The 102,240-nt window shown below is 46.6% G+C and overlaps 2 protein-coding genes and 3 pseudogenes across 3 annotated transcripts; all 5 read left to right on the top strand.

Annotated features, from left to right (window-relative positions):
* Positions 1-8,249: 8,249 nt before the first annotated feature.
* On the top strand, positions 8,250-47,339 carry LOC105724024 (zinc finger protein 845-like; annotated as a pseudogene).
* On the top strand, positions 36,807-44,373 carry LOC135276725 (zinc finger protein 813-like; annotated as a pseudogene).
* Positions 47,340-53,617: 6,278 nt separating the features above from the next.
* Positions 53,618-77,737, top strand: LOC135276721 (zinc finger protein 888-like). 2 transcript variants are annotated; one of them, XM_064380924.1, is made up of 5 exons: positions 58,831-58,849; positions 64,724-64,805; positions 67,039-67,165; positions 73,675-75,481; positions 77,454-77,737. In XM_064380924.1, exons 2-4 carry the CDS (start codon positions 64,743-64,745, stop codon positions 75,096-75,098), a joined length of 1,614 nt encoding a protein of 537 aa, XP_064236994.1. In that variant the 5' UTR covers positions 58,831-58,849; positions 64,724-64,742; the 3' UTR covers positions 75,099-75,481; positions 77,454-77,737. The 2 variants fall into 2 exon arrangements, with proteins under 2 accessions (XP_064236995.1, XP_064236994.1); XM_064380925.1 differs by lacking the exons at positions 64,724-64,805; positions 67,039-67,165; positions 77,454-77,737 and adding exons at positions 53,618-54,331; positions 61,617-61,733 and having other exon boundaries at positions 58,723-58,853; positions 73,675-73,897.
* Positions 75,478-77,737, top strand: LOC135276719 (bifunctional purine biosynthesis protein ATIC-like). The gene has a single exon (XM_064380922.1). It carries the CDS (start codon positions 75,540-75,542, stop codon positions 77,316-77,318), a length of 1,779 nt encoding a protein of 592 aa, XP_064236992.1. The 5' UTR covers positions 75,478-75,539; the 3' UTR covers positions 77,319-77,737.
* Positions 77,738-92,344: 14,607 nt separating this feature from the next.
* On the top strand, positions 92,345-96,811 carry LOC135276717 (zinc finger protein 525-like; annotated as a pseudogene).
* The last annotated feature ends 5,429 nt before the right edge of the window (positions 96,812-102,240 follow it).

Genomic DNA, 102,240 nt, shown 5'->3' with positions numbered 1-102,240 from the left:
AAAAAAAATTGGCTTGGATTTTTCCCTCTCCCTCTGGATGAAGCTAATGAGCTGACACAGACGGTCACCTCCATTACCAAGTAGAGCCAGGATGAACATGTGTGACCAAGGGTGTTGTTAAGTCCTCTTACCTGAGGACTGATTAGTGTTTATCTGGATAACATGTACTTAATGGGTTGTGTAGAACACTGAAGTTTCTTTCCCTCTTTTCAGTCTCTTAGCTGTTTGCCTCTATTACCCATCACATTCTGGTCTAAAGCTTATCTTTTTTTTTTTTTTTTTTTTTTTTTTTTGAGACGGAGTTTTGTTCTTGTTACCCAGGCTGGAGTGCAATGGCGCGATCTCGGCTCGGCGCAACCTCCGCCTCCTGGGTTCAGGCAATTCTCCTGCCTCAGCCTCCTGAGTAGCTGGGACTACAGGCACGCGCCACCGTGCCCAGCTAATTTTTTGTATTTTTAGTAGAGACGGGGTTTCACCATGTTGACCAGGATGGTCTCGATCTCTTGACCTCGTGATCCACCCACCTTGGCCTCCCAAAGTGCTGGGATTATAGGCGTGAGCCACCGCGCCTGGCTAAAGCTTATCTATTAATGTTTTTTTTTTTTTTAATTAACTCTATTGTTGTGGAGATGATTTCTCATTTTGGGGAAGATATTTTTGTTTTCAATTATATTGTCTCAACCTTCAAAAAGTGAATTAAAGAGTATTGCTTTTTTTTTTTTTTTTTTTTTCAGACGGAGTTTCGCTCTTGTTACCCAGGCTGGAGTGCAATGGCGCGATCTCGGCTCACCGCAGCCTCCGCCTCCTGGGTTCAGACAATTCTCCTGCCTCAGCCTCCTGAGTAGCTGGGATTACAGGCGCGCACCACCATGCCCAGCTAATTTTTTGTATTTTTAGTAGACACGGGGTTTCACCATATTGACCAGGATGGTCTCGATCTCTTGACCTCGTGATCCACCCGCCTCGGCCTCCCAAAGTGCTGGGATTACAGGCGTGAGCCACCGCGCCCGGCCCCCCCTTTTTTTTTTTTGTCTTTGAGACGGAATTTTGCTTGAACCCAGGAAACGGAGGTTGCAGTGAGCAGAGATCGCGCCATTGCACTCCAGCCTGGGTAACAAAAGCAAGTCTCCTGCCTCAGCCTCCCGAGTAGCTGGGATTACAGGCACGCGCCACCATGCCCAGCTAATTTTTGTATTTTTAGTAGAGACGGGGTTTCACCCTGTTGACCAGGATGGTCTCTATCTTTTGACCTCGTGATCCACCCGTCTCGGCCTCCCAAAGTGATGGGATTATAGGCGTGCGCCACCACGCCCGGCCTGCATTTCACATTCTAGTTTGCATCCCGTTGCAGACAATACCAGGGCTTTTGAATTATCCCTCGGAGTTCCTGGCAAATCTGGCCCCCCAAACTTGAAAAACAGAGGTGCTGAGAGCGAAGCTGAGAAACCCACAGGTGTCGGCCGGCCCCGCCCTCTCCCAGTTCTGAAGGGCAGGTTCTCTCCTACACTCGCCCCGCCCCCACCTCGCCCAGGCCCCGCCCTCCTACAACTCGGGACGCCCAGGCCCCGCCCACCCCTCGGGCCTCCCAGGCCCCGCCCACCTCCCCATGGGGCCTCCCAGGCCCCGCTCACCCCATCTCGGGCCCCCCAGGCACCGCCCACCTCCCCTCGTGGCCGCCCCTACTTCATTCAGGCCCCGCCCACTCCGCCTCGGGCCGCCCGGGCACCGCCCACGTCCCCTCGGGGCCGCCCAGGCCTGGCTTCTGTCCTGCGCACTCAGCTTCGTGCAAACTTGGAAGCGGATCGCGTGGAGGGATTGTCCCACCGTGGCTCGTGAGTTTCACTCTGTCTTGAATTAAGTCTCCGTTTCCGAGGTCTCCTGCGCTTCTATACGTGGGTCGTCGGGTCCCCACAGACCTGGAAATCCTCCCCTATCTTTCTTCACCCAGAGGAAATTGAGACGTTTCCATGAGAGTCCGGGGGTCGCTTCCTTTTGGGTTTAAAGTCGCCCTCAGGCTGGTCCCGTCCCCAGTTTTTCTGTTATACGGCAGTGTGTACATTTCCTTTCGCTTAGTTCTGCCCAAAACCTTTTTCTGACTCCTCCCGCCCCGCGTTGTTTGAAGTCCTCACCTCAGGGGTGGATTCCCGTGCTGGGCGCCTCCCACCCTCGCCTTCCTCGGCCCCCTGAGCGCAGCGCCTCGGCCCCAGTCCCGGGGAGGCCGCGTCCTCTGCCTGGTCCTGGGATCCTGCAGACCCCACCCTTTCCTAAGGCGTCGTCCCCACACGTCCCGCCTCGTGAGGGTGTTAAAACGCGCGCTTTGAATGAAGAGACCCCGGAACGGGCTTTGTGTGAGAAACACGGCTGTTTATTCACCTGGGGGCAGTTGGGCTAAGAACGAAAAGGGCCTTAATGAAGGGCGATGGGATAGAAGCTGGGTTTGTAGGTTGAGGCAGATCTTTTGAGGAGGGGACAGGGGTCTTACGGAGTAAGATCAGTTACAGTGGTGGGGGTAGGGGCAAGGAATATACATTACCTTAAGTTCAGTTACAATGGCGGCGGGGTAAGGCGCAAGAGTAGTTAAGATGGCAGGGCGGGGTGAGCCATCTTAAAGGGCAAAGCTCCGCTGGGCTATCAGGGATAATGGCGAATCTGCTGTATTGAAATGCGAGATTAAAATAATTCACCAAAACAAAAGTACGCAAAATTGCAGGGCCTTTATTGCCGGCGACCACGGAGGGCTCACGTCTCTCTAACCCGCGGCCCCGTAGGGAGGGTGACAGGACCTTTTATGCCCATAAACCATCTCCGGGGGAAGGTGTGGGGTGGGGGTGGGGCTGAAGGGATTCAGACATTCTGAGGGCCAGGGGATTCCATAAATCACCTTCTGGGCAGGGACGGGGGTGGGGGCCTCCGGACATTCCAAGGGCTAGGGTAATTCTTGTCACTCAGATTGCTACCTAAGTGGTTTACAGAAGTGAAGATAAACGTTAGTTTACACATTGTCTGGGTCGCGGTGGAAATTACAGATCTTAGTTACTTATTGCAAGTCACAGGGGCCAAGATGACATTAGCTTGGGCCGCTTATTCTGATAAGGAAAGGTCAGCAATTCTGGCAGTTACTGATAAGAAAAGGTAAACAGCTTCACCTAGTGGGCATTTTTCAGAGCATAGTAGCAGTTTTATTTACAGAAGCCAAAGTCAGCAGTTATTGTAAGGAGAATGGGGCAGTTGTTACAACTCATTTTTGGAGACAGAGCTCTGTCTTATAAAATGGCGTCGCTCAGGTTCTGGCTCTAGGGCAGCTATAGCACAAACCCAGGCGGGGGATGGGGGGTGATCAGCCAAGGCAGGCAAGATTTCAGACCTTGTGGGTCCGGGCTTGCACATGGAGGCCTGACAGAGGGGCCCTACTTCTCCCCAGGTCTCCCCTCTGCAGTCACCTCTTACCCTGAACCCACGTTGGGGAGATGCCTGGGGCCTGTCGTGTGACACGGGATGTTCTTGCCTGCCCAGCTCCAGCCCCTGTAAAAAGGCACTTCTCCAGATGCAGGCATCTTACTCCAAATCCTTCTGTGGTTGTGTGGGCCAAAGACATCAGGAGACAGACGGAGAGCATTAGAAAACCTGAGATAGAGAAAACAAGAATGAGGAAGACCCATAACAGATGGCACCGTAGAGGATGGGTGAAGGATATGCCAAGAGACAGCAAAAGTGAAAAAAAAAAGAGCAGGAGGGGAAAAGGAACTGGAGAAATGTGGAGAAAAGCGCGATATAGAGAGAGATGAAGGACAGGAAGGTCGGGATGGGGCAGCAAAGAGGGAGGCTCATCAGAGTGAGGGAGACGAGGAGGGATTTGGAGCCGGGGCAGACAGAGCAGAGCAGGGCTGGTGGCAAGGAGAACAGAGGGAACCACAGCAGGGAGGACACCTGGGGACGTGGGGTGCCAGAGGGTGGGAACAAGGAGGAATAACAGGGAGGAGAAAATTTAACAGGGAGCTCAGAGGAGGTGCAGAGATGAGATAAGAGGCAGAAATATATAAAGCTTGAGGATGATTAAAAGATTGGAGAGAAGGAGCAACAAGAGGTAAAGTAAGTTGGGAGGATGGAGTAGAAGAGGCGGAAGAGAAGGAATGGAGGGGAGAAGGGGATAAACAGCAGGAGAGGAGAGGGGTACAAAGTGAGGAGCAGAATCCCAGGGAAAAAGAAAAGAAAACAAGAGCTAGAGGCCGGGCGTGGTGGCTCACACCTGTAATCCCAGCACTTTGGCAGGCCGAGGCGGGTGGATCACCTGAGGTTGAGAGTTCAAGCCCAGCCTGACCAACATGGAGAAACCTGTCTCTACTAAAAATACAACATTAGCTGGGCGTGGTGGCTCATGTCTGTAATCCCAGCTACTACAGGGGCTGAGGCAGGAAAATTGGTGAACCTGGGAGGTGGAGGTTGCAGGGAAAAAAAAAAAAAAAGCTAGAGAGAGAAGGGGAGAATGAGAGATGTACAGAATTGGGGAGGGAAGCAGAGTAATGAAGAAAGAGGGGCTGGGCACAGTGGCTCCTGCCTTTAATCCCCACACTTTAGGAGACTGAGGCAAGGGGACTTCTTGAGTGCAGGAGTTCGAGACCAGCCTGGGCAATATAGACCTGAATCTCTGACACACACACACACACACACACACACACTAACTGCACATGGTGGTGCACACCTGTACTCCCAGCTCTACTCTGCAGGCTGAGGCAAGAAAAATACTTGAGCCCAGGAGATCTAGGCTGCAGGGAGCCGAGATCATGCCACTGCACTCCAGCCTGGTCAACAGAGCCAGACCCTGTCTCAGAAGAAAAAAAAGGGTGGAGGATTTTGGGTTCAGGTGAGTGGATGAATTCACTGGATATGATTAGTTGTGACATGTTGACTTCATAAGTTATCTTATCTAATAACTTAGAACTTTAAAAAGTTATACAGATGAGATTGAGAATTTAAAAATTCCTCTCTGTAAGACATGTTCATTCTGTAAAGCTTGGCATCACAGGTTAGTTAGCTTTCAGTTGGAATCCGTGTTTAGCCAGAGGACACTCTTCCTTTTTTCCCAGGGTGGGGTAGGAAGTGGGGCAGTGAAGTGTGAAAAAAAAATCACTTTATGGGCTAGGCACCCTGTCTCATGCTTGTAATCCCAGCACTTTGGGAGGCCGAGGCGGGTGGATTACCTGAGGTCCGGAGTTCAAAACCAGCCTGATGAATATGGAGAAAAACCGTTTCTACTAAAAATACAAAATTTCCCGGGCATGGTAGCACATGCCTGTAATTCCAGTTACTTGGGAGGCTGAGGCAGGAGAATCAGTTGAACCTGGGAAGTGGAGGTTTTGGTGAGCCGAGGTTACACCATTGCACGCCAGGCTGGGCAACAAGAGTGAAACTTTGTCTCAAAAAACAAAACAAAAGAAAACAAAAATTACTTTCTGTGATTATATAATACTTATAATTTAACTAATTAATGAATATTTTGAGGCAGGGTGTGGTTCTGCGGCTCAGGCTGGAGTGCAGTGGGGTGATCTCCTCTAACTGCAGCCTCAACCTGGTAGGCTCAAGTGATCCTCCTAACTCAGCCTCCCGAGTAGGTGAAACCACAGGCATGAGCCACCAAGCCTGACTAGGTTTTGTGTTTTTGTGGGTTTGTTTTTTTTTTTTTTTTGAAATGGGTTATCACTGTTTCCCAGGCTGGTCTCAATATCTTGAGCTCAAAGGATCCTCCTGTCTTGGCCTCTCAAAGTACTGGGATTGCAGTTGGGATTACAGGGATGAGCCACCGCACCTGGCCTATATAGTAGTTTTTTTTTTTTTTTTTTTTTTTTTTTGAGACGGAGATTTGTTCCTGTGGCCCAAGGTGGACTGCAGTGGCACGATCTCCACTCACTGCAACCTCCACTTCCTGGGTTCAAGCGATTCTCTTGCCTCAGCCGTCCAAGTAGCTGGGATTACAGGCATAGACCACCGCACCAGGCTCATTTTGTATGTTTAGTATAGAGATAGGCTTTCTCCATGTTGGTCAGGCTGTTCTCAAACTCCTGACCTCAGGTGATCTGCCCACCTTGGCCTCCTAAAGTGCTGGGATTACAGCCATGAGCCACCACACCTGGCTCATAGTACTTTTTAAAAGGGACATCAGAGCTGATGATATCCTCATGGCTACAGGGTGTGGTGGCATGCACTTATAGTTCTAGGTACTTGGGAGGCTGAGGTACAAGAATCACTTGAATTTGAAAGGTAGAGGTTGCCATGAACCGAAATTGTGCCACTGCACTGCAGCCTGTTCGGCAGAGCAAATTTTCATCTCAAAAAAAGAAACAATGAAAAAACCAAATTTAAAAAAAAAAAAGAGTCAGGTGGCTCAAGCCTGTAACCCTAGCACTTTGTGAGGCTGAGGTGGGCAGATCACCTGAGGTCAGGAGTTCAAGCCCAGTGTGGCCAACATGGTAAAATGCTGTCTCTTCTAAAAATACAAAAATTATCTGTGGCTGGTGGCATGAGCCTTTAATCCCAGCTACCTGGGAGGCTAAGTGAGCTGCAGTGAGCTGACATTGTGCCACTGTACTCCAGCCTGGGCAACAGAGCCAGACTTTATCTCAAAAAAGAAAAAAAAAAAAGATACATCAAAAGTGCTTTTGTTCTTGTTGTGAAATATATGTTTTTTTCTTTCTGTTACTTCTTCGTTTCTTTTACTTTACTATTATTATTTTTTGCAGTTTGAATTTGAGATAAATTTTAGTTTTAAAAATTTCTTTTTTACTACATAATCACTTCTGAAAGACGCCTTTGTGGCATCCTGTAACTAAATCACATCATTTCCTTCTGTATATGTTTATGTTCCAGTTATTTTCCTGTTGACCCCAGAATTAATTAGTTAACTAGTTAGTTAGTTAGTTAATTTTTTGAAACGGAATCTCACTTGGTCACCCAGGCTGGAGTGCAGTGGCACAACCTCCCCTCACTGCAACCTCCACCTCCCGGGTTCAGGCTATTCTGTCTCAGTCGTCTGAGTAGCTGGGATTATAGGCACACACCACTGTGCCTGGCTAATTTTTATATTTTTAGGTTTCACCATGTTGGCAAGGCTGGTCTCAAACTCTTGAACTCGCGATCTGCCCACCTAGGCCTCTCAAAGTGATGCGATTACAGGCATGAGCCACTGTGCCCATCCTTAGATATTTTAAAAAACAACTTAGGCCAGGTGCAGTGGCTCACACCTGTAATCCCAGCACTTTGGGAGGCCGATGGGGGTGGATCACCTGATGTCAGGAGTTTGAGGCCAATCTGACCAACATGGTGAAACCCTATCTCAGAAAAAACGTAAAAACAATTTAAAAATAGTTTCTAGCCGGTGCTGTGGCTTATGCCTGTAATCCCAACACTTTGGGAGGCCAAGGTGTATGGATCACAAGGTCAGGAGTTCGAGACCAGCCTTGCTAACATGGTGAAACCCCATCTCTACTAAGAATACAAAATTAGCTCAGGTGTGTGCCTGTAATCCCAGCTACTCAGGAGGTTGAGGCAGGAGAATTGCTTGAACCGGGATTCAGGAGGCAGAGGTTGCAGTGAGCCAAGATCGAGCCACTACACTCCAGCCTAGGCTACAGAGCCAGACTCCATCTCCAAAAAAAAAATAATTTCTGTTTGAAGTTAGTTGTGTCTGGTTGAGATCAAGGTCTGCATGCTTTCTAGTCTTTATTATTTATTGGAAACCTTTGGTACCTAATACTTAAGTTTGATTGTTTGAGCGTGTACTTGGTAAAGATGTCAGTGACCATCCCAGCTCGCCACTGATGCAGTGTGTGTGTGGGCGTCTCCAGGAGGGAAGCGGGTTCTGAAGAAAGGGATCAAAAATCACTTAGTTTTCTTGTAGGAGTTTATCATCCCTGGTGCAGTGGGCAGCAGAGGGAACCGTATTTCCTTAGGGTGAGGTCTCCTTTGTATATGTTGTTGTGTTCCAGGGAGGGGGTGTGTTGATTCTGAGGAACAAACTTTTTTTTTTTTTTTTTTTTTAAAGACAGGGTTTCACCATATTGGTCACGCTGGTCTCGAACTCCTGGCCTCAAACTCCTGGCCTCAGGTGATCCACCCGCCTCAGCCTCCCAAAGTGCTGGGATTACAGGCGTGAGCCACCGCGCCCAGCAGACAACATATTTTTAACGTTCAGGATTGACTTCTAAAGACTCTTGATACCTGAGGAAGAAACCCAGAAGAGGAAGAGGAAGAGGAAAGCAAACGAGTCAGGGATGGCTCTTCCTCAGGTGAGATGATCTTCTCGGTGGATTGTTCTGTCTCCTTCCTGCTTGCAGTTGGGAATCTTCTCTGAGTCTGAAGCTTCCTGCCTGACAGGTTTGCTGGCGCTCACCCATGCCTTCCCTCAGTCCCTCTCATCTCGCTTAGATTCCATCTCTGGTGACCCAGTGACATGAGCTTGGGAAGAGGCTGCACTGGGCATGGTCCTGGGAAGGGCTCACCCCAGACGTGGATGGAGACGGGGTGTGGGCCCCGTGGTGTCAGGGCTGCTGGGCAGCAGGGAGTGTTCAGGGGCCACGTCTGGATGCGCCGTCAGCTCTCTGTAGACCAGGAGTGGAGCAGCTGCCCATGGAAGTCACGTATTAATGTGCACAAAGTACGGGGTAAATTCTAGAAAAGGAAGCCAGTAAGGGGAAATAATTTCTGCCTGATTTTATACTATATTTTTAGGTAATTGAGTGAGTTACTGCTTTTTTGACTCCAAAAATCTTACTCATTCGAACGGAAAGTTCATACACAGACATGAATGATACAAGGTATTTTATGCCATTGTTATGTTAAGCATATGAAAGGAGCCTAAATAATAGAAGATTCATTCAACGATTCTTAGCACATTAAGCTCATGCAGACTATGGTATTACTGTGGAGAGGCTTGTGACAGGGGTTTTTGGTATAAATGGGTATGATTTTCTCAAATATGGGAGCAGTACTTCTTTTTTATACTAGAGGATGGAGCTGTATTCTCTCTCTCTCTTTTTTTTCTTTTTTTTGAGACAGACTGTCACTCTGTCACCCAGGCTGCAGTGCAGTGGCACAGTCTCGGCTCACTGAACCTCTGCTTCCCGCGTTTAAGCAATTCTCCTTCCTCAGCCTCTTGAGTAGCTGGCATTACAGGCTTGCCACCACGCCCGGCTAGGAGCCATATTGTCATTCCACCTATTATTATTATTATTATTATTATTATTTCTTACCTGTACATGTCAAGGAATATTATTTTTTGAGGCGGACACTTGCTTTGTCTTAGGCTGGAGTTCTGTGGTGTGATCTCGGCTCACTGCAACCTCCACCTCCCGGGTTCAAGCTCTTCTCCTGCCTCAGCCTCCCGAGTAGCTGGGATTATGAGTGTCCACCACTGCGCTTGGCTACTTTTTGTATTTTTAGTAGAGTCAGGGTTTCACCATGTTGGCCAGGCTGGTCTCAAACTCCTGACCTTGTGATCCACCCGCTGCAGCCACCCAGAATGCTGGATAACAGGCATCAGCCACCACACCAGGCCTATTATTATTATTATTATTTTTGAGATGGAGTGTTGCTGTTGGTCAGGCTAGAGTGCAGTGGCACGATCTCGGCTAACTGCAACCTCTGCCTCATGGGTTCAAGTGATTCTCTTGCCTTAGCCTCCCCAGTAGCAGAAATTACAGGCAAGTGCCACCATGCCAGGCTAATTTTTTTTTGTATTTTTAGTACAGATGGGGTTTCACCATGTTGGCCAGGCTGGTCCTGAACTCCTGACCTTAGATAATCCACCCACAGCAGCCTCTTAGAGTCCTCGAATTACAGGCATGAGCCACCGTGCCCAGCCCATTTATTTCTTATTAAATGTATATTTTTTATTTAAACACCACGTGATTTACATACTTGTTTTGTGGTAAAGCTCCAAGCAAAGCTGCAGCTTAGCCCCTTGGCCATAAAGCACCTCCTTTTCCCGTCATGTCCTCCACCCTCCTTCCAACCTCACCCAGGACCCACTACTGTCAGTTCTGTGGCAGGTGTCGTACGTACACATGTATTTTTGTCATCATTATGAGACTAGAAAAAATTCTGCAGTAAAATAAAAAACATTTTAATTTTTTTTTTTAAACTTTAGGTTTGGGGCTCCAGGTGAAGGTTTGTTACATAGGAAAACTTGTGTAGTCAGGGTTTGTTTTACAGATTATTTCATCACTCCAGTATTAAGCCCAGTACCCAATAGTTATTTTTCATTTATTGTTATTATTTGGAGACGGAATCTCGCTATTGCCGAGGCTAGAGTGCAGTGGCATGACCTCTACTCACCGCAACCTCCAATTCCTGGGTTTAAACAATTCTCTGCCTAAGCGTCCTGAGCAGCTGGGATTACAGGCATGCACCACCGTGCTCAGAGTTTTTTTTTTTTTCTTTTTTTTTGTATTTGTAGTAGAGAAGGGGTTTTACCATCTTGGCCACACTGGTCTTAAACTCCTGACCTCCTGTTCCAAAGTGTTTGGATTACAGGCATAAGCAACCATGCCTGGCTATTTATTTTTTTGAGACGGAGTTTTGCTCTTGTTGCCCAGGGTGGAGTATAATGGCATGATCTCGGCTCACCACAACCTCTGCCTCCTGGGTTCAAGTGATTCTCCTGCTTCAGCCTCTCCAGCAGCTGGGATTACAGGTGCCTGTCACCAAAATTGGCTAATTTTTGTATTTTTGCTAGAGGCAGCATTTTAGCATGTTGATCAGGCTGGTCTTGAACTCCTGCTCTCAGGTGAATCACCCGCCCCGGCCTCCCAAAGTGCTGGGATTACATGCGTGAACCACCGTGACCGGCCCTTAATGGTTATTTTTTCTGCTCCTCTTTTCTTTTCCACCCTCCACCCTCAAGTAGACCCCAGTGCCAGTGCCCGTTGTTTTCTTCTTTGTGTTCCAGTAAATATTTTGCTTTGAAATTTGATCCTGCCAGTTGTGAAACTTTACATGTTCTCATGTTAGTAGACATGGCTAGCTTGCTCTTTGACATCTGCATTGGAAATCTGCTGGATGACAACATGTGGGTCCTGTGCAATTTTCCTCTGTGTTAATAGTGCCACAGTGGCTGCCTCCGTGTGCGTCTGCATGACTACAGATGTCTGAAGATTCCTCCAGGTCAGAGAGTTGAAAGGGTGATTGTGCCGGCCAGCCATGGTGGATCATGCCTTTGTAATCCCAGCACTTTGGGAGGCTGAGGCAGGCAGATCACAAGGTAAAGAGATTAAGACCATCCTAGCCAACAAGGTGAAACCTCTTTTCTACTAAAAATACAAAAATTAGCTGGGCATGGTGGTGTGCCACTGTAGCCCCAGCTACTTGGGAGGCTGAGGCAGAAGAATCACTTCAACCTGGCAGGGGAAGTTTGCAGTGAGCTGAGGTCGCGCTTCTGCAGTCCAGCCTGGTGACAGAATGGGACTCTATCCTCCCCCAATCAAAAAAGATGGAGTGATTCTTCTAGGAGGGTCATTTCCTGTTTTCTTAGATCTGACAAGATTCCTTCCTGCCCCCAGCTGCCAAAGTATTTTTTTTTTTTTTTTTTTTTTTTTTGGAGACAGAGTTTCGCTGTTGTTACCCAGGCTGGAGTGCAATGGCGCGATCTCGGCTCACTGCAACCTCCGCCTCCTGGGTTCAGGCAATTCTCCTGCCTCAGCCTCCTGAGTAGCTGGGATTACAGGCACGTGCCACCATGCCCAGCTAATTTTTTGTATTTTTAATAGAGACGGGGTTTCACCATGTTGACCAGGATGGTCTCGATCTCTTGACCTCGTGATCCACCCGTCTCGGCCTCCCAAAGTGCTGGGATTACAGGCTTGAGCCACCGCGCCCGGCTAAAGTATTTTTTTCCAACAAAATGAGATTCCTCTTTAGTTAAATAAAGCTTGTTACTTTTTATGTTTTTAAAACCTTTATATATATATACACACACACACACACACACACATACATACATATAAACAAACATATGTATATATTTTGAAAATCTTTGGGCTGGGCATGGTGGCTCATGCCTGTAATCCCAGCACTTTGGGAGGCCGAGGCGGGTGGATCACAAGGTCAAGAGATCGAGACCATCCTGGTCAACATGGTGAAACCCCATCTCTACTAAAAATACAAAAAATTAGCTGGGCATGGTGGCGCGTGCCTGTAATCCCAGCTACTCAGGAGGCTGAGGCAGGAGAATTGCCTGAACTCAGGAGGCGGAGGTTGCGGTGAGCCAAGATCGCACCATTGCACTCCAGCCTGGGTAACAAGAGCGAAACTCCGTCTCAAAAAAAAATAATAAATAAATAAATAAAATCTTTTATATTTTGAAAACCTGGGGAAATGACAACACTTTGTATTAACATTTAGTTAGTTTCTGGTGAGTCTGTGTAGATTTTATCATTTTGTGGATATATATATACAGAATGGATTTTCATACTTTGAGTAATTTGATTTTCTTTTTCTTTTTTTTCCTTGCTCTCCACACTACAGAAGAGCAATTTTGTTTTCATGTATTTTATTTTATTTTGAGACACAGTCTCGCTCTGTTGAACAGGCTGGAGCACAGTGGTGCGATCTTAGCTCACTGCAACCTCTACCCTCAGGATCAAGCCATCCTCCAACCTCAGCCTCCCAAGTAGCTGGGACCACAGGTGTGTGCCACCATGCTCAGATAATTTTTTTTTTTTTTTAAACCGGATACTTGCTCTGTCACCCAGGCTAGAGTGAAGTGGCATGATCTTAGCTCACTGGAACCTCCACATTTTGGATTCAAGTGATTCTCCTGCCTAAGCCTCCCAAGTCGTTGGGTCTATAGGCAAGTACCACCATCCCAGGCTAATTTTTTTTGTATTTTTAGCAGAGACAGGATTTCACCGTGTTAGCCAGGATGGTCTCAATCTCCTAACCTCATGATCTGTCTGCCTTGGCCTCCCAAAGTGCTAAGATTACAGGCATGAGCCACTGCTCCCTGTTTTTTATTTGTTTTGTTTTTTTTTTTTTTTTTTTTGAGACGGAGTTTCGCTCTGGTTACCCAGGCTGGAGCGCAATGGCGCGATCTCGGCTCACCGCAATCTCCGCCTCCTGGGTTCAGGCAATTCTCCTGCCTCAGCCTCCTGAGTAGCTGGGATTACAGGCACGCGCCACCGTGCCCAGCTAATTTTTTGTATTAGTAGAGACGGGGTTTCACCATGTTGACCAGGATGGTCTCGATCTCTTGACCTCGTGATCCACCCGCCTCGGCCTCCCAAAGTGCTGGGATTACAGGCTTGAGCCACCGCGCCCGGCCTATTTGTTTTGTTTTTTTGAGACGGAGTCTCTGTTGCCCAAGCTGGACTGCAGTGGTGCAATCTCGGATCACTGCAACCTCTGCCTTCTGGGTTCAAGCAGTTCTCCTGCCTCAGACTCCTGAGTAGCTGGGACTACAGCCACGTGCCACCACAACTTGCACAATTTTAGTTTCTGATCTTTCACTGTGGACGCTGTCGTCTCTGAAGACGTCACTCATGCTCTCTCTCATCTAGATACTGAATGTCACTTGGTGTGTCAATAAAAGTGTCTAACATTTGTATAATGGGAATCCTGCATTGATTTTGTGTATGTGTGCATCTTGTATTATCTACAAATGTAAGGAATTCATACCGAGAGGGTATTATGACTTCTTCAGAAAGTATAATAAAACACAACTAGAAAGACCCAATGTGGTGAAAAGTCCCTTACTCGCATTTGTCAGAACGTTCACTACAATTAAAACCATGCTTTCGCCTCTCTTCTTTTCTCATTTTCTGTAAAGCTAAAAACTCCTTTGGCAGGACTTGGTGGCTCACGCCGGTAATCCCAGTACTTCGGTAGGCGAGGTTGGTGGATCTTTTGAGCTTCAGAGTTCAAGACCAGCCTGACCCACATGGAGAAACCCTGTCTCTATGAAAAATACAAAGTTAGTCGGGTGTGGTGGCGTCTGCCTGTAGTCCCAGTTACTCGAGAAGCTGAGGCAGGAGAATTGCTTGAACCCAGGTGGTGGAGCTTTTGGTGAGGCCAGATCATGCCATTGCACTCCAGCGTGGGCAACAAGAGGGAATCTCCATGTCAAAAAAGAAAGAAAGAAAAAAAACTCCTCTGATGATGATTTGGTTAAAATGTGTTTTCATTTCAGGGTCTATTGACATTCAGGGACGTGGCCATAGAATTCTCTCCGGAGGAGTGGAGATGCCTGGACCCTGCTCAGAGGACTTTATACAGGGACGTGATGTTGGAGAACTACAGGAACCTGGTCTCCCTGGGTAAGGACAACTTCCCTCCAGAAGCGGGGATGTGCCCTTGCGTGTGTTCGTATTTTCCCTTGTTGCCTCCTGGGATCCACATCCTTGCTGGACTAAAATGGAAGCCTTATTGATTTTGAAATGAAAAGCTTCATGATGCCGCATCTGGACTTTAACTGTCCCCTTTGTTTAGATGTTGTGCGTTCTTCATGATACCCCACGAGGGTTCCAGAATTCAAGTAGTTGTAAAACCTTATGGCAGGCCAGGCGTCATCTCCCATGCCTATAATCCCAGCACTGTGGGAGGCTGAGTCTTATGGATCACTTTAGGTCAGGAGTTCCAGACCAGCCTGGCCAACATAGCGAAAGCCCATCTCTACTAAAAATACAAAAATCAGCTTGGCGTGGTGGCCCACACCTGTAATTTCAGCTACTTAAAAGGCTGAGGATAGAGATTCGCTTGAACCTGGGAGGCCAAGGTTGCAGAGAGCTGAGATCCCACCACTGCTCTCCAGCCCAGGTGAAACACTGTCTCAAAAACACAAAACGTTATGGCAGACTTCAACGATATCCACTTCTGGCTGGGTGCGGTGGTTCCCACCTGTAATCCCAGCACTTGAGGAGGCTGAGGTGGGCAGATCAGTTGAGGTCGGGAGTTCGAGACCAGCTTGATCAACATGGAGAAACCCTGTCTGTACTAAAAATGCAAAATTAGCCGGGGATTGTGACACCTGAGTGTAATCCCAGCTACTTGGGTGGCGGAGGTAGGAGAATGCCTTGAACTTGGGAGGTGGAGATTGCAGTGAGTTGCGATCATGCCATTTCACTCTGTTGCCCTCCAGGCAGGGCAACAAGAGTGAAAGTTTTTAGCCGGGCGCGGTGGCTCACACCTGTAATTCCAGCACTTTGGGAGGCCGAGGCGGGTGGATCACGAGGTCAAGAGATCGAGACCATCCTGGTCAACATGGTGAAACCTCATTTTAAGGCTGGGCCAGTTGCCTTGCTGGGAGCATGGAGGCACACCCCCCCCACCCCTCGCCGGGAGATCAGACGCTCCCCGCTTCGCTTGCCGGGAGCTCGGACACATCCCCTTCCCTTGCCGGGAGCTCGGACACCCCCCCCCGCCACCGGGAGGCCCGAAAAACACCCCACCAGGACCTGCCTGATACCATTTTCTCCCATCTGGGCCCCACTCCCTGCCTACCATTTTGTCCCATCTGGGCCCCACTCCCCGCCTGTCATTTTGTCCCATCCGGGCCCCACTCCCCAACATTTTGTCCCATCTGCGCCCCACTCATCTTGGGCACCACCAATCAAATGCCTCCACTCCCTGTAAAACCCCACGTCTGAGCGGAGTCCACGTGACTTCTCTGGCTCATCCTGTCGGACCGCAGAACCTCACTCGGGAGCCTGAATAAATCCCTTTGCGTTGGATCTTTTTGTGCTGGCTTCAGTTTCTTCCCTTTTAAACTCGGCAAGAACCCAAGAACAAACCTTACACCCATCTCTACTAAAAATACAAAACTTAGCTGGATGTGGTGGCACGTGCCTGTAATCCCAGCTACTCAGGAGGCAGAGGTTGCGGTGAGCCGAGATCGCCCCATTGCACTCCAGCCTGGGTAACAAGAGCAAAACTCCGTCTCAATAAAAGAAAAAAAGTCAGTTTTTGTTTTTATTTTTTGAACATATCCATTTCCCTGTTTGCTACTCAGGAGTCTGAGGCAGGAGAATTGCTTGAACCTGGGAGGCAGAGGTTGCAGTGAGCCGAGATCATGACACTACAATCCAGCTTGGGTGAAACAGTGAGATTCTATCTCTGGGAAAAAAAAAAAGTAGCAGTGGCTTAAACAAATATCAGTGTACATAAAACCAGAGGCATCTTTCCAGTGAGCTGTGCTCCACACAAGGACCATGAGAAGATTCACTGGTGTGCCAGGCCCCAGGCATCTGCATGTGTTCAGTGTTTGGAATCTCTTGTATCCCCATAGTTGAGGGATTTGCAAGGAGGCATCATCACGTAGTCATGATTGATATTAACTCAATCTCCAGCCCCCTCCCCTTTGTGGAGGATGGCTGATGGCAGTGACTGGTTCATGCTTCTAAGCATGTCCTGACCTTTCTGTTGATCAGCCCCATCCAGGAGACCTTAGAGGTTGCCTCATTAGGACAAATCTCCCTCCCATCACCCAGGACATCCCAAGGTCTTAGGAGCTCTGTGTCAGGAACTGGGGAAAAGACCAATATATGCATTTCTTCATATGTCGCAGGGTTCCTCAGCTGGGATTACAGGCATATGCTACCACCCCCTGCTAATTTTGTGTATTTAGTAGAGACAGGGTTTCTCCTTTTTTGTTAGGCTGGTCTCAAACTCCCGACCTCATGTGATTCACCTGCCTTGTTCTCCTAATGTGCTGGGCTAACAGACATGAACCACGGTACCTGCTCTGTCTGTCCTTTAATTTACGTTTACTGAAGAACTTTATATATATTTGTGTGTTGGAATTACTCCTTAGCCTTCTTTCATTTATTTATTTATTTATTTTTTTTTAGCTAGAGTCTTGGTCTGTTGCCCAGGCTGGAGTGCAGAGTTGTGATCTTGGCTCACTGCAAACTCTGCCTCCCAGGGTCAAGTGATTCTCATGCCTCAGCCTTCCAAGTAGCTGGGACTACAACTGCATGTCACTATGCTCTGCTTACTTCTTGTATTCTTTTAGTAGAGACGGTGTTTTACCGTGTTTACCAGGATGTTCTCAATCTGCTGATCTTGTGATCCTCCTGTCTCGACCTCCTAAATTGCTGGGATTATAGGCATGAGCCACCATGCCCGCCCTGCCTCAAGGCTTTTTAAAACATGTAAGTGCTATTAGATGGCTTCAAGTGTTGCAAGTTTTATTGGACAGATTCTAAACTTCCTTTGTTTAATAATATTTGTCAGCCTTTGGTGATGTTGATGATGAGATGCTCCTTTTTCTGTCTCAGTCACTTTATTGTCATGTCAGAAATAGCTTAGACTGGCCGGCTGTGGTGGCTCACGCCTCTAATTCCAGCACTTTGGGAGGCCATGGTGGGTGGATCACTTGCAGTCAGGAGTTCGAGACCAGTCTAGCCAACATGGTGAAAACTCGTATCTACTGAATGCAAAAAATTTGCCCGGCGCGGTGGCTTACATCTGTAATCCCAGCAGTCTAAGAGGCTGAGACAGGCAAATTACCTGTGGCCAGGAGTTCAGGACCAGCCTGGCCAACATGGTGAAACTGCGTTTACTAAAAATACAAAAATTAGCTGGATGTGGTGGTACACGCCTGTTATCCCAGGTACACAGGAGAATCACTTGAACCCACGAGGTGGAAGTTTCAGTGGGCCAAGATCGCACCACTGCACTCCAGCCTGAATGACAGAGTGAGCCTGGGATGAAGTAGGAGAATCTCTTGAGGCAGGAGAATTGTGCCACAAAACAGCAGCTTGGGTGATAGAGCATGACTCCTTCTCAAAAACAAACAAACAAAAAAGAAATAGCTTAAGCTGGAAGACTTAAGACACAGAAATTTATTTTGCATGAGTCTGGAAAGTGGGAACTCCAGGAGCAAGGTGCAGCCATATTGGTTCCTGGTGCGAACCTTCTCGTGGTTCAGCCCAGCCACCTTCCTGCTGTGTCCTGACATGGTGGAAAGAGGAACAGGCAACGAGCTCTTGACTGTCTATTTTTATAAAAGCACTGATTCTATTCACGAGTAGTCAACAGCCATGACCAAATTCTCTCAAAGGCTCCATGTGCAGGAACATCCTATTGGAGAATGAGAACGCTCAACATGGCTTTTCACCAATAAGAACATTCATTCCAGGGAGCCCGCATCATATTTGTAATGGTTTTATTTTGCAGTTTGTTCTATTCAGTGTTTTCTCTGATCTCAGTTTATAAATTTTTCTAGTAAACATTCTGTTTTATATTTTATGCACAGTGAAGTAGAGAACGTGAGGGCAGTGCATATATAGAGAATTCCTGCATTGCCTGGCTGTTACATAACTGTGGTTGTGACATCATAATTGTACCCTGCGACACTGTTAGTCAATTATTTTTTTCCCTCTGCATCCCACATTCAAGCAGTTCTCCTACCTCAGCCTCCTGAGTAGCTGGGGTACAGGCATGCACCACCAAGCCTGCTAATTTTTTGTATTTTCAGTAGAGATGGGGTTTCACTAGGTTGGCCAAGCTGGTCTTGAACTCCTGACCTCGTGATCCATCAGCCTCAGCCTCCCAAAGTGCTGGAATTACAGGCATGAGCCACATGTCCGGCCATTTTTATTTTTTTTCCTTTAAGATGGAGTCTTGGTGCCGGGCATGGTGGCTCATGCCTATAATCCCAGCACTTTGGGAGGCCGAGGCAGGTGGATCATGAGGTCAAGAGATCGAGACCATCCTGCTCAACAAGGTGAAACCCCGTCTCTACTAAAAATACAAAAATTTGCTAGGCATGGTGGCGCGCACCTGTAATCCCAGCTACTTGGGAGGCTGAGGCAGGAGAATTGCCTGAACCCAGGAGGCGGAGGTTGCGGTGAGCCCAGATTGCGCCATTGCACTCCAGCCTGGGTAACAAGAGCGAAACTCCATCTCGGGGGGAAAAAAAAAAAAAAAAAAAAAAAGATGGAGTCTTGCCCTGTCAACTAGGCTGGAGTGTAATGGCATAATCTCAGTTTACTGCAACCTCCCCTCTTCGGAAGGTTTTTTTTTTTTACTTCAGAGTCTTTATCTATAAGCAATTTATACCAGTGTTTTATTTGTTTTGCAATTTGCATCAATGATATTGTTGTTCTTCCTTGCTTTTTTCACGGAAGATGTTTTTGTGAATTATTCAAGTTGAAGTGTGAGGACTCGGTCCATTCATTCTTTTTTTTTTTTTTTTTGAAAGAAAGAAAGAAAGAAGGAGAATAAAGAAGAGGAGGAAAAAGGAAGAGAAAGAGAGAGAGAGAATGGGAGTATTGCTTTCTTGCCCAGGCTAGAATGCATTTTAGTAATGGGTATTGAAAACCTCTTTAATACCAATAATTATACTTGATGTAAACAGGAAGGAATAAGGGAAGAAAATAACAAACGAGCAGCCAACCAATATTTCATTTAAACCTATGAAATGCTATGCGATTACTGAGGAGTTATTTACTTCCAATTATGTAGCCACTTATGGAATAGGTGTGAGGTGGTAATGTATGTTTTATGTATTTGAAGTGGAGAGTTCTATAAATGTTTATTAAGTTTACTTGTTCTGGGTCTGAGTTCAAGTCCTGGATGTCCTTGTTAATTTTCTGTCTCGTTGATCTATAAAATCGTTAGCTGTTCTTGTTACAATGATCCTTTTGCCATTATGTAATGTCCTTCTTTGCCTCTTTTGCTGTTTGTTGCTTTAAAGTCTACTTTATCAGAGGTGAGAATTGCATCTCCTGCTTTTTATTTATTTGTTTATTTTTACTCTCTGAATGGTTGATAAATCTTCCTCCTTCTCTTTGTTTTGAGTCTTTGTGTATCGTTGCATGTGAGATGGGTCTGGATGCAGCATACCGATGGGTTTTGGCTTTTTATCCGATTAGAATATATATAACTTTAATACTGGCATTTGATGCTAGCTGGCTGTTTTGCCCATTAGTTAGTGTAAATTTTTCATTGTGTTAATGTTCTTTTCTTTTTGATATATTTTTGGAAAGGCTGATATTGGTTTTTCATTTATATGTATAGTGCTTCTTTCAGAAGCTCTTGTAAAGCAGGCCTGGTGGTGGTGAACTCTCTAAGTACTTGATTGTTCGCAAAAGATTTAATTTTTCCTTCGATTATAAAGCTTAGTTTGGCTGGATAGGAAATTATGGGTTGAAAGTTCTTTTCTTTAAGGATGTTAAATATTGGTCCCCACTCTTTTCTGGCTTGTAGGGTTTCTGCTGAGAGATCTGCTGTAAGTCTGATAGGTTTCCCTTTATGGGTAACCTGACCTTTCTCTCTGGCTGCCCTTAGTATTTTCTCCTTCATTTCAACCCTAATAAATCTGGCAATTATGTGCCTTGGGTTTGGTCTTCTTGAAGAATATCTTTGTGGTGTTCTCTGTATTACCTGAAGTTGAATATTACCCTGCCTTGCCAGGTTGAGAAAGGTTTCCTGAATGATATCCTGAAGAGTATTTTCCAACTTGGATTCATTCTCTGTCACATTCAGGTACACCTATCAAATGTAAATTAGGTCTTTTCACATAGTCCCATATTTCCTGGAGACTTTGCTCATTCCTTTTCATCCTTTTTTCTCCAATCTTGTCTTCTCATTTCATTTCACTGAGCTGGTTCTCGACTTCTGATATCCTTTCTTCTACTTGATCAATTCGACTGTTTAAACTTGTGCATGCTTCGCAAAGTTCTCGTGTTGTGTTTTTCAGCTTCATCAATTCACTTATATTCCTCTCTAAATTGTCCATTCTCGTTAACATTTCGTCAAACCTTTTTTCAAGGTTCTTAGTTTCTTTGCATTGGGTTAGAACAAATTCTTTTAATTCACAGAAGTTTCTTATCACCCATGTTTTGAAACCTGCTTCTGTTATTGGAACACATTCGTAATCTATTAAGCCTTGTTCCGTTACTGATGAGGAATTGCGATCCCCTGTACAGGGAGAGGCATTCTGATTTTGAGTATTCTCTGCCTTTTTACGCTGATTTCTTCCCTTCATTATATATTTATTCGTCTGTTGTCTTTGTAATTACCGACTTTCTAACTAGGTCTCTGAGCAGACGTCCAACTTGTTGATTCCCAGCGCTGAAATCTGAGCAATCCACTGCGCCGGCCAAAATAGCGGTGTTAAGATTGATGGTGCTTTTCTGCCCGGGAATCTCCGGACTCTGCACCAAAAACTGGCGCGCTAAGGCACCAGCAAAACCGCCGCGCTGGCCACAAGAGTCGCCCTGGCGACACGTGGGGCTCCTCTGCTGGGAATCTCCTGGTCCGTGAGCAACAAATATTCGTCTGAAAGTGTGGCATCCTCTCGTTCTCTGCGCTTTCACTGGGAACTACGAGCCCGAGCTGCTAGTGATCAGCCATCTTGGATCTCTCTCTCCGGAAGGTTTAAATGATTCTCCTGCCTCAGCCTCTTGAGTAGCTGGAATGAAGGGCACCTGCGATCATGCTCAGCAAATATTTTGTATTGTTACTAGAGATGGTTTCCCCATATTGGCTAGGCTGGTCTTGAACCCCTGACATTATGATCTGCCCGCCTCGGCCTCTGAAAGTGCTGGGATTAGAGGCGTGAGACACTGCACCTGGCCGTTAGTCAATTGTCATTCCTTATAATGCTGTGTATTACCTTAACCTTAGACATCAGAAGGTAGTGATGTTAACATGTAGCTCAGTTCATATGTGTATATATATATATATATATATATTTTTTTTTTTTTTTTTTTTTTGAGACGGAGTTTCACTCTTGTTACCCAGGCTAGAGGGCAATGGCGCGATCTCGGCTCACCGCAACCTCCACCTCCTGGGTTCAGGCAATTCGCCTGCCTCAGTAGCTGGGATTACAGGCACACCCGACCATGCCCAGCTAATTTTTTGCACCTTTAGTAGGGACGGGGTTTCACCATGTTGACCAGGATGGTCTCGATCTCTTGACTTTGTGATCCACCCGCCTCTGCCTCCCAAAGTGCTGGGATTAGAGATGTGAGCCACCGTGCCTGGTCCTTAGTTCTTATATTGTGTGCTGGTGGCAAGTAGAAGTTGTGGCTTTTTTCATAAGAGGAAATTGTTTAGAATTCTGCAGGTTGTATAAATGGACTTATTATATTTGCTTGCTGGCCTTACCATGGGTTACAATACTTTATTTTTATGAGTATACATATGGCTTTTTGGTATGTGGTATGCAATATAACTGACACACTCCACTGGCTAATGTCACAAAGTCCTACCAGTCACAGTAGCTCATGCCTGTAATCCCAGGACTTTGGGAGGCTGAGGCGCGTGGATGACTTGAAGTCAGTTGTTCGAGACCAGCCTGGCTAACATGATGACACTTCATCTCTACTAAAAATAGAAAAATTAGCCAGGCGTGATGGCACATGCCTGTAATCCCAGCTACTCAGGAGGCTGAGGCAGGAGAATTGCTTGAACCCAGGAGGCGGAGGTTGCCGTGAGCCCTGATTGCAGCATTGCACTCCAGCTTGGGTGACAGAGCAAGACTCTGTCTGAAAAAAATTAAAATACATAAAAAAATTTTTTAAATGTCACAAAGTGCCTGTTTTGCATGGATATAGGTAATTTTATAACATTTACTCAGAAAAATATAGTATTAACATTTTTTTCTCTTTCCTTTTTTTTTTCTTTTGAGGCTCGGTCTCACCTTGTTGCTCAGGCTGGAGTGCAGGAGTGCAGTGGTGTGATCTCAGCTGAATGCAACCTCTCCCTATTGGGTTCAAGTGATTTTTGTCCCTCAGGCTCCAGAGTACCTGGGACTACCATGCCTGACTAATTTTTGTAACCTTTTCATATCTTCTCAGTGCTATGATTTTTTGACGGTACTGAATTAACATTGATTTTAGTCATCCTTACATGAGCTCATGAAGGATTATTTATCAATACAGTATACCGTGTGGTTCTTTAGCATTTATTTGTATACAGGAAATATGCTGTAAATATGAAGAATATATATGTTTCTCTTCATTGATGTGACAATGTTATGTTTTTTGCAAACTGTTATACAGTTTATGGTCATAGTGGAAAAATACTCCTTGCTTTAAGGTCACACATGCTAGTGTCTGCTCAGTGTTTTCTCATGATTTTGGAAATAGGCTTCTATAGAAATGGTTTGAAGTCTATGTAATTCTTCTTTATTTATTAAATAATCTCACTCCTTTTGTGTTCCTAAACTTTGAAGATCATGTTTGGAAAGTTTAAAGTAGGTATTATTTTTGTGTCGTGTTTACACATTTCAGCGTTATGTATCTAATTGGAAATCTATTGGTGTTTATATTTTGTAGATATCTCTTCCAAATGCATGATGAAAGAGTTCTCATCCACAGGGCCAGGCAATTCAGAAGTGTTCTACACAGGGACATTGGAAACACATGAAAGTCATCACATTGAAAATTTTTGCTTCCAGGAAATTGAGAAAGGTATTCATGACTTTGAGTTTCCGTGGCAAGAAGATGAAAGAAATGGCCATGAAGCACCCAGGACAGAAACCAACAAGTTTCCTCGTAGTACAGACCCATATGATCAAAGGCATGCTGAAAACAAGCCTATTGAAGATCAACTTGGATTAAGCTTTCATTCACATCTCCCTGAAGTCCACATATTTCAGACTGAAGAGAACATTGGTAATCAAGTTGAAAAATCGGTCAACGATGCTTCTTCCGTTTCAGCATCCCAAAGAATTTCTCGTAGGCCCAAAATCCATGTTTCTAATAACTACGGGATTAATTTCCTTTATTCTTCATTTCTCACACAAAAACAGAAAGTACACGTGAGAGAAAAACCTTTCCAACGTCATGAGGAGAGTGGCAAAACCTTTAATTGTAGATCACTCTTAAGGAAACGTCAGGTAATCCATTTAGCAGAAAAACAATATGAATGTAATGTATGTGGCAAGGTCTTTAATCAGAAGCGATACCTTGCATGCCATCGTAGTTGTCACACTGGTGAGAAACCTTACAAGTGTAATGAATGTGGCAAGACCTTCAGTCAGGCATCATCCCTTCCACGCCATCGTAGACTTCATTCTGGACAGAAACCTTACAAGTGTGATAAGTGTGGCAAGATCTTCTGTCAGGCATCTTCACTTACATGTCATCGTAGATTTCATACTGGAGAGAAACCTTACAAGTGTAATGAGTGTGACAAGACCTTCAGTGACACGTCATCCCTTAAATATCATCGTAGAGTTCATACTGGAGAAAAACCTTACAAGTGTTATGAGTGTTCCAAGACCTTTATTCACCCGACAGCCCTTGTATACCATCATAGAGTGCATACTGGAGAGAAACCTTACAAGTGTAATGAGTGTGGCAAGACCTTCATTCGAAATTCAGCCCTTGCAAATCATAAGGCAGTTCATACTGGAGAGAAACCTTACAAGTGTGATGAGTGTGGCAAGACCTTTGGTCGAAATTCATATCTTCTAATTCATAAGATAATTCATGCTGGAGAGAAACCTTACAAGTGTAATGAATGTGGGAAGGTTTTTAGTCAAAGATCAGCCCTTGCAAGTCATCGTAGAGTTCATACTGGAGAGAAACCTTACAAATGTGAAGAATGTGACAAAGTTTTCAGAACCAACTCACACCTTAACAGACATAGGAGAATTCATACTGGAGAGAAACCATACAAATGTAAGGTTTGCAACAAGGCTTTCGGGCGTCATTCATACCTGGCAGAACATACCAGAATTCACACTGGAGAGAAACCCTACAAGTGTATTGAGTGTGGCAAAGCCTTTGGGTGGCCGTCAACACTTACTCGTCATCAAGCAATCCATGGTATAGGGGAACTTTACTAATGTAATGATTGTCACCAAGTCTTCAGCAAGGCTACCACCATAGCAAATCATTGGCGAATGCATAATGACGACAAATCTTACAAGTGTAATAAATGCAGCAGATTTTTCAGACATCGTTCAGACCTGCAGTTCACTGGCCAAGTCATACTGGAGAGAAACTGTACAAGTGTAATGAGTGTGGCAAGACCTTTGGTCAAAATTCAGCCCTTGTTAATGATAAGGCAGTTTATACTGGATAGAAACTTTACAAGTGTAATGAATGTGGCAAGGTTATTAACAATCAAACCTTGCATGTCATCATAGATGTCATACTGGTGAGAAACTTTACAACTGAAATAAATATGGCAAGGTTTTTAAACAAAAATCAAACCTTGCATGTAATCATAGACTTCATACTAGAGAGAAGTCTCTTCCTAGTAGAGAGTTTTGTGTTTTTAAAAAAATTTTTAGGCCGGGTGTGGTGGTTCATGCCTGTAATCTCAGCACTTTGGGAGGCCCAGGCAGGCGGATCACCTGAGGTCAGGAGTTCAAGACCAGCCTGGCCAACATGGTGAATCCCTGTCTTAAAAAAAAAAAAAAAAAAAAAAAGTTTTTGGGTGGAATCCTGCTCTTATTGCCCAGGCTGGAGTGCTGTGGCGTGATCTTAGCTCACTGCAACCTCCACCTTCCAGGTTCAAGCAATTCTGCCTCAGCCTCCTGAGTAGCTGATATTACAGGCGCCCGCCACAATGCCCGGCTAATTTTTATACTTTTAGTAGAGACGTTGTTTTGCCATGTTGGCCAGGCTAATCGTGGACTCCTCACCTCAGGTTATCACCCACCTTGGTCTTTCAAATTATTGGGATTATAGGTGTCAGCCAGGATGCCTGGCCTGTTTTTTATTTCTTTAACAAAAACTGATAGGGAGTTTTAAGAGTGTTGTGTTGAATCTAAATCACATTGGGTTATATAACCATTTAAGAATATTTTTCCAACCATTACTATGGGTTCTATCTCTATATGTGTTTTTTTTTTTCTGAGACGGAGTTTCACTCTCGTTACCCAGGCTGGAGTGCAATGGCGCAATCTCGGCTCAATGCAACCTCCGCCTCCTGGGTTCAGGCAATTCTCCTGCCTCAGCCTCCTGAGTAGCTGGGATTACAGGCACGCGCCACCATGCTCAGCTAATTTTTCTGTATTTTTTAGTAGAGACGGGGTTTCACCACTTTGACCAGGATGGTCTCGATCTCTTGACCTCGTGATCCACCTGCCTCGGCCTCCCAAAGTGCTGGGATTACAGGCGTGAGCCACCGCTCCGGGCTATATATGTGTTTTTAATCCTTTAGATTAATGGTTGTAGATTTCAGGGTACAAACTTTGAACCTTTTTACATTTATTCCTAAGTATTTCTTACTTTAACTTTTTTAGCAAATGGTGTTTTCTTACTTTTGTTTTAAAATTGTTTATTGTTAATTTATGGAAATTCAACTTATTCTTGGGTCTAATATTGTATTCTTCAAATATACAGAATGTGTTTATTAGCTCCAGTAGTATTTTGTTTGATTCTTTTTGATTTTCTACAGAAGATTATGTCATCTCCAAAGAAATATAATTGTACTTCTTTCTTTCTGATTTGGATGAGTTTTATTTCTTTGGCTATTTAATTGTCCTGGCAAAGACAGTCAGTATTTCTTGAATAGAAGAGGTGACAGCATTCTTGCATCATGTGAGATCCTGCAGAAAAAGCATTGCATTTTCCCTGATGGGTTATTTCCACTATGGTGATTTCATGGATGGTCTTTATATTGTTGAGGTAAATTTCCTTCTTTATTTATTTTGTTTAGGATTTCTATGATGACTGGATGTTAAATTTTGTGAAATGCTTTTTCTCCATCTATTGAGATTATGTGGTTTTTATCTTTCATTCTGTTCAAGTGGTATATCACATTGATTTGCTTGAATGTGTTGAACCATCCTTGCATTCCAGAAATACGGGCATGTGAATATCTACAACTGTTTTTATATCCTGTTTGGTACAGTTTTTTAGTATAAAGGGCCTTCAAGAAGTTCATGAAAAAATAGAAAATTATGCATGAATTTTACACTTTTTGCATCAGAATAAATGAGTATAACTCTGTTATAACATGACCAAACAGACTCTAGTTTGAGGCACTCAGAAGCAAAGACATGAGTTTGAAAAGAGACCCTATGAAAGCAATATAAATTCTGCTAACATTGATATAAAAAGAAACATCAAATTTTTGATGAGAGCACATGAAATGGCTCTGGCCTGTGATCCCAGCACTTTCAGAGGCCAAGACAGGTGGGTCACATGAGCCGAGGTATTCAAGACCAGTCTGGGCAACATGGAAAAAAAACCTCCTTTTCTACCAAAACATAAAAATTAGCTGGCCATGGTGGCACGTGCCTGCAGGTTGAGCTACTGTGGAGTCTGAGGTGAAAGGATGGCTTGAGCTTAGAAGGTGGAGGGTGCAGTGACCTGTGGTTGCCAGGCTAGACTGCAGTGGGGTGATCTCGGCTCACTGCCACCTCCACCTCCCAGGTTCTAGCAATTCTCCTGCCTCAGTCTCCTGAGTAGCTGGGAATGTAGATGTGCGACACCATGCCCATGTAATTTTTGTATTTTTAGGAGGGACGGGGTTTCACCATGTTGGACAGGATGATCTCGATCTCTTGACCACATGATCTGCCTGCCTCCACCTTTCACAGTGCTGGGATTAGCAGCCTGACCCACTGAACCTAGTCCAAATTAGTTTTTTTTTTTAATTAATCTTTTTTGTGCCTTTATGAAGAGGACTGACAGGTAACAGTAGAGACAATAGTTAGGAGTTTGAGACCAGAGTGGTTAACATGGTGAAACCCCATCTCTATTAAAAATACAAAAACTAGCTGGGCATGATGGTGGGCGCCTGTATTCCCAGCTACTCGGGAGGCTAAGGCAGGATAATCACTTGAACCCGGTAGGTGGAGGTTGTAGTGAGCCAAGATGATGCCATTGCACGTCAGCATGAGCAAGAAGACTGAAACTCTGTCTAGAAAAAAGCAAGATGTCAAACCCCTTCTCTTTTGCTCTCTGCCTTCACGGTGCGTGCCTGACTGCTTCTTGTGTCTTTTCATGAGACATTCAGAATTAAATGATTCATGGCTCAGAAACAAAAAATATTCTGATTCTCCAGTGGATTCAGATGAAAACTGATAATAAAATTTGGTTCAACTCCAAAAGGAAACATTGAAGAACCACCAAGCTGGGTCTATAAGAAATTGCACATGAGATGGCACACAGATTTATACTCTCTGAAGATCACAATTGTGTTACCATATCAAGCTGAAAATGTCTCCACTATCTGGAGAGGTGCACATGTCTCATTTGGAATATATTTTTTCTCTCTGAATCTTATGAATGCGTTGGTTGGCTGGGTTCAGTAAGGATAGCTTTAAATCAACAAAGTAGTAAGTTTTGTTATAGTGTCAGCCCACCGGCAGGTAGACATACGTTATCTATGCACGTCTACATTATTTATGTGAGCTCCTATGTAAGAAAAACAAAGAGGAGGTGTACCCCCTGCTTTCTGAGGACGCCCTACTGTGTACCTGGAAGCTTTCAACAAACTTCCGCATCACTGCACTTGAACACACCTTGAATTCCTTACTGCGCAAGATCCAAAAATTCTAACGTCGGGCACGGAAGAGTTTTTTTGTGTTCATTATATTTTCTCATCATATAAAATGTGAAGTACCTGTAATCCCAGCACTTTTGGAGGCCGAGGCCGGCTGATCACGAGGTCAGGAGTTCCAGACCAGCCACATGAGAAACCCCCGTCTTTACTAAAGGTACAAAAAAATTAGCCAGGCAAGGTGGAGCATTCCTGTAATCCCAGCTACTCGGGAGGCTGAGAGACAGGAGAATTGCTTGAACCAGGGAGGTGGAGGTTGCAGTGAACGGAGATCACGCCATTGCACTCCAGCCTGAGTGACAGAGCGAGACTCCGTCTCAAAAACAAAAAAATTAAAGAGGATTTGTTGCGCCAGGCATAGTGGCTCTCGCCTATAATCCCAGCACTTTGGGAGGCCTAGGCAGGTGGATCACTTGAAGTCAGGAGTTCGAGACCAGCGTGGCCAACATGGTGAAACCCCGTATCTAACAAAAATACAAAACGTAGCCGGGCATGGTGGCTGGAGTCTGTAACGCCAGCTACTCCAAAGGCTGAGGCAGGAGAATTGCTTCAACCCAGAAGGTAGAGCCCGCAGTGAGCCAAGATTTACCCACTGCATTCCAGCCTAGGCGACAGAGGAATACTGTATCTCAAAAACTAAAAAAGCAATTAAAAAAGAAAAGTAATAAATCTCTTCCACGAATGTGCTGGGACAAATAACTGAATATCCACATGGAAAGGAAAAACTTTGGATCCCTATGTAACACCATCAAAAGTTTTATTTAAAAATGTTCACAACAATAACAAAAAAGACACGGAAAACGGAGCCCTGCGGGAAGGGGTGTTGCTTTGTCGCCCAGGCAGGCCTCAAACCCCAGGCTCAGCGATCCTCCCGCCGCTGCTTTCTGAGTAGCTGGGACCTCAGTCTCCCGCCCTCGCGCCCTCACGTCTGCCCTGTTCAAGCAGCAGGTGGTGACGTCACTCCTCCCTGGCCTGAGCACTTAACTTAGTCCCGCATCCCAGCCGGTGGCGTTCGGGAAGTCTCTGAAGCTGAGCTCGGGTGGACTCTCTCCCGAGTGAATGGAGAGTAGAAAGGGAGAGGATTTCTGTTCTGTTCTGTGGGCGTCAGCATGAAGTCGTACGTTCGGCCCAAGCAAGGGATTTGCATTTCACATTCTGGTTTGCATCCCCGTTCCAGACAATTCCAGGGTTTTTGACTCCAGCCTGAGCCTTGCTGGCCGGTCTCGCCTCCAAAACCCAAAAACAGGCGCTGGGAGCGAGGCTGAGAGGCGAACAGGTGCAGGCCCGCGCCGCCCTCTGCTGGTTCTGAAGGGCAAGGTCTCTCCGCCTCGCGCCCCGCCCCTTCTTCGCCCTGGCCCCGCCCACCTCCGCGCGGATCCCGCCCAGGCCTGGCTTCAGTCCTGCGCGCGCAGACGCGGGCAAACCCGGAAGCAGATAGGTTGGAGTGAGGGTCCATCCGCGACGCGTGAGTTTTGCTCTGTTTTCTATTAAGTCTGCGCGTCCCAGGTTCCTGACGCTTCTGGACCTGGGACGTAGGGTCCCCACAGACCTCGAAATTCTCGCCCGTCTTCCTTCACCCAGAGCAAATTGAGACGTCCCCATGAGCGTCCCGGGGTCGCTTCCTTGTGGGTTTAAGGTCACCCTGAGGCTGGTCCCGTCCTGGTTTTTCTGCTGCTGGACAATGTGTACACTTCGGGTCGCGTAGTGTTTCGGCTCAAAACCTTTTTCTGACTCCTACCTCCCCGCGCTTTTTGAAGGCCTCACCCGAGAGGAGGATTCCCGCCCTGGTTGCCTCCCACCCTCGCCCTCGTCGGCCCCCTGAGCGCAGCGCTGCAGGCCCAGTCCGGGGAAAGACGTCCTCTACCTGGTCGTGGTATCCTGCAGACACCACCTGTGTCTTAAGGTGCTGCGGTTCCAGGCCCTGCTACTCCTCATGTCTCCCCTCCGCAGTCACTACTTCCCCTGAGCTCGCGTTGGGGAGGTGCCCGGGGCCTGTCCTGTGACACGGGCTGTTCTTGCCTGCCCAGCTCCAGCCCCTGGAAAATGCGCCCCTCTGGGATGCAGGCGTGTTGCTCCAAACCCTCCTGTGATTGTGTGGCCCGAAGATGCCAGGAGACAGAGAGCAGTAGAAAACCTGAGACAGAGAAAAGAAGAATGAGAAACACCCATAACGGATGGCAAAGTAGAGGATGGGTGAGGGATTTGCCAAGAGACAGCAAAAGTGGGAAAAAAGTAATATAAAACATAGGAGGAGAAAAGCAAGTGGAGAAATGCAGAGAAAAGCGAGATGTAGAGAGAGATGAAGGACAGCAAGGTAGGGATGGGGCAGCAAAGAGGGGGGCTCAGGAGAGTGAGGGAGACGAGGAGGGATTTGGAGCCGGGGCAGACAGAGCAGAGGGTGCTGGTGGCAAGGAGAGCAGAGGGAACCACAGCAGGGAGGACACCTGGGGACGTGGGGTGCCAGAGAGTGGGGACGGGGGTATAGCAGGGAAGAGAGAATTTAACAGGGAGAGCAGAGGAAGCTCAGAGAGCGGAGAAGAGGCAGAAATATATAGAGATTGAGGACGATGGAAAGATTGAGAAGGAGCAACAAGAGGTTAAATAAGATGGGAGGATGGAGCAGAAGAGGTGGAAGAGAAGGAATAGAGGGGAGAAGGGGATAAACAGCAGGAGAGGAGAGGGGTACAAAGTGAGGAGCAGAATCCCAGGGAAAAGGAAAAGAAAGGAAGAGCTAGAGAGAGAAGGGGAGAATGAGAGAGATGTGCAGAATTAGGGAGGGAAGCAGAGTAATGAAGAAAGAGGAGCTGGGCGCAGTGGCTCCCGCCTGTAATCCCCGCACTTAGGAGACTGAGGCAAGGGGATTTATGGAGTGCAGGAGTTCCAGACCAGCCTGGGCAGCATAGTGAGACCCTATCTCTGACATACACACACACATTAACTGGGCATGATGGTGGTCACCTAGAGTCCCAGTTACTCTGGAGGCTGAGGCAGGAGAGTCACTTGAGCCCAGGAGGTCCAGGCTGCAGTGAGCCAAGATCATGCCACTGCACTCCAGCCTGGTCAACAGCCAGACCCTGTCGCAGAAGAAATAAAGGGGTAAATTAGTAGAGACCAGATTTCTCCATGTTGGTCAGGCTGGTCTCAAATGCCTGACCTCAGGTGATCCGCCTGCCTCGGCCTCCCGAAGTGCTGGGATTGCAGCCATGAGCCACCACATCTAGCCCATAGTCCTTTTTTTTTTTTTTTTTTTTGAGACGGAGTTTCGCTCGTTAGCCAGGCTGGAGTGCAATGGCACGATCTCGGCTCACCACAACCTCCGCCTCCTGGGTTCAGGCAATTTTCCTGCCTCAGCCTCCTGAGTAGCTGGGATTACAGGCACGCGCCACCATGCCCAGCTAATTTTTTGTATTAGTAGAGACGGGGTTTCACCATGTTGACCAGGATGGTCTCGATCTCTTGACCTTGTGATCCACCCGCCTCGACCTCCCAAAGTGCTGGGATTACAGGCTTGAGCCACCGCGCCCGGCTGGCCCATAGTACTTTTTAAGAGTCATCAGAACCGGGTGTGATGTCTCATGACTGTTATGCCAGCACTTTGGGAAACTGAGGTGGATGGATCATTGGAGGTCCAAAGTTCAAGACCAGCTTGACCAACATGGAGAAACCCTGTGTCTAGTGAAAATACAAAAAAGGCGTTGTGGCATGCACCTGTAGTTCTAGGTACTTGGGAGGCTGAGGTGCAATAATCACTTGAATTTGAAAGTTAGGTTTGCAGTGAGCTGAAATCGTGCCACTGCACTGCAGCCTGGGTGGCAGAGCGAGTTTCCATCTCATAAAAAGAAAGAAAGAAACAAATAAGTGAAAAATAAAATAAAAAACAAAAGAGTCCAGGTGTAGTGGCTCATGCCTGTAATCCTAGCACTTTGGGAGGCTGAGGGAGGGGGATCATCTGAAGTCAAGAGTTTGATAGCAACGTGGCCAACATGGTGAAACCCGGTCTCTATTTAAAATACAAGAATTGGGCTGGGCGCGGTGGCTCACGCCTGTAATCCCAGCACTTTGGGAGGCCGAGGCGGGTGGATCACGAGGTCAAGAGATCGAGACCATCCTGGTCAACATGGTGAAACCCCATCTCTACTAAAAGTACAAAAAATTAGCTGGGCATGGTGGCACATGCCTGTAATCCCAGCTACTCAGGAGGCTGAGGCAGAAGAATCACTTGAACCCAGGAGGCAGAGGTTGCGGTGAGCCGAGATCGCGCCACTGCACTCCAGCCTGGGTAACAAGAGCGCAACTCCGTCTCAAAAAAAAAAAAAAAAAAAATACAAGAATTATCTGTGGGTGGTGGGGGCGCCTGTAATCCGAGCTACCTGAGAGGCTGAGGTAGGAGAATTGCTGGAACCCAGGAGGCTAAGGCTGCAGTGAGTCAAGATTACGCCAGTGTACTCCAGTCTGGGTGACAGAGCCAGACTCCATCTCGAAGAAAGAAAAAGGGGCGGGGGGACATCAAAAGTGCTTTTTGTTCTTGTGGTGCAATAGATTTCCTTTTTTTCTTTCTATTTCCTCTTCATTTCTATTTCTTTATCATGATTATTTTTTACACTTCGAGTTTGAGATAAATTTTAGTTTAAAAAATTTCTTTTTTTTTTTTTTTTTTTTAATCTTTTTTTTTTTGAGACGGAGTTTCGCTCTTGTTACCCAGGCTGGAGTACAATGGCGCGATCTCGGCTCACCGCAACCTCCGCCTCCTGGGTTCAGGCAATTCTCCTGCCTCAGCCTCCTGAGTAGCTGGGATTACAGGCACGTGCCACCACGCCCAGCTAATTTTTTTGTATTAGTAGAGACGGGGTTTCACCTTGTTGACCAGGATGGTCTCGATCTCTTGACCTCGTGATCCACCCGCCTCGGCCTCCCAAAGTGCTGGGATTACAGGCTTGAGCCACCGCGCCCGGCCAGTTTAAAAAATTTCTTTTTTGCTACATAATCACTTCTGAAAGACACCTTTGTGGCATCCTATGACCAAGTCACATCATTTCCTTCTGTACGTGCTTATGTTCCAGTTGTTTTCCTGTTGACCTCAGCGTTAGTTAGTTAGGTAGTTACTTTTTTTTTTTTTTGAGACGGAGACTTGCTCTGTCACTCAGGCTGGAATGCAGTGGCACAGCGTACCCTCACTGCAGCCTCCGAGACCTCCCAGGTTCAGGCTATTCTCCTGCCTCAGTTGTCTGAGTAGCTGAGATTACAGGCACACACCACTATGCACGGTTAATTTTTGTATTTTTAGAAGAGACAGCATTTTACCATGTTGGCCAAGCTGATATTGAACTCCTGACCTTCAGATCCGCCTGCCTCGGCCTCCCAAAGTGCTGGTATTACAGGCATGAGCCACTGCACCTGGCCTTAGATTTAAAAGAAGAAAACGATTTAAAAATAGTTTCTGTTTGAAGTTAGTTGTGTCTGGTGTAGATCAACGTCTGCATGCCTTCTAGTCTTTATTGGAAGCCTTTGGTACGTAATACTTAAGTTTGATTGTTTCAATGTGTACTTGGTAAAGTCAGTGACCTTTGACCTTAACATCAAAATGCAGTTTAACCAGTTAGTCTATTTTTCAGTTTACTTTCCTTACGTCATTCATTAAAATCTTGAGCTGTGAGCTCTTAAGTTCATGTTTCCCTCAAGGCCCTCTGGTTCATTCTGGAGATATGTTGAAAGATTCTTTGGAGTTGTGGGAGAAAAATGTTTGAAGACCTCCCCCCTGTCTGATCTGTGTCCCCAGGACCTCTCTGACCTCATCTCCTGCCTGTGTCCTCCTCGCTCCTCTGCTCCAGCCACACAGGCCTCTTTCCTGTTCCTGGGGCCGAGGGTGCTCCTGCCTCCAGGCCTTCACGTGGGCCGTGTCTCTGCTGGAACTTGCTGGCCCCTCAGCTGCAGGTGCAGACACGCCTCCTTCCCCGGTGTCTGTTCTGATATCACCTGTCAGTGGGGACTTCTGTGACCCACCTCCCAATGAGCACTCCAGCCACACCCTCGCCCCCACCTCTGGTCCATACTGGCTGTTCTGCACGCTTCTTTTTGTGTTCTTCCCCTTCCACTGCCTCGGTACTGATGGTCCAGGGCCCCCGGGGGAGAGCAGAGCTAGACGGTGGGGCTGCGCTGGGCTCGCCTCCTCCTCCGAGTGGATCTCAACCGCGGCTTCACATTAGAGTGCTGGGGAATTTACACATGTGTCTGTTATGCTCCAGAGATTCTCCTGCGCACACTCAGGTTGGGCTCGAGTTATTTTTTTTGTCTGTTTGGAATTTTTTTTACTTTCCTTGTTGTTGTTATTGTTGAGACAAAGTTTCACTCTTGTTGCCCAGCCTGGAGTGCAACGGTGTGATCTCGACTCACTGCAACCTCCACCTCCAGGATTCAAGTGATTCTTCTGCCTCAGCCTCCCAAGTAGCTGGGATTACAGGCATGCACCGCCATGTCTGGCTAATTTTGTATTTTGAGTAGAGAAAATGTTTCTCTGTGTTGGTCAGGCTGGTCTCCAAGTGCTCATCTCAGGTGATCTGCCTGCCTGGGCCTCGCAAAGTGCTGGGATTACAGGCGTGAGCCACCACTCCCAGCCTTAACTTTACTTGATGTTTTTGACAATCAGTGATTGGTTCTCATCCACACTGCTGGTCTGTAGGTTTCTGAACGTGGTAACAGCTACACAGGTAACCACAGTATAGAACTTATTTGGTGAATCTTCATGCTCATTACATTTTCTGGGCAACCGCACGTGGACACGGTGTGGGACATTCCTTATTCCTTTGGCCGGGACGGGTTTGTTGAGCCTGGTGTCAGTGCACACACCTGGAGTTTTCATCTCCTTCATGGCAAGTTTATGAATCTCCCTGAGCGCCCGAGGGGCACGCTTGTTGAAGCCCGCCCCGTAGATGCACTTGTGAGTGTTGATGATGTACTCTTGGGTCACCACCTGGTTGGTCCAGATCGGCTCTTTTTCTTCTTGACACACCTCTTTGTGGGAGCCATTCTGCCAGGTCCAAGTTGGAAACTTTGCTGACTTTTAAAAATATTTAAGGTTGCTGGGAGCGGTGGCTCACGCCTGTAATCCCAGCACTTTGGGAGGCCGAGGTGGGTGGATCACGAGGTCAAGAGATCGAGACCATCCTGGTCAATGTGGTGAAACCCCATCTCTACTAAAAATACAAAAAATTAGCCGGGCATGGTGGCGCGTGACTGTAATCGCAGCTACTCGGGAGGCTGAGGCAGGAGAATTGCCTGAACCCAGGAGGTGGAGGTTCCGGTGAGCCGAGATTGCGCCATTGCACTCCAGCCTGGGTAACGAGAGCGAAACTCTGTCTGAAAAAAAAAAAAAAATTTTAAGGTTTATTCTGTGTCCATCATTGAGCAACAAGGTTTTTGTTTTTTTGAGGTGGAGTTTCGCTCTTGTTACCCAGGCTGGAGTGCAATGGCGTGATCTTGGCTCACCGCAACCACTGCCTCCTGGGTTCAGGCAATTCTCCTGCCTCAGCCTCCCGAGTAGCTGGGATTACAGGCACACGCCACCGTGCCCGGCTAATTTTTTGTATTTTTAGTAGAGACGGGGTTTCACCACGTTGACCAGGATGGTCTCGATCTCTTGACCTCGTGATCCACCCGCCTCGGCCTCCCAAAGTGTTGGGATTACAGGCGTGAGCCACCCCTCCCGGATTTTTTTTAGATAGAGTCTCACTCTTGTCACCCAGACTGGACTGCAGTGGTGCAATCTTGGCTCATTGCAACCTCCTCCTCTGCTCAAGTGATCCTCCCACCTCAGCCTCCTAATTAGCTGGGAGCACAGACAGAGAGATATGTACTGCCATGCCTGGCTACGTGTTTGTATTTTTGGTAGAGATGGGGTTTCACCATGTTGCCCAGGCTGGTCTCAAACTCCTTGCTCATAGGATCTGTCTCCCTCTGCCTTCCAGAGTGCTGGGATTAAAGTTCTTAGCCACCACACCCAGCCTCTGCCTGGGCTCTGGTGAGGGCTGGGTCTGTGCCCTGAAGGGAAGCTCATTCCCTCCCAGCTCCTCACTGATGCGGTGTGTCAGGGGGCTTCTCCAGGAGGGAAGCTGGTTCTGAAGAAAGGGTCAAAATCACTTAGTTTTCCTGCAGGAGTTTATCATCCCTGGTGCAGTGGGCAGCAGAGGGAACCGTATTTCCTCAGGGTGAGGTCTCCTTTGTATGTGTCGTTGTGTTCCAGGGAGGGGATGTGTTGATTCTGTGTAGTAAACAACATATTTTTCACATTCAGGATTGACTTCTAAAGACCCTTGATACGTGAGGAAGAAACCCAGAAGAGGAAGAGGAAAGCAAAGGAGTCAGGGATGGCTCTTCCTCAGGTGAGATGATCTTCTCGGTGGATTGTTCTGTCTCCTTCCTGCTTGCAGTTGGGAATCTTCTCTGAGTCTGAAGCGTCCTGCCTGACAGGTTTGCTGGCACTCACCCATGCCTTCCCTCAGTCCCTCTCATCTCGCTTAGATTCCATCTCTGGTGACCCAGTGACATGAGCTTGGGAAGAGGCTGCACTGGGCATGGTCCTGGGAAGGGCTCTCCCCAGACGTGGATGGAGACGGGGTGTGGGCCCCGTGGTGTCAGGGCTGCTGGGCAGCAGGGAGTGTTCAGGGGCCACGTCTGGATGCGCCGTCAGCTCTCTGTAGAGCAGGAGTGGAGCAGCTGCCCATGGAAGTTACACATTAATGTGCACAGAGTACGTGGTAAATTTCCTGAAAGGAGACCAGTAAGGGGAAGTCTTTTCTGCCTAAGTTTTACTATATTTTTAGCTAATGGAGTGAGTTACTGTTTTCTTGACTCCAAAAATCTTACTCATTAGAATGGAAAGTTCACACACAGACATGAATGATAGAAGGTGTTTTATTCCATCATTATTTTAAGAATATGAAAACAGCCTAAATAATAGCAGGAGATTCATTAAACCATTCTTAATGCATTGAGCTCCTGCAGACTGTGGTGTTAACTGTGGAGAGGCTTGTGACACAGGTGATTTTGGTAAAAATCGGTATGATTTTTCTCAAATATGGGAGCAGTACTTCTTTTTTATCCTAGAGGATAGAGCCGTATTTTTATTTATTTATTTTTTTGAGACAGAGTCTCTGTCACCCAGGCTGGAGTGCAGTGATACAATCTCGGATCACTGCAACCTCTGCCTTCCGGGTTCAAGCAGTTCTCCTGCTTCAGACTCCTGAGTAGCTGGGACTACAGCCACGTGCCTCCACAGCTTCCCAAATTTTAGTTTCTGATCTTTCACTGTGGACGCTGTCGTGTCTGAAGACGTCACTCATGCTGTGTCTCATCTAGATACTGAATGTCACTTGGTGTTTCAATAAAAGTGTCTAACATTTGTATAATGGGAATCCTGCATTGATTTTGTGTATGTGTGCATCTTGTATTATCTACAAATGTAAGGAATTCATACCGAGAGGGTATTATGACTTCTTCAGAAAGTATAATAAAACACAACTAGAAAGACCCAATGTGGTGAAAAGTCCCTTACTCGCATTCGTCAGAACGTTCACTACAATTAAAACCATGCTTTCACCTCTCTTCTCTTCTCATTTTCTGTAAAGCTAAGAACTCCTCTAGCAGGACTCGGTGGCTCACACCGGTAATCCCAGTACTTCGGTAGGCGAGGCGGGTGGATCTTCTTAGCTTCAAAGTTCGAGACCAGCCTGACCCACGTGGAGAAACCCTGTCTCTATGAAAAATACAAAGTTAGTCGGGTGTGGTGGCGTCAGCCTGTAGTCCCAGCTACTCGAGAAGCTGAGGCAGGAGAATTGCTTGAACCCAGGTGCTGGAGCTTTTGGTGAGGCCAGATCATGCCATTGCACTCCAGCGTGGGCAACAAGAGGGAAACTCCATGTCAAAAAAGAAAGAAAAAAAAAAAACTCCTCTGATGATGATTTGGTTAAAATGTGTTTTCATTTCAGGGTCTATTGACATTCAGGGATGTGGCCATAGAATTCTCTCCGGAGGAGTGGAGATGCCTGGACCCTGCTCAGAGGACTTTATACAGGGACGTGATGTTGGAGAACTACAGGAACCTGGTCTCCCTGGGTGAGTCCAACTTCCCCCAGAAGCGGGGACGTGCCCTTGCGTGTGTTCGTATTTTCCCTTGTTGCCTCTTGGGAGCCGCGTCCTTGCTGGACTAAAATAGAAGCCGTATCGATTTTGAAATGAAAAGCTTCATGATGCAGCATCTGGACTTTAACTGTCCCCTTTGTTTAGATGTTGTGCTTCATGATACCTCACGCAGGTTCCAGAACTCAAGTAGTTATAAAACCTTATGGCAGGCCAGGCGTCATCTCCCATGCCTATAATCCCAGCACTGTCGGAGGCCGAGGCTTGTGGATCACTTCAGGTCAGGAGTTCCAGACCAGCGTGGCCAGCATACCAAAACCCCATCTCTACTAAAAATACAAAAATCAGCTTAGCGCGGTGGCCCACACCTGTAATTTCAGCTACTAGAAAGGCTGAGGATGGAGAATCGCTTGAACCTGGGAGGCGAAGGTGGCAGTGAGCTGAAATCCCACCATGCTATCCAGCGCAGGTGAAACGGTGTCTCAAAAAGCAAACACAAAACCTTACAGCAGACTTCAATGATATCCACTTCTGGCTGGGCGCGGTGGTTCGCACCGGTAATCCCAGCACTTTAGGAGGCTGAGGTGGGCGGATCACCTGAGGTCCGGAGTTCCAGACTAACCTGATCAACATGGAGAAACCCGGTCCATACTAAAAATATAAAATTTGCTGGGGATTGTGACACATGACTGTAATCCCAGCTACTTGGGAGGCGAAGGTAGGAGAATGGCTTGAACTTGGGAGGTGGAGGTTGCAGTCAGTCGCAATCAAGCCATTTCACTCTGTTGCCCTCCAGCCAGGGCAACAAGAGTGAAAGTCTTTTTTTTTTTTTTTTTAAAGATGGGGTTTCACCATGTTGGCGAGGCTGGTCTTAAACTCCTGACCTCAGATGATCCGTCCGCCTCGGCCTCCCAAAGTGCTGAGATTACAGACGTGAGTCACCTCGCCCGGCTTTTTTTTTTTTTTTTTTTTAAGATACCCAGTTCCCTGTTTGCTACTCAGGAGGCTGAGGCAGGAGAATCGCTTGAACTTGGGAGGCAGAGGTTGCAGTGAGCCGAGATCATGACACTACAATCCAGCTTGGGTGAAACAGTGAGATTTTATCTCTGGGGGAAAATAAAAAGTAGCAGTGTCTTAAACAAATATCAGTGTACATAAAACCAGAGGCATCTTTGCGGTGAGCTGTGCTCCACACAAGGACCATGGGAAGATTCACTGGTGTGCCAGGCCCCAGGCACCTGCGTGTGTTCAGTGTTTGGAATCTCTTGTATCCCCATAGTTCAGGGATTTGCAAGGAGGCTTCATCACGTAGTCATGATTGATATTAACTCAGCCTCCAGCCTCCTCCCCTTTGTGGAGGATGGTGGATGGCAGTGACTGGTTCATGCTTCTAAGCCTGGCCTGGTCTTGCTGGTGATCAGCCCCATCCAGGAGACCATAGAGGTTGCTTCATTAGGACAAATCTCCCTCCCATCACTCGGGACATCCCAAGGTCTTAGGAGCTCTGTGTCAGGAACCGGGGAAAAGACCAATATATGCATTTCTTCATATGTCACAAGGTTCCTCAGCTGGGATTACGGGCATACGCTACCACCCCCTGCTAATTTTGTATATTTAGTAGAGACAGGGTTTCTCCTTTTTTGTCAGGCTGGTCTCAAACTCCCGACCTCAGGTGATCTGCCCCCCTCATCCTCGTAAAGTGCTGGGACAACAGGCATGAACCACTGTACCTGGTATATCTGTCCTTTAATTTACCTTTACTAAAGAACCTTATGTATATTTGCGTGTTGGAATTACTCTAGCCTGTCACCCAGGGTGGAGTGCAGTGGCGTGATCTCGGCTCACTGCAAACTCCGCCTCCCAGGTTCAAGCGATTCTCATGCCTCAGCTGTCCAAGTAGCTGAGACGACAGCTGCCTGCCATTGTGCTCCGCTAATTTCTTTTATTATTTTAGTAGAGACAGTGTTTCACTGTGTTTACCAGGATGTTCTCAATCTACTGACCTTGTGATCCTCCTGCCTCGACCTCCTGCCTCATGCTGGGATTATAGGCATGAGCTACAATGCCCGCCCTGCCTCAAGGCTTTTAAAACATGTTAGTGCTATTACATGGCTTCAAATGTTGCAGGTTTTATTGGATGCATTTAAACTTCCTTTGTTTAATAAGATTTGTCAGCCTTTGGTGATGATGATGAGATGCTCCTTTTTCTGTCTCAATCACTTTATTGTCATGTCAGAAATAGCTTAGACTGGCCGGCTGTGGTGGCTCATGCCTCTAATTCCAGTACTTTGGGAGGCCATGGTGGGTGGATCACTTGCAGTCAGGAGTTCAAGACCAGTCTGGCCAACATGGTGAAACCTCAAATCTACTGAATACAAAAATTTGCCAGGTGCGGTGGCTCATACCTGTAATCCCAGCACTTTAAGAGGCCAAGACAGGCAGATAACCTGTGGCCAGGAGTTAAGGACCAGCCTGGCCAACATGGTGAAAGCTCGTTTACTAAAAACACAAAAATTAGCTGGGCATGGTGGTGCACGCCTGTGATCCAAGGTACACAGGAGAATTGCTTGAACCCGAGAAGTGGAAGTTTCAGTGAGCTAAGATAGCGCCACTGAACTCCAGCCTGAACGACACAGTGAGACTCTGGGCTGAAGTAGGAGAATCTCTTGGGCAGGAGAATTGTGCCACAAAACTCCAGCCTAAGTGATAGAGCATGACTCCGTCTCAAAAACAAACAAACAAACAAAAAAGAAATAGCTTAAGCTGGAAGACTTAAGACACAGCAGTATATTTCTCATGAATCTGGAAAGTGGGAACTCCAGGAGCAAGGTGCAGCCACATTGGTTCCTGGTGAGAGCTTCCATCGGGGTTCAGCCCAGCCACCTTCCTGCTGTGTCCTGACGTGGTGGAAAGAGGAACAGGCAAAGAGCTCTTGACTGTCTCTTTTTATAAAAGCACTGATCCTATTCACGAGTAGTCAACAGCCATGACCAAATTCTCTCAAAGGCTCCATGTGCAGGAACATCCTATTGGAGAATGAGAACGCTCAACATGGCTTTTCACCAATAAGAACATTCATTCCAGGGAGCCCGCATCATATTTGTAATGGTTTTATTTTGCAATTTGTTCTATGCAGTGTTTTCTCTGATCTCAGTTTATAAATTTTTCTAGTAAACATTCTGTTTTATATTTTATGCACAGTGAACTAGATAACTGAGGGCAGTGCATATATAGAGAATTGCTGCATTGCCTGGCTGTGACATAACTGTGGTTGTGACATCATAATTGTACCCTGCAACACTGTTAGTCAATTTATTTTTTCCTCTGAGTCCCATGTTCAAGCAATTCTCCTGCCTCAGCTTCCCAAGTAGCTGGGGCTACAGGCATGTGCCACCACGCCCAGCCAATTTTTTGTATTTTTAGTAGTGATGGGGTTTCACTATGTTGGCCAAGCTGGTCTTGAACTCCTGACCTCATAATCTGCCATCCTTAGCCTCCCAAAGTGCTGGAATTACAGGCGTGGCTACCATGCCTGGCCCTTTTTTTTCTTCTCTGAGAGGGAGTCTCATCCCGTCTCCTATGCAAGAGTATAATGGTGTAGTCTCAGCTCATTGTAACCCCATCCTGGGGAGGTTCAAATGATTCTCCTGCCTCAGCCTCTCAAGTAGCTGTAATGAAAGGCACCCACCACCATACCCAGCTAATTTTTTTTTGTATTTTTAATAGAGACAGAGTTTCCCCATGTTGGCCAGGCTAGTTTCAAACTCCTGACCTTGTAATCTGCCCGCCTCAGCCTCCCAAAGTGCTGGGATTACAGGCGTGAGACATTGCACCTGGCCATTTTCAATTGCCATTCCTTATAATGCTGTGTATTATCTTAACCTCAGACATCAGAAGGTAGTGATGTTAACATGTATCTCAGTTCTTATATTGTGTGCTGGTGGCAAGTAGAAGTTGTGGCTTTTTTCATAAAAGGAAATTGTTTAGATTTCTGCAGGTTGTATAAATGGACTTATTTTATTTGCTTGCTGGTCTTACCATGGGTTACAATACTTTATTTTTATGAGTATACATATGGCTTTTTGGTATGTGGTATGCAATATAACTGACACACTCCACTGGCTAATGTCACAAAGTCCTACCAGTCACAGTAGCTCATGCCTGTAATCCCAGGACTTTGGGAGGCTGAGGCGGGTGGATGACTTGAAGTCAGTTGTTTGAGACCAGCCTGGCTAACATGATGACACTTCATCTCTACTAAAAATAGAAAAATTAGCCGGGCGTGATGGCACATGCCTGTAATCCCAGCTACTCAGGAGGCTGAGGCAGGAGAATTGCCTGAACCCGGGAGGCGGAGGTTGCCGCGAGCCCTGATTGCGCTATTGCACTCCAGCCTGGGTGACAGAGCAAGACTCTGTCTGAAAAAAATACAAAAAAATTTTTTAAATGTTACAAAGTGCCTGTTTTGCATGGATATAGGTAATTTTATAATATTTATTCAGAAAAATATTGTATTAACTTTTTTTCTTTTTTTTTTTCTTTTGAGACTGAGTCTCACCTTGTTGCTCACGCTGGAGTGCAGTGGTGTGATCTCAGCTGAATGCAACCTCTGCCTATTGGGTTCAAGTCATTTTTGTCCCTGAGGCTGCAGAGGAGCTGGGACTACCATGCCTAATTTTTATAACCTTTTCTTATTTTCTCAGTGCTACGATTGTTTGACGGTACTGAATTTCCATTGATTTTGGTCATCCTTACATGAGCTCATGAAGGATTATTTATCAATACAGTATACCGTGTGGTTCTTTAGCATTTATTTGTATACAGGAAATATGCTGTAAATATGAAGAATATATATGTTTCTCTTCATTGATGTGACAATGTTATGTTTTTTTTGCAGACTATTACACAGTTTAGGGTCACAGAGGAAAAACACTCTTCACTTTAGGCTCACACATGTTGGTACCGTCTCAGTGTTTTCTCATGATTTTGGAAATAGGCTTCCATAGAAATGGTTTGAAGTCCATGTAATTCTTCTTTATTTATTAATAATCTCACTCCTTTTGTGTTCCTAAACTTTGAAGATCATATTTGGTAAGTTTAAAGTAGGTATTATTTTTGTGTCATGTTTACACATTTCAGCGTTATGTATCTAATTGGAAATCTATTGGTGTTTATATTTTGTAGATATCTCTTCCAGATGCATGATGAAAGAGTTCTCATCCACAGGGCCAGGCAATACAGAAGTGTTCTACACAGGGACATTGGAAACACATGAAAGTCATCACATTGAAAATTTTTGCTTCCAGGAAATTGAGAAAGGTATTCATGACTTTGAGTTTCCGTGGCAAGAAGATGAAAGAAATGGCCATGAAGCACCCTTGACAGAAGCCAAAGAGTTTTCTTGTAGTACAGACCAATACGATCAAAGACATGCTGAAAACAAGCCTATTAAAGATGAGCTTGGATTAAGCTTTCATTCACATCTCCCTGAAGTCCACGTATTTCAGACTGAAGAGAACATTGGTAATCAAGTTGAAAAATCTGTCAACGATGCTTCTTCCGTTTCAGCATCCCAAAGAATTTCTCGTAGGCCCAAAATCCATGTTTCTAATAACTACGGGATTAATTTCCTTTATTCTTCATTTCTCACACAAAAACAGAAAATACACGTGAGAGAAAAACCTTTCCAACGTCATGAGGAGAGTGGCAAAACCTTTAATTGTAGATCACTCTTGAGGAAACATCCAGTAATCTATTTAGGAGAGAAACAATATGAATGTGATGTGTGTGGCAAGGTCTTTAATCAGAAGCAATACCTTGCACAACATCGTAGATGTCACACTGGTGAGAAACCTTACAAGTGTAATGAGTGTGGCAAGTCCTTTAGTGACAAGTCATGCCTTAAACGCCATCATAGAGTTCATACTGGTGAGAAACCTTACAAGTGTAATGAGTGTGACAAGACCTTCAGTTACACGTCATCACTTACATCCCATCGTAGACTTCACACTGGAGAAAAACCTTACAAATGTAATGAGTGTGGCAAAACCTTCAGTCACATGTCATCACTTACATCCCATTATAGACTTCACACTGGAGAAAAACCTTACAAGTGTAACGAGTGTGGGAAGACCTTCGGTCAAAGTTCAGCCCTTGTAAATCATAAGGCAGTTCATACTGGAGAGAAACCTTACAAGTGCGATGAGTGCGGCAAGACCTTTGGTCGAAATTCGTATCTTCTATTTCATAAGGCAATTCATGCTGGAGAGAAACCTTACAAGTGTAATGAATGTGGCAAGGATTTTAAGCGAAAATCAAATCTTGCACTTCATTTTAGACTTCATACTGGAGAGAAACCTTACAAATGTGAAGAATGTGACAAAATTTTCAGTAGCCAATCATACCTTAAAAGACATAGGATAATTCATACTGGAGAGAAACCATACAAATGTAACATTTGTGACAAGGCTTTCAGGCGTGATTCATACCTGGTACAACATACTAGAATTCACACTGGAGAGAAACCTTACAAGTGTATTGAGTGTGGCAAAGCCTTTACGTATCAGTCATCACTTATTCACCATCAAGCAATCCATGGTATAGGGAAACTTTACTAACGTAATGATTGTCACCAAGTTTTCAGCAAGGCTACCACCACAGCAAGTCATCGGAGAATCCATAATGACGAGAGATCTTTTTTTTTTCTTCTTTTTTAAAGACGGGGGTCTCACCACGTTGGTCAGGCTGGTCTTGAACTCCCGACCTCAGGTGATCCGCCTGCCTTGGCCTCCAAAGTGCTTGGATTACAGGCATGAGCCACCACGCCCGGCCCTAAAGAGAGATCTTACAAGTGTAATATGCGGCATATTTTTCAGACATTGTTCAGAACTTGTACTTCACTGGCAAAGTAATACAGGAGAGAAACTGTACAAGTGTAATGAGTGTGGCAAGACCTTTGATCAAAATTCAGCCCTTGTTATTGATAAGGCAGTTTATACTGGAGAGAGACCTTACAAGTGTAATGAATGTGGCAAGGTTATTAACAATCAAACCTTGCATGTCATCATAGATGTTATACTGGTGAGAAACCTTACAAGTGTAATAAATACGACAAGGTTTTTGAACAAAAACCTTGTATGTCATCATAGACTTCATATTAGAGAGAAGTCTCTTCCTACTAGAGAGAAGTTTTGTTTATGTTTTAAAATATCTTAGAGTCTTGCTCTTATTGCTCAGGCTGGAGTGCTGTGGCATGATCTCAGCTCACTGCAACCTCCACCTTCCAGCTTCAAGCAATTCTGCCTCAGCCTCCTGAGTAGCTGATGTTACAGGCACCCGCCACAATGCCCAGCTAATTTTTGTACTTTTATTAGAGACAGTGTTTTGCCATGTTAGGCTAGTCTTGAACTCCTGACCTCAGATGATCACCCACCTCAGTCTTTCAAAGTACTGGGATTACAGGTGTGAGCCACGGTGACTGGCCTGTTTTTTATTTCTTTAACAAAAACTGATAGGGATTTTTAAGGGTGTTGTGTTGAATCTAAATCACTTTGGGTTATATAACCCTTTAAGAATATTTTTCCAATCCATTAGTATTGGTTCTATCTCTGTTTATATATGTTTTTAATCATTTCAGTCAATAGTTGTAAATTTCAGGGTATAAACCTTGCACCTTTTTACATTTACTCCTAAGTATTTCTTTTTTTTTTTTTTTTTTGAGACAGAATTTTGCTCTTGTTACCCAGGCTGGAGTGCTATGGCACGATCTTGGCTCACCGCAACCTCCACCTCCTGGGTTGAAGCAATTCTCCTGCCTCAGCCTCCGGAGTAGCTGGGACTACAGGCGTGCGCCACCATGCCCAGCTAATTTTTGTATTTTTAGTAGAAACGGGGTTTCACCTTGTTGACCAGGATGGTCTCGATCTCTTGACCTCGTGATCCACCTGCCTCGGCCTCCCAAAGTGCTGGGATTATAGGCGTGAGCCACCGTGCCCGGCCACTATTCCTAAGTATTTCTTTAAGTTCTCTAGCAAATGGTGTTTTTTAAATTTTCTTTTAAAATTGTTTATTGATAATTTATGGAAGTTCTACTAATTCTTGGTGCTAATATTGTATTCCACAAATATATAGAATGTGTTTATTAGTTCCAGTAGTCCTTTGGTTGAATCTTTTGTGATTTTCTCCACAGAAGATTATGTCATCTCCAAACAAATATAATTGTACTTCTTTCTTTCTGATTTGGATGAGTTTTATTTATTTGGCTATTTAATTGTTCTGGCAGAAAGCCAGTATTTGTTGAATAGAAGGGATGAGAGCATTCTTGCATCATGTGAGATCCTGCAGAAAAAGCATTGCATTTTCCCTGATTGGTTATTTTTACTGTGGTCGTTTCATGGATAGTCTTTATATTGTTGAGGTAAATTTCCTTCTCTATTTATTTTATTTAGGATTTCTATGATGACTTGATGTTGAATTTTGTGAAATGCTTTTTCTCCATCTATTGAGATTATGTGGTTTTTGTCTTTCATTCTTTTGAAGTGGTATAGCACATTGATTTGCTTGATTGTATTGAAACATCCTTGCATTTCAGAAATAAGTGGCACTTGAATATCTACGATCCTTTTTATATCCTCTTCGATACAGTTTTTTAGGAGAAGCGGTGTTCAAGAAGTTCATGAAAAAATAGGAGAAAATTATGCATGAATTTCATACTTTTTGCGTCAGAATAAACCAGTACAAATCTGTTATCACATGTCTAAACAGACTCTAGTTTGAGGCACTCAGAAGCAAAGACATGAGTTTGAAAAGAGACCCTATGAAAGCAATATAAATTCTGCTAAAATTGATAGAAAAGGAAACACAAATTTATGATGAGAGCAGATGCAGTGGCTCTGGCCTGTGATCCCAGCACTTTTAGAGGCCAAGACAGGTGGGTCACATGAGCCCAGGTATTCAAGACCAGTCTGGGCAACATGGTAAAAAAACCTCCTTCTCTACCAAAACATAAAAATTAGCTGGCCATGGTGGCACATGCCTGCAGGTTGAGCTACTGTGGAGTCTAAAGTGAAAGGATGGCTTGAGCTTAGAAGGTGGAGGGTGCAGTGACCTGTGGTCATGCCACAGCACTCCAGCCTGGGTGATGGAGCGAGCTACTGTTTGAAAAAAAGAATACCTGTGGTAAAATTTGGATAGAAAAATAATGAAATCATTGATGCTTTATAAAAAGGTTATGGGGATGTTGCCAAATAAAAATCAACAGTATGTAAATGGGTAACTCATTTTAAGTTGGGTCAAGACAATGTTGAAAGTGATGCACGGTGCCACAGGCAGATCATCCACATCAGTTTTGTTTTGTTTTGTTTTGTTTTGAGGTGGAGTCTTGCTCTATTGCCAGGCTTGCAATATCTGCATTTTTCGGAGAGACGGGGTTTCACCATGTTAGACAGGATGATCTCGATCTCTTGAGTACATGATCTGCCTGCTTCGGCTTTTCAAAGTGCTGGGATTAGCAGCCTGAGCCACTAAGCCTTGTCCAAATTAGGTTTTTGTTTTCTTTTTTTAATTAATCTTTGTGCCTTTATGAAGAGGACTGACAGGTAACAGTAGAGACAATAGTTAGGAGTTCAAGACCAGCCTGGTTAACATGGTGAAACCCCATCTCTACTAAACTAGCTGGGCATGATGGTGGGCACATGTAATCCCAGCTACTCAGGAGGCTGAGGCAGGATAATCATTTGAACCTGGCAGGTGGAGGTTGTAGTGAGCCAAGATGGTGCCATTGCACTTCAGCATGAGCAAGAAGACTGAAACTGTTTAGAAAAAAAAAACAAGATGTCAAGCCCCTTCTCTTTTGCTCTCTGCCATCATGGTGTGTTTCTGACTCTGCTTCTTCTTGTGTCTTTTCATAAGACATTCAGAATTAAACGATTCCTGGCCCAGAAACAAAAGCAAAATATTCTGATGCTCCAGTGGATTCAGATGAAAACTGATAATAAAATTTGGTATGAGGCCGGGCGCGGTGGCTCACGCCTGTAATCCCAGCACTTTGGGAGGCTGAGGCGGGTGGGTCACGAGGTCAAGAGATCGAGACCATCCTGGTCAACACGGTGAAACCCCATCTCTACTAAAAATACAAAAAATTAGCTGGGCATGGTGGTGCGTGCCTGTAATCCCAGCTACTCAGGAGGCTGAGGCAGGAGAATTGCCTGAGCCCAGGAGGCGGAGGTTGCGGTGAGCCGAGATCGCGCCATTGCACTCCAGCCTGGGTAACGAGCGAAACTCCATCTCAAAAAAATAAATAAAATAAAATGAAATTGGTACAACTCCAAAAGGAAACATTGAAGAAGAACCAAGCTGGGTCTATAAAAAATTGCACATGAGATGGCACACAGATTTATACTCTCTGAAGATCACAATCGTGTTACCATATCAAGCTGAAAATGTCTCCACTATCTGGAGAGGTGCACATGTCTCATTGGGAATATATTTTTTCTCTCTGAATCTTATGAATGCGTTGGTTGGCTGGGTTCAGTAAGGATAGCTTTTTTTTTTTTTTTGAGACGGAGTTTCGCTCTTGATACCCAGGCTGGAGTGCAATGGCGCGATCTCGACTCATCGCAACCTCCGCCTCCTGGGTTCAGGCAATTCTCCTGCCTCAGCCTCCTGAGTAGCTGGGATTACAGGCACGCGCCACCATGCCCAGCTAATTTTTTGTATTAGTAGAGACGGGGTTTCACCATGTTGACCAGGATGGTCTCGATCTCTTGACCTCGTGATCCACCCGCCTCAGCCTCCCAAAGTGCTGGGATTACAGGCTTGAGCCACCGCGCCCGGCCAAGGATAGCTTTAAATCAACAAAGTAGTAAGTTTTGTTACAGTGTCAGCCCACCGGCAGGTAGACATACATTATCTATGCATGTCTACATTATTTATGTGAGCTCCTATGTAAGAAAAACAAAGAGGAGGTGTACCCTCTGCTTTCTGAGGACGCCCTACTGTGTACCTGGAAACTTTCAATAAAATTCCTCATCACTGCACTTGAACACTCACCTTGAATTCTTTACTGCACAAGATCCAAAAATTCTAACGTCGGGCATGGAAGAGTTTTTTGTGTTCAATTATATTTTCTCGACATTTAAAAAGTGAAGTACCTGTAATCCCAGCACTTTTGGAGGCCGAGGCCGGCTGATCACGAGGTCAGGAGTTCCAGACCAGCCATATGGCGAAACCCCGTCTTTACTAAACATACAAAAAATTAGCCAGGCAAGGTGGGGCATTCCTGTAATCCCAGCTACTCGGGAGGCTGAGAGGCAGGAGAATTGCTTGAACCTGGGAGGTGGAGGTTGCAGTGAACGGAGATCACGCCATTGCACTCCAGCCTGGGTGACAGAGCGAGACTCTGTCTCAAAAACAAAAAAATTGAAGTAAAGAGGATTTGTTGCGCCAGGCATAGTGGCTCTCGCCTATAATCCCAGCACTTTGGGAGGCCTAGGCAGGTGGATCACTTGAAGTCAGGAGTTCGAGACCAGCGTGGCCAACATGGTGAAACCCCGTATCTAACAAAAATATAAAACGTAGCCGGGCATGGTGGCTCGAGCCTGTAATGCCAGCTACTCCAAAGGCTGAGGCAGGAGAATTGCTTCAACCCAGAAGGTAGAGCCCGCAGTGAGCCAAGATTTACCCACTGCATTCCAGCCTAGGCGACAGAGGAATACTGTATCTCAAAAAATAAAAAAGTAATTTAAAAAGGAAAGTAATCTCTTCCACGAATGTGCTGGGACAAATAACTGAATATCCACATGGAAAGGAAAAACTCTGGATCCCTATGTGACACCATAAAAAATTTTATTTAAAAATGTTAACAACAATAACAAAAAAGACATGGAAAACGGAGCCCTGCGGGAAGGGGTGTTGCTTTGTCGCCCAGGCAGGCCTCAAACCCCAGGCTCAGCGATCCTCCCGCCGCTGCTTTCTGAGTAGCTGGGACCTCAGTCTCCCGCCCTCGCGCCCTCACGTCTGCCCTGTTCAAGCAGCAGGTGGTGACGTCACTCCTCCCTGGCCTGAGCACTTAACTTAGTCCCGCATCCCAGCCGGTGGCGTTCGGGAAGTCTCTGAAGCTGAGCTCGGGTGGACTCTCTCCCGAGTGAATGGAGAGTAGAAAGGGAGAGGATTTCTGTTCTGTTCTGTGGGCGTCAGCATGAAGTCGTACGTTCGGCCCAAGCAAGGGATTTGCATTTCACATTCTGGTTTGCATCCCCGTTCCAGACAATCCCAGGGTTTTTGACTCCAGCCTGAGCCTTGCTGGCCGGTCTCGCCTCCAAAACCCAAAAACAGGCGCTGGGAGCGAGGCTGAGAGACGAACAGGTGCAGGCCCGCGCCGCCCTCTGCTGGTTCTGAAGGGCAAGGTCTCTCCGCCTCGCGCCCCGCCCCTTCCTCGCCCCGGCCCCGCCCACCTCCGCGCGGGTCCCGCCCGGGCCTGGCTTCAGTCCTGCGCGCGCAGACGCGGGCAAACCCGGAAGTCGATCGCCTCGAGTTCAGGTCCCTTGGCGTCGCGTGAGTTTTCCACTATCTTGTGTTAAGTATGCGCGTCCGAGGTCCCTGGCGCTTCTGTACCTGGGACGTGGGGTCCCCACAGACCTGGAAATTCTCGCCCTTCTTCCTTCGCACAGAGCAAATTGGGACGTCCTCCTGTGACTCTCCGAGGGTCGCTTCCTTTTGGGTTTAAAGTCGCCCTGAGGCTGGTCCCGTCCTGGTTTTTCTGCTGCAGGACAATGTATAGACTTCCTGTGGCTTAGTGTTTCGGCCCAAAACCTTTTTCTGACTCCTCCCGCCCCGCGCCTTTTGAAGTCCTCACCCGAGAGGTGGATTCCTGCCCTGGGCGCCTCCCACCCTCGTCCTCGTCGGTCCACTGAGCGGAGCGCCGCAGCCCCGGTCCCGGGGAGGCCGCGTCCTCTGTCTGGTCGTGGGATCCTGCAGACCCCGTCTTTGTCTTAAGGCACCGTCACCCCCACCTCCCTCATTTTTGTGCCAGGCCCTGATGCTTCCCAGGTCTCCCATCGGCAGTCACTGCTTCCCCTGACCTCGCGTTGGGGAGGGGCCCGGGGCCTGTCCTGTGACATGGGGTGTTCTTGCCTGCCCAGCTTCAGTCCCTGGAAAATGCGCTCTTCTGGGATGCAGGCGTGTTACTTCCAACCCTCCTGTGATTGTGTGGGCCAAAGGGATCAGGAGACAGAGCAGTGAAAAACCTAAGAGAGAAAAGAATGAGAAAGATCCATAACGATGGCAAAGTAGAGAATAGGTGAGGGATTGGCAAGAGATAGCAAAGGTGGGAGAGAAAAAAAAAGGATAAAGCAGGAGGAGAAAAGCAACTAGAGAAATGTAGAAAAAGGCTCGATGTACAGAGAGATGAACGACAGCAAAGAGGGAGGCTCGTGAGAGTGAGGGACACGAGGAGGGATTTGGAGCCCGGGCAGACAGAGCCGAGTGGGGCTGGTGGCAAGGAGAACAGAGGGAGGGAACAAAACCACAGCAGGGAGGACACCTGGAAATCTGGGGTGCCAGAGAGTGGGGGCAGGCGGGTATATCAGGGAAGAAAGAATTTAATAGGGATAGCAGAGAAGGCACAGAGAGGGGAGAAGAGGCGGACATCCATGGAGATTGAGGACGATCGAAAAATTGGAGAGGAGCAACAAGAGGTTAAATAAGTTGTGAGGATGAAGCAGAAGAGGCGGAAGAGAAGGAATAGAGGGAAGAAGGGGATAGACAGCAGGAGAGGAGAGGGGTACAAAGTGAGGAGCAGAATCCCAGGGATAAAGAAAACAGCTTTGTCTAGGGAAAAATAGAAGAAGAATGAGTAAGAACAGAAGGCAAGGTACAGAACAAAGAGGGCTATCCAGAAAGAGTACGAGTGAAAGAAGCACCCAGAAAATAGCAGGAGGAAAGCAACTCCGAGTTTGAAAAGGAGTTACTCTGCTGCCTTTCATCTTCAGCGAGATGAGACCTCTGCCTCCTATGGTCAAGCAATTCTCCTGACTCAGCCTCCCAAGTAGGTGGGCTTATAGCCGTCAACCACCATGCCCAGCTAATTTTTGCATTTTTAGTAGAGACGGGGTTCCTCCATCTTGGCCAGGCTGGTCTCGAATTCCTGACCTGAAGTGATCTGCCCATCTTGGCCTCCCACAGTGCTGATTTTACAGGCGTGAGTCACTTTGCCCAGCCATATATATATATATATATATATATTTTTTTTTTTTAAAGAACCACTTTTGCCATATTGTCCAGGCTGGTCTTGAACTCCTCGGCTCAAGACTCCCAAAGTGATGAGATTACAGGCATGAGCCACTACACACAGCCTGTTTTTTAATTAAAAAAAAATTACTTCTGAAATGACTTTTGTTAGAATATTGTTTTGATAGTCTTTACCTGTCGCCCAGGCTGGAGTGCAGTGATGTGATCTCAGCTCACTGCAATCTCTGCCTCCCAGGTTAAAGAATTTCTCCTGCCTTAGCCTCCCAAGTAGCTGGGATTACAGGCACCCGCCACCATGCCTGGCTGATTTCTGTATTTTTATTAGAGATGAAGTTGCATCATATTGGCTGGGCTGGTCTTGAACTCTGAACACCATGATTCACCAACCTTGGTCTCCCAGATTGCTGGGATTATAGGCATTAGGCATGAGCCAACATGTTGGGCATTTTTTTAATTTTTTTTTTTACTTTAAATAGAGTTAATGCAATATTAATTGGCTGTAGATGTTATAAGAATGCACAGCCCCATTTTCAGGAACAAATCGATGAGACAGGGATATGAGAGAGAGGGAAGGCAAAGGCTTTTCCCAGTCCAGGTCACTTCTTTGCGGGGAGGCCTTCTCAGAGCTTTGGGTAAGTGACGAGGCGCCTTAAGTTCTGTGGTCCCAGCTGCTCAGGCTCCACGGCCTCGGCTTAAAGTCCTGTAGCAGGAACCCCATCCCACATTCAGGCTCCAGGATGCCCCAAGGCCGAGCTGCAATCCGGGCGCGGTGGATGCACAAAAAGAACGCGTTCACCCTAAAGTCATTTTTTTTTTTTCAAGATAGAGTCTCACTCTTGTCACCCAGGCTGGAGTGCAGTGGTGCAGTCTTGGCTCACTGCAACCTCTGTCCCCTGAACTCAAGTGATCCTCCCACCTCAACCGCCTAAGTAGCAGGGACCACAGATACCCTACAGATGTCCACCAGTGTGCTTGGCTAAGTGTTTGTATTTTTGGGAGAGATCGGATTTCACCATGTTGCCCAGGCTGGTCCCAAACTCCTGAGTTCAAACCATGCACACACCTTGGCCTCTCAGAGTGCTGAGATTACAGTTGTGAGTCACTGCACCCAGCCTCTGCATGGGGTTTGGCAAGGGCTGCGTCTGTGCCCTGAAGGGGATCTCATTCCAGCCCAGCTCCTCACTGCTGCAGCGTGTGTGTGGGCTTCTTCAGGAGGGAAGTGGGTTGTGAAGAAAGGAGTCAAAAGTCATTTAGTTTTCCTGTAGGAGTTTATCTTCCCTGGTGCAGTGGGCAGCAGAGGGAACCGTATTTCCTCAGGGTAAAGTCTTCTTTTTATGCATCGTTGTGTTATAGGGAGGAGGTGTGTTGATTCTGAGCAATAAACAACATATTTTTGACATTCAGGATTGACTTCTAAAGACTCTTGATACGTGAGGAAGAAACCCGGAAGAGGAAGAGGAAAGCGAAGGAGCCAGGGATGGCTCTTCCTCAGGTGAGACGATCTTCTCGGTGGATTGTTCTGTCTCCTTCCTGCTTGCAGTTGGGAATCTTCTCTGAGTCTGAAGCGTCCTGCCTGACAGGTTTGCTGGTGCTCACCCATGCCTTCCCTCAGTCCCTCTCATCTCGCTTAGATTCCATCTCTGGTGACTCAGTGACATGAGCTTGGGAAGAGGCTGCACTGGGCATGGTCCCGGGAAGGGCTCACCCCAGACGTGGATGGAGACGGGGTGTGGGCCCTGTGGTGTCAGGGCTGCTGGGCAGCAGGGAGTGTTCAGGGGCCACGTCTGGATGCGCCGTCAGCTCTCTGTAGACCAGGAGTGGAGCAGCTGCCCATGGAAGTCACATATTAATGTGCACAAAGTACATGGTAAATTCTAGAAAGGGAGTCCAATAATGGCCAAGTGTGGTAGCTCATGCCTGTAATCCCAGCACTTTGGAAGACCGAGGCGGGTGGATCACTTGAAATCAGGAGTTTGAGACTAGCCTGGCCAACATGGTGAAACCCTGTCTCCACTAAAATTACAAAAATTAACTGGGCATGGTAGCGTGTGCCTGTAGTTCCAGCTACTTGGGAGGCTGAGGCAGGAGAATCGCACAAACCCAGGAGGCAGAGGTTGCATCGAGCCAAGATCACAACACCGCACTCCAGTCTGGTGACAGAACCAGTCTCTGTCTCAAAAAACAAAAACAAACAAACAAATACAAAAAATTAGCCAGGCGTAGTGGCACGTGCCTGTAGTCCCAGCTACTCGGGAGGCTGAGGCAGGAAAATTGTTTGAACTGGGAGGTGCAGGTTGTAGTGAGCCGAGGTTCCGCCAGTGCACTCCAGTCTGGGCAACAGACGGAGACTCCGTCTCAAAAAACAAATAAAGACGTGATTGAGGTGAAGGGTCACGCTGTAACATACTTCACTGATTCCCTCGGCCCTTTTGCCTCTGTTGTACAGTAGCCACTATTTTTTTGGTTATGCTAATGTTTGGGAAAAGATGTCTTGTATTTCCTGCATCATAACGACATCAGTTCTGCTTTGCCTAGTTTAATTACTTATGAATAAAACAACCAAATTTCCTTTAAAAAAAAAAAAAAAGAAAAAATTTTTTCTGGCCAGGCGTGGTGGCTCACGCCTGTTATCCCAGCACTTTGGGAGGCCGAGGCAGGTGGATCACGAGGTCAAGAGATCGAGACCATCCTGGTCAACAAGGTGAAACCACGTCTCTACTAAAAAAAAAAAAAAGTACAAAAATTAGCTGGGCGTGGTGGTGTGTGCCTGTAATCCCAGCTACTCAGGAGGCTGAGGCAGGAGAATTGCTTGAACCCAGGAGGCGGAGGTTGCGGTGAGCCGAGATCGCGCCATTGCACTCCAGTCTGGATAACAACAGCAAAACTCCGTCTCAAAAAAAAAAAAAAAAAAAAAAAAATTTTCTGTCTGATTTTATACTACATTTTTCGCTAATTGAATGAGTTACTGTTTTCTTGACTCCAAAAATCTTACTAATTAGAATGGAAAGTTCACACACAGATAGGAATGATACAAGGTGTTTTAGTCCATCTTTATTATAAGAATATGAAACCAACCTAAATAATAGCATTAAACCATTAAACTTTCATTAAACCATTCTTAGCACATTAAGCTCATGCAGACTGTGGTGTTACTGTGGAGAGGCTTGTGAAACGGGAGTCTTTGGTCAAAATGGTTATAATTCTCTCAAATATAGGAGCAGTACTTCTTTTTTTTTTTTTTTTAAATTCAGGGGAAAGCATGAATGCAGTCTCCTACTACCGCAGATTATGCAGTCAAGTTTCCCACATCTGGGGAAATCTCAGGGGTCAGCACATACGGAGTGCAATGGATAAGCCTCGCTCCGGGAAAAACCACCTTCACAATCATTATATGTCTTTTTTGTCCTTATGGGATGAAGCCATATTTTTATTCCAACTATTATTATTACGATTTTTTGAGACCGAATCTCTCTCTGTTGTGCAGGCTGGAGCGCAGTGGCATGAACTCAGCTCACTGCAACCTCCGCCTTCCAGGTTCAAGGGATTCTCCTGCCTCAGCCTCCCAAGTAGCTGGGATTATAGGCACATGCGACCATGCCCAGATAATTTTTTTTTGAAGTTTTAGTAGAGACGGAGTTTCACCATGTTAGCAGGCTGATCTCAAACTGCCGACCTCAGGTGATCCACCTGCCTCGGCCTCCAAGAGTGTTGGGATTACCTGTGTGAGCCACTATTCCCAGCTTACCAATTATTAAATATATATTTTTATATTTAAACACCACGTGATGTATGTATTTGTTTTGTGGTAAAGCTCCAAGCAAAGCTGTAGCTTAGCCCCTTGGCCATAAAGCACCTCCTTTCCCTGTTACGTCCTCCACCCTCCTTCCAGCCTCACCCAGGACCCACTACTGTCAATTCTGTGTCAGGTGTCAGGGCAAGTCTGGTACTCGTGTATTTCTGAATTGTTATGATGCTTTAGAAATAATTCTGCAGTAAATTGAAAAAAAATTTTGCATATTTACTTTTTTACTTTAGCTTTGGGGCTACATGTGAAGGTTTGTTACATGGGTAAAGTCATGTCACTGGGGTTTTTGTACAGATTATTTAATCACTCTGGTACTAAGCCCAGTACCCCATAGTTAGTTTATTTCTTTATCTTTTTGAGATCGAGTTTTGCTCTTGTCAGTCAAGCTGGAATATAGTGGCATAATCTCAGCTCACTGTACCCTCCACCTCCTGTGTTCCAGTGATTCTCCTGCCTCAGTCTCCCAAGTAGCTGGTATTACAGGTGCCTGTCACTGCACCTGGCTAATTGTTGTATTTTCACTAGAGACAAGGTTTCACCATGTTGGCCAGGCTAGTCTCAAACTCCTGACCTCAGGTGATCCACCTGCCTCAGCCTTCCAAAGTGCTGAGATTACAGGTGTCAGCCACCATCCTGCCCTCCAGTAGTTATTTTTCTGCTCCTCTCCTTCCTCCACCCTCCACGCTCAAGTAAACCCCAGTGCCTGTTTTTTCTTCTTTGTGTTCCAGTAAATATATTGCTTTGAAATTTGATCCTGCAAGTTGTGAAACTTTACATGTTCTCATGTTAGTAGACATGGCTAGCTTGGTCTTTGACATCTGCATTGGAAATCTGCTGGATGACAACATGTGGGTCCTGTGCAATTTTCCTCTGTGTTAACAGTGCCACAGTGGCTGCCTCTGTGTGCGTCTGCGTGACTACAGATATCTGAAGATTCCTCCAGGTCTGGCAGTGGAAAGAGTGATTTCTTCTTCTAGGAGGGGCATTTCCTGTTTTCTTAGATCTGACAAGATCCCCTGGCCCCGCCCTGCCCCCCAGCTGCCAAAGTATCCTTTTCCACCAAGATGAGATTCCTCTTCAGTTAAACAAAACTTGCTACTTTTTATATTGTTAAAACCTTTATGTATGTATATATAAACACACACATATATGCATACACGTGCATATATACATACACGTATATGTTTTATTTTTATTTTTTACACGTATATATTTTAAAAATCTTTTATATTTTGAAAATCTGGAGAAGATGACAACACTTTTTATTACCATGTAGTTTTTGTGAGTCTGTGTAGGTTTTATTTTGTGGACATGCATATATACAAAGCAGATTTTTATACGTTTGGTAATTTTGCTTTAATGCATTTTATTTTGTTTTGAGATGGGGTCTTGCTCTATTGCCCGTGCTGGAGTGCAGAACCATGATCTTAGCTCACTGCAACCTCCACCCTCAGGGTCAAGCTGTCCTCCCACCTCAACCTCCCAGATAGCTGGGACCACAGGTGTGTGCCACCATGCCTGACTAATTTTTTTTTTTTTTTTTTTAAAAAGGAGTTTCTGTTGACCAGGCTAGAGTGCAGTGGTGTGATCTTGGATCACTGCAACCTCTGCCTTCCAAGATCAAGCAGTTCTCCTGCCTCAGCCTCCTGTATAGCTGGGATTACAGGCATGTGCCACTGTGCCCAGCTGAAGTTTAGTTTCTGACCTTTCATTGTGTACGTTGTCATCTCTGAAGACATCACTCATGCTCTGTCTCACCTAGATACTAAATGTCACTTGGTGTGTCAATCACAATTTCTAACATTTCTATAACAGAAACTCTGCATTGATTTTTTGTTTGTGTATTTCTTGTATTATCCACAAACATAAGAAATCCATACCGAGAGGGCATCCTGACCTCTTCGAAAAGTATAATAAACACAACTGGGAAGACATACTGTGGTGAAAAATCCCTTTCTCCATTTGTCAGAACATTCCCTACAATTAAATCTGTGCTTTCACCTCTCTCCTCTTCTCATTCTCTGTAAAGATCAGAACTCCTCCCATAACCATGTGGTTAAAGTGTGTTTTCATTTCAGGGTCTATTGACATTCCGGGATGTGGCCATCGAAGTCTCTCAGGAGGAGTGGAGATGCCTGGACCCTGCTCAGAGGACTTTATGCAGGGACGTGATGTTGGAGAACCACAGGAACCTGGTCTCCGTGGGTGAGTCCAACTTCCCTCTAGAAGCGGGAACGTGCCCTTGCGTGTGTTCGTATTTTCCCTTGTTGCCTCTTGGGAGCCGCGTCCTTGCTGGACTAAAATAGAAGCCGTATTGATTTGGAAATGAAAAGCTTCATGATGCAGCATCTGGACTTTAACTGTCCCCTTTGTTTAGATGTTGTGCGTTCTTCATGATACCTCAGAGGGGGTTCCAGAACTAAAGGGGTTCTAAAACCTAGGCAGTGACTCACGCCTGTAATCCCAGCACTGTGGGAGGCTGAGTCTTATGGATCACTTCAGGTCAGGAGTTCGAGACCAGCCTGGCCAACATGGTGAAACCCCATCTCTACTAAAAATAGAAAACTTAGCTGGGCGTGGTGGTGCACACCTGTAATTTCAGCTACTAGAACGGCTAAGGATAAAGAATCACTTGAATCCGGGAGGTGAAGGTTGACGTGAGCTGAGATCGTGCCACTGCACTCCAGCCCGGGTGACAGAGTGAGACTGTCTTAAAAAACAAAAACATAAACAAAACCTTCTGGTAGACGTTAAAGATACCCAGTTCCCTGTTAGCTATTCATGTATTTTTGATTCAGTACTTCTTATAAGAGAGCTCCATGTCCACCTATTACAGCGCTCTCAAAGCATTCAGAAGGAGAAAGTCAGTGGAGGAATTTCTGTAATGTTTTTCTAGGTCCATCTGTATTGTCCTCTTTCCTACTGAAACATAGGCTGGGACTCTAGAAAAGCTCCAGCACGTCGCATTCATATATATGTACACATAGACGCAGGAGCCTCTTTCTGACCTGTTTATCCATGTTGGAGCCAGGGAAAGAGCCCTGGACTGTGGAGAGTGAAGTGAAAATAGCAAAGCGTCCAGCTGGGTGGGAACGTATTACAGGTGTAAACACAGGTGGAGCTCAGATGGGCAGAGTGGAAGCTGCACTTTCAAATAGTGTGTGGGGAAACTCTGCAAGTGGGAGAATTCTGTGGGAAAGAAGAATCTAAATCCTGCGATGTCTGAATGCACATCTTTCTTTGCCCCCACTTATTCCTCTGCTCCTTACTTTTTTATTTATATATTTATTTATTGATGAGACGGAGTCTCGCTCTGTGGCCCAGGCTGAAGTGCAGTGAGTTATTGTGCCAATAGCTCACTCCAACCTCTGCCATCTGGGTTTACGTGATTCTCCTGCCTCAGCCTCCCAAGTAGCTGGGACTACAGGTGCGCACCACCACACCTGGCTAATTTTTGTATTTTTGGTAGAGACAGGGTTTCACCATGTTGACCAGGCTGGTCTTGAACTCCTGACCTCAGGCAATCTGCCCCCCTCAGGCTCCCACAGTGCTGGGATGACAGGTGTGAGCCACCACGCCCGGCCCCTCTCTCTTTAGATGTGCAGTAGTTTGATCTTCGGGCGTTCTAGCGGTGCTGCAGCTCAGAGACAAAGGCAGAGTGTTTATCCTGATGAGCAGCACCGTGTCGTCTGGCTTCTGTGACCTCTTTGGTTTCTTGCCTCTGTGGCACAGGGAGGGCTGTCAAAGGGTCTCTTCCCCCTGCGGTCTCCTCTGTACTTGATTCCATCTGATGCTCCGTTCTCTGTCCCTGTAGCTCAGAGCTGAGGCCTCCATACACCTGCCCCTTGACCTATGCAGGTTCCATCCCATTTCCTGTACTCGCAACACCTAGTCAGGAGGTGGGAAACATGGGCTGCTGCTCCTTTGCATCTGGGGCCCGGGATATGGCATGGAGCCCTCCTGCTTGTTCAAATAGTCTGCTTGTCTATTTAAAATAGAAAAACAGTCCACGCATGGTGGCTCACACCTGTAATCTCAGCACTTTGAGAGGCTGAGGCGGGCTGAGGCAGGCAGATTGCTTGAGGTCAAGAGTTTGAGACCAGCCTGGCCAACATGGTGAAACTCCCTGGCCAACATGGTGAAACTCTACTAAAAATACAAAAGGAGCCAGGCATTGTGGCAGGCTTCTGTAATCCCAGATACTTATGAGACTGAGGCAGGAGAATCTCTTGAACCTGGGAGGAAGAGGTTGCAGTGAGCTGAGATCCTGCCACTGCACTCTAACCTAGCTGACAGAGTGAGACTCTGTATCCCCACCACACACACACACACACAAAAAGCAACATACAAAGTGTTTTTTGTACTCTCACATGGCACTGAGCACAAAATGCCTCCCTTCTGATCATCCAAATATGTGGAATTACCCCCACCACATCCCAATCTTGGACGGACACAATCTGAATGTCCTGTAGTTTAATTCAGTTCTGACACTGCCTACCTGGAGTTAGCGTCAGATCTCATAGGTGAAGGGTTGAGTCCCCAGGCTGGCAAGGCCGGCCTCCGACCTCAGATGCCAGTTGCAAGTGTAGATTGTCACATGTTCCTCTGACCAACCAGCTGTGAGTTGGGCTCCCTGAACCTTTTTGTTGGGTTTGATTACTTTGCTAGGGCAGCCATCAAAGCTTAGTGAAACACCTCCTTAGGTTCTTGATGAAGGATGTTTCACCAGACTCAGATGGACAGCCAGAGGCGGAGATCCACAGGGGGAGGCACTCACATGTGAATCAGTAGTCATTCTCTGAGGTAACAGTTCCACACATTGATATAAGACAAAGAACACAAAGACTAAATACAAGCCAAGATCACGTGTAATATATAGAAATGTCCTAGATGAAAGTAGCAGTGGCTGAAACAAGTAACAGTGAACGTAAAACCAGAGGCATCTTTTTTTTTTTTTTTTTTTGAGACAGAGTTTCGCTCTTGTTACCCAGGCTGGAGTGGAATGGCACGATCTCGGCTCACCGCAACCTCTGCCTCCTGGGTTCAGGCAATTCTCCTGCCTCAGCCTCCTGAGTAGCTGGGATTACAGGCACGTGCCACCATGCCCAGCTAATTTTGTATTTTTAATAGAGACAGGGTGTCTTTTTGTTGGTCAGGCTGGTCTCGAACCCCCAACCTCATGTGATCCCCCCCCGCCTTGGCCTTCTAAAGTGCTGGGATTACAGGTGTGAACCACCCTACCCGGCCTATCTGTCCTTTTCTTTACCTTTACTGAAGAACTTGATATATATTTGTGGTTGAAGTTACTCTTTAACTTTCTTTCTTTTTTTTTTTTTTTTTTTTTGAGTCTTGGTCTGTCACCCAGGCTTGACAGCAGTGGTGCGATCTCCGCTCCCTGCAACCTCTACCTCCTGGGCTCAAGTCAAGTAATTCTCCTGCCTCAGCCTCCAAAGTAGCTGGTACTACAGGCGTGTCACCATGCCTGGCTAACTTTCTGTATTCTTTTAGTAGAGACGTGGTTTCACCGTGTTAGCCAGGATAGTCTTGATCTCCTGACCTTGTGATCCTCCTGCCTCAGTCTCCCACGGTGTTGGCATTATAGGGGTGAGCCACCGTGCCTGGCCTACCTCAAGGTTATTAAAACATGTTAGTGCTATTAGATGGCTTCCAGACAATTCCAGGGCTTTTGAATCAGGCCTCAACCTTCCTGGACGGTCTCACCTCGAAAACCTGAGAAACAGAGGCGCTGGGATCAAGGCTGAGAGACACACACATGCTGCCCCCCACATCTCTGCGGGTTCTGAAGGGTCAGGTCTCTCCGCCTTGCGCCCCGCCCCTACCTTGCCAGGCCCCGCCCACCTCCCTGCAGGCCCCGCCCAGGACGGACTTCCGTCCTGCGCACGCGCACTCGCGCAAAGCGGGAAGCGGCTCGCGTCGAGCGAAGGTCCGTTTGTGACGCGCGAGTTTCGCTGTACTGAATTCAGTCTCTGCTTCCCATGTGCCCAGCGCTTCTGTATCTGGGACGTGGGCCCACAGAACTGGAAATTCTCACCCGTTTTTCTTCACCCAGAGCAAATTGAGACGTCCCCGTGAGAGTCCGAGGGTCGCTCCCTTTTGGGTGTAAAGTCGCTCTCAGGTTTGTCCCGTCCCTGGTTTTTCTGCTATAGGGCACTGTATACACTTCCTTTTCCTGCTCAAGACCTTTTTCTAACTCCTCCCGCTCCTCCCTTTTATTTTATTTATTTATTTATTTATTTTGTTTGAGACGGAGTTTCGCTCTTGTTTCCCAAGCAATGGCGCGATCTCGGCTCACCGCAACCTCCGCCTCCTGGGTTCAGGCAATTCTCCTGCCTCAGCCTCCTGAGTAGCTGGGATTACAGGCACGCGCCACCATGCCCACCTAATTTTTTTTTTTTTTTTGTATTAGTAGAGACTAGGTTTCACCATGTTGACCAGGATGGTCTCGATGTCTTGACCTCGTGATCCACCCTCCTCGGCCTCACAAAGTGCTGAGATTACAGGCTTGAGCCACCGCGCCCGGCCTATTTTTTTTCTTTTTTTAAAAAAGACGGGGTTTCACCATGTTAGTCAGGCTGGTCTTGAACTCCCGACCTCAGGTGATCCGCCCGCCTTGGCTTCCAAAGTGCTTGGATTCCCGGTGTGAGCCACCACTCCCGGCCCCGCCCCTCGCTTTTTAAAGTCCTCACCGGACAGGGGGACAGGGGGATTCCCGCCCCGGGCGCCTCCCACCCTCACTCTCGCCGGCCCACTGAGTGCAGCGCCGCCGCCTCAGTCCCTGGGAAGACGCGTCCTCTGCCTGGTCGTCGGATCCTGCAGACCCCACCGTTGTGCTAAGGCGCCGTCGCCCCCACGCCTCCCTCCTTGTGAGGGGCCCTGCCGCTCCCCAGGTCTCCCCTCCTCAGTTACCGCTTCCGCTGAGCCCGCATTGGGGAGGTGCCCGGGACCTGTCATGTGCCACGGGGTGGTCTTGCCTGTCCAGCTCCAGCCTCTGGAAAATTGGCTCCGAGCAGTAGAAAACCTGAGACAGAAAAGAAGAGTGAGAAAGACCCATAACAGATGGCAAAGTTGAGGATGGGTGAGGGATTTGCCAAGAGACAGCAAAAGTAAAATAAAAAAAAAAAAAAAAAAAAAAGCAGGAGGAGAAAAGCAAGTGGAGAAATGTAGAGAAAAGCGAGATGTAGAGAGAGATGAAGGACAGCAAGGTAGGGATGGGGCAGCAAACAGGGAGGCTCATGAGAGTGAGAGAGAGGAGGAGGGATTTGGAGCCGGGGCAGACAGAGCAGAGGGTGCTGGTGGCAAGGAGAATAGAGGGAACCACAGCAGGGAGGACACCTGGGGACGTGGGGTGCCAGAGAGTGGGGACGGGGGTATAGCCGGGAAGAGAGAATTTAACAGGGAGAGCAGAGGAGGGGCAGAGATGGAATAAGAGTCGGAAATATATGGAGATTGAGAATGATCGAAAGATTGGGGAGAAGGAGCAACAAGAGGTTAAGTAAGTTGTGAGGATGAAGCAGAAGAGGCGGAAGAGAAGGAATAGAGGGAAGAAGGGGATAAACAGCAGGAGAGGAGAGGGGTACAAAGTGAGGAGCAGAATCCCAGGGAAAAAGAAAAGAAAGGAAGAGCTAGACAGAGAAGAGGAGAATGAGAGAGATGTGCAGAATTAGGGAGGGATGCAATCAACGTGATGAAAAGTAATAGAGAAAGAGGAGCTGGGCGCAGGGGCTCCCGCCTGTAATCCCAGCAGTTTTTAGGAGACTGAGGCAAGGGGATGCTTGAGTCCAGGAGTTTCAGCCCAGCCTGGGCAACATAGTGGGACCTCATCTCTACCAAAGATCCTGACCTTGTGATCCACCCACCTCCACCTCCCAAAATGCTGGGATTACAGGTGTGAGCCACCACATGTGGCCAGGGACTTTCTTCTCTCTGCATGATTTCTGGTGCGGTGGGCAGCAGAGGCCCGCCTTTCTACAGGGTGAGGTCTCCCCCCTTTGTGTGTGTTTTCATAGGAAGGGAGTCAGTTTTTTCCAACGTTAAGTCTTAAATTTTTTTCACATACAGGGTTGATTTCTAAAGACTCATGTTCCGTGAGGAAGAAGCTCATAAGAGGCAAGAAAAGGAGCCAGGCATGGCTCTTCCTCAGGTAAAGTGATACTCCTCAGTGGATTCATCTGTCTCTTTCCTCTCTGAAATGCCAGGTATTGTAGTAGCCAGTCTGTTCTGGGTCTGAAGCATCCTGCCTGACACGTTGGCTCACACTCACTCATGCCTTCCCTCAGTTCCTGTCATCTGCTCTGAGATTCCATCTCCTGTGACCCAGTGACATGAACCTGGGAAGAGGCTCCACTGGGCATGGTGATGGGAAGGGCTGACACCCAGACCTGGATTGACACGGGGTGTGGGCCTTGTGGTGTCAGTGCTGCTGGGCAACCTGGATGGTTCAGGGGCCACATCTGGATATCAGCTCTTTGCGACCAGATCAGAGAAACCACGTATGAAACACATAGGTTAATGTGCACAGATGTGTGGTGAATTCTGGAAAAGGAAACCAGTAAGGGGAGATATTTTGTTTGTTTGTTTGTTTTTTTAGATAGAGTCTCACTCTGTCACCAGGCGTGAGGCGGGAGTGCAGTGGCGCGATCTCGGCTCATTGCAACTTCCAACTCTCGGGTTCAAGCAATTCTCCTGCCTCAGCCTCCCGAGTAGCTGGGACTGCAGGCACGCGCCACCACACCCAGCTAATTTTTTTGTATTTTTAGTAGAGGCGGGGTTTCACCATGTTGGCCAGAATGGTCTCGATCTCTTGACGTCGTGATTCGCCTGCGTTGGCCTCACAAAGTGCTGGGATTACAGGCGTGAGCCACTGGGCCTGGCAGGGGAGATATTTTGTAACTGATTTGGTAATGCAGTGGAAGCCACACTAGTAGATCAACACATCTCTGACTCCAAACTTTTTTTTTTTTTAAGAGACATGTTGTTGGTCTGGGTGCAGTAGCTCATGCCTATAGTCCCAGCACTTTGGGAGGCCGAGGCGGATGGATCACTAAAGGTCAGGAGTTCGAAAGCAGCCTTGCCAACATGCTGAAACCTCGTCTCTACTAAAAATTCAAAAATTAGCTGGGTGTGATGGTGCATGCCTGTAATCTCTGCTACTCAGGAGGCTGAGGCAGGAGAATCACTTGAGCCCAGAAAGTGGAGGTTGCAACAAGCCAAGACTGTGCTGCACTCCAGCCTGGGTGATAGATAGAGACTCTGTGTGGAAAAAAAAAAAAAGCGAGCATAATGGTGGCTCACACCTGTATTCCCAGCGCTTTGGGAGGTTGACGCAGGTAGATCACGATGTCAGGTATTTGAAACCGTCCTGGCTAACGTGGTGAAACGCTGTCTCTTCTAAAAATAAAAAAAATTGGCTGGGCATGGTGGCACCTGCCTATAGTCCCAGGTACTCGGGAGGCTGAGACAGGAGAATCGCTTGAGCCTGGGAGGCAGATGTGGCAGGGAGCCCAGATCGTACCATTGCAATACAGACTGGGCAACAGTGCGAGACTCCATCTCAAAAAAACAAAAAAAAAGACAAAGGAGAAAATGTGTCATTCTGTGGCCCAGGACTGGAGTACAATGGCATAATGCTGGTTTACAGCAGCCTTGAACTCCTGGGCTCAAGTCATCCACACTTTACCCTCCCAAAGAGCTAGAATGATGAGGCACGTGTCAGCACACGCAGCAGCTAATTAATCTTTTATTTATTGATTTTTTAAAACAGTGTTGCTCTGTCACCCGGTCTGCAGTGCAGTGGTGCGATGTCAGCTCACTGCAGTCTCCACCTCCTGGGTTCAAGCAATTCTGCTTCATCCTTCTGAGTAGCAGGGATTATAGGCACTTGCCACCACGCCCCACTAATTTTTGTATTTTTAGTACAGTCAGGCTTTCACCATGTTGGCAAGGCTGGTCTCGGTCTTCTGACCTTGTGATCTTCCGGGCTTAGCCTCCCAAAGTGCTGGGATTACAGGCAGGAGCCACCGCGCCAGGCTGGTCTCAAACTCTTGACCCCAAGTGATCTGCCCGCCTTGGCCTCCCAAAGACTTGGGATTATAGGCGCGAGCCACCCCGCCTGGCCTTGTGTTTCCTTTTTGTTTGTGTATTTTTTATATTGTCCATAAAACCAGGACTTCTACACTGACTTTGGGGATCTTAAAATCTTTCGTGGGAAAGTACAATAAAATGCAGCAATAGAGAAGAAATGTTCAAAAATACCTTAAGGTGGGTTTGTCAGAACAGTCTGTGATGAAGTGGATGCTTAATTTCTCTTTTCTCATTTCATGTGAAGGTGGTAACTCAGTCCTCCATGTTTTGTTGAAATGTGTTTTCCATTTTAGGGACACTTGACTTTCAAGGATGTGGCTGTAGAATTCTCATTGGAGGAGTGGAAATGCCTGACCCCTGCGCAGAGGGCTTTATACAGGGAAGTGATGTCGGAGAACTACAGGAACCTGCAGTTTGTGGGTGAGGAAAATTCCAGACACGAGGAATCTGCCCTTGTCTATCTTGGCTCTTCCTGCTTTTCTATTTCTTTTTGTGATTTTGCCCCGTACATTATGCTTTTTTGTTTGTTTGTTTTTGAGACAGAGTGTCACTCTTGTCCAGGCTGGAGTGCAGTGGTGGGATCTCACCTCACCACAACCTTTGCCTCCCAGGTTCAAGCTGTTCTCCTGCCTCAGCCTCCCAAGTAGCTGGGATTACAAGCCTGTGCCGCCATGCCCAACTAATTGTGTATTTTCAGTAGAGACGAGGTTTTTCCATGTTGGTCAGGCTGGTCTGGAACTCCTGACCTCAAGAGATCCACCTGCCTTGGTCTCCCAAAGTGGTGGGATTACAAGTGAGATCCACCGCGCCTGGCCTCTGTATATGCTTTACGTGTATATGTCGTTATTTTCTGCAGTGATGACCCTCCTATCGGTCATGGATAACTTGTTAGGGACTCTCCTGTGAAGTGGGTTTACATAGAAACAGAAAATTCGTGAAGAACGCTTTCACTAATATAATTGAACCATCCTGCTCTAGGCAGAGACACCCCTGGAATCCCTGAGCACAACTGTCAGCATAGCCCAGGATACGAGGTAGAAAGCATGACACTGACTGTGAAGTGTTATCACCGTAATGCTCGTATTCTACCAGGATACGAGGTAGAGAGCATGACGCTGACCGTGAGGTGTTATCACCGTAATGCTCGTGTTCTACCAGGATACGAGGTAGAGAGCATGACGCTGACTGTGAGGTGTTATCACCGTAATGATTGTTGTTTTTTTTTTTTGGTTTTGGTTTTTGAGACAAGAGTCTCCCTCTGTCGCCCAGGCTGGAGTGCAGTGACACAATCTCAGCTCACTGCAACCTCCACCTCCTGGGTTCAAGCAGTTCTCCTGCCTGAGCCTCCCTTGTAGCTGGGATTACAAGAGTGGGCCACCACGCCTGGCCAGTTTTTGTATTTCAGTAGAGATACACCTTGTTGCCCAAGCTGGGCTCGTACCCCTGACCTCAGGTGATCCACGTACTTCGCCCTCCCGAAGTGCTGGGATTACAGGCCTGAGCCACCATGCCCGGCCTATTCTGGGTTTCGAGGAGCATCACAGTAGCCTCTGCCAGTGGCATTGTGACACTGTTTATCTCATAAACTAATAATCATCTCTAAGCAGTGGTCAGTGTTGTTGAAATTCCTCCAAGGGAGGCCATCATTGTGGCTCACGGCCTCATATGTATGAGGCTTTTGACTGAACTCTTGTTCATTTCACTGTTTTCACACCAATATGTGTCATCGCTCATTTTTAACGAGAAAACTTTTGCTCAATTTGGCGTAGGATCGACCCTGTAACAGATATGTTTTCATCAGTCTTATTGAGGGAGGGCTTGTGAGGTTGAATGAGGTCCCCATATTTTAGTTCTGTCATTTGTTCAACACACAGTGGCTTTTAACTTGTTTGTTTATTTATTTTGAGTTGGAGTCTTGCTTTATTGCCCAAACTTGAGTGCAGTGATGTGATCTTGGCTTACTGCATCCTCCACCTTCCGGGTTCAAGTGATTCTCCTGCCTCAACCTGCCAAATAGCTGGGATCACAGGTACCCACCACCATGCCTGGCTAGTTTTGTATTTTTAGTAGAGACATGGTTTCCCCATGTTGGCCTTTTTTTTTTTTTTTTAGAGACGGGGTTTCTTCATATTGGTCAGGCTGGTCTTGAACTCCTGACCTCAGGTGATCCACCTGCCTCGGCCTCCCGAAGTGCTGGGATTACAGGCGTGAGCCACCGTGCCCGGCCCAGACTGTTCTTGAAGTCCTGACCTCAGGTGATCTGCCTGCTTCGGCCTCTCGAAGTGTTGGGAGTACAGGCGTGAGCCATTGTGCCTGGCCAGTTTCTATGTATTCTAAATGCATTTTTATTTTATGTAATCCTCAGTTCCTTATTTTCAGTGATAGTCTTCATTTTTTTTTTTTTTCATATCTGCATTGTGAGTACTGTTGTGTCAGGGAATGGCTTCTCATTTCCTTTATTTTTATTTTTTTGAGACAGTCTCTTACTCTGTCACCCAGGGTGTAGTGCAGTAGTGTGATACTGGCTGACTGCCACCTGCCTTCTGGGATCAAGTGATCCCGTTACCTCAGCTTTCTGAGTTGCTGGGATTACAGACGTGTGTCACCACGCGTGATTCATTTTAGGTAGTTCTATTCCAGATGGCTGTTTCACCACGTTGGCCAGGATGGCTTCGAATGCCTGGCCTGATGTGATTTACCTGCCTCAGAGTCCCAGAGTGCTGGGATTATGGGCATGAGCCACTGCCCCTGGCCCTGTGCAAGTTTGCTTTTCAGGCTGAATAGTATTCCATTGTATGTGTATACCACATTTTGTTGATATCGTTATCTGTCGACGGACATGTGGGTTGGTTCCTTCTCTTTACTATTATAAATAATACTGCTAGGCCAGGCGTGGTGGCTGAAGCCTGTAATCCCAGCACTTTGGAAGTTCCAGGGGGCAGATCAACTGAGGTCAAGAGTTGGAGAGCAGCCTGGCCGACGTGGTGAAACCCCATCTTTACTAAAAATACAAAGAAAAAAAAAAAAAAGCTTAGCTGGGCATGGTGATGTACAGTTTTAATCCCAGCTACTCAGGAGGCTGAGGTAGGAGAATCTCTTGAACCGGGAGGGGAGGCTGCAGTGAGCTGAGATCAGGCCCTTGTGCTCCAGTCCAGGTGGAGTAGACTGGTTTTGTTTCCAGACTCCGTCTCAAAAACAAAACAAAACAAAAAATCTGTATCTATATCTGTATCTATATCTATCTATCTATCTATATATTACTAGAGATATTCTTGAAGATCCTGTTTCCAATTTTTTGGCTCATGGGGTTATTCAATAATGAATGATGGGAGGAACTGTTATATGATTTTTTAAAAGGGACTATCCCATTATACATTCACAGCAACAGTGCAAAAGGCTTTTTCACCTTAGCATTTAAAAAAAAATTGATTGATTATTTTCTGAGACAGAGTTTCACTCTTGATGCCCAGGTTGGAGTGCAATGGTGTGATCTCTGCTCACCGCAACCTCCGCCTCCTGTATTCAAGTGATTGTCCTGCCTCAGCCTCCCGGGTAGCTGGGATTACAGGCTTGTGCCACCACGTCTGGCTAATTTTGTGTTTTTAGTAGAGATGGGGCTTCTCCATGTTGGTCAGGCTGGTCTCGAACTCCTGACCTGAGATGATCCACCCGTCTCAGCCTCCCAAAGTGAGTCTCTGCTCCTGGCCGTGTCTGCATTTTTACCAACACTTCTTGTCTATTCCTATGGATGCTAAATCTTTTAATGCACTTGAGATGATGTTTCATTGTAGTTATTGTTTTTTCCTACATGCTACGTTTTTTGTTTGTTTGTTTGTTTGTTTTTTTTGGTGCCTATTTATTCTATGCTTATTGGTGATTTGTCTGTCCAGAAATGTGTATGCAGTTCCTAGACTCATTTTCTAATTGTGTTTTTTGATTTTTGTTGCCAACTTGTAAACATTCCTTGTATTTTCTAAATATTAATCCCCGATGAAATATATAATTTCCACGGTTTTCTCATGGAATCTTTCTTTTTTTTTTTTCTTTTTGAGACGGAGTGTAACTCTGTCGCCCAGGATGGAGTCCAGTGGCGCGACCTTGAGTCACTGCAAACTCCGCCTCCCAGGTTCAGGCGATTCTCCTGCCTCAGCCTTCCGAGTAGCTGGGATTATGTCCTCCTAATTATTGTATTTTCAGTAGAGACAGGGTTTTACCATATTGGTCAGGCTGGCCTCGAACTGCTAACGTTGTGATTTGCCCACCTCAGCCTCCCACAATGCTGGGATTACAGGCATGAGTCACCGTGCCCAGTCTTCCATGGAGTCTTTGGTGATTTCCTCATATCAGATGATGTCTTCTGTGAACACAGAGCATTTTACTTTTTTTCTCACTGCTTGGCATTTCTTTCTTTTTCTTGTGTCTGATTTCTTCAGTCAGGATTCCAGTAACATGCTGACTAGAAATAACAAAAGCAGGTTTCTTAGTCTCTTTCCTGATCTTAGAGGAAGAGATTTCAGGCTTTCGCCATCCACTGTGATGGTAACCGTGGGCTTCTCCTAAATGGTCTTTATTATGTTGAGGTAGGTTTTTTGTATTCTGTGTGTATTGAGTGTTTTTATTTCAAAATAATGTTGAGTTTTTGATTTTCCATAGTTTGTTTATAATGTGTCTCTTCAATGGTGTGCTGGGGTTCATTCAGAAAGTAGTGATCTTACCATTTATTTCACTATTTTATATTGTGAGCTGGTGGTAAGTAGAAGTCGTGGCTTTTTTCTTAAGAGGGACTTGTTTAGAATTCTGTAGGCTGTCTAAATGTACTACTGTTTGCTTGCTGGTTTTGTCATTGGTTACAATATTAATTAATTTTTTATTTTTTTTGAGACAGAGTCTTGCTCTGTCACCCACGATGGAGTACAGTGGCACGATCTCAGCTCACTGCAGCCTGTTTCTCCTGGATTCAAGCAGTTCTCTGTCTCTGCCTCCTGAGTCACTGGGATTATAGGCGCCCCCTACCACACTGGCTGCTTTTTGTATTGTTAGTAGAGACAGGATTTCACCATCTTGGCCAGTCTAGTCTTGAACTCTGACCTTGTGATCCACCCACCTCAGCCTCCCAAAGTGCTGGGATTACAGGCGTGATCCACCGCACCTGGCCCAAAATCAGTTTTTGTTTTTTTTTTTGAGACAGAGTCTCACTCTGTCACTCAGGCTGGATTGCAATGGCATGGTCTTGGCCCACTGCCACGTTTGTCTTCTGGGTTCAAGCAGTTCTCCCAGCTCAGACTCCTGAGTAGCTGGGTCTGAAGGCGTGTGCCACCACACCCAGCTAAATTTTGTATTTTTAATAGAGACGGGGTTTTGCTTAGTTGGCCAAGCCGATCTTGAACTCCTGACATCATGATCCATCTGCCTTGGCCTCCCAAAGTGCTGAAATAACAGGCGTGAGCCACCACACCTGACTGACTACTTTTTATGATTTTACATACGGCTTTTTGGTATGTGGTCTGCCATATAACTGACACACTCCACCTGGTAATGTCAGAAAGTGCCGCTGGGCACAGGGGCTTATGACTGTAATCCCAAGACTTTGGGAGACTGAGGCAGGTGGATCCCTTGAGGTCAGGAGTTTGAGACCAGCCTTGCCAACGTTGTGAAATCTGACCTCTAATAATACAAAAATTAGCCGGGCATGGTGATGCCTGCCTGTAATTCCAGCTATTCAGGAGGCTGAGGCAGAAGAATCGTTTGAACCCAGGAGATGGAGGTTGCGGTGAGCAGAGGTGTCGCCATTGCACTCCAGCCTGGGGGACAGAGCAAGACTGTCTCAAAAAAATAAAAATATAAATGTTTTCTTTAAAAAAAGTCACAAAATACCTGTTCTCTCTGGATATATGTAATTTTATGACATTTATTTAGTAAAATATTATATTAATATTTTCCTTTTCTTTTTCTTTTTTTTTTGAGATGAAGTCTCGGCTGGGTGTGGTGTCTCATGCCTGTAATCCCAGCACTTTGGGAGGCCGATGCCGGGGAATCACGAGGTCAGGCATTCGAGACCAGCCTGGCCAAGATACTGAAACTTTGTCTCTACTAAAAATACAAAAATTACCTGGGTGCGGTGGCTGGTGCCTGTAATCCCAGCTATTCGGGAGGCTGAGGCAGGAGAATCGCTTGAAACCGGGAGGCAGAGGTTGCAGTGGCCGAGATCGCACCGTTGCACTCCAGCCTGGGCGACAGAGTGAGACTCCTTCTCATAATAAATAAATAAATAAATAATAGAAATGGAGTCTCACTCTGTCACCCAGGATGAAGTGCAGTGGTGCAATCTCGATTCACTGAAACTTCTGCCTTCCGGGTTCAAGTGATTCTTTTGCGTCAACCCCTCGAATAGCTGTGACTATGGGTGTGGGCCACCAGGCCTGGCCAATTTTTGTAATCATTTCATCACTTCTCAGGGCTATTCTTGTTTCACAGTAGAAAATTTCCACTGATTTTGGTTATGCTTACATGAGCTTGTTGTGGATTATTTATCAATACAGTGTACTATATGGTTCTTGAGCATTTATTTGTATACAGTAAATGTGCTGTAAATATGAAGAATATAAATTTTTCAATTTATTGAGGTGACAGTGATACGTTTTTTGCCAGTTGTCATACACTTTAGGGTCATAGTGGAAAAATGCTCCTTCCTTGAGGCTTACAGATGTTTGTGCCCTGTCACTGTGTGGTCATGATACTGGAACAGGCTTCTGTGGAAATGACTTGAAGTACATGTCATCGACCTTTATTTATTAAAGAATCTCACTCCTTTTGTGTTCCTAAACTTTGAAGATCATGTTTGGGAAACTTTTCTGTGTAATATTTACACATTTCAGTATTATTTACCGTCTGTACTCAATTGCAAACCTGTTGGTGTTTCTATTTTGTAGATATCTCTTCCAAATGCATGATGAAGAAGAAGTTCTCAACAGCACAGGGCAATACAGAAATGTCCCACACAGGGACATTGGAAACGCATGCAAGTCATCACATTGGAGACTTTTGCTTCCAGGAAATTGAGGAAGATATTCATGACTTTGAGTTTCAGAGGGAAGAAGAGGAAAGAAATAGCCAAGAAACTCCCATGACAAAAATGAAAAAGTTCACTAGTAGTTCAGAGCGATCCGATCAAAGGCATGCTGGAAACAAGCCTATTGAAGATGAGCTTGGATTAAGCTTTCATTCACATCTGCCTGAACTGCACATATTTGAGACTGAAGGGAAAATTGGTAATCAAGTAGAGAAGTCTACCAACGATGCTTCCTCAGTTTCAACATCCCAAAGGATTTCTTGTAGGCCCCAAAGCCATATTTCTATTAACTATGAAAATAATTTCCTCCATTCTTCATTACTTACACATCGACAGGACGTACGCATGACGGAAAATTTTTTCCAATATAGTGAGAGTGGTAAAGCATTTCATTGTAGCTCACTCTTAAGGAAACATCAGATAATCCATTTAGGAGAGAAACAGTATGAATGTGATACATGTGGAAAAGTCTTTAATCAGAAGCGATACCTTGAACGCCATCGTAGATGTCACACTGGTGAGAAACCTTACAAGTGTAATGAGTGTGGCATGAACTTCGGTCGGCCGTCAATCCTTGCACGCCATCGTAGACTTCATACTGTAGAGAAACCTTCCAAGTGTGATGAGTGTGGCAGGACCTTTGGTCAAAATTCAGCCCTTGTATTTCATAAGGCAATTCATACCGGAATGAAATCTTACAAGTGTAATGAATGTGGCAAGGCTTTTAAATACCCATCAATCCTTGCATTTCATCGTAGATTTCATACTGGAGAGAAACCTTACCCATGTGAAAAATGTGACAAAGGTTTCAGTCGGAAATTAGAACTTAAAAGACATAGGGAAATTCATGGAGAGAAACGATGCCAATGTAAGGTCTGTGACAAGGCTTTCAGGGTTCCTTCACACCTGACACAACATACTAGAACTCACACTGGAGAGAAACCTTACAGGTGTAATGAATGTGGCAAGTTTTTCAGTCAAAAATCAACCCTTGCATGTCATCGTAGAGTTCATACTGGAGAGAAACCTTACCAGTGTAATGAATGTGGCAAGTGTTTTAGTCAAAAATCAACCCTTGCATGTCATCATAGAGTTCATACTGGAGAGAAACCTTACCAATGTGAAGGATGTGACAAAATTTTCAGGTGGAAACAAGACCTTGGAATTCATAAAAGAATTCATACTGGAGAGAAACCATACCAATGTAAGGTTTGTGACAAGGCTTTCAGGCGTGTTTCGCACCTGACACGCCATATGAGAGTTCACACTAGAGAGAAACCTTAGAAGTGTAATGAAGGCCGGGCGCGGTGGCTCACGCCTGTAATCCCAGCACTTTGGGAGGCCGAGGCGGGTGGATCACGAGATCAAGAGATCGAGACCATCCTGGTCGACATCGTGAAACCCCGTCTCTACTAAAAATACAAAAAATTAGCTGGGCACGGTGGCGCGTGCCTGTAATCCCGGCTACTCGGGAGGCTGAGGCAGGAGAATTGCCTGAACCCAGGCGGCGGAGGTTGCGGTGAGCCGAGATCGCGCCATTGCACTCCAGCCTGGGTAACGAGCGAAACTCCGTCTCAAAAAAAAGAAAAACAAAAAAGAAGAAGAAAGTATTGATTCAGACAAGGGAACCTATTTTACTGCACTTGTGATTAAAAAGTTGACTCAAGGCACACGTGGTGTCGCCAGTGCTGCCTCCCGCTCGTCCCAGACCCAGCGCCTGCCGTCATGGCTCCTGGCCAGCTCGCCTTGTTCAGTGTCTCTGACAAAACTGGCCTTGTGGAATTTGCAAGAAACCTGACCTCTCTCGGTTTGAATCTGGTCGCTTCCGGAGGGACTGCAAAAGCTCTCAGGGATGTTGGTCTGGCAGTCAGAGATGTCTCTGAGTTGACAGGATTTCCTGAAATGTTGGGGGGACGTGTGAAAACTTTGCATCCTGCAGTGCATGCTGGAATCCTGGCTCGCAATATCCCAGAAGATAAAGCTGACATGGCCAGACTTGATTTCAGTCTTATAAGAGTTGTTGCCTGCAATCTCTATCCCTTTGTGAAGACAGTGGCTTCTCCAGGTGTAACTGTTGAGGAGGCTGTGGAGCAAATTGACATTGGTGGAGTAACCTTACTGAGAGCTGCAGCCAAAAACCACGCTCGAGTGACAGTGGTGTGTGAACCTGAGGACTATGTGGCAGTGTCCACAGAGATGCAGAGCTCCGAGAGCAAGGACACCTCCTTGGAGACTAGACGCCAGTTAGCCTTGAAGGCATTCAGTCATACGGCACAATACGATGAAGCAATTTCAGATTATTTCAGGAAACAGTACAGCAAAGGCATATCTCAGATGCCCTTGCGGTATGGAATGAACCCTCATCAGACCCCTGCCCAGCTGTACACAGCGAAGCCCAAGCTTCCCATCACAGTTCTAAATGGAGCCCCTGGATTTATAAACCTGTGCGACGCTTTGAATGCCTGGCAGCTGGTGAAGGAACTCAGAGAGGCGTTAGGTATTCCAGCCGCTGCCTCTTTCAAACACGTCAGCCCAGCAGGCGCTGCTGTTGGAATTCCACTCAGTGAAGATGAGGCCAGAGTCTGCATGGTCTTTGATCTCTATAAAACCCTTACACCCATTTCAACGGCATACGCACGAGCAAGAGGGGCTGATAGGATGTCGTCATTTGGCGATTTTGTGGCATTGTCTGACGTTTGTGATGTACCAACTGCAAAAATTATTTCCAGAGAAGTCTCTGATGGTATAATTGCCCCAGGATATGAAGAAGAAGCCTTGACAATACTTTCCAAAAGGAAAAATGGAAACTACTGTGTTCTTCAGATGGACCAGTCTTACAAACCAGATGAAAATGAAGTTCGAACTCTCTTCGGTCTTCATTTAAGCCAGAAGAGAAATAATGGTGTCGTCGACAAGTCATTATTTAGCAATGTTGTCACCAAGAATAAAGATCTGCCAGAGTCCGCCCTCCGAGACCTCATCGTAGCCACCATTGCTGTCAAGTACACTCAGTCCAACTCCGTGTGTTACGCCAAGAACGGGCAGGTTATCGGCATTGGAGCCGGACAGCAGTCTCGTATACGCTGCACCCGCCTTGCAGGAGATAAGGCAAACTACTGGTGGCTTAGACACCATCCACGAGTGCTCTCGATGAAGTTTAAAACGGGAGTGAAGAGAGCAGAAATCTCCAATGCCATCGATCAATACGTGACTGGAACCATTGGCGAGGATGAAGATTTGATAAAGCGGAAGGCCCTGTTTGAGGAAGTCCCTGAATTACTCACTGAGGCAGAGAAGAAGGAATGGGTTGACAAACTGAGTGAAGTTTCTGTCAGCTCTGATGTCTTCTTCCCTTTCAGAGATAATGTAGACAGAGCTAAAAGGAGTGGTGTGGCGTCCATCGCGGCTCCCTCCGGCTCTGCTGCTGACAAAGTTGTGATTGAGGCCTGCGATGAACTGGGAATCATCCTCGCTCAGACGAACCTTCGGCTCTTCCACCACTGATTTTATCACACCCTGTTTTATGGTTTGCTTATATGTAGGTGAAGAGTCACACGTGAAACTTGGAGAATAACTTTTTAAAAAAATAAAACAGTACATCTTCATCACTAAAAAAAAAAAAAAAAAAGTTGACTCAAGACTCAAGTATTAGACATAAAGTGGGAATATCATATTCCTTGATGTCCATCTTCCTCAGGAAGAGTAGAGAGGATGAACCAAACTCTCAAAAGTCACCTAAATTAGTCCTAGAAATCTGGTTACCCCAAACTAAATACCTTCCCATTGCACTGTTAAGAAATGAGAACTGCCCCTTGGAATGACATTGACCTATCGCCTTGTGTAATGTACGAGTTGCCCTACTTACATTTCACCACTGTGCTTCCTACATTTGAAAAATAAAGATCAGTTTCTCATAAATTACATATTTGGTCTCTCCTCTATCTTTTCTTCTCCTAAAACCAGAGGTCTTCTAGCACAAGCACCACCCCTGGAATTCCCAGTACACCAGCAGCAACCTGGAGACCATGTTTTCTTTTTCTTTTTTCCCCTGAGACAGAGTCTCACTCTGTTACCCAGGCTAGAGTGTACTGGCGGGATATCTACTCACTGCAACCTCTTCCTCTTGGGTTCAAGTGATTCTCCTGCCTCAGCCTCCTGAGTAGCTGGGACTACTGGTGCACGCCACAACGCCAGGCTAATTTGTTTAATTTTTAGTAGCAACTAGGTTTCACTGTGTTAGCCAGGATGGTATCAAACTCCTGACCTCATGATCCACCTGCCTCAGCCTCCCAACCTGCTGGGATTACAGGTGTGAGCCACCACGCCTGGCTGAGACCACGTTTTCATGAAAAGGTGGAAAGAAAAGAAGCTTGAGCCAGCTTGGGAGGGACCCTACCTTGTGTCTCTAACCACTGCGACTGCAGTCCATACCCGAGTCAAGAAAGCATCATTGGTTCCAGAATCATGGGCTACCGTTTCAGGAAGTAATTCTACCAAAATGAAGCTAAGAAAAATCTAACCTTCCTGTATTTACTGTTCTGTTACTTTTTCCTAGCCAGTAGTTAGCTATTTCATCATTAATGTAACCAGATCAAGCTCAACCTGAATTATGACTTTTGATGCTGGTTTAGTCATGCCCTGCAGTAATTTACAGAACCAAAGACAGCTTACTGCTTCTGAGAAGTATCTCTGCCCTTCCTGGACCTCCTGACATTGGAAGGATATATTGGATTCTTGCACAGATCGTAATCCCGAGAGAAGCAGTTGTGTTAGCTGGTGGGAATGGGATTCTTGTCGTTCCCGAACAGATTCCCTCTGTTCTACTTGGTCCAGTGTCCTATGGAGCACTAAAGGTCTTGGTGGGACTGTTCCCACAAGCCTTTGCCAGTCCTTAAGACCATTTATTCATTTCACCAAAGGGGTCGCTTTTCCCAATTGTTGATACAACCAATGTAGTCCTGTACAGCTTACTAACACTATTGCAACATTTCAAAATACCTGTCTCTCATTAGGTTGTATTTATGGTAGAGGGGCCAACACCTCAGGAAAGGACCCTAGGGGCGGCGTTGAAATACGTTTTGTTGCTCCTTCACCACCTCTATCCCATCCTCCTCATACTGTGCCCCCACATACCTAGTGCCAAGACCAAAGTAGACATAGTAGAGGTAAAAGATTTAAAGCAAGGTTTAACCATTGAGACGGTACCAAGTTGCAAACGCCTGGCCGGAATGGATTAAACATTCCATTTGCACTTTAAACAAAAGCGATTGTTGGCTTGTGCGCTTGGTAGACCAGAGGCCCAAATAGTCCCCTTTCCACTTGGATGGTCCTCTAGTCAACCAGACATAAACTGTACGGTAGCTCTTTTTCAAGACTCCACAACCCGGAGTAATGAATAGTGCCAAACTCTGTCTGCTATTTTCTGAAGTTCAGCACCCTGTGGGGCAGCCCCCGAGGGCCGTCCAGCTTCCAGCTTCCAAGACCAGTTTTGCCTCGTGTCTGTCATGACAGGAAGAGAACTTGGCATTCCTTGGAAAGTCCACAGGATGCAGTGAGATCAAGTCTTTCCAAGAGTTTACCCCTCAGTCTGCCCTTATCCATCCTGGATCGGATGTCTGGTGCTAATGTGTTGGACTTTGATCAGACACTGCCAAATGACCGAAATGGTACTTGCACTCTAATTCAATTGGCTATCCCTTTCACCCTGGCATTTCATCCACCAAAGAAAATAACAGCTAAGCATGGCTGTACAAAGAGTGTTCCTTGTGTCTTTTGATCCTAGTGTTTATATAGATGCCATTGAGGTGCCATGGGGAGTAACACATAAATTTAAAGCTCGGAGTCAATTAGCTGAACGTTTTGAGTCATTATTTGGGATAGAAAGTGTTACTAAAAATGTAGACTGGATGAATTATATTTATTACAACCAGCAACAATTCGTTAATTATACAAGAGATGCAATTAAAGGAATAGCTGAGAAGTTAGGATCCACCTGGGAAAACAATAGCATTAGACATGATATTAGCAGAGAAAGGTGGAGTTTGCGTCATGATTGAAGCTCAATGTTGTACTTTCATCCCTAATAACACTGCCCCGGATGGAACTATAACTCAGAAAGCAGAGGCGGTGGGAGCGAGGCCGAGAGATGCACACGTCCGGCCCGGCCCCACCCTCTGCTGGTTCTGAGGGGCAAGGTCTCTCCGCCTCTCGCCCCGCCCCTACGTCGCCCAGGCCCCGCCCACCTGCCCACGGGCCGCTCAGGCGTGGCTTCGGTCCTGCGCAGATTCGCGCAAACCCGGAAACGGATGGCGTGGAGTGAAGCTCCCACCGCGGCCGGTGAGTTTTACTCTTTCGTATTAACTCTGCGCTTCCCAGGTCCCAAGCTGATCTGTATCTGGGTCGTGGGGACCCATAGACCTGGAAATTGTCTCGCATCTTCCTTCACGCAGAGCAAATTGAGACTCCCTGAGAGTCCGGGGGTCGCTTCCTTTTGGGCTGAAAGTCGCCCGAGGCTGGTCCCCACCCGGTTTTTCTGCTATGGAGCAATATATACACGTTCTGTCGCGTAGTTTTCCTGCTCAAAACCTTCTTCTGACTCCTCCCGCCCCTCGCTTTTTGAAGTCCTCACCCGAGAGGTGGATTCCCGCCCTGGGCGCCCTAAACCCTCATGGGTCCCTGGAGTGCAGCGCCGCGGTCCCAGTCCCGGGGAGGCCGCGTCCTCTGCCTGGTCCTGGGATACCGCAGACCCCCACTCTTGTCCTAAGGCGCCATCGCCCCACACTTCCCTCCTCGTGAGGGGCCTGCGGCTCCTCAGATCTCCCCTCCGCAGTCACCGCTTTTCCTGCGTCCGCACTGGGGAGGTGCCCGGGGCCTGGACACGGGATGTTCTTGCCTGCCCAGCTCCGGCCTCTGTAAAAATGTGCTTCTCTGGTATGCAGGCGTCTTACTCCAAACCCTCCTGTGATTGTGTGGGCCAAAGACATCAGGAGATAGAGAGCAATAGGAAACCTGAGTCTGAGAAAAGAGGAATGAGAAACACCCATAACAGATGGCAAAGTAGAGGATGGTTGAGGGATTTGCCAAGAGAGAGCAAAAGTGGAAAAACAAAAAAAAGGAGGAGAAAAGCAACTGGAGAAATGTAGAGAAAAGCGAGATGCACAGAGAGATGAAGGACAGCAAGGTAGGGATGGGGCAGCAAAGAGGGAGGCTCATGAGAGTGAGGGAGACGAGGAGGGATTTGGAGCCGAGGCAGACAGAGCAGAGGGTGCTGGTGGCAAGGAGAACAGAGGGAACCACAGCAGGGAGGACACCTGGGGACGTGGGGTGCCAGAGAGTTGGGGACGGGGGTAGAGCAGGGAAGAGAGAATTTAACAGGGAGAGCAGAGGAGGGGCAGAGAGGGGAGAAGAGGCAGAAATATATAGAGATTGAGGACGACTGGGGAGAAGGAGCAACAAGAGGTTAAATAAGATGGGAGGATGGAGCAGAAGAGGCGGAAGAGAAGGAATAGAGGGGAGAAGGGGATAAACAGCAGGAGAGGAGAGGGGTACAAAGTGAGGAGCAGAATCCCAGGGAAAAAGAAAAGAGCTAGAGGCTGGGCGTGGTGGCTCACACCTGTCATCCCAGCACTTTGGGAGGCCAAGGCGGGTGGATCACCTGAGGTTCAGAGTTCGAGCCCAGCCTGACCAACATGGAGAAATCTCATCTCTACTAAAAATACAACATTAGCTGGGCGTGGTGGCTCATGTCTGTAATCCCAGCTACTACAGGGGCTGAGGCAGGAAAATTGCTTGAACCTGGGAGGTGGAGGTTGCAGGAAAAAACAAACCAAGAACAACAACAACAACAACAACCACAAGAGCTAGAGAGAGAAGGGGAGAATGAGAGAGATGTGCAGAACTGGGGAGGGATGCAGAGTAATGAAGAAAGAGGGGTGGGCGCCGTGGCTCCCGCCTGTAATCCCTGCACTATAGGAGACTGAGGCGAGGGGATTGATGGAGTGCAGGAGTTCCAGACCAGCCTGGGCAGCATAGTGAGACCCCATCTCTGACACTCTTTTTTTTGTTGTTGTTGTTTTTGTTTTTGTTTTTTGAGACGAAGTTTTGCTGTCGTTACCCAGGCTGGAGTGCAATGGCGGGATCTCGGCTCGCCGCAACCTCTGCCGCCTGGGTTCAGGCAATTCTCTTGCCTCAGCCTCCTGAGTAGCTGGGACTACAGGCACGTACCTCCATGCCCAGCTAATTTTTCGTATTTTTGGTAGAAACAGGGTTTCACCATGTTGACCAGGATGGTCTCCATCTCTTGACCTTGTGATCCACCCACCTCAGCCTCCCAAAGTGCTAGGATTACAGGCGTGAGCCACCACGCCAGGCCAGTTTTTTTTTTTTTTTTTTCTGAGACAGAGTTTCGCTCTCGTTACCCAGGCTGGAGTGCAATGGCGCGATCTCGGCTCACCGCAACCTCCGCCTCCTGGATTCAGGCAATTCTCCGGCCTCAGCCTCCTGAGTAGCTGGGATTACAGTCACGCGCCACCATGTCCAGCTAATTTTTTGTATTTTTAGTAGAGACGGGGTTTCACCATGTTGACCAGGATGGTCTCCATCTCTTGACCTTGTGATCCACCCGCCTCGGCCTCCCAAAGTGCTGGGATTACAGGCCTGAGCCACCACGCCCAGCATTTTTTTTTTTTTTTTTTGAGATGGAATCTCACTGTGTCACCCAGGCTGGAGTGCAATGGCATGATCTTGGCTCACTGCAACCTCTGCCTCCCCGGTTCAAATGATTCTCCTGCCTCAGCCTCCCAAGTAGCTGGGATTACAGGTGCCTGCCACCATGCCTGGCTAATTTTTTGTATTTTTAGTAGAGTTGGGGTTTCACTGTGTTGCCCAGGCTGGACTCAAACTCCCGACCTTGTTATTTGCCCGCCTCTGCCTCCCAAAGTGTTGGGATTACAGGCCTGAGCCACTGTGCTTGGCTGTCCGTCAATTCTTATTCCTTATAATGCTGTGTATTTTCTTGACCTCAGACATCAGAAGGTAGTGATCTTAACGTATTTCATTTCTTATATTGTGTGCTGGTGGCAAGTAGAAGTTATGGCTTTTTTCTTAAGAGGAAATTGTTTAGAATTCTGCGGGCTGTATAAATGGACTTATTATGTGCTTGCTGGGTTTTTTTTTTTTTGAGACGGAATTTCACTCTTGTTACGTAGACTGGAGTGCAATGGCGTGATCTTGGCTCATCGCAACCTCAGCCTCCTGGGTTCAGGCAATTCTCCTGCCTCAGCCTCCAGAGTAGCTGGGACTACAGGCGCGCACCACCATGCCCAGCTAATTTTTGTATTTTTAGTAGAGACGGTGTTTCACCTTGTTGACCAGGATGGTCTCCATCTCTTGACCTTGTGATCCACCCGCCTTGGCCTCCCAAAGTGCTGGGATTACAGGCGTGAGCCACCATGCCCGGCCTTGCTTGCTGGTTTTATCATGGGTTAGAATATTTTGCTAGTTTTATCATGGGTTAGAATATTTTGCTAATTAATTTACATGATTTTACATATGGCTTTTTGGTATCTGGTATGCAGTATAACTGACACACTCTACACAGTAATGTCACAAAGTGCCACTGGGTGCTGTGGGTCACACGTGTAATTTTTGGATTTTGGGAGGCCAAGGTAGGTGAATCACTTGAGGTCCGAAATTTGACACAAGTCTGGCCAACAAGGTGAAACCCTATCTCTACTAAAAATGCAAAAAATTGGGAGAGGCGAGGTGAGAAAATAAATAAAATTAAAAAAACATGCAAAAAATTATCCAGGCATGGTGGTGCATGCCTGTAATCACAGCTACTCAGGAGGCTGAGGCAGGAGAATTGCTTGCATGGGAGGTTGTGCCATTGCACTCTAGGCTGATGTAACAGAGTGACAAAAAAATAAAAATACAATTTTAAAAAAAAATCACAATGTGCCTTTTCTGCATGGATATAGGTAATTTTATTCAGAAAAAACATTTATTAACTTTTTTTGTTTTTTTGTGACGGAATCTCACTTTGTCGCCCAGGCTGGAGTGCAGTGGTGAAATCTCAGCTCATTGAAACCTCTGACTCTTGGGTTGAAGCAATTCTCCTGCCTCAGCCTCCTGAGTAGCTGGGATTACAGGTGTGCGCCACCACACAGTTAAATTTTGTAATCTTCTCAGTGCTATGATTGTGTGACAATACAGAATGTCCATTGATTTGGTTGAGCTTACATGAGCTCGTTGTGGATTATTTACCAATGTAGTATATTGTGTGGTCCATTAGCATTTATTTGTATACGGTAAACATGCTGTCAATAGGAAGAATATTTATTTTTCTTTTCACTGATGTGACAGTGATATGTTTTTGCAAACTGTTACACACTTTATGGTCACAGTGGAAAAATATTCTGTGCTTTAGCCTCACACACGCCGGTGCCCTGTCAGTGTTTTCTCATGATACTGGAAATCGGCTTCCGTAGAGACATGATTTGAAGTACTTGCTATTGCCCTTTATTTATTAAAGAATCTTACTTTTATGTGTGTTTCTAAACTTTGAAGATCGTGCTTGGGAAGTTTAAAATAAGTATTGTTTTTTGTGTCATATTTACACATTTCAGGATTATTTACCATGTCTACCTAATTGGAAACCTATTGGTGTTCATATTTTGTAGACATCTCTTCTAAATCCCAGCTATTCGGAGGCTGAGGCAGGAGAGTCGCTTCAATCCGGAAGGCCGCGGTTGCAGTGAGCCGAGATCGCGCCACCTTACTCTAGCCTTGGGGACAGAGCAAGACTCCGTCTCAGAAAGAGAAAAAAAGTAAAAAGTAAATAAGATAAAGTAATAGATCTCTTCCACAAATGTGCTGAGACAACTAACTGGATATCGACATGGAAAAGAATAACATTAAAAATTTTATTTAAAAAAGTTTTAAAAAAAAAAAGAGAGAGATGAGGAAGGGAGCCCAGACTGGCCGGACCCAGAGGCTCAGTGATCCTCCCCCGGCTGCTTCCCGAGTAGCTGGAACCTGAGACTCCCGCCCTGCAGTGTTTAAGCAGCAGGTGGTGACCTCCTCCCGGGCCTGAGCACTCCGCCCCGCATCCCAGGCCTTGACCCTAAGACAGTCTCTGAAGCTGAGCACAGGGTGAACACTCCCTCCCGAGTGAACGGAAAATAGAAAGGGAGAGAATTTCTATTCTGCTCTGTGGGCCGCCAACCTGAAATCGTACGTTCCGCCCACCTAGGGCCTTGCATTTCAAGCCTTCCTGGCCGGTCTTCTCACCAAACCCTGAAAAATAAAGGCGCTGGGAGGGAGCGTGAGAGACGCACAGGTTCAACCCCGTCGGGTCCTCTGCGATTTCTAAACGGCAAGGTCTCTCCGCCTCGGGCCCCGCCCGCCTGCGCGTGGGCCCCGCCCGCCTGCGCGTGGGCCCCGCCCGCCTGCGCGTGGGCCCCGCCCGCCTGCGCGTGGGCCCCGCCCAGGCTTGGCTTCCTTCCCGCGTGCGCAGATTCGCACAAACAGGAAGCGGATCTCGTGGAGGGGAGGTCACGCCGCAGCTTGTGAGTTTCGCTGTGTCTTGTAAAGTCTGCCTTTCCGAGGTCCCCGGGTTCTGTACCTCGGACGTGGGGTCCCCACAGACTTGGAAATCTCCCCCATCTTCCTTCACCCAGAGCAAATTGAGACATTCTCGTGAGAGTCCGGGGGTCGCTTCCTTTAAGGTTGAAAGTCTCCCTGAGGTTGGTCCCGTCCCCGGTCTTTCCACCATAGGGCAATGTGTACACTGCCTATCGCGAAGTTTTCCTGCTCAAAACCTTTTTCTGAGGGCCGGGCGCGGTGGCTCACGCCTGTAATCCTAGCACTTTGGGAGGCCGAGGCGGGTGGATCACCTGAGGTCAGGAGTTCAAGAGCAGCCTGGCCGTCATGGAGAAACCCCATCTTTCAAAACAAAACAAAACAAGAAAAACCTTTTTCTGACTCCTCCCGCCCCGCGCTTTTTAAAGTCCTCACCCTAGAGGTGGATTCCCGCCCTGGGCGCCTCCCACCCTCGCCCTAGTCGGCTTCTGGAGCACAGCGCCGCGGCCCCAGTCCCGCCCGGGCAGGTCGCTCCCCTGCCTGGTCCCGGGATCCTGCAGACCCCACCCTTGTCTTAAGGCCCCGTCGGCCCCACACTCCCTCCTTGTGCCGGGCCCTGCTGCTCCCCAGGTCTCCCCTCCGCAGTCACCGCTTCCCCTGAGCCCGCGTTGGGGAGGTGCCCAAGGTCTATCCTGTGACACGGGGTGTTCTTGCCCGCCCAGCTCCAGACCCTGGAAAATGCGCTTATCAGGGATGCAGGCGTCCTACTCCAATCCCTCCTGTGATTGTGTGGGCCAAAGGGATCAGGAGACAGAGAAGGCAGGAGAAAACCTGAGACAGAGAAAAGAAGGAGAGACACTGGGAACAGATGGCAAAGTAGAATATGGTTGAGGGATTTGCCAAGAGACAGCAAAAGTGGAAAAAAAAAAAGAGAAGAAAAGCAACTGGAAGAATGTAGAGAAAAGCGAGAGGTACAGAGATGAAGGAAGCAAGGTAGGGATGGGGCAGCAAAGAGGGAGGCTCACGAGAGTGAGGGAGAGGAGGAGGGACTTGGAGCCGGGGCAGACAGAGCAGAGGGAACCACAGCACGGAGGACACCTGCGGGTGTGGGGTGCCAGAGAGTGGGGACGGGGGTATAATGGGGAGAGCAGTGGAGGCGCAGAGATGGGAGAAGAGGCGGAAACATACTGAGATTGAACGACAAAGAGGCTAAATAAATTGGGAGGATGGAGCAGAAGTGATGGACGAGAAGGACTAGAGGGGAGAAGGGAATAAACAGCAGGAGAGGAGAGGGGTACAAAGTGAGGAGCAGAATCCCAGGGAAAAAGAAACAAGAGCGAGAGAGAGAAGGGGGAATAAGAGATATGTACAGAATTAGGGAGGGCAACAGTAACAAAGGGGCTGGGCGCAGTGGCTGCCGCCTGTTATCCCAGCACGTTAGGAGACTGAGGCAAGGGGATATTTTTTTTTTTTTCTGAGTCGGAATCTTGCTCTTGTTACCCAGGTTGGAGTACACGGCGCAATCTTGGCTCTCTACAACCTCGGCCTCCTGGGTTCAAGCGATTATCTTGCCTCAGCCTCCCGAGTAGCTGGTTTTACAGGCATGCGTACCACGCCTGGCTAATTTTTGTATTTTTAGTAGAGACGGGGCTTTTTCCGTGTTGGCCAGGCTGCTCTTGACCTCCTGACGTCCTTATCTGCCTGCCTCGGCCTCCCAAAATGCTGGGATTGCAGGCATGAACCACCGCACCTGGCCTAGACAAGGGGATTTCTTTCTTTCTTTCTTTCTTTCTTTCTTTCTTTCTTTCTTTCTTTCTTTCTTTCTGCAATAATTTCAGTCTTAAGGTTATACCTGAAAGGGGGATTTCTTGAGTCTAGGAGTTTGAGGTCAACCTGGGCAACGTAGTGAGACCCCAATCTCTGCCAAAAAAAGAAAACAAATTAACTGGGCGTGATGGTGTGCATTTGTAATCTCAGCTACTCTGGAGGCCAGGGCAGGAGAATGAATCACTTGAGCACAGGAGGTCCAGGCTGCAGTGAACCGAGATTATGCCACTGTACTGCAGCATGGTCAAGAGAGTGGGACCCTGTCTCAAAAAACAAACAAACAAACAAACAAGAAAACAAAGGCAGTTTAGTTGAGTGGGTGAGTTCATTGGGTATGATTAGTTGTGACATGTTGGCTTCTGTGTATATAATCTACTAACTTAAAACTCGTTGAAATTCTACAGATGGAGAATTTTAACATTTCTGTCTATAAGACTTGTACTTTGTATAAATCTTGCCATCAGAGGTTAGCTTCCACTTGGAATCCCTGTTCAGCCAGAGGGCAGTGTCTTATTCAGTTTTTGTTTTTGTTTTTAAAAGATGGGGTTTCACCATGATGGCCAGGCTCTTGAACTCCTGACCTCATATGATCCACCCACCTCAGCCTCCCAAAGTGCTAGGATTACAGGCATGAGCCACCGTGCCCGGCTAGTTTTGTTTTTTTTTAAGACTGAGTCTTACTGTGTCACCTAGGCTGGAGGGCTGGAGTGCAGTGGCCCAATCCCGGCTCACTGCAACCTCCACCTCCCGGGTGGAAGCCATTTTTCTGCTTCAGTCAGCTAAGTGCTGGGACTCCAGGCGCCCACTGCCAGGCCTGGCTCATTTTTGTATTTCTGGTAGAGACGGGGTTTCACTATGTTGGTCAGGCTGGTCTTGAACTCCTGATATCGTGATCCACCTGCCCCGGCCTCCCAAAGTGCTGGGCTTACAGGGTTGAGCCACCGTGCCCGGCCTGTAAGTGACTCAGTTGTGAGTCACTGTCTTCCCTTTTCCCAGGCTGGGGTAGGAAGTTGGACAGTAAAGTGGGGGAAAAAAAATCACTTTGTGTTATTACATAATACTTCTAATTTAATTAATTAATATTTTGAGACAGGGTCTGGCTCAAATGTTCAGGCTAGAGTGCAGTGGCGTGATCTCTAACTGCAGCCTCAGCCTCCTAAGTCTGCCGAGTAGCTGGGACCACAGGCATAAGCCACCAATTTCAGCTAGTTTTTGTATTTTTTTTTTTTTTTTTTGTAGAAACCAGGTTTCACTATGTTTCCCAGGCTGGTCTGGAAATCTTGGGCTCTAAGGATCCTTCTGCCTTGGCCTCCCAATGTACTGGGATTACAGGGATGAGCCACTGCACCTAGCCTACATAGCACTTTTTGAAGGGACATCAAGCTGGGCATGGTGGCTAACACCTGTAATCTTATCACTTTGGGAGACCGAGGTGAGTGGATCACGTAAGGTCAGGAGTTCATGACCAGTCTGGCCAACATGGTGAAACTCTGTCTCTACTAAAAATACAAAAGTTAGCTTGGCGTGGTGGCACGCACCTGTAGTCCTAGCTACTTGGGAGTCTGAAGCACAAGAATCACTGTAACCTGGGAGGTAGATGTTGCAGTGAGCCACAATCCTGCCACTGCACTGCATCCTGGGTGGCAGAGTGCGGAACACTATCTCAAAACAACAACAACAAAAATGACATAAAAAACAAAAGGGACATCAAAAGTGCTTTTGTTCTCATTGTGTAATAGATTTCCTTTTTCTTCTTTCTGGTTTCTCTTCATTTCTTTCTTTCTTTATTGTTTTTTGCAGTTTGAGTTAGAGATGAGTCTTAGTGTTAAACATTTCTTTTTTAATACATAATCACTTCTGAAAGATGCCTTTGTGGTATCCTGTAATCAGCTCACATCATTCTTTTCTGTACATGTGTATGTTCCAGTTATTTTCCTGTTGACCCCAGAATTTGTTGGATTTTTTTTTTAACAATTTCAAAATCATTTCTGTTTGAAATAGTTGCATCCGGTTTAGATCGAGGTCTGAATGCTTTCTAGTCTTCATTATTTATTGGAAACCTTTGGTACCTAAGACATAAAAGTTTGATTTTTTTTTTTTAAAGAAGTGACTTGCCACTGAAAAAAGTTTGATTGTTAAAGTACGTCCTCGGTAATGATATCGGTGACCTTTTACCTTAATATCAAAATGTAGTTTAACCAGTTAGTCTATTTTTCAATTTACTTTCCTTATGTCATATGTTAAAATCTTGAGCTGTGAGCTTTTTTTTTTTTTGAGATGGAATGTCACTCTGTCTCCCAGGCTGCAATGGCATGATCTCGGCTCACTGTAACCTCCGCCTCCCGGGTTCTAATGATTTTCCCGCCTCAGCCTCCTGAGTAGCTGGGATTACAGACGTCCACCAACACAACAGGCTAATTTTTGTATTTTTAGTAGAGATGGGGTTTCACCATGTTGGTCAGGCTGGTCTTGAACTCCTGACCTCGTGATCCACCAGCCTCAGCCTCCCAAGGGAGCCACCGCACCTGGCCTAAGCTGTGAGCTATTAAGTGCATGTTTCCTTCAATGCCTTCTGGTTCATTCTAGACAAATGTCGAAAGATGGGCTGGATTGGTATGGAACTCTGTTCCAAAAGTACCCATGTATTCTCTTCTATTTTTTAATTTTTTTTTTTTTAGACGGCGTTTCGCTCGTTACCCAGGCTGGAGTGCAATGGCGCGATCTCGGCTCACCGCAACCTCCGCCTCCTGGGTTCAGGCAATTCTCCTGCCTCAGCCTCCTGAGTAGCTGGGATTACAGGCACGCACCACCATGCCCAGCTAATTTTTTGTATTAGTAGAGACGGTGTTTCACCATGTTGACCAGGATGGTCTCGATCCCTTGACCTCATGATCCACCCGCCTCGGCCTCCCAAAGTGCTGGGATTACAGGCGTGAGCCACCGCTCCTGGCCTCTATTTTTTTTTTTTTTAAACTGAGTTTTCCTTTTTTTATCCAGGCTTGAGTGCAATGGCACGATCTCGGCTCACTATAACCTCCACCTCCTGGGTTCAAGCGATTCTCCTGCCCCAGCCTCCCAAGTAGCTGGAATTACAGGCACTCATTACAATGCCTGGCTAGTTCTTTGTATTTTTAGTAGAGATGGGGTGTCACCATGTTGGCCAGCCTAGTCTTGAACCTCTGATCTCAGGTGATCCACCCACCTCGAACTCCCAAAGTACTGGGATTACAGGCATGAGCCACCTTGCCTGGCCACTCTTGTATTCTTGATTGAAAAATTTTGCTTATGTCTTAGTTCTATAGCTGACCTTTTTTTTTTTTTTTCTTACCATTTTCGAGGACAACAGCTGTGTGTTCACACTTCTGCATTTTATAAATGTTACTGTAATTTTCTCATAAGGAAGAATTAAATTTTGGGAATCAGTGGCCTCAGAACCTTGCAAAAGAAGTCTCTTTAGTCCAGGTATATGAAAGATGGTTCTCTAGTTTTCAAGGATAGGGTGATAAAGGCCAACCCTTCCCGTTAGCCATTCCGGGCTGGTAATGTAACTATTCAGGGACACCTTCTCACTCATCTCAGACCTTCTCAGGGTAACTTGGTGTGAATGTCTCCCTCTTTGAGCCTCAGTGACTCTCCCTACAACTTGGAGATGAGAGGCTAGACCAGAAAAGCTCAACCTGAGTGACCCTGGCCCCGGACATGATTGGCAGAATAGAGGGTGTGCTGGGTGTGGCTTTTCTCCTGGGACAGGGGAGTGGCCAGTTGTAATTAGAATTTTTAATGAGAAGCAGTATCTAAAAAATGAAGAAAAGAAGCAGAAGAATGAAAAACACAGAGGTGTAGAGTCAGACACAGAGACTATGTTCAAACGCCTTTCTCTGTATTCGGATATCACAGCTAAATCCAAAGCGGGTCACGCCGGTCCCTGGTAGGGAGCCCTCCACCGGCTTCCCGTGTTCCCCAGGACGAAAGCCCGACTCCTCAGTGTGGCTCCACAGCCCTGTGTCCAGGGCCCCGGCCAGTGTCCAGCCTCCTCCTGGTAGCCTGTGCTCATCTCATGACTCCCTCTGCCCCAGTCACGTTTGCTTTTCTGTTCCCAAACACCAAAACCTTTCCTGTCTCAAGTCGTTGTCCCTGATCTTATGCTATGTCCCTAAATGATGACGGCCCTGTCCCTTTCTCCTTTTTCAGGTCTAGGCTCAGAGATGTCTCCCATCCCCCCACCCCCGTCTGAAGTTCCCTCTGCCTGTCAGGCTCTGTCACATTACTCAGGTTTTATTATCTCTGCATCAATCACATCAGAAGCACCATATATATGTTTTTTTTTTTTTTTTGAGAGAGCCTCACTCTATCATCCAGGCTGTGAGAGCAGTCTCGTGATCTTGGCTCACTGCAACCTCTGTCTCCTGGGTTCAAGCAGTTCTTGTGTCTCAGCTTCCGAAGTAGCTGAGATTACATGTGTGTGCCACCGGGCTCATTTTTGTATTTTCCTATTTATTTTATTTTTGAATCTCACTCTGTCACCCAGGCTGGAGTGCACTGGCACAATCTCGACTGACTGCAACCTCTACCTCCCAGGTTAAAGTGATTCTCCTGCCTCAGACTCCCTAGTAGCTGGTATTACAGACACCCACCAAACCCGGCTACTTTTTGTATTTTTGTTAGAGATGGAGTAATTCCTGACCTCGAGTAATCTGCCCGCCTCGTCCTTCCAGAGTGTTAGTATTACAGGCATGAGCCACTGCGCCTGGCACAATTTTTGTATTTTTAGTAGAGACAGAGTTTCACCATGTTGACCAGGCTGGTCTCAAACTCCTGACAGATCAAGTGATCCACCGGCCTCGGACTTCTAAGTAGCTGGGACCACAGACACAGACGTGCACCAGCATGCCTGGCTTAAGTTTTTGTGTTTTTGGTAGAGATGGGGTTTCACCACATTGACCAGGCTGGTCTCAAACTCCTGAGCTCAAGCGATCCACCACCTCAGCCTCCCAGCGTTCTGTGAGTACAGGCATGAGCCACCGCACCCAGCCTCTGGCTGGGCTCTGGTGAGGGCTGGGTCTGTGCCCTGAAGGGGAGCTCATTCCAGCCCAGCTCCCCACTGATGCAGTGTGTGTGTGGGCTTCTCCAGGAGGGATGGGGGTTCTGAAGAAAGGAGTCAAAAGATCACTTAGTTTTCCTGCAGGAGTTTATCTTCCCTGGTGCAGTGGGCAGCAGAGGGAACCGTATTTCCTCAGGGTGAGGTCCCCTTTGTATGTGTCGTCGTGTTCCAGGGAGGGGGTGTGTTGATTCCGAGCAATAAAACATATTTTTCACATTCAGGATTGACTTCTAAAGACTCTTGATACGTGAGGAAGAACCCCGGAAGAGGAAGAGGAAAGCAAAGGAGTCAGGGATGGCTCTTCCTCAGGTGAGATGATCTTCTCGGTGGATTGTTCTGTCTCCTTCCTGCTTGCAGTTGGGAATCTTCTCTGAGTCTGAAGCGTCCTGCCTGACAGGTTTGCTGGCGCTCACCCATGCCTTCCCTCAGTCCCTCTCATCTCAACTAGATTCCATCTCTGGTGACCCAGTGACATGAGCTTGGGAAGAGGCTGCACTGGGCATGGTCCTGGGAAGGGCTCTCCCCAGACGTGGATGGAGACGGGGTGTGGGCCCCGTGGTGTCAGGGCTGCTGGGCAGCAGGGAGTGTTCAGGGGCCACGTCTGGATGCGCCGTCAGCTCTCTGTAGAGCAGGAGTGGAGCAGCTGCCCATGGAAGTTACACATTAATGTGCACAGAGTACGTGGTAAATTTCGTGAAAGGAGACCAGTAAGGGGAAGTCTTTTCTGCCTGATTTGATACTACATGTTTAGGTAATTAAGTGAGTGAGTGTGTTTCTGACTCCAAACATCTTACTAATTGAAATGGAAAGTTCATACACAGACATGAATGATACCAGGTGTTTTATTCCATCATTCTTTTAAGCATATGAAACCAACCTAAATAATAGCAGGAGATTCATTAAACCATTCTCAGTGCATTAAGCTCATGGAGACTGTGGTGTTAGTGTGGAGAGGCTTGTGAAACAGGGATTTTTGGTATAAATGGTTATGATTTTTCTCAAATGTGGGAGCAGTACTTCTTTTTTATCCTAAAGGATGGAGCCATATTCTCATTCCACCTATCATCATCATCATCATAATTTATTATTTGAGGTGGAGTCTCCCTCTGTCGCCCAGACTGGAGTGTAGTGGCATGATAGTGGGATGATCTCAGCTCACTGCAAGCTCTGCCTTCAAGGGTCAAGCGATCTTCTGCCTCAGCCTTGCCTGTAGCTGGGGTTACAGGCATATGCCACCACGGCCGGCCAATTTTTAATAGTTTTAGTAGAGATGGGATTTCACCATGTTGACCAGGCGAGTCTCAAACTTCTGACCTCAGGTGATCCACCCGCCTCAGCCTACCAGGGTGTTGGGATTACAGGTGCAAGCCACTGTGCCCAGCCCCACAAATTATTCTTAAATACGTATTTTTATATTTAAACACCGCATGATGTACATATTTGTTTTGTGGTGAAGCTCCAAGCAAAGCTGCAGCTTAGCCCCTTGGCCAGAAAGCACTTCCTTTCCCTCCACCCTCCTTCCGACTTCACTGGGGAGACACTCAGGTTAGCTGTGCGTCAGGTGTCATTGCAAGTCACGTCCATGTGTACTTCTGTATCGTTATGAGACTTTAGAAAAAATTCTGCAGTAAATTAAAACAATTGAATATTCCTTTCCCTGAGGTTTGGGTCTGTGTGAGGGCTCGTTACAGAAGTGATCTCATGTCATCAGAGATTGTTGTGCAGGTTATTTCATCACTGTGGTATTAAGGCCAGTACTCAGTAGTTATTTATTTATTTATTTATTTATTTTTAAACGTACTTTACGTTCCGGGGTACGTGCGCAGAACGTGCAGGTTTGTTACATAGGTATACACATGCCGTGGTGGTTTGCTGTATCCACCACCCCGTCATGTACATTAGCTATTTCTCCTAATGCTATCCCTCCCCTCTCCCCGCGTCCCCTGACAGGCCCCATTGTGTGATGTTTCCCTCTCGGTTTCCATATGTTCTCATTGTTCAACTCCCACTTTTGAGTGAGAACATGTGGTGTTTGGTTTTCTCTTCGTGGGTTAGTTTGCTTAGAAAGATGGTTTCCAGCTTCATCCATGTCCCTGCAAAGGACATGAACTCATCCCTTTTGATGGCTGCATAGTATTCCGTGGTGCATCTGTGCCACATTTTCTTTATCCAGTCTATCAGTGATGGGCATTTGTGTTGGTTCCAAGTCTTTGCTATTGTGAACAGTGCCACCGTAAACGTACGTGGGCATGTGTCTTTATAATAGAATGATGTATACACCTTTGGTTATATATCTAGTAATAGGATTGCTGGGTCAAATGGTCTTTCTAGTTCTAGATCCTTGAGGAATTGCCACACTGTCTTCCACAATGGTTGAACTAATTGACACTCCCACCAGCAGTGTAAAAGTGTTCCTGTGTCTCCACATCCTCTCCAGCATCTGTCGTCCGCTGACTTTTTTTTTTTTTGACAGAGTCTCGCTCTGGAGTACAGTGGTGTGATCTCAGCTCACCGCAACCTCAGCCTCCTGAGTAGCTGGGATTACAGGCGCTTGTCACCACGCCCGGCTACCTTTTTGTACCGTGTTAGCCAGGATGAGCTCGATCTCCTGACCTCACGATTTGCCTGACTTGACCTCCCAAAGTGCTGGGATTACAGGCGTGAGCCACTGAGACTGGCCCATTAACATCTAGTTTTTTTCTGCGTCTGTGTAGGTTTTTATTATTTTTTGGACACGTATAGTCAAAATGGATTTTCATACTTGGAGTAATTTTGTTTTCGTGTATTTTATGTTATTTTGAGACAACCTCTCGCTTTGTTACCCAGGCTAGAGCACAGTGGCATGATCTTAGGCAATCTTAGCTCACTGCAACCTCTGCCCTCAGGTCAGCCATCCTCCACCCTCAGCCTCCCAAGTAGCTGGGACCACAGGTGCGTGCCACCATGCCCGGCTAATTTTGTTTTCTGTGAGTGTGTGTAGGTTGCATTTTGTGGTCATATATGTACAAAATGGATTTTTGGTCAGGCACGGTGGCTCACGCCTGTAGTCTCCCAGCACTTTGAGAGGCCAAGGTGGGTGGATCACCTGAGGTTGGGAGTTCAAGACCAACCTGACCGAAATGGAGAAACCCTGTCTCCACTAAAAGGACAAAAAATTAGCCAGGCGTGGCATTGCATACCTGTAATCCCAGCTGCTCAGGAGGCTGAGGCAGGAGAATCACGAACCCGGGAGGTGGAGGTTGCTGTGAGCCAAGATTGCGCCATTGCACTCTAGCCTGAGCAACAAGAGCAAAACTCTGTCTCAAATAATAATAATAACAATTAATTAATTAAAAACAAAATGGATTTTCATACTTTGAGAAGTTTAGTTTTCATGTATTTTGTTTGGAGAGGAGGTCTTGCTTTGTTGCCCAGGCTGGAGACCAGTGGGGCAGTCTTAGATCATAGCAACCTTCACCCTCAGGCTGGAGCCATCTTCGCACCTCAGCCTCTTAAGTAGCTGGGACCACAGGTGCCTGCCACCATGCTTGGCTAATTTTTTTTTTTTCTTTTTTGAGACAGAGTCTCTGTTGCCCAGGCTGGAGTGCAGTGGTGCAATCTCAGGTCACTGCAACCTTTGCCTCACGGGATCAAGCATTTCTCCTGCCTCCACCTTCCGGGTAGCTGGGATTATAGGCATGTGCCCCTGTGCCCGGCCGATCTTTCATAGTGGACATTGTCATCTTTGAAGACATTACTCATGCTCTGCCTCATGTAGATACTGAATGTCACTTGGTGTGTCATTGAAAAGTTTCTAACATTTCTATAACAGAAACCCTGCATTGATTTTTTGTTTGTATATTTCTTCTGTCATCCACAAACAGAAAAAATACTGAGAGGGAATCGTGACCTCTTGAAAAGGTATAATAAACACACCTGGGAAGACATAATGTGGTGAAAAATCCCGTTCTCCATTCGTCAGAACATGCCCTACAATTAAATCCGTGCTTTCACCTCTCTCCTCTTCTCATTCTCTGTAAAGATCAGAACTCCTCCCATAACCATGTGGTTAAAGTGTGTTTTCATTTCAGGGTCTATTGACATTCCGGGATGTGGCCATCGAAGTCTCTCAGGAGGAGTGGAGATGCCTGGACCCTGCTCAGAGGACTTTATGCAGGGACGTGATGTTGGAGAACTACAGGAACCTGGTCTCCCTGGGTGAGTCCAACTTCCCCCAGAAGCGGGGACGTGCCCTTGCGTGTGCTCGTATTTTCTCTTGTTGCCTCTTGGGAGCCGCGTCCGTGCTTTATAGTGGGAAATGAGAGACCTGGAGAGGCCGGTGGGGTTGCAGGAGAATTTTATTTAATGTGATCATGGGCTCAGCAGAATTGCTTCGTAATTCTGAGCAAAGGACAAAGAAAATGGGGTCCCTTTTATGCAGCTATCTGGTACAGGATGACGAAGTAGGAAGCAGGTTTACAGAAGCTAGAACAAAGAACAGAGAACAGTTAATCGGCATGCGACGTGTCTCGTGATGCACTTCACATTTGAAAGGGAACATTCTGAGAAACACATTCTGCAGTTTTGAGCTTATCTGCTCTGTGACCTTGCAGCTGGTCAGTAAGAAAAAGGAAAATTTTTAGATGCCCGGGAACTTTGCTAAGGGAGGCGAGGATGATAGATAAGGTTAAATGGTTTGCAGGAAGGCAATTAATATTCTCCTTCAGCAGAGCTGGGGGTGGTTATCATATGAAACGGGACACAACGCAGCAAAATTGACTTTAGTATGTAGCAACTAGAAATCACAAGGTTTTGTTTTGCCATTCCTTGTTGCTTTTTATAAATAACACTTTACTAGAAAGCAGCACCACCGCTGTGACAGCTAATTACTGTTACCTTTAGAGGTATGCCATTTTTGGTTTGTTTTTCTCTCTCCTTTTTCCCTTCTTCTTTTTCTTGGTTTCATCTGATTGGTATTTCTTTTTTTATTTTTATTTTCATTTTTTTAAAAACAGGGTTTCACCATGTTGGCCAGGCTGGTCTTGAACTCCTGACCTCAGGTGATCCGCCTGCCTGGGCCTCCCAAAGTGCTGAGATTACAGGCGTGAGCCGCCACGCCCAGCCTCTGATTAGTATTTCTATGAGGTGATTTACTAGATTTATTTAAGTATATCTAATACCTGGTAGCTCAGTGTCTGGGTGGAAGGGTTAATCAAGTGCATTGTAGATCCTTTTAAGGAAAGTCTTTAAGATTGCCTTCATACCTTGACTTGATGATTGACAGTAGGCTGGGGTGTTAGCTCATGGTGAACGTATAGCATTAGATCCTTTTAGATCAGAAGCTCCTTTCCGGCCATGAAAGGCACAAGATCAACTCTCCCTTGGCTCCTGATGGCCCCTTCTCGACTGTGCCTGTCTTAGGTTGCCCCTCCTCTGAGGATTCTTACCCGTCTTTGGCTAACCAGCCATCTGCCCGAGGCCAATTAGGGTGACGGTTTGAAGGTTGGAAGGCTCTTGAGGGCAGACCCACAGAGCACTGTGGGTCCAGGAACAGAGCTATTACCCACTTTGAAGCGGCTACCCTGTCAAGTTGCCTTCTTGGAAAGATGGGGTTATTAAGGCTTTTGGGGCTCTTAATGTCATACTTGCTTTCTTTGAGCTTGTTCCGTGCAGACATGTGCTAACAGTTGGGTTTAGCTAAATGATCACACCTTAGGTAAGCCCACAGAAAGCACCACTATCACACATGTCATTCTGAGGTAGTTCTGTTCCTTTTTCGGGTACAGGCTGGTACTTAGTAAATGCCATTAATTGACTGGTGGTTTGCTTGGCTACTGTTGCTTTTATAATGGACTGAATACTTTCAGTCAGGAGGGGTAAGAGGCAAGGAAGTATTACGCATCCTCCTAATGACTCCTCCTCCTCCTATCAGGGTTTTAACCTCTCCAAACTATAAACGTCATTCTCTGAAGAGGGAATCTAGTGACCACCCTTACCATGTCTGAACTGGAACGTGAGCTAGTTTTCACATCCTGGCTGTACTTTCCATGACTACTTGTCCCTTATCATCAATTTCTTTTTTAAATTATTTATTTTCTTTATTTTTTTAAATTATACTTAAGTTCTGGGGTACATGTGCAGAACGTGCAGGTTTGTTACAGAGGTATACGTGTGCCACGGTGGCTTGCCGCATCCATCACCCCGTCATCTACATTAGGTAACTCTTCTGATGCCCTCCCTCCCGTATCCCCCCACCCAGCTATCTCTTCCCTAGCCCCCACCTCCTGACAGGCTCTGGTGTGTGATAGTCCCCTCCTCGTGTCCGTGCGTTCCCGTTGTTCCACATGCGCTTACGGGTGAGAACATGGCGGTGTCTGCTTTTCTGTTCTTGTGTCAGTTTGCTGTGAATGATGGTTCCCGGCTTCATCCATGTCCTTGTAAAGGACATAAACTCATCCTTTTTTATGACTGCATAGTATTCCATGGTGCATATGTGCCACATTTTCCTTATCTAGTGTATCACTGATGGGCCTTTGGGTTGGTTCCAAGTCTTTGCTCTTGTGAACAGTGCTGCAATAAACATACGTGTGTGTGTGTCTCTATACTAGAATGATTTATAATTTTTTGGGTCTATGGCCAGTAATGGGATTGCTGGGTCAAATGGTCTTTCTAGTTCTAGATCCTTGAGGAATTGCCACACTGTCTTCCACAATGGTTGAACTAATTGACACTCCCACCAGCAGTGTAAAAGTGTTCCTGTGTCTCCACATCCTCTCCAGCATCTGTCGTCCGCTGACTTTTTTTTTTTTTGACAGAGTCTCGCTCTGGAGTACAGTGGTGTGATCTCAGCTCACCGCAACCTCAGCCTCCTGAGTAGCTGGGATTGCAGGCGCTTGTCACCACGCCCGGCTACCTTTTTGTACCGTGTTAGCCAGGATGAGCTCGATCTCCTGACCTCACGATTTGCCTGACTTGACCTCCCAAAGTGCTGGGATTACAGGCGTGAGCCACTGAGACTGGCCCATTAACATCTAGTTTTTTTCTGAGTCTGTGTAGGTTTTTATTATTTTTTGGACACGTATAGTCAAAATGGATTTTCATACTTGGAGTAATTTTGTTTTCGTGTATTTTATGTTATTTTGAGACAGGCTCTCGCTTTGTTACCCAGGCTAGAGCACGGTGGCATGATCTTAGGCAATCTTAGCTCACTGCAACCTCTGCCCTCAGGTCAGCCATCCTCCACCCTCAGCCTCCCAAGTAGCTGGGACCACAGGTGCGTGCCACCATGCCCGGCTAATTTTGTTTTCTGTGAGTGTGTGTAGGTTGTATTTTGTGGTCATATATGTACAAAATGGATTTTTGGTCAGGCACGGTGGCTCACGCCTGTAGTCTCCCAGCACTTTGAGAGGCCAAGGTGGGTGGATCACCTGAGGTTGGGAGTTCAAGACCAACCTGACCGAAATGGAGAAACCCTGTCTCCACTAAAAGGACAAAAAATTAGCCAGGCGTGGCATTGCATACCTGTAATCCCAGCTGCTCAGGAGGCTGAGGCAGGAGAATCACGAACCCGGGAGGTGGAGGTTGCTGTGAGCCAAGATTGCGCCATTGCACTCTAGCCTGAGCAACAAGAGCAAAACTCTGTCTCAAATAATAATAATAACAATTAATTAATTAAAAACAAAATGGATTTTCATACTTTGAGAAGTTTAGTTTTCATGTATTTTGTTTGGAGAGGAGGTCTTGCTTTGTTGCCCAGGCCGGAGACCAGTGGGGCAGTCTTAGATCATAGCAACCTTCACCCTCAGGCTGGAGCCATCTTCGCACCTCAGCCTCTTAAGTAGCTGGGACCACAGGTGCCTGCCACCATGCTTGGCTAATTTTTTTTTTTTTTTGAGACAGAGTCTCTGTTGCCCAGGCTGGAGTGCAGTGGTGCAGTCTCAGGTCACTGCAACCTTTGCCTCACGGGATCAAGCATTTCTCCTGCCTCCACCTTCCGGGTAGCTGGGATTATAGGCATGTGCCCCTGTGCCCGGCCGATCTTTCATAGTGGACATTGTCATCTTTGAAGACATTACTCATGCTCTGCCTCATGTAGATACTGAATGTCACTTGGTGTGTCATTGAAAAGTTTCTAACATTTCTATAACAGAAACCCTGCATTGATTTTTTGTTTGTATATTTCTTCTGTCATCCACAAACAGAAAAAATACTGAGAGGGAATCGTGACCTCTTGAAAAGGTATAATAAACACACCTGGGAAGACATAATGTGGTGAAAAATCCCGTTCTCCATTCGTCAGAACATGCCCTACAATTAAATCCGTGCTTTCACCTCTCTCCTCTTCTCATTCTCTGTAAAGATCAGAACTCCTCCCATAACCATGTGGTTAAAGTGTGTTTTCATTTCAGGGTCTATTGACATTCCGGGATGTGGCCATCGAAGTCTCTCAGGAGGAGTGGAGATGCCTGGACCCTGCTCAGAGGACTTTATGCAGGGACGTGATGTTGGAGAACTACAGGAACCTGGTCTCCCTGGGTGAGTCCAACTTCCCCCAGAAGCGGGGACGTGCCCTTGCGTGTGCTCGTATTTTCTCTTGTTGCCTCTTGGGAGCCGCGTCCGTGCTTTATAGTGGGAAATGAGAGACCTGGAGAGGCCGGTGGGGTTGCAGGAGAATTTTATTTAATGTGATCATGGGCTCAGCAGAATTGCTTCGTAATTCTGAGCAAAGGACAAAGAAAATGGGGTCCCTTTTATGCAGCTATCTGGTACAGGATGACGAAGTAGGAAGCAGGTTTACAGAAGCTAGAACAAAGAACAGAGAACAGTTAATCGGCATGCGACGTGTCTCGTGATGCACTTCACATTTGAAAGGGAACATTCTGAGAAACACATTCTGCAGTTTTGAGCTTATCTGCTCTGTGACCTTGCAGCTGGTCAGTAAGAAAAAGGAAAATTTTTAGATGCCCGGGAACTTTGCTAAGGGAGGCGAGGATGATAGATAAGGTTAAATGGTTTGCAGGAAGGCAATTAATATTCTCCTTCAGCAGAGCTGGGGGTGGTTATCATATGAAACGGGACACAACGCAGCAAAATTGACTTTAGTATGTAGCAACTAGAAATCACAAGGTTTTGTTTTGCCATTCCTTGTTGCTTTTTATAAATAACACTTTACTAGAAAGCAGCACCACCACTGTGACAGCTAATTACTGTTACCTTTAGAGGTATGCCATTTTTGGTTTGTTTTTCTCTCTCCTTTTTCCCTTCTTCTTTTTCTTGGTTTCATCTGATTGGTATTTCTTTTTTTATTTTTATTTTCATTTTTTTAAAAACAGGGTTTCACCATGTTGGCCAGGCTGGTCTTGAACTCCTGACCTCAGGTGATCCGCCTGCCTGGGCCTCCCAAAGTGCTGAGATTACAGGCGTGAGCCGCCACGCCCAGCCTCTGATTAGTATTTCTATGAGGTGATTTACTAGATTTATTTAAGTATATCTAATACCTGGTAGCTCAGTGTCTGGGCGGAAGGGTTAATCAAGTGCATTGTAGATCCTTTTAAGGAAAGTCTTTAAGATTGCCTTCATACCTTGACTTGATGATTGACAGTAGGCTGGGGTGTTAGCTCATGGTGAACGTATAGCATTAGATCCTTTTAGATCAGAAGCTCCTTTCCGGCCATGAAAGGCACAAGATCAACTCTCCCTTGGCTCCTGATGGCCCCTTCTCGACTGTGCCTGTCTTAGGTTGCCCCTCCTCTGAGGATTCTTACCCGTCTTTGGCTAACCAGCCATCTGCCCGAGGCCAATTAGGGTGACGGTTTGAAGGTTGGAAGGCTCTTGAGGGCAGACCCACAGAGCACTGTGGGTCCAGGAACAGAGCTATTACCCACTTTGAAGCGGCTACCCTGTCAAGTTGCCTTCTTGGAAAGATGGGGTTATTAAGGC

The sequence above is a fragment of the Aotus nancymaae genome, unplaced genomic scaffold (assembly GCF_030222135.1).
Source record: "Aotus nancymaae isolate 86718 unplaced genomic scaffold, 86718_ANA_hifiasm-v0.15.2.pri h1tg000028l, whole genome shotgun sequence".
NCBI lineage: Eukaryota > Metazoa > Chordata > Mammalia > Primates > Aotidae > Aotus > Aotus nancymaae.
Note: the sequence above shows the minus strand (reverse complement) of the source record. Positions and strands in the feature narration are given on the sequence as shown.

Bases quoted from the DNA above. Each gene is read 5' to 3' on its own strand.
- LOC135276721 (XM_064380924.1), top strand. From the start codon at position 64,743: ATGTTCCGTGAGGAAGAAGCTCATAAGAGGCAAGAAAAGGAGCCAGGC. The intron at 64,806-67,038 runs GTAAAGTGATAC...TTTCCATTTTAG, and splicing joins CAGGCATGGCTCTTCCTCAG to GGACACTTGACTTTCAAGGA. The intron at 67,166-73,674 runs GTGAGGAAAATT...TCTATTTTGTAG, and splicing joins CAGGAACCTGCAGTTTGTGG to ATATCTCTTCCAAATGCATG.
- LOC135276719 (XM_064380922.1), top strand. From the start codon at position 75,540: ATGGCTCCTGGCCAGCTCGCCTTGTTCAGTGTCTCTGACAAAACTGGC.